We start from the raw sequence: 144179 nt of genomic DNA on the forward strand, positions 1-144179 counted from the left end.
AGCTCTGTGCACAGAAGAGGGATCTGCTTGGTTGTTGCCTACCACTTCCAGAGAACAGGGAGATGGGACAGGTTTTGTTGATGGATTTTTGGAGGTTTGGGTTTTTTTTTTCTGCATATTATTTGGAAATAGCTTGCATACCAGAGCAGTACATGTACCTCAGTTTGGGGTCCCCTGGGCTGCTGGCATGTATTAAGCATATAGCTCTCCCCCACACGGGTTCTTGGGGATCAGGAATGCTTTGATGGTTGATGCAGCCTTGTAGGGGTTCGCACTGAGGCCCTTTCTACACAGGAAAGCCGTACTGCTTTAGTTAAACTGGAACAACAGCTATGTTCTGAGATAGATCTGGCTATCCAAAAAGCTAGCTTTATTTTTAAATCTTACCTATTTATTCTGTGGTTTATGCCATTTTGAAATAGAATTTTCTAGTTCTAAAAGCACAGCCTATTTTCTTACTTTTTCAAAAATGTAATGATTGCCCTTACCTAGTTCCTGTTTTGATTTCTAGTTAGCACATATATGTGTATGTGCACATTTGAGCATGTGCATGTCTATATATGTGTGTTTGCACACACAGAGCAGAATGCATCAATCCTGGCAGTGTTTTGATAGCATCTTAAAGGATAGCCCCAGAAAGCTGCACATATGCTTTTCCCATGCTGAAGCATACTAGGGTAAGCAGAGCAGTAAACTAGAGTAAATAAAATCATATGTGACAAATAAGAGCAGTCCCTTGGCACAAGGGTAAGATGAGACTGTCTGTGTGTGGAACAACAGAGCATAGCAAAAGGCAATTCATAAACTCAGTGGTGTTGATACCTGAAGAATATAGCTCCAGTTGGCCTCTCTCTCCCCACATGTTCCTCTTGTGTTTGCTGCTTTTATGCCAGTGAAGATAAATCTTGTTAGAACCCCAGCCTGGCTTATCTTCAGGATGATATAAGCAATAGTCAATGTAGAAAAGGGGTGGTTTAAAGTTTGAATTAGGAATTTTTTGGGGTGATGTTTGCAGAGAAGTATAATCTGGGACGTTTAACAATAGACAGCTTGAGGAAGCAGGTTGAGGAAGACCTAGTTCATGTTTTGCCCTAACATCGCAGCCACTGACTTGTCTAGTCTGGTCTCTTAAAAGAGGTGGTTTTCCAAATACCTCCATCTGGAAATGTGGCTCAACTGGTCTTTTCTCATCTCATAGCAATGTGGCTCAAAAGACTGAGATCTTGATCTAAGAGGTTATGTTAGGGGAAAAAAAAGAATAAGAGGGGAAGGATTTCTAACTGATTTCTGTATTCATAGAATATTGGCTGAAAGAGACCTCCTTCTGGCTCAGGAACTTTTCATATAATATTCTCCCTGAACATAAAACCTCATTTTAAATCCATTTTGATTTTTTTGCCCCCACCATTAATGGAAGGATTCTCAAGGTTTTTAATTGCTTCAGAATTTATACTTGCCAGTTTCTAATTTTTTTTGCTCTCATATTATCCTCTAGCCTAAATTGCTCATCTCCATCCTTTGTGTTGTCCCGTACCATGACAAAGATGTAGACAGCAACTATAGCACTTGTCAATCTTCGTTTTTCCAAGCCAGACAAATCAAATACTGTTAGCTTACTGTGGGAAAAGGCTATGTGCTCCCCCATCATTTTAATGGCTTTTCTCTGCCCCTTCCCAGCATGAATTAATCCTAGAGCATGTACAGAATGTAAGCAAAGTTCTCAACAGATTCTTTGTACAATGATCCCCATAAGGCTGAAAATTTCCTCTATCTACTGGAAATGCCTTGGCTAATGCATTCTGCAGTTACTTTTGCCTTTTTTTACAGCTGCATCAGAGATAATTATCCTACAACTGACTAATTCACCTAGACCTTTCTTCCCATCTCTTATTCCTAAGAGAGTTCCCAGTTCAGAGCAGAAATTCCTGTTGCTAGCCCTCCGAAATGCCTGACCTTGTCCTGTTGAAGTTGATCTGTTCGTTACTTGTCAAAACATTCAAATATTTCACTCTAATATTCCACACTGGCGAGGCCTCCCAAATTCCCAACAGCAAATGTAATTTCATGTACTCCCTTCTATGCCAGCTTAATGAAAATATTTAAAGAGAAGTCACAAGAAGGGGTTGTGTTATCAGCTTTCTTCCCTGCTACCTCCCCTTCCTGCACAGCCTGCTGCAGGCTTCTCCTTAGCCTGTTCCCTACCACCTTACAACTCTTCTGCTAACGCCCAGCTTCCTACTTTGGATTATTCATTTTCTGTGCGCCACAGAGAAATTGCTTTACTGAAATCCAATTAGATTGGATTACCTTTGACTGAAAAACTGTTATCAAAAAGCAAGAGATTGGATTAGTCTGGCATAATCTACTTTCGGTAAATCTATGTTACATTTTATCCCATGTGTCACCACCGTATCTTTTTTTTTCTGTCAAACCCTTTTCTTGGATCTAGCATACTGCTGAGGCCAGACCTCTTCTCTACTCTTTCCTTTCTGTAGGTACTACATTTGGTATTCTGCAGTAAAATTACTGTCCTCTAACCTGACAAGATTATTAAAAATGCTTTTGGTCAGGCGTCCCATTTCATGAACTAAATACCCCCAAATGCCAAATAACTCTGTTTTTGACCCTCTGTCTCTCATCTCTTGAATATTTAAAGTTTTTTGAGTTTTGTTTCTACCTCAAATAGAGGAAATTTCACTCTGCACCTTCATTCTACTAGGTGTTTTCATCAATGTATTTTATATCCTAGTCTTCATTAAAACTTAGATAAGACATTTATGTAGACTGTGGGCTACATCTAAAATATTTTTTTCTTCCCAGCACACCCATGGAGTTGCCCTTTTTGTTTCTTGTTCCCTATTTCAATTACAGGACTACACAGCCTTTTAGATTTACTTCAGTTTCTTTTATAGTGCCTAATAGAACTTGATAAAGTGAGAATTGTGAGAAGTCCTTCTTTCTCATCGTTTGCCTTTCTTGACATTCAGTGTATGTACACCCTCCAGCTCATTTTCCAGCACAAAGAAGGGGTCAGATTTTCTGCCAGCCACATTCTTTGCATCTCACTCGTGAACAAGAGCAAATGTGATAATTGCTCCAGTATGGGTGAAGAAGAAAGCCAGGAAGTGCAGTGAACAGAAACATGACTCGGAAAACCCAGGATACCCAACATCAGAATACAGAGGTAGAGTATTTTTTCTACAGATTATTCCCTCTTGACACAGCGAAGTTCCTCTCAAGTGCACCCTGACGCTTAAACACTGGGTTTCATTTGTGAGGGGTTTGGCATAGAAGCTTCCCCTTTTTCTCAATGACTCATTTTTTTTCCTTCCTGCCATGCTAACTTCCCACATTATCGCTAACTAGGAAAGTGGAAACAGAGGTCTTAGGAATCCCCAAGGAAGGGAATTCATCCTAGTACAGCACTCCTATACAGTATGGTCAACTCTGATCTTCCACAACAGTCTTTGATCCAGTTTAAGGGACTGGCAAAGTTGCCATGCAGTTAGAAAGCACTTCCCAGCTTTGTTCTGCTACAGAAGCAAAGTCTTTTAAACTCAATTCCTAAATCCTTTTGCCTACTCTCAAAACCCTCTTATTACCAAGATTCCTCCAAACTTTTTTTCTGATCGGAAAAGTATAGTCTAGAGTCAAGGAAGAAAGAAACCGAGACATTTGCTAGAGAGGTCATTTTCAAGCTACCCTTGTATATATATATATATATATATATATGAAAACACTGATCACTGATATGAAAACACAGCACACTGATCACACTGGTAAATTCATCTTTAATATTCAGTGCAGCAAGGGGCTTGAGATTTTGTATCCAGATAGTTTCAGTGCTAGCAAAACAAGATTGGAAACCAAAAAAACCTGTAGCAGTTTTAAAAAAATAAATAAATAAATAGTTTTTTACAGCTTAGAGCCTTGTAAATTAAAATAATTGTGGGCTGCAGTAAAAGCTGCCCTGATAGGCAGGAGCCTTTGCCTTCCCTATTTTGTGAGAGACATTGCTCTCAACTTCTGCTTTGTTTCCTCTCATCCCATACAGGTTCTAGCACTCAGGAGTAATTGATGCTGTGTAGCAGATTATTTAGGACAGGCCTTGCTATTCTCCTTCCACTGAGGTACAATCTCCAAAGAGTGTTTTGTTCTAGGTAGCACATTTTCATAGAACAAGTTGATGCTGCCCATCCTGCAGCCCTTCCTGCTCCCAAATCTCTTGAGGCAGAAGCCAGGTTAGCTAGTACAAGGGAGCCCTGCGGAGGATGTACAGCCTTTTCTGTCCTTATGAGGATGATTACAAACAGCACAAGTCAGGAGAGCTCCCAAAATTAGAACCAGCACAAAGTGCCACAGAGCTCTGATGAAGGGCTTTAGTCTAAGCCCCCACCCTCAGCTAGTTTGTGACCCATAGCACTGCCTCAAGCTACAGTGACCTCCTGCCATCCTGACACACAGGGCAAGAGGAAGATTGAAGCAAGGCCACACTCATACCTTTCAACCTCCTTACGTTTAGCAGCAAACTCCAGATTTCATACTTAGAATCCAAAAATCCTTGAAGACTTGTGCAGTCTTAATGACCGCTTCTACACTTTGGGACGTATTATACAGGGCAAGTGTTCACAAATCAGACACATTCTCGCCAAAATGTCATTTATTGCAGTATACCTTTACAGGGCATACAAATAACCAAATGTTGCATCTTCTGTTAGACTCATGTTTCATTTGTACCACTTAAATAACACAGAATGTCATGTTTGTTTCACAAACTGTCAGTTTAGACTACCAAAATATACAGGTTTTTTTTCTTTCCCCCTAGCAAGGTTGTGAGGTACAACTGAAATTTACCACTTTATCTTTCTGTGCTTTACAAGAATCTTTTCATAGATAGACCTATCAAACAACATTTCTACATTCCTATACAAAGCAAAGAATTACAGCTGAAATTAACACCATCTGGTTGTTGCATTAACCTATAAAAATTCATTCAGTAAAAAAAAAAAAAAAAGAGAGAGAGAGAGACATAATGAACTTCGCAATTTTACTTAAAAATAGCCAGCTACATGTATGCACAAGTTTTCCTTGAGCATAAAGAAGAGTTTTGAATCAAAAAAGTGTTTTTTTTCTTGGGTTTGTAGAGAAGGCACCAATTTTAGCTGCGTAGCAGCTTGAGCATTTTATACTTCATTTAAATTACTCAGATATTTAAGTTCTACTGTTAATGTGCAACATTTGTACCAACTGTTGCAATATTCTCCAATATTCTCCAATCATTCCCTCTGGCTCAAGGGTACAAATATTTCTATCAGTTGTAAACACTCCTCCAGCCCCCCAAGCCTTTTGCTCTGAGTGATGAGGAACTGAACTTGCAAGAAGCAAACTGAAGGCAGAGCAGAAGTAAGGCCTGTGCAGAACATCACGCTTTTCTTCTAACCGATTTTGAGATACTCTGGAGAACTGCAGACCCTCAGTGAGGCTTCAGTGCCTTGCATCTGACAATACATTGACCATGAACAGCTTCAGGCAGCCAGACTTTCCTCCAGAGGTGCTTCTCAGCCCCTTCTAGTCCGAGATCCCTAGAGCTGCTTCTCTCCAAAGTGCAGGAACAACTGAAGAGGGGCATTCTGGAGACACAGAAGTCAAGCGTGCCAACTGTTGTATATATTTAAGGCCATCTACACTTGGCCTTCATCAAACTTGTCTTAGATGCTATGCCTCCCTACTCCTTAGCTGCGAAGTCATGATATGCTGTTTTCTACCTTTTACCCCTGTGTGCCAAGGTATTGTGTAGTATAGATGGCAGACCACGTTCTGAGAACCACTGTAAAAAGTGCACAGAGAGGTAGGTGCTAGAAAAGCCATCAGTTACCTGGTGACTACACAGTAGCACGGGATAATAGGATCTACAGCACAACAGCCAAGCCTAGATTTGGCATCTAAGAAGAGGGAATGTTTGGGATGGGACTGTTTAGAAAAAAATCCATTTCTTATTTAAGCCTAGAAGGAGCAAGAGGGGAGAAGGATAGTCCAATGCTATTGGTAAAATGCATTCTCCACTTAGTTTTGGGGTCTTGCAAGTACTAATACAAAACAAAACAAACTGAATCAGCTGTTTAGGAGCTAGTTCTGAGTATGGGATAATATGATATGATCCTTCCAAAATATAAGTTATTTTAAACCATGTGACAGTCATTTGCTTACCCTGCCCCTCACACTTCCTTTCACTGGAAATCACGTTTGGCTTGACGTTCATAGCCATTAAGAGCTCCAAATATGGCAGCTAGAAAGAGCTAGAGAATTGCAGTGTACCAAACTTCTGCCTAGAGCAGAGATTTGTTACACTTAAAAACACGTCTATGAGTTAAATAGGAAGGATCCCTGCTATATGGAATTTCAGCACTGTTAATGATTTATTCTTGCCAGCCCTCTCCCTAAATATCAAGAGATTTATACATACAGTGCTCCCTTATCTTCTTCCCACCGCCTGCCCCACCAGTCATTAGATAAACCAACACAAGTTGAGGAGCTTGCAGTCCCACTTCTGTTTAAAAAAAAAAAAAAGTTGTGCAAGAAAGCAGGGAATGTTCAGTGTATCCAGATCTACTTTGTAGTTAAAAAATTTCCATTGGCAAGGTGGTAAGGGCAATACCCAACGATCATATGGCTTAAGTTTAATGCAAAGCGCACAGGGAGGTCCACGTGCAGGGAGAGAAGAGTCCAAGAAAGATGGAATTAGAAGTGTCCTGAAGATCAGTGCTTATGCATAGAATTCTTCTTGTTTGTGTGGTTTTTGGTATCCTCCATTAGACTGTTTTGGTTCATCCAGTGAATAGCTTCCTTCGTCTTTCTTCTTCATTCTGTACAGCATAAATACAACTAGAAACACTGCGAACACCAAGCCTACTACTCCTCCAGCAATAACACCTAGAAAGAGGAAAAGGCCACAAATTATTCTAGATACCATGCCAGATAATACTAGTATGATTCTATGCTTCCACGTTATTCCTGACAGCACGGTCCATGGCTTCAGGACTTTCAAAAATGAATTTGTCCTTCTGCGCCACAAACCAAGACCTGTCATCCTTCCATTACCATGAACTTACTCATCTACATGAGGCAAACCTACAAAAATAGATCTGCCACTAGACCATGCTGCAAAGCACGATGGATGGAGCAAGGCTATGTTGTTCAGCTCTACTGTTCTTTGACTCAAGCAGCATCAGAACAGTTTTACAGTAATTTGAGTGGAGTGAAAGAATAGGTTTAAATGTAAAATTCCAGATAGCCTAGAGGTGGCCACTTTGCTATTAGCACATTATTATTTGCTTCGGCAACACAGATTTATGAATCATCACCCTCATTTCAGAGGCGTAATGTAAAAGTCTCGCCTTCATGCTCAGAGACCTGCTTGCAGAATCACAGCTTCTGCTGCCTGGAAAGACTCCTACAAGAGTCTGCCTTTATTGACCAGAAATCTAGAATATCAGGTACCTCCAAGAACTTCTTTTCTGTCCATTATTCCTGAGGCTCCTGCTGCTTTGGCATTCCTCCCAGAGTCAGCCGGCACTTCAGAGTTCTGGGTGGGGACCAAATCCTCATCTTTAATCAAGATGAAATCTCCCTGTTGGGACATACACAGCAGGTTATTCGTGTTTCTCATGTCTGTTACTGGAGACTTTCCAAGCTTTGCATTTTTTCAGCTAAAACCCTCCACCAATGTAACATATTAAGCCAATCATTAGTTCTGGCAAATTACCATCCCTTTCTGCAGGCCCCACTTACTACCCATTACTACAACCATCTCCCTGAAAAGAGTCAAAGCTCTTAGTCCTCACTGGATCTCCAGAGCCATCTTCAGAAACCTCCTCATGTACAAGAACTGCATCCTCAGGAGCCATCGTTGTGGGGGCAGCAGTAAAGTCTCTCTCACGATGGATGGGGGAGTGGGGCTCAAGCACATCTTTAGTGTCCAGCACATCAGAGCCAGGGGTATTAGGTTCCAGGCCATGGACTGTGCTTGAGGCTTCTGAAGGAGTTACATGAACCATGAAAGGAAAGTGAGTAGTGAGGCTTCTCGTTGTTATAACAGTGTCATTTGTTGATTTCTCAGGAGGTGAGTCCAGGTTGGGTCTTTCATCCTTCACAGCTACAACTGGCTCCTCTGTCACTACACTACTAGTTGCAGATGGAGATATTACTTCCTTTTCAGTTCGGCTCTCAATCCCAGGAAACAGCTGTTCATTGAAATCCATTGGTATTGCCAGTAATGAGGAATTAGTTGGTTCTGCTGGGATATTCCAAGTGGGAGACTGGTCTGTCAGGGGACCTGGAAAACCAAAATATCATGCTTAACCAGTTTAGAGATCTAGCAATAGTATCTTCAGGACATCTGTCTAAGTGAGGAAGCCTAACGTGCAAAGCCAATTTTAGGAATAATAGTCCACTTTGTAATTCCCTATCCTTTTCAGTGGAGTAAGGAAGGGACAGACCAATGTACTATTTAGCAATACTTCATTAGTCATCTGTTTTCCCCCAAGGCACAAGCACTAGTCTGTCTGCAGACAGGCCTACAAGGACATCTGCTATTCAGTACACTGGCTGGTCAGGATGGTTATTTGAGTCTCATCCCACAGATTTTTTAATGTGATTTAGAGCAGTCACCCATATTCTCAACACCTTTAGCCATTGGTGCATTTGGCACTGATTTCATGGTCTTATTCCTGGGGAATTTCATCTACAATACAAACATGTGGCTGGAGGCAAGCAGAAGGATACCATGTTTTAATTTTCAATAACTTGCTCTATTCTCAGTAACATCTGCTAAACTGCAGGGTTTTACATTCAACATCGCATGCCAAAGGTGTCTCTCATGCAGTTTAGTAATCATTCTGACAGACTTTTTCTCCACCCTAAAAAATTTTTGTTCTGCTTTTAAAAAGTTATGGCCCTTGGGAACTTGCACATCTGATGACAGATAAAACTCGCACTGGATGTACATTGGCAGCTAGTGGTTTTACACACCCTCAAATGGTATCTCCTACCAACTCGTAAGTGAGGCAAAAGGCCCTCGTGTTTTCTCAGTCCCATGAGTGCAGAATCACTGTAGTTTCATAACATTCTGCAAGTGATTTCTCATATTAGTAGCAACATGCAGCAGAAACTGTTTCTGCCCCCTTTCAAATCTCCTACAACTCATTTTCTCATTTTCTGATTGTTAGTAGCTGAAGCGGTACAAGAAAAATAGATTAGGCCCCCTCTCTGTTCCCAGTTCTCATATTCATGAAGGGGGGTTGTTTTTCTTTTAGCCAGGATGCACATCAAAATCCAGGGTGCCACATTCTAGAAAAATCAAGCACTAATAATACAAGTGCTAACAACTCACCTGCACCTGAGCCTGAGAAAGCATCATCATCATCACCAGATGAATCAAGATCTTCAGGAGGAAGGTTCAGATTTGTAGTTTGCTTTAAAAAGGGGAGGAAAAAGCTGTTTTAGTGATGAGATTACTTAAAGTAATCATGTTGCTGGTGCAGAGAGTCCTCTAAGGGCTCCTGAACATTACACCAGCTTTTTCTGTTCAGATTGCATTTTCTTATCTTTCTTCACTCCATCCCCCCCTTCCCCAAAACAGTAGTTCTGATTAGTCTAATTGGTATTGGGAAGGTCAGTCTTACTGTCCACCTAAGCTGCTTCCAGGCTGCACTTGCTTTGGGAAAGAAGAAAGCAGAGAGCTGCATCTTGGTAACAGCCCATGGTTGCATTGTGTAAGGACTGAGCATTCTGGCTCAAGTTCTGACTGCTCACGCCTTCAGTATCTATCAATGTCTTCATCTGTGAATTACTTCATTACCTCTAAGGGGGAGAAAGGAAGGAGAGACAGAGTGTTTTTGGCTTCTCTGCCTGCTCTGCAGTGTTCACATATCTGAAACCACAGCATCTAACTGGAAGTAGAATCAGATTCCCTTTATTTAAGCGTGGACTTTCAGATTAAGTCCTAAGAGAGAAGTCAGCCTTTCATGCGGAAGTATATTGCCCTGAGCTTTCTCCATTTAAGCTTCAAGCAGTACACTAACCAGTACAGAAGTTGAGTTGCTGAAATAAGAGGCTGAACTCCTGTTCTACGGCACCAGTTTGTCATAACACACTGCTCAGAGCTGTTCAGGATATCCAAAGAGGACAATACTAAATAAAACAGAGGTGTTGGCCACTTTATACAGTTACCGTTCACATCAGTACACTCTTGGTTCATGACTAACGCCAGATTTATTTCTGTAGGACTATCATTATCTAATCAGTAGTTCCCCATTCTCAGATTTCAAAGCACAACCCTGCAGTTGTTTCTTCTGAATTTCATCTTTCCCCATCCAACAGCATTGCCAGTTTCCCAGAATTTTGACTTCTACCCCATCCTCAAAATGCCACAGCCTTTCCTTTCCAGCACTGTCCAATCTGCAAGTTTAGTAGATACTGTATTGTCATCCAACCTGGCTCAGGTTCTGATCCTGGATTTATCAGGATTATGAAATCTCACTTTACCACATAAAAATAGCATACACTCTTACCAGTTCGCACCCAGGCCCACAGTAATTCCCTAGCTTGCATTAACATGGTGTCATTTTAAAATGAACAGAAGACTCACTTTCATCCTAGGAAGAGGTTAGCCAACATTGGTACGATCTGTCAAACAAAGCCATTGAGCTCTCTTATTGTCAGCTTCATTGCTTAAATAGCTGTATTTATTAACCTTATATCCTTTGCATTCTTTAAGGTATCAGGTTTGTTCAGTTTTGTCTTCCCTTCTTAATACCTTATCCATCCCCACATTTCTGGAGAACAACTAGTTTCCAAGGTGATTGACAAGCCCATTACATGTTTACAAGGCTTGATCTATTTGAAGACATATGCTAGTTTCCGCCAGCTTATTCAAGTCCAAAATCTTACCCCTTCTATGAAATCATTGCAGTTAGATGATTAAAAAAATAAAACATTTCAGCACTCTGCTTTGGTTGCTGCTTTCCTTATTTACTGTGATTGGGGCAGGAGGGTGGGGGGGAGACGATGACACTCTTCCTTAGGTTTCTGCAAGCGTATTTCTAGAGTAATTTCTTCTTGCCCTTGAACCTTTTGTTTAGCGGTGTGTCATGAGGTAATCTGGATTTTTAGATTTGTCCCTGCTTGTTTGCACTGTGCTTTTGCACTCATCCATGGAAACTAGGTCAGACAAGTACTTCCTGTATATTTTCCTTCTTGTGTCTAAAGTCAGTGAAGAGCTTGTGACTCATACAAGCTGATCTCACTACACTTTCCATATTCTTTCTTTACTGAGAGTTTGTACTCCTGACATAATCTTTAAAAGACTGCCAGGCTTTCAAAACTCTTCTTCCTTAAGCTTCCGTTCCAGTAAGTTCATAACTGAAGTCAGACCTCAAAAACAGCACCATTTTCTCCTTTTTTTTTTTTTTTTTTTGCTATTTTCTCCCTTTCTTTCATAAGCAGTTTGAGCGTCAAGAGGGGATCCATTTTCCTCCCAGTGGTAGGATACTATCTTGAAGCATATAGAAAGCAATCTCTCCACTTCTTATTAAAGAAAGGCACTGCCAGTAGAGTCTAAGAACTAACACCACTCTCCTTTATTTAGGATCTCTTGGTATTGGGAGATTATTTTACCTCCAAATCTGAATCCTCAGGGGTAGCTCATGTAGGAGCTCATACAAGAAAACTAGAGCAGATTTGATGGTCTACAGACCATATCTCTTGAAAGGATTGCAGACTGTCAGGAGATTAAATATCAACTCTTGATCTTGACTACCAAGTCAGCAGCTGTCCACCTTTAGATATCAATGGATGAGGCTTGTTCAGTCATGCCACACTTCCTTCCTCATTATCCAGTGTGTTCAGCAAGCTTATCTACCACCTTGCATTGTCTCACTCCTGAGTTTTGAACCTCTTCCCAGGCTGCTTCATGTTATGCTTCTCTACAGCCTTTGTCATGTACCTGTTTGAATCCTAGTTTGAATCCTGTATTTTAGCAGGGATAGCTGCAACATGTGGAAGTGCTCCTCAGACAGACAAGCTAAGTGTAGCATAGTCTAAATAAGCAGAGACCTGTTCCATTCCAGAATAGAGTTGCCTGCTGTTTCTGTCCCTTGAGGATGGCTACTGTACTCCAAGAGGACAACAGAAAACATGGTTCAGGATTAAAGTCTGCTTTCCATAGCACTGTATAAGAACTTAGCATAAGTTTCATTAAAGGTGTACATTTACTAGTTTTCCCAAAGAGTTTGTGCCCAGATACTCCTTTGGGAGTTGCCTGATCGCCCTTTGGCCAGGCACTTTGAGGCCTGGGATCTGACAGAGAGGGACTTTTCTTAGACTCAAACACTTGGCAGACAGTAGAGGACTATGCACATGCATTCCAACAGTCAGAAGATTCACACAGTGATCTAACTTCACAACATCACCTAATTTCATGATACAGAAGCACTAAGGAACACTTGCCTAATTTATTCAACTGTACAGTTCACAGAATCACAGAATGGTTGAGGTTGAAAGGGACCTCTGGAGATCATCTAGTCCAACTCCCCTGCTCAAGCAGGGTCACCTAGAGCACGTTGCCCAGGATTGTGTCCAGATGGCTTTTGAATATCTCCAAGGAAGGAGACTCCACAACCTCCCTGGGCAACCTGTTCCAGTGCTCGGTCACTCTCACAGTAAAGAAGTTTTTCCTTACATTCAGTTGGAACTACCTGTGTTTCAGTTTGTGCCCGTTGCCTCTTCTCCTGTCACTGGGCACCACCGAAAAGAGTCTGGCCCCATCCTCTCTACACCCTCCCTTAAGATACTTATACTCCTGGATAAGATCCCCCCTCAGTCTTCTCTTCTCCAGGCTGAACAGTCCCAGCTCTCTCAGCCTTTCATCATATGAGAGAAGCTCCATTCCCTTAATCATCTTAGTAGGCCTCCGCTGGGTGCGCTCCAGTAGCTCCATGTCTCTCTTGTACTGCGGAGCCCAGAACTGGACGCAGTACTCCAGATGTGGCCTCACCAGGGCTGAGTAGAGGGGCAGGATCTCCTCCCTCGACCTGCTGGCAATGTTCTTCCTAATGCACCCCAGGATACCATTGGCCTTCTTGGCCACAAGGGCACATTGCTGCCTCATGCTTAACTTGCTGTCCATCAGGACCCCCAGGTCCATCTCTGCAGAGCTGCTTTCCAGCAGGTCAGCCCCCAGCCTGTACCGGTGCCTGGGGTTATTCCTCCCTAGGTGCAGGACCCTGTACTTGCCTTTGTTGAACTTCATGAGGTTCCTCTCTGCCCACCTCTCCAGCCTGTCCAGGTCTCTCTGAATGGCAGCACAGCCCTCTAGTGTATCAGCCACTCCTCCCAGTTTTGTATCGTCAGCAAACTTGCTGAGGGTGCACTGTGTTCCTTCATCCAGGTCATTGATGAAGAAGTTGAACAAGACTGGACCCAGTACTGACCCCTGGGGGACACCGCTACCTACAGGCCTCCAACTAGACTCTGCGCCGCTGATCACAACCCTCTGAGCTCTGCCATTCAGCGAGTTCTCAATCCACCTCACTGTCCACTCATCTAGCCCACGCTTCCTGAGCTTGTCTATGAGGATGTTATGGGAGACAGTGTCAAAAGCCTTGCTGAAGTCAAGGTAGACAACATCCACTGCTCTCCCTTCATCTACCCAGCTAGTCATCCCATTGTAGAAGGCTATCAGGTTGGTTAAGTATGATTTCCCCTTGGCAAAGCCATGCTGACTACTCCTGATCACCTTCTTGTCCTCCACATGCTTGGAGATGGCTTCCAGGATGAGCTGCTCCATCACCTTTCCAGGGATGGAGGTGAGGCTGACTGGCCTGTAGTTCCCTGGGTCCTCCTTCTTGCTCTTTTTGAAGACTGGGGTGACATTGGCTTTCTTCCAGTCCTCAGGCACCTCTCCTGTTCTCCATGTCCTTTCAAAGATGATTGAGAGTGACCTAGCAATGACATCTGCCAGCTCCCTCAGCACTTGTGGGTGCATCCCATCAGGGTCCATGGATTTCTGGATGCCACGTTTTCCTAAATGATCTCTAACCCGATCCTCCTCAACCAAGGGAAAGTATTCCTTTCTCCAGACTTTCTCCGTGGTCTCCAGAGTCTGGGATTCCTGAGGGCTAGTCTTAGCAGTAAAGACTGAAGCAAAGAAGGCATTCAGTAACTCTGCCTTCTCTGCATCATTCATCACCAGGGCCCCTGCCCCATTCAGTAGCAGGCCCACATTTTCCCTAGTCTTCCTTTTGTTACTGATGTATTTGAAGAAGCTCTTCCTGTTGTCCTTGACATCCTTTGCCAGATTCAATTCCAAATGGGCTTTGGCCTTCCTAGTCACATCCCTGCATACTCTGACAACATTCCTATAATGCTCCCAAGTGCCCTGGTCCCAGCTTTCATCTTCTGTGCACTTCCTTCTTCTATTTGAGTTTTGCCAGGAGCTCCTTGTTCATCTATGCAGTTACATAAAGACTACACTTTTTGCCCCATAGAAAACAGCTTCTGTATAAGGATGTAGGGATGGAAGGCAGTAAGCTTTCCTTATGACACCACAAAATGAGAGTAGTGAGGAAAGGTCATATTTCTATAATGATCTGCTGCTGAAGGATTTCAGATAGCAATGTTAACATGACACCTACTCAGGAGAGCATCAGGAGGGTTTGAACTAATTTGGGTTTGGACCAAGAGGGACCATACTGTTCAGACAACAAACATCTACTTTATGGTCAAGGCTTTTCCATGACCTTTTATTGCAGCTGAGTTTCACCAATGAGAAGGTTTTGATTAGTCAAGCGGATTGCTGAAGAACAGGTTTAGTGCCCTCCAGGATGAGGAGGAGATGGGCATGGCTGCCAGGGAAGTACCTGGGACAACAGACCCTGTGCCCTGCCGGAACACCCGGAAAAAGCGGCGGGTGATTGTTGTGGGGGACTCCCTGCTACAGGGGATGGAGGCATCTATCTGTCGACCTGACCTCTTGTCTAGAGAGGTTTGTGGCCTGCCGGGGGCTCGTGTGAGAGATGTCATGCAAAGACTGCCTAGGCTCGTCCATTCTTCGGACTATTACCCACTGCTGCTCTTCCATGTGGGCGCCAATGACACCAAGGGCAAACTGGAGACCATCAAGCAGGATTTCAGAGCTCTGGGGATGGTGGTCAAGGGTCTGGGAGCCCAGGTCATCTTCTCCTCAATCCTGCCAGTGAGGGGGATGGATGAGAGGAGGAGGAGACGGACTTTCCAGGTTAACGACTGGCTGCGCCGCTGGTGTTGGCAACAGGGTTTTGGTTTCTACAACCATGGGACCCTGTTTGAAGATCGACAGCTGATGGCGAGAGATGGGATCCACCTCACGAGGCGGGGCACGCGGGTCTTTGCCAACAGGTTGGCCAACCTAGTAAGGAGGGCTTTAAACTAGGAAAGATGGGGGAAGGGGAGAGTTATAGTGACAGGGTAGTTGGCAAAAGACTGCTCAAGTCAGGATGCCTCCAACAGGTGAATGCAGCCAGGGAAGTGCGCATGGGATGTGGCTATGGAGGACCCTCTTTTACCCCTCCTGGGAAACCTGCATGCTCGATCACCTCCCTGAAATGCCTGTACACCAATGCATGCAGCTTGGGGAACAAACAGGAAGAACTAGAGATATGTGTGCAGTCGCAGGGCCATGATCTCATTGCCATTACAGAGACATGGTGGGATAGCTCGCATGACTGGAGTGCCGTCATGGATGGCTACGTGCTTTTTAGGAAAGACAGGCCAGGAAAGCGAGGTGGTGGAGTTGCTCTTTATGTGAGAGAGCAACTGGAATGTATGGAGCTGTGCCTAGGGGTGGATGAAGAGCGAGTCGAGAGCTTATGGGTAAGGATCAAAGGGCAGGCTAGCATGGGTGACACTGTTGTGGGTGTTTACTACAGGCCACCTGATCAGGATGAGGAAGTCGATGAGGCCTTCTACAGACAGCTGGAAGTAGCCTCACGATCCCAGGCCCTGGTTCTCATGGGGGACTTCAACCACCCTCATATCTGCTGGAAAGACAACACAGCTAGGCACAAACAGTCCTGGAGGTTCCTGCAGAGCATTGGTGACAACTTCTTGACACAGGTGGTGGAGGAGCCAACAAGGAGAGGTGTGCTGCTGGACCTCGTACTAACAAACAAAGAAGGACTGGTGGAAGATGTGAAGGTTGGGGGCTGCCTTGGCTGCAGTGACCATGAGATGGTGGAGTTCAGGATCCTGCGAGGAGGCAGCAGGGCACCAAGTAGGATCGCAACCCTGGACTTCAGGAGAGCAAACTTTGGCCTCTTCAGGGACCTACTTGGAGGAATCCCATGGGTGAGGGCCCTAGAAGGAAGGAGTGTTCAAGAGAGCTGGTTAATATTCAAGCATCACTTCCTCCAGGCTCAAGAGCGGTGCATCCCTATGAGTAGGAAGTCAAGCAAAGGAGGCAGGAGACCTGCATGGATGAGCAAGGAGCTCCTGGCAAAACTCAACCAGAAGAAGGAAGTCTACAGAAAGTGGAAAGGGGGACAGGCCACTTGGGAGGAATATAGGAATGTTGTCAGAGTACGCAGGGATGCGACGAGGAAGGCTAAGGCCCGTTTGGAATTAAATCTGGCAAGAGATGTCAAGGACAGCAAGAAGGGCTTCTTCAAATACATCAGCAGCAAGAGGAAGACTAGGGAAAATGTGGGCCCTTTGCTGAATGGGGTGGGTGCCCTGGTGACGAAGGATGCAGAGAAGGCAGAGTTACTGAATGCCTTCTTTGCTTCAGTCTTTACTGCTCAGGCCAGCCCTCAGGAACCCCAGATCCTGGAGGCAAGAGAGAAAGTCTGGAGAAAGGAAGACTTTCCCTTGGTCGAGGAGGAGTGGGTTAGAGATCATTTAAGCAAACTTGACACCCACAAATCCATGGGCCCTGATGGAATGCACCCATGAGTGCTGAGGGAGCTGGCGGACATTATTGCTAAGCCACTATCCATCATCTTTGAAAGGTCATGGAGGACAGGAGAGATGCCTGAGGACTGGAAGAAAGCCAATGTCACCCCAGTCTTCAAAAAGGGCAAGAAGGAGGACCCAGGGAACTACAGGCCAGTCAGCCTCACCTCCATCCCTGGAAAGGTGATGGAGCAGCTCATCCTGGAAGCCATCTCCAAGCATGTGGAGGACAAGAAGGTGATCAGGAGTAGTCAGCATGGCTTCACCAAGGGGAAATCATGCCTAACCAATCTGATAGCCTTCTATGATGGAATGACTGGCTGGGTAGATGAGGGGAGAGCATTGGATGTTGTCTACCTTGACTTCAGCAAGGCTTTTGACACTGTCTCCCATAACATCCTCATAGGTAAGCTCAGGAAGTGTGGGTTAGATGAGTGGACAGTGAGGTGGATTGAGAACTCGCTGAATGGCAGAGCTCAGAGAGTTGTGATCAGTGGCACAGAGTCTAGTTGGAGGCCTGTAGGTAGCGGTGTCCCCCAGGGGTCAGTACTGGGTCCAGTCTTGTTCAACTTCTTCATCAATGACCTGGATGAAGGAACACAGTGCACCCTCAGCAAGTTTGCTGACGATACAAAACTGGGAGGAGTGGCTGATACACCAGAGGGCTGTGCTGCCATTCAGAGAGACCTGGACAGGCTGGAGAGGTGGGCAGAGAGGAACCTCATGAAGTTCAACAAAGGCAAGTACAGGGTCCTGCACCTAGGGAGGAATAACCCCAGGCACCGGTACAGGCTGGGGGCTGACCTGCTGGAAAGCAGCTCTGCCGAGAAGGACCTGGGAGTGCTGGTGGACACCAAGTTAAGCATGAGGCAGCAATGTGCCCTTGTGGTCAAGAAGGCCAACGGTCTCCTGGGCTGCATCAGGAAGAGTGTTGCCAGCAGGTCGAGGGAGGTGATCCTCCCCCTCTACTCAGTCCTGCTGAGGCCACAGCTGGAGTACTGCGTCCAGTTCTGGGCTCCCCAGTACAAGAGGGATGTGGCACTACTGGAGCAAGTCCAGCGAAGGGCTGCAAAGATGATTAGGGGACTGGAGCATCTCTCTTATGAGGAAAGGCTGAGAGAGCTGGGCCTGTTTAGCCTGGAGAAGAGAAGGCTGAGAGGAGATCTTATCAATGTGTACAAGTATCTGAAGGGAGGGTGTCGAGAGGATGGGACCAGACTTTTCAGTGGTGCCCAGCAACAGGACGCGAGGCAATGGGCACAAACTGAAACACAGACACTTCCATCTGAACATGAGGAAAAACTTTTTCACTGGGAGGGTGACAGAGCACTGGAACAGGTTGCCCAGAGAGGTGGTGGAGTCTCCATCTCTGGAGATATTCAAAACATGCCTGGATGCAATCCTGTGCAATGTGCTCTAGGTGACCCTGCTTGAGCAGGGGGGTTGGACTAGATGATCTCCAGAGGTCCCTTCCAACTTCAGCGATTCTGTGATTCTGTGATTAGGGGGCGACAGAACACAGAATGAATCACCAGTACTGCTATCACACATAAGAGCTGAAAATAAATTCTAGCTTAAACTAAGATTGTTCTACAGTCAGCTCTGCAATACTTTAGCTCAAAATATTATTCTCAGGTTGTTAGATGTAATCAGCTACTGTGGACATGCCTTTAGGAATCACCTCCATCATCATCCTCCATCATCATCCAGTTTATTTTTCAGTCTACTGGGACTATTTGTGTTTGAGTCGCACTATAATTGATGACAGAGAAGCTGGATGAACACTTTGAAGTTCAGGCTGTGGATCCTTTGAAGGATTATCTTTGTCAGAAACCTGATAGCATCTTATGTATTCTAGTCAAAAAGCTTTCAATTTTGATATTGAATCCTCATCATGTTGCCTTTTTACAAATTAACAAGTTCACAATTTTTTAGCTATTTTTAAAGCCACAGGTCAAACAGCTGATTAAAAATATTTGCCTGGCCCAGGGAAACCCCTATGATTTGGTGTCACTTTGCACAGTAACATATTTAACAATATGTTTCATATACATTGACCAGTTCCTATTAACCAGTGGAGACCCCCTTCCCCAGGTATCAAAGCAGCCTGTACAGGGGAAACCCTCTGCTCTTGCTGAGCACTGTATTGTTATGGAACAATAGTTATTCCCTTCTGCTAGGATAACCAGAAAGCTGTTTAGTGGGATCTTCAATTTAATCAAGAGTGGGCCAGGTTTTCAAAATTCATTAGTGATATTATTGGCTCCAGAAGTCTGACATGCTCCAGATTTTTTTTTTTTTTTTTTTTAAAGGCATCATTTCTAACCATTCTTTACTCTTCCTCTCGGTCCTAGTCTTGACACATGAGTTATTCTGTGCTTATTCCAGTGAGCTGCCAAGGAGTTCCCTCCTGCTAGAGCACACAACTGAAGTACTGTCTCATTATGAAGGGGAGATTTATTAGCTGATCTCACCCCACCCAAACTGGGAACCACATTTCTTTAATTTGGAGTCATGTTATATGTAAAAGGAAGCAGCTTATTTCAAACTGCTCTTTGAGGTAAGCAAAAACACTGGCTTTGCCACAAGCTGGTACAAGTCCTAAACTAGATTAAGGATGATTTGTATCCCACTCTTACTAATCCTCGTTAGTGATCAGCCTATTACAGCAGTGTCAAAAACACTTGAAATCCTCCATTATCTGAATAATGCTGTTAAATTTGCACATTTATTTCTCCAGGTAGTAAATCCTTCTTATTCAGCTGAATAAGAATGAGCTGCAACAAGCTCTGCTGTCCCTGACACCTCCCTGGACACCCTGCAAGATTCTTCCAACATTATGGAACGCGAGAGCAGTGACTTGCTATGTTGTTTAACAAGACAGATAAGAGAGAGACAAGCATTCATTCTCTAGTTTGCCTATCAAATATTACACTGGAGTGTCTGGAAAAGACTTGCACAGGGATTTGAAGAGTTCTGAAATAAACCCAAATAAGTGTTTGTTGTTCACCTTTTCCTATACACTGAAGAGCAGAGCTAGTCACTAACAGAATTGCTATCTGAAGCAGAGCAGCATGAGGAGTCTCTAACCTCAAAATATTGGCATTAGTGTGTGGGAAGCCTACTGAGAGAAATTTTAGCTTAGTTAAACCTTGATATTCTCCAGTTAATACCCCAGACACTATTAACTCCAGTGTCAGCTGTCCATGGTCTCCAGGCAGCTTAGATGGTTAAAGAAGAAGGGGAGAGAGAACCTCCCCCCTCCCCCCAGAAAGATTAATTAAGCAGTTATCTACCTAACCTACGTGCAGTTATCTGCTAAAGAAGCAGACTAACAGCACAGGCGGAAGAGCAGAAACACAGGTACAAAAACTGTGCTAAGAACAGCCCACAGACTGGGGCTAGGCTCAAGTAGTACTTTTATTCCCTGCTTCCCTTCTAATGAGGGCTGTTCAAAGCATTACAACAACTACCCACCTTCTCTATTTCAGATGTTGCCCCCCGCTGCCCCCAAATGAGCTACTGCTGTGCACCAACAGGCTTCAGCATCCCCACCCATTCAAGCATCAGTTTATGTCAACTGGAATAAGACTGGTCAGTGGCTCTCAGGGTGCTCCTCCCAAAGGGAAGGGGTCAGACAGGGCCCTCAAGTGGAAAGCAAAGGATGCTCTTTCGCTCAGCAAGGCAAACACTATTAAAGCAGGACAAGGTAAGTATGCCAGTTAATCTGGCTGCTGCTTCATCATGTCACCCTTAAGATAAGGAAATCTAGAAAGCCTTGGTTGAATTGAGTTCTTACTGGTTTTCTATTTTTGGCTTGGTTGAAATGAGTTCTTACTGGTTTTCTATTTTTGGCTAGTGCCCCAAGAAGGGGACTGTCTTTGAGGGAGAGGTCCTAGTTGCAACAGCAGTTGTTCTGGTTTGAAGCACAAACCACCTGATTATCACACAGTGGCTACCTTTGGGCACTCAGCTTTCCAGGCAGCAAAACAAACACCTTCCAACATCCACCCAAAATAGGACTAGAACTTTTAGGATCTATTCCACTATGGGCAGAACAGACCAAACTGTAAACTCTGCCCACCATCTGTCAGGTTTTGATCTCCCCTTTTTGTGAAGTTTTGTGGCCACAGTCGTAAAAGCATATGCTGATCCTTTAAACAAAATGCAGTGGCCAAGGAAGAACATCAAGTGGGTTTGTCCTTTCTCTGGCAATGGATACTACAACTTGGGACTAAAGGCACTATCTATATAGCTATTCTGTACACACAGCAGCTACAGTGCTAATAGTTTCTGAGCCTCACCTGACATGTACCACACTCTTGCCCAATCAACATTACATTTTCTCCTTACTGTGACAGGGCAACTTTTTAATTAAGCAGGGCTGAAACACAGCAATCAACATGCCAAGACCAAAAATGAACTGGCTTGTCACCATCACTTTGGGTTTCACGTTCTGCAACGGGGCCCTTTAAACTGTTGTTCACCCTGCCTCCTCCCACAAGAGCATGTCCCTTCATGCTTTCTGGACCATCCCCTGCCTAGCTGTTTGTGCAGTCTCATGGTGAACCAGATCAGGGAACAGGTCTGGTTGGAAAAAAAAAAAAAAAAAAAAAACCCACAACCAAACAACAACAACAAAAAAAACAAAATAAAAAAGAACCCCCCAAAAAACCCATCATGCAAAGAATTTTCCAGCAGGACCAGTTCTCCAGTACTGTTTGGCGCATGAATGCACGAGTGTTTGTCTTGGCACAGGGCAGAGCACAGCAGCCAGGGCTGCTTAAGCACTTTATACAGAATTGCAGCCCAGGTTCTCAGGATGCTGACACACAGTCACCTACCCCGCGGCACAGGGCCAGTAATATTTCCCCTGCCACAGCCATGCATTATGGAAATAGGCACCACCACCCTTAGGCTGCAGGCAACATGCAAATCGGAGGCTGACTCAAAGGGCTGCGCAGGTTTACACAAAAGGAGTAAGGAGAGAGTTTTCAGGAAGAGTTCTCGTCTGCAAAGAATTTGTTCATGATGGATGAGGTTTTTTTCTAAGTCAGATGAGCGCTTTAAGTCCTCCCTGGCTCCCTAGACACAGCTGCTTAGTCACAGCAGCAAAGGCTAGATGGAAGCCTTACGAAGAAAGACAGTAGTATTTCTCGTGTGTTGGGCCACCTGAACTTTCCTGGAGGTCTGATATCATTGCAGTTTTGTACTGGACAAGGAACCTGCTGCAAGCATTGCAATTCCTGCAGCAGAGAAGGCTGAGCAGTGCTGGGGCAGCAGGAGTCCAGCAGGGCTATCAACTCCACAGCCAGGGAAGCTTGTAGCCACTCAGCACACACAGCATCTGTGACAATGCATCACTTGAAGGATGAGTCCTTCACCTCAACTCCAACGCAGAACAGCTGAGCTACTTCCCGATTCTCTGTCAGCAAACTCCAGCAAATGTCTCATCAGTCCTTCAGCAATATAGAGAAGCTGAGCAAGAATCTGTGCTCCTGCTATTTCATCAGGAGGCTATATCAGACAGGTAAGTTACTACAGACCTCTTTCACTCATGCCAGCCTATTTCTAGTCAAGCCATACAGCCTAAGCTAATGATTGAATCTCAGTGACAAGTCAACACATCCACAAACATGGCACCACACAAGTGCTTAATTTAACTCTGTATCAATGGCAGGCATGGGTTGTTGCAATATGGCCAAGAGTGGGGTACCTTTTTTCTCCCAGGTTCAAGGCAGCCTATGTTTTGAAGATGCAACCTAATGAGAAGCTCTTTTCCGTGCAGCTAGTCTCATGAGAAGCAGCCAGTTTAGTTTTGTGCTACAACAGCTTTTGTTTAAAGAGCTTTCACTGCAGCTCTTTAGCATACTTGTTAACTCAGTCATTCATTTGTTCAGATAGCGCAAGAAAGCCACAGTCAATAGATAATCTTAAAGAGTTGTACAAAGTAGGCGTAGCTCAGTGAGACCACACAGCTAACAGCACTGGTTCATTCTGAGGAATTAGTTTTAATTGATTTCAGCTAGCTTGAGAGACAAGCAGTGAGCCAAGAATGCCAAGACTGGACAAACCTAACTTGTCTTAAAATCCACTGACTTGAAGTCACCAGCACTTCTTATTTTCTAGTGTAGAAAAGCTAGCAGAGAAGTGCTGAAGTTTTGCACCAAAAGCCAGTTCATCTACTTGTTTAAACGAAAAGCACAAACAGAGAATTGCTTAGTTTCAGCCAAAGGTAGTGGCAGGCTGCCACTCCCGGGAACCCTGACAAAGTAAGGTTAGAAGAGGGGTATATGCTGCAGGTCAGAGATGGTCTTTGCTGGATGGGTTTGCATTTCATAAAGGAGTTTAGTAGCCCAGAGACCACTACCCATGCATACAAGTAACTACAACGCAGATAACTTGACCCTCCTGATGCAAGGAAAAGTACTTATAAGTGACAAGAGCTTAGTTTAAGGTCCCTGACCCCACTTCTTCCTCCCGCACTAGTATAGCCACATACCCTCTGGCTACGACGTATTCTGATATGGCTGGTTCACAGCCACGTACAGTGACCGCAGAGTACACACAGCCCCTGCTATGGAGTTCAAGCAGGTGAGGTTGAGCAACGCACCTGAGACAAATGGTCAGCAGTTGCAGACGCTTAAATGGAGACTGAACTTTGTAGTGTTGCTCTCCAACACTTACATGCACAGTGACCTTAGGTCTTCAGCAGCAGTCCAGCAACAGCAGTCCCTGTCCTCAGCCACTTGTTCCCATTCCCGCATTGATCTCTGTTGCCATGCGCAAACAGTCTGGCTTGCATCTACTTGCAAAATCCTTCCCTTGCCCCATCTCCATCCACCCACTCACCCTGTTTTACAGAATCAGCGCTGAGGACTGTCACTAGAGTGAAGCTTGCTGCAGACTCCAAGACTTCCTGGCAAGTGCAACAATGTGCTTCAATGTGTTACCCTTAGACTGCCAATTGTTCCTTGATAGCACATATGGGTTGCAGAAGCTAGTCCCCACAAAGCTAAGAAACAACCCAGCTCCCAGTGAGGTAGATCACTTAGTGTATCAGCTCTTCCTTCAAACTCAGTCTCTAGCTATATTTACCAGTCTCGGGACTTGTAAAGCAGCTGGTATCTGTTTGTCCCATTTGACTCTCCTTCCAGTAGGCCTCTAGCTCAGACCGGGTAATGTGCAGCTGTAGGCTATGTGCCAGCATCTCAAGAGGCTCAGCACTTCTCTGCTTCTCCTGCTGCCGCTGTCACTGCAGAGAAGAGTGCAAGCCACCAACATTGTGGACACAAGAGAGGCAATTCAAGAACTTTGATTTCACAAGAGCACAACCTGCTCTTTTCAGCAACTCCGTTCAGGAAGTACCTGCTCAGAAATCCAAAATGCGTCTGTAGGAAAGTGTGGCATGTTTTGTGGCATTGAAAGTGTTCAGATCACCCCACTCTTCCCTAAGATAAAACAACCTACACATCTCTCCTAGTGCTGCCTCTCATCAGCACCAGCAAAACATCTGTGTGCCTCTGGTCCTAGGGAAGCCTGTTTCCTGTAGGCATATACCACCCTGAACTTGGCTGGTGGAACTACTACCATTTCAAATGAGCTCCATGCTAGCCTTCATGTGATCACTAAACTAGTAGGAGCAATGCTACAGCTGGATAAGAGCTCTAAGCTCAGCAGATTTGCTCACAGAAGTCACTTCTGACCCAGCTGACACACTACATAGTATTCCGGGGGGAAAGAAGTTGGTCTACTTCAACTGAGAAAGGGAAGCCAAAAATGCAACCAGGTATACTTCCTGCCTCCAGGAGTTATCAGGCAAGAGCAAGTATAACAGCCTTTGGTATCTGGACACATAACTGGGAGAAGATCCAGGGTTCTCATCCTCATCCTGGGAGTTTCCCTCCTTCCCTTCTTGAACTCTAGCAATTACCTCGTGCAAGACATTCCATGGAGCAGGGAGACAAAGCTGTAAGATCTTCTTGAAGTACCACAGAAGCATTTTCACTCTACTAGCAATACACCTATACGTTTCTCATTTGAGCAAACTGCTTGCAGTATTAGGCTAGTTCAGAGAAATCCAAGTTTCAGATGAAAACCCCTAGTGTATCAGACTAAGGGTTTACTGGCAGTAATTTTGGTTCCTAGCATCTAACAAGGTATTTCAGCAGAAAGATGACCTCGCAGCCCTGGAGTAACCAAAGGTTTCAGCTAAAACAGGTTAGTTGGTAAACTTACCCAGACTATGTAAATCTACAGATAGATAGTTTTACAACAACAAAGCAGCTGACAGGATATTCTGATTACTTACATAAAGTTAGAGTGGAACCACCCAGACTTAAGGTTTTCTAGGAGGATATATCCTATAGCAACAGCCTGTGTGCAAGACAACAAAATTTACTTTCTATTTGCTGACACTTCAGTGGCTGATACATCTGCCAGCTGTAAGGCCTACTGCTCTGAAACTCTGCTTTAGCTTCCTAGCTGATCAGCTTGTAGTTCACCCTACAGGATATATAGCGAGTTCTTCATATCATGGCAATCAACTTCAGACCCCAAAATCCAGGGTTCGTCTTTCTTTATCGCTTTTGTAAACTCCACATTTGTCTCCAGAGGACACACAGTGAAGTCTCCAATGCTTGTGAAACAACTTTTTTCTAACAATCTGCATCTTCCATACATACATCCCAGACATCTGTGGCCTTTAATGCTGTATTTGATTATAAATCTCGTATCCAGCTCCTCAGTTACAGCACCACCACCACTCCTCTTCAGGCACACCTCCATTGAAGAGCTAATTGATCAGGGAACGGGAAGCATCCAGAAAGAGCTGCCTGGCTCCAACAGACATTATCCCAGTCTCTGTCTCACATGTGCATGCCAGATAGCAGAGCCATTCACACTCCACTACCTGGATCCCTTGATGCTGTTATTTGTCAGTCTGCTACAAAAGACCTTGACTATTTGCAAGGGAGCTGTAGAAGCAAATTAGACTTGGGTAGCAAAATGAGGCAGTTGTCATTCAGCAACTCCCTTCTAATTTGGGCACACTCACTATAGCTAAGCTCTAGCCAGTACTAAGAAAGTCTGTTCTTGCGCAGCAGGATTCACATCAGTCAGCCACAGGCCTGTTAGTAAGAAACTTGTAAGTCTCAATCAGCAGCCAATGCTGGACACCATGCAAGCAGCTTTGGATTCTGTCTTCAATCCAATGGGGGCAGTTTCTGCACCCTGGTAGGTCTTACACTCACACAGCACAATTAAATGTAGTCTTTTCATTTGCTTCTATGCCCCACCATTTCCAGTTCACTTGAAAAAGTTTAATATGCGTTACAGGATGGAGTCACCATTGATGTGAAAAAGTTAAGCCTTTCTCTGTGCTCCAAGGCATGCCACCAGGTTTGTTTTAGTCACAGGATCTTAGAAGCATTGACTAAGTCTAGATTGTTTAATGTAAAAGTCATCCCTGCCTCACAGATGCAGTCACGCCAGCATGACTAAGCCATGCACAACAGGATTGAAACATCTCCACTAAATGCATGAGCCACATCTCAGGTTGGGAATACCCTGTGCCATCCCAAGACTTCCAAAAGACGCACTTTCAGTATCGCGCTGTCCTTCCACATAGTCTTAGCACCTCCTGAGTGCAGGAGCCCACATCTAAGAAAAGCAGCATGCAAGTGCTTCAGTTACTACTAGTCTCCTTGGGATGAACAGCAGGCAGATGATCTTGGGGCACAGGCTGCACATTTCATTGAATTACTCTAATGCAGAACACAGTGCAGACTGCATGAACTCCCTTTGAGAAATATGCATGCACACAACCACTGGAACATGTAGCAAGTGATCTACCCATACAAAATTGTAGCAAGATTAAATCCTCCATGCCTCTTCTTGGGACTCCAATGTTCACTGTGTTCAGGTTTACAAAGAGTTGGTAATCCTGCACATAAGACTGAGAGTTTTCTTGTTAGCTTACTAGGTGTTGCTAAATTTAACTGTAAATCGAATAGTAAAGCAGATTATGGAAGCTGGTTGGTGTACTTCCAAACTGAGTCATGAGGGTGTTGAAGTATCGTTCCAAAGCTCAAGCATCTAATGAAACTCTCCCATCAGAAACAGTCTTTAAAACCCTGCTGCTGCAACTGTGCTCTAGTCACCTATAGCTTTACTCTTAGAAATGACCATTAGACATTTCTTGACTAAATGCCTAGTGGATTAAACTAACTGACTCTGATCTAGATTCACTCAGCTGAACTGTTTAGTACTGTATCTGTAGAACAGAGCCCTGAACAAGAGATTGTTACAAAGGCAGGACCGACAGGAGAGCTTCTTTGTGATCCATCATAACAGATACTGGCTTCAGCCACCTCATGCCTTAGTTTTGTGGTGTATGGCTTGTTCCCCTTTCTTCTCCGTGGCCTAGCTTCAGAGCAGTCACCAACTGCCTTGAGGCAACTAGAGTTCAGGGGGAAATGTTACCACATTTGTGAAGTCCAGATGCTTTCCTGCCTCTTACAGGCAACTGTGAGGCTTAATAAGCCATGATTTGGGCATCCTTGCATTTTACACATCTGTATTGTGAGGAGAAGAGAGACATCACTAAAGCCACCTCTGCTGGAGCATCAGGCATTAAGACAACTCATTAGAGCAGCATTAAAAATTGCAATTCAAGGTGAAGTACTTTAGTGCCAAGTTACTCCTAGCACATGTCCTTTAGTCCAAAAAAGTTTCCGGTGGGAGTACCTTCAGAATAGCTTAGATGCTCCCTCATAATAGATAAAATTAATTTATAAGATACTGCTCAAACATCACTTTGAGTTAAAGATATTTCATATAGAAATAACTTTTCGGTCTACTCAGTAAGTACCAACTCTAGTCAGCACAATTGACGTCTAAAGAAAACAGAGTATAAAACGCTGAAGAATCAACTTGCAGGCTAATACTAAAACTGAACAGTGCCAAGCACAGGCTGAATCACTGGCATATACCGGCACCATCAGTACTACACGGAATACTTTGCTGTTACAAGTTTGTAGTGTAACCCCAGAGGTCTCAGTTGATTTTACACAGAATTTCTCATGCAACTGTAATTGGTCATCCTTCTGAAGCCTACAAAAGGCCCCAAAAGGTTCAGTTTTCAGTGGGAGAGTCATGATCTCCTATTGTGAGCTTTCGCTTTCTTTTACTGAAGTCTTCACAATTTCATAATATTCTGGGCCTGGTGCCAGAGACCACTGGCTACATCTATATTAGTAAATTAAATAGTATCAGGGAACATCCCTGGGCACTGGAAAACAATCATCTAAACCATCAAATTGTTAGAATGATCCCCAGCACAGTTTCAGGTCTTGCCAACCAGCATGCCCCCAACTAATGCATGGGAACATTCCCCAGCAGGCGATTTGGATGCAGAAGGTGGCGAGGATGGGGGGCGTTAAAGGATGAGTAAGACAATAAGATCTGTTGTATGGTTGTGACCCTGCGACATTTCAGTTGGCCTCAGGACAGAACAGTTCCCAGCCTGTTGTACTTACTGGAACAGGTATAATAGTGAGTCCTTAGATCCTTTTTACTCTCTTTGGCTGCCCACTGGGGAGGAGGGGGCATACTGAGCATTTAGCATCTTTTCAGTTGCAACAGTAACAACTTTATTCAGGATCACATCTTCCAGTTTCTGCAGCAAGAAGCTCACATATCAGCACGACTACAGACTGCAGATTGAGGAACTTTTAACAGATTATTCAAACACACTTCACAGCAGAGGCAATGCTGCTGGAGGATTAAGCTAGCAGCTTTCCTGTTCGAGGCCATGAGTCAGTTGATGTAAGAGCATGATAGCAGAGCACTCCTTTGCTACTGCCCAGACATGCCAGAGTCAGCCTCTTTTGTTCGGTGCTTTGTTCACTGATGGGAAAGTAGTCACGATCTAGATGATTCCTCCGTTAGGACAGAAGAGAGATTTAGAAGTCAAAGCTGTCTAGCTGCAGGCTGCTCGGCAAGTTTTGGTGCAAGCCTCACTACCACTTTTCTACTGCACGTAGGTGCCACTTACACCCTGTTTGAGCCAGTGAGGTGGACAAATCTCATTTGGCCATCAAATATGCCAGTGCGAGAGTCTCTATTACAGTTTCATAAGCACAGAGTGGGGAGGAAAAATTTCACCTATATTATTACTATTTGTGTCAGACATGAATTCAAGGAAGCTTTGCAGTTCCTCTAGTTTGGGCTTTTACTCCTCTCACCCCCAACTTTTTGACAAGAGCAAGTCTGGGCTCTGTCACTAAATAAGGATACCTATTTGTATTAGCTGTTCAACAAGGTAACAGGTCTTCTCTTCCACAGAGACGCTCTTACCCCAGACTGACATCCTGGTAGACAAACAGGCTGCTCTGAGTTCCTGCGGTTGGGCAGATGCAGGCATGCCAAGCTCCCAGATCACCCATTCCGGGGTTAGGGCACACAGTCTCCAAATCCTGCTGTAAGCCAACACCCAGAGAGGGAGATCTATACATTCATCCACTCTGCTGGTCTCAAAGCATACAATAAGGCAACACAAGCCACAAAATATCTGCTTCCAACTTATACTATCTTGATTTTAAAAGGCACACAACTCACATTTCTTTTGAGGCATTTCAGAGCCTTACCCTGCTGGTCCCCAATGAATTACAGATCCAATGCTGACATTTGTTTTATCTAAAGGGTGAAGGTTGCAGTCTACAGAGCAATATCAAGACTACAAAAGGCTACAATGAACTGGTCAACAAGATGAGTGTCCTGTTTAATCTCTATGTCACTTGTGGCAGAAGTTTTCAGTATGGATAGGTTTCTGTTTTGGGACAGGAAAGAGTCAGGTAGTTTCCTCCTGCAACACTGTAGCTGCCAGTTCTGATCCCCTGGGAGCATGCAAAGGCTCCTTACCAACACAGCCACAGCAGTACCACTACAACACAGCTTCACAAGAGCTCTCATCTGGAAATTGTTACACTAATCACTGCTCGCTCTCCAGATGGTAGACTGGCTCCACTCTCCCCTGCCCACCTCTGGTCTCAATATACAGTCTGCTTTTCTAGTAATCCCTAGATGCAAGGAGCCGGGTGGGAGCTGCTGACTGGCTCTGTGAGGATGTGTACTGCCACCAACATTAGAAACTAATTAGAAGAGCTTTCCTGTGTTCAGTGTGGGACAGTCAGGGTCTGCAGTGCCGCCCAGAAAGCATTTGGCATTCCCTCCTTAAAACTTGAATGGAGTTCAAGTTTCCTTACATTTAAGGGGCCATAAGCTCCTCATCACGTGGCACAAGCAGACAAAAGAGCAACCCATTCTCTAGCTATGGCTTGTGTCCACCCAGCTGATGGAGCCAGAGCACTCAGAAGCTGTTGCATGAGCTGGGCAGTACTTTGCAGAAAGCTAGCTGACAGGAGCACATGCTTGGGACTGCCTACAACCAAAATCAAGACTGTCAGCATGTGTCTCCATAACAGGCATATAGCACATTGCCATCACAGCATAACAAAACAAGTTCACACACACACAAATAGCTGTTTGCTTCAGTAAGTCCTGAAGTTACAGGGTGGAGCATGACAAGAGGACAAAGTCTCCATGAAAGGCAAGATTCGTATAAGTATTTAAAGTTGGTTGGCAGGCAGTTTCCCATCTTTTAGTAGTGTGCCTTACAGAAGCAAAAATAACACCCCAAAACAAACAAAAAAAAACCCAAGAAAACCATCAAACATGATTAACCCTAGTCCTTTTGTACAATTTGGTCTAGTCAGGAGTCATTCTGTGATAGCAATCCTGAAGAGCTTCCAGTCACAAGAAAAAGCCTGAATACTATGAAGCAAAGTGAGAGGACACTAAAGTGAATCATATTGCAAAAATAAGGGCTACAGAGAAAATGGTACCACCAGAGAGCATGGCAGCCAGATGCCTAAATGAAATATCAAGAGCTCTTCAACTGATCAATACCCCAGAAGAGTTTCAAACCAGAAGCCTAGTAGGGAAAGCCATGAGTTACAACATCTCCATGACTCAGTTGTAACTGCAGCTTCAGTGACTCAACAGGAAGTTCTTTTACCAACTTCATTCAAATCCCACTAACATACTGGTTCCCATCCAGCAAAGCTGGCCTCACTGGTGAGACAGGTCTCAGCGGTGAGATACAAACATTACAGTCAAGCATGGCAAGGAGCCCAAGCTAACAGACTCTGTTGGACCCATGCCGGTTCCACAAGACCCAGAATATTGACTGCAGCCAAGCACTGCTTGAGAAATTGAGTGGTTGGGAAACCACTGCATTAGCAGATGTTGCTCCACAAGAGTTGCTTGTAGGAGGTCCAAATGTTATCTCACCTTTCTGCACTGTGAAGCCTCACCTCAACTTTTCCACTGGCATCTCCACAGTAGAAAGTGCACTATTGCAGGTTTCTAGCCAGACCAGATAAAGTTCGTTGCTGCGGTACACCAATAGCCTAGAAGAGCAGTAGTTCAAATGAAGTATACTAGTCAACGCTAACTTAGACACCTGTTAGCAAAACTGACACAGCACTGGAAAGAAGATGAACCTCCCTGATCTTTGCATTTTAGATTATCTTCTTAACTTAGAAGAGAAAGGAACCTATAAGAAACATCAGAACTCCTTGTAATGTTGGTCAACACAACTTCCACTTTTCAAGTCCACTGCCTATATCAAAGCCTAGGGAGGAATAAAGATGCCTCACTTCTAATCTCCAAGTAAACAATGTCTTTAAATATTAAATGCTCTGATTCCATCTTCACAGCTCATGATTAAAAAAGAAAAAAAAAATTATCTACCTATGTTTCTGCTCATATTTCTCAATTCAGATTGCTGATACGGGACCCAACTATTCTCTCTGCTACAGCCTTTAGCAGAGCAAGGCTATGGTATTGTTTGGAGGCACTGATCCAGATACACTAGAACAGGAGACAGCTCTTGTTCTAGCTGAAAGGTGGTGTTTCCCACTATTTAGCTAGTCCTTTTGGTACAGAAAAGGAACTATCTAGTTTGTTCATTTCTGGAGAGAGTTACCGAAAAGTTTCACACAATAAAAAGGCTATCATCTCAAGCTAAATCGCTCTCAGACTAAGACACTAAAATTAAGGTATTGACGCTTCCCTTACAGTCAAAACAGGATGTAGTCAGAGCCTGGGCATATCAGCTCACCTTGAAGTAGACACACAGGGGCTGGTCAGATAATTGCTATCTTCAGCTTCCCTGATTGTACCTCCATGATTATAATGAGAGCTTAGGCACTAGCACACATGTAGACACCTAATGTTAACATCAGCTGAAGATTGTTCTGAGAGTTGTAGTGCCAGCTGAAGCACCCTACGTCTCAGTAACTACATCAAACTCTAGGTGTCTTGGGGTCCTGCATTAATAGCTCCGAGTTCATGAAGAGAAGACAACATCTAAGATGAAAATACTAAGAAGCGACAATGCTGAAGCACTGCCGTTTTACCATTGACAGCAGCTCCTCAGGAAAGAGGTCCTGTCTTCTCTTTCCCAAGAAGCTCCATCTTCCATCCACTCTTATAGCAGGTCCTACTAAGATCCCAGATGCCTAGATGCCAGATGACACAAACAACTGTGGAATGTCCCTCTCAGGCATTAGGATGGTTCAGTTGGACACAAGCCACATCAAACAAGGTTAGGACAAACTGCTATACAGGCCACTTGGAGACATCTAAGCACTAGCAACGCAAAACACATACTTAAAATGGACCAATTTTGCTGCTAAAACAGCAGCCTACATTTCAGGTTAGTGCACGAGCTTAATTTTAGAAGGCTTACAGGTTTCTTGCACTTGCTGCAACTTGTCTCAGGTTGTTAGAGAGGATTGTTTGGTTTCCAGAAGTTTCATAGGGCTGCCATTAGAAATGTTAGCTCTTCTAGCTCTTCTATAACTGAAAGAAATTTGGAATAAAAGACTGCAAACTTGCACCAAAGTCCCCTTAAATAATAGAAACCGTAGCTTATTTGTCTCTGCTCTAATCAGAGTTGACCAGACATGATAAACTCAGTACTCTACTGACAGGTAGCTATCAGCAAGTGAGTGTTCACATGGACAAGTGCTGTTTATAGTGCTTGCTAAATAGGTTAATGTGACACTGTTCTGCATGTACTATAGAAGAAAGTGGTTCCTCCTTATCCACTGCTTACATGTTTAATAAGCAAGCTGGACTACCTAATTTCTTCTAATTAGTTTACATTCAGATAGGAATGACATCACCTTTGTAATAGGGTTCTGCCTGCCCTCCTAAGCTTGTGTTAGTCTCCAGCACACACTTCACCAGATGAAACAATCAAAACCTGTTTTCCTCAAGATACAGGCTGGATTGTCCACTGCCCTCCTGCAACAGGCTTATGTATCTTGGCTCAGCTAACTTCCCAGCAGGGATATATTGGGCACCAGTATGTAGAAATTTCCATTTGAGAGTATAACCATGTTAATCCGTTAAGACACGTCAACCTTCCTATTTCAAGGAAGAAAACATGGGTGCCTACTAAAGCCACTGGTACTTTTACATACAGGAGAGGAATCCTTCTGTTTTGATAAAGGACTTGGGCAGGGACTTGTGAACAGTTGGGCAGGGTACAGACCATGCTGAGAGACAACCACCACATTAGGGAGTTTGGTGACAGCAAGCATCCTCCTGGGTTCCCGAGCTGAGCACAGAGATGTTGCCACATTTGTCCCATTGCTACCACCAAACCTTAAGCTCCACAGAAGCAGGGCTCCAGACTGGAACTGGAAAAGCAAACATCCCTTCTGCACACTTTTTAAGTCCCTACTCCTGCCCCCACTATTTCAAAAGGGCAATTACTTTCATACAAGATGTTTTGAGCAATAAAGTGCTGTCTTGAAGAAGATTAGGAATCTCTTTAACGATTCTTGCAGGTGAGAGTAGTTGGAAAGAAAATAGATGTTGCTTGGCCACTTTCTTGTTCCTGCTTATTACTTCTATGACAATATACATAGACAAGTTAACTTATGCAGCAATAGCCAAGGGTCAAGTGATATTCAAGAGGCAGTGACACGCTTTCCAATACTCAGACCACCAAGAACCAAGCACAACCCAAGGGTCAAGTGATGTGCAAGAGGCAGTGACACACTTTCCAATACTCAGACCACCAAGAACCAAGCACAACCACACCAATGCCCCTAACACTGATCTTGTACATGCAGAGGACTGTACAACATCATTCTGCTTTCTGTGCCCAATGCTGAGTTCTTCTGCCACTTGATATAAATGCATAATTACTCCAGACTGGTGGGAAAGGGAGGTCAGTCTGTGTCACTGACATTTCAACATGGGGAAAAAAGGTCACGTGATCACAGAAGGGAAACAGCCTCAGCACTGAGTCACCACTGAGAGCCTCAAGGACTTCTGCTCCTCCGTGCATTCACCCAGGACTCCCTGGGATCTAAGTGTCATCCAGGCCTGTGTGTCTCTTACACGGAAGAAAATTTCAGACCAGCATTCACCTCATCTCTAACATGAAACATTTATCATGGGGGAGAAATTCATCCAAATGCACTACAGGGGCTGCAGGCAAACTGCAGGGTTTTTTTTTTTTTTTTTTTTTTTTACTTTATTCAGTAGAAAGCCTAGAATCTTCAGAATCAGAAGTGATGAGCAGAACTCTCTTCCCACAAAGCAAGACTGCTTGCACTCACATGCTTGTCATTTTTAGCCATCTCATGGGCTAACTACTCACTGTCATGTGGTCCAGAAGAGTACATATCCAAATCTACAGGTAGAGTTCAGATATTGAAAAGTACAGCAAAACTATAGGTATTTTGAGCTTAGATCCTCCTGTATACTTTGTTCTGTCACTCCTTATCCAGCTATTGCTATAGTTCATCTCCCCATAAGTTTCAGATCAATCATTCCCTTTCAGAAATAATAGATGCCTGTTTTGAATTCAATGATCCTGCCTACTTAAATGAAGCCTCACGTTCCACTTTTTAACTCATCCAAAGGGCAGAATTCTCCATGAGCGATGCACACAGAAGCCTGGCATGTGCAGGGGAAGTGGGGAGTGCCCTTCAATGCGCGAAAATGGCACAGCGAGTCAGGCTTCATGCTCCTCACGAGGTGAAAGCAGGACTCTTATCCCACATACACTAATCCCGCACAAAGGGGACTAAATTCAGCCCAGGCCCTCAGCACAGACCCGGAGCACCAAGCAAGTACTTTTGCAAGTGTGAATCGCCAGATTTCCATGGAAAGGCCCTCGTCAGGCAGAGCAGACTGGGGGAGCAGGGGAGAGGCTTCCTCTGTTCATGCATGACATCTGGCGGCTGCTGCTGCACGGAAGCAGAGCTTTCTGAGGCTGAACCGCCTGCAGCCCTACAGAGCCTCTCTGCAATGCCCCAGGAAAGCTGCTCCTGAAAGACTTTTGAGAGAGAGCAAGCCTCATTAATGCAGTGTTATTAACTATGTTCAGAAGATGCAGTTTAAATCAATGAGAGCAGAGCTGGGGAAGGCAGTGAAAGGAGAGAAAGCGAATCGTGCCAAAGCCCTGGCTGGCTACCCGAGTTTGGTGCTTCGGCTGTAGGGACCGGTGGGGCAGGCTGCACGCCACTCATGCGGGAGTCCGGGGCTCATTTTTACATGGGGCTACTGGAAAGCAGAGCCATCAGGGAAGCGAAGATATTCATGTGCCAGGCCAACCACCCAGATTTTTTATTTAGGGGGCAGAAATTAAAAACATCCGGGCATACCCTCCACAGGCAAAAGGCTCTCTTGGCACAATGGAGGCTGCGGACTAGCTGACTTCCCAAGGTCCCCTCCGACCTGAACTATCCCACGAATAAGGCAGGAGCAAGCCTGCCTCGGGAGCTGCCCGTGCCACTGGAGCGCGGCAGCAGAGTCCCACAAACGGCCACGTCCGAGCTCTCACCCAAACTTAGGATCCGCGCCGGAGGGGGGACCTGAGCGCCTCCCCTTGCACGGGAGCCCCAGGGGACTTGCCGCGGGGGCGGCCGGCCCGGCAGCCCTGCCCGCCGCGCACCGGCCCCGGCCCCGGCCCCGGCGCGCCCGCCGCCTCGCACCGGGGCGGAGCCGCCGGCAGGTCGGCGGCGGCAGCAGCGGGTCTGGTTTGAATTAAGGCTCCCGGGGCAGCCTTGGCTGGAGTCCGCCGCCAGCACAAAAGGCCATTGAAGCCCTCCTCTCGCCGGGGAAGCCGGCGCGCTGCGAAGGAGAGCACCGCTGCCCCCCGCCCCGAGTAACCTGCTGGAGGGAGGGAGGGAGGGAGGGAGCCCCCCCCAGCGCGCCCCGCTCCCGCCCCGGCCGGCGGCGCAGCGGCCTCCCCGCGCCGCCGCCCCACGTGCGCCGCCGCCGAAGCCCCGCGCCCGCAGCGGCTCACCGAAACAGCAGCCTGGAAGCAAAGGGCTACCAACGCCACGGCCACCGCGTTTATCATCCTTCCTCCTCGCCGGGCTTCGGGGGTGCAGAGCCTGCCCTTTCTTCTTCCGCTCCCCTTCGCCTTTCTGTTTTTTTTTCTTTTCTTTTCCCCCCTTTTATTTTTTTTTAAATAGATGCAGTTTTTCTCTCCCCAATTTTCTTTTTTTTTTTCTTTTTTTTTTTTTCTTTGCAAGCCGCCAAACCAGCCTCCCAGCAGCGCTCTGCAGCGGCGAGGAGTTGAACTCTGTCTTTTAATGAACCCACTGCAACAACCTTCACCTACGGCCACCCCCCAGCCGGCCCCGCCTCCCTTCCCTTCCCTTCCCTTCCCTTCCCCTCCTCTCCTCTCCTCTCCCTGCGCTCCGCTCCCCGCTCCGGCTCCAGCTCCAGCTCTAGCCCCGGCCCGGCCGGCACGCCCTGCCGTCCTCCCCCGCTTCCTGCCGCCGCGCTACCTGCGCCGCCGCCTCCGGCCGGGCCCCAGCCGCGGGCAGCAGCGCCGGCCGCCGCCGCTCCCCCCGCGCCGCGCTCATTGCGTTCCCAGATTTCCTCCGCGGCGGAGGCACTGCTGCCGCCGGCCTTCCTTCCTCTTCGCTAAAAATAATAGCGATTTTAAAAGCTCTCCCTTCCCTTTTCAGCGTGGGAAGCTCCCCGGGCCACGCTGCCTTTTTGCCTTTTCCCCTTTTCCTCTTTCCCCCGGACGCGCCGCGGGGCAGGGGGGGAGCTGCTTCCGCGCAGCGCCGGGTTGTGCGCGGTGGCTCCGCGCCCACGGCGAGCGGGGTCTCCTCTCCCGAAAGGGGGGGGGGGGGAACGCAGCTCCAGAGGCTGCGCTGCTGTGTTGGGGGCAGGTGGTCTGCCCGCAGCAAAGCCCCCGTCCTCCGTCCTGCCCCGCTGACCTCCCGGGCTGGCCCCGCACGTGCTCTCCCTGTGTTTTCCTTGCATTTGATTTGGTGCTGCTGCTCAAAATCGGTTTCTGAAACCGTGCTTAAATAACGCTTCCTAAGGTTTGTGACGAAGAAGGTGGCTAGGCAAAAAGTCTGCATTAAAAGAAGCTTCCTGCTAACTATTTGGGTTAAAAACAACTTTCATGCGCTTCCGTGCTTCTTCAGAAGTTGTGCTCTGGCTTGTTCTTTGCCCCTCTCGCTGTAGACAGTGAAAATAAAGCAGGCAACAATCCTGCAAAAATTCACCACAGGCTGAATTTTATTACCCTATTTGCACAGTCAAGGCTGCAGTTCCTGTTTGGTTCCAGTCAATCTTTTTTTTTTTTTTTTTGCACCAGCGCACATTGAAGTGTTGCCTGTAAACAATGCAACTGAATGTGTGCATGAGCTTAAAAAATAATGCTGTTTTTTAGGAATTAATAGCAATATCGGCTGGGAACCTCTGAGGTGCACACGTCAGGGGTGCAGCTAGGGCGCACGCAAAGTCGCGGCGCATGGCAGGCTCGCTCGGGGCAGCCAAGGACGGGCCGGCCGGCAGCCCACGTGCGGGCAGAGCTGCCAGGGCGCTGCTCGTGCAGGAGGGTAGCCCAGAAAGAGGAATAATCTGAGATTCCCAGTCATTCAGAAGGCTCCGCGGCTGGTTTTTGGCCGGGGAGCGCTGACCTCTGAAAGACTGAAGCGCCGTCTCCGCAGCTGTAGCCCAAAGGCTTAATAGCCCTAATTGGATATTCAATGTGGCTAAAACTCTCATGATTTGATCACATGTCTTTCATTAACTTTCTTTCTTTCCTTCTCTCTTGGATTACTCATGCAGCCTCCCTAGGAGCGGCTCCTGTCGCGCTGCGTCCCCGCAGAGAGAGCAGAGCGCCCGCTGCTGCCACCATGTTCTGCTCCCCAGTGCGGCAGGGTGCGGGGGACAAGATGGCTCCCGGAGGGTGCGGCGGGGGACAAGATGGCTCCTGGAGGGCCTGTGGCCCTCAGCCAAGATGGCTGCTGGAGCCTGTGGCGGCCCTGTGAAGCGAGGCAGCTGGCCTGGAGAGAGGAGGCAAAATAAAAGTTATTAGGGCACTTGGGCGCCCGGCGGGGTGCGTGAGCGGGCAGCCTGGCGCCAGGAGCAGCAGCTCCCCAGCGGGAAATCCCAAGCAGCAGCTGAGGGAAGGGGACCGGGGAGGCCGGCGTGAGGGAAAACGGCCCTTCCAAGCTGTGCCTCGAACCCAATGTGGGCCTGCAGCCATAGCTCGGCAGCTGTTTCTCCATGTTTATTGTGCTGAGGAAAGCTCGCCGGTTTGTCCCGCTCAGTGATTCCCTGCCAGGTAAGCGGCAGCTCCGTCGGAGCCAGGGTGCGGCTTCCCGGCCGGCCAGCCACACTGATCCGGGGTGGCCCCGGGAGGCTGACGGGGTCGGGGCGAGCATCCTTCCCCCTCTGGCCACCACCGTGCGCGGCCTGAGCGGCCATGGGGGCTCGGGGGTGACCTCCCTCTGTGGGAGGCTCCATGCGGGCTGGAGCTGGCAGCAGCCAGAGACGGGGGCTTGGGCTAATTTCGGGATAGCCGCGCCTGTTTTGGCCGGGCTGAGTCTAACGCCGGAAGCTTCCAGCCACGGAAGAGGGCAGAAACATTTCCATGAGGGGTATTCCTGGGAGCCGTGGCGAGGCACTGGTAGGATTTTGCAACATATGGATTTCATGCAAGTGTGCGAGTGTGTGTGTGTGTTCAAGGAAGTGGTAGATCAAATAGCTTCTCGCTGGATTTGCTAGAAAACATTTAAAGCTTGATGGGGATGTTCTGGTCAGGATCTGTGAATGGGGTAGGTGGAAGAACAATGGCGTGTTTGGAAGCCAAGTGTTTCCAGTGACATTCCCGTGCCCTCTGCTTGATCATTGAAGCATGCTAAGTTTTGTGGTTTATGTCAAAAGAGCTCCATGCCGAAAAGCCAGATGAGACTTGCATGGAAGGAGTTTCTTGGCAGCCCAGAGCCCAGGGGATGATACGAGTTGGTTGTCCCTGCCCAGCGCAGTGGAGCTGTGGGTATTTCCCAGAATTGGATCAAGGGCTTCCAGCCGTGTAGCCCAATTGAACTCGGCCTCCCCGGGGATAAGGGGCTGGTTTGAACTGTGTCCTGCCATGGGAAGGGGGGAAACGCAGCTGAGGGAGGAATCCAGCCTGCTGCTTCCGCTGCCACCAGAGGGAAGGGGGGAGCAGGGATGGTGACTGTTGCTTTTGGGCAGCCGCCACCATTCTTCATTGCCTTCTGCAGCAGAAGTCGCCATCCCTCATGCCCTAATGAATGTGGGTATCATGCAGTAGCAGGAGCTGCCTGCCTGGCTTTTCAGGTGTCGGACCTGCCCACAGTAGTGTGGGGGGCCATGGCCACTGTTTCCATGTGTCATCTCCTTGCATTTGCCTGCCAGCAGCGGTGGAGCCTGCAGAGCAGATGACTGCCTGATCTGCTGAAGTCTGGTACTGTCTGTCCTTAGATGGTTTATTAATGGAGCGTGACCAGATGGGGCCAGTTTGAAGCAAGCTGATGGTATTCGGAGTGCCTTAACCGGGGCTGAGTCGGACCCATGGAGTCAAGCAGGATACGTTCTCATGTAAGACCACAGTGATTGATCTGTACACAGGCTTGTCTGAGGATATTATAGGCTGACACCTTGGGATGAAGGAGGCAAGTATACTCCCTAATACACAGGGAGAAGTTAAGAGTATACGCAAAAACTGACATTGCCTCAAGTGTACATGCTGTTGTCAGCCTATTGGGGTAGTGGAGTTGTCAGACAGCTCACCACTAATGGGTGCCATCTCTGGTTACCTTGAGATAGTTGGCTTCTCTGCTGATGATCTGCTCGTTTCTTAGTCGCAGCTTTTGTGCCAGAGATAACCTCCCCTTTTTTTTACCTTTTCAGTAGTTCAGTTAACTGAACTGGGATATAATAATGGGAAACCCACAGCTCTTGGTGTGTTCCACTTCCCTCAGCTATCAGGTGTAGCTGAGGCTTTGAGCACAAGTCTTGAGCCTGTGTGGAGACTGCTGAACTGAACAGAGAGGCGAGAGGGTCCTCTCGGACCCATGGGGCAGTTACTGGAAACCAAGAGAGAGTTAAAAGGAATAATGCTTTCAGAGAGGAGCCTGTCCCAGAAACTGGTTGGAGAGAGGTGGGAGAGGCATCCAAGACAAGTGACGGTGTCTTGGGGAAGTAAGGGCTTGAAGGACTGTCATGGACTGGGCATTCCCTTGCAGTGTCTTTTTTTTTTTTTTTTTCCATAGATGGTGTCTCAGAATGGTGAGCTGGCAACAAGTGACCTCTGATCAGTGGCCTAAAACCTAGGGATGGAAGATGAAAGGTTTTTTGTCCAGGCCAGGAGGAGGTTAGGACAATGTTGCTGGTGGTCTGTTTAGAGATTGAGGAGACCAGGAGGGTTTGCAAAGTTTTATTCCCTGCTAGCCTGGAACTTCTCTTCTTCTTCCCCTTTAAGTCCTCTTAGCCAGTGCTTCCATTACCCATGGCTTATACCATATCCTTCTCTTTCTAACTCCCTGCAATAACAAAAGAGCAATCCGCCCATTCCTTAAATCAATACCGAGTGTAAGAAACAGTCTGTGAAGGAAGCAGCCTGGCCCTTCAACCTTGTGTTACCAAACTTGTTTGCCAGCGTGCAGCATTTGGCATCCAGTCATCCCGCTGGCTTGTCTTCCAGGAGCCCAGACACTGTGGTCCCCAGTTCCCAAGACTGTCGCTTTTTGTTCAGGCTGGTGGTACGAAATAACTCTCTTCCTGTATCCTCTGATGCCTTGGTTAAGCCTTGTGCAGTTTGTTTTGAATTTCCTTTGCACTGATGTGGAAATAACTGGGTTTGACCCTTCAAATGCAACTGTGATTTATAGCAGGATCACCTGAACCCACCCAGTATGCTTTCACAGTGATATCTGATTTTGCTTGTTCTGTCCAGCCTTCTTTGCAGTGAGTCAGACATCTCTGAGCAATCCCATCTGCGTTCTGGCTTTCACTCCCAGGAAGTGAGAGACCAAAGGAGGCTCCCCCTCAGCTCACCCCAAGGCTTTGAGTGTGAACTTAGCTTAAGGGAATGTCTGTTCTGGTCTCCTTTCTTCTCCCCCATGTAATACACTGAAAGGAATTGACCTTGCTTATTTGGACAGGAATAAGCCTTATTGCAAAAAGTCAGTTTTCTTCAGCTTAAACAATGCAATGTTTAATAGCCCTTGAATGGTCCAAGTGTCAGCTCAGCTGCAGTGCCAGCTTTACAGGTACCAACTGAATCAAGTCAGCTACCTCTCCAAGGATTTGGTGGCTTTTTTTCTTCTCTCCTTTCCCTTTTCCTGAGTCCCGCTAATGAGAACTTCTGGGTGGACACTGAAAACTATATATAAATGTGTCTGTGCTACTAACCAAATATTTCTCAATCTAATTTGGTAGAGCTTCCTTTGGCAAAAGCTCAGATGGCAGTTGCATGCTTCTTTTTGTGATAGCTTTCATAAACAGCTGTAATGAAAACAGCTGCATTTCTTTGATGCTGCATGTAGGAGCCTTGTAGGATCCTGCACACTCATTACAGAGAGCCTCAAAACTGGATTTCAGACACTGGCACATAAAAATCTATGGAGGGGTTTCCCATTAGCCTCTGTGAGGTTTGGCTGAAGTTATGTGGATGTTGCCCACAAGAAAAGACCGACTCTCCCTCTCTCTTAATGAGGCCTTTTGCTGTAATACTGGCTGGTGCTTTCACTGTTCAATTATTTTGGCCCGCCAGTCTCAGGGCTTGTGGGCCAGGCAGGTATTTTTCCAGCATTCACTTAAAAAAGCACTTACTTTTTTCTCTTCCTTGCCCAGGGAGTCTCTTTAGTCTCTTCTGTATTTCTGTGATTCACTTACCCATGTGGTTAACTCAGGACAACTCACTTGTAGTGACTAACACTGTTTTGCAGTGTGAGATCCCTAAACCTTTGTGACCGTAAGTCATTTGAGCACAGAATGGGGTTTGCCCTAGCATGAAAATAAACATGGAGGGAAGGGTATCACAGGAACATACAGAGGGGAGGCTGCTGCCGTTGGGAGCTTTGCAGAAGGGGAAGAGGCACAGGGATGTTAGACAGGCACAGGGATGTTAGAGGTGCAGTATATCTGTGGCACCCGCTGCTTAGGTAAAGCGGTATTTACTGACTTTCTATCTAGCCACCAGCCTGGTGTTTCCAGATGGGTATTTCTGCTGATCCTGTGGGCCTGCAAGTGGCAGAGGCTTTTTTCTGTGTCTCCGCAGGGGAAATGATGAGACCAAGATGCGCAGGTTGGGTTCCTGAGGTGCAGTCCCTCTGGCAGTGGATGAGAAGCTGGATGCTTCATAGCTGCCTGCTGTCCTATAAAATAAGGGCTGTGGTTTTTAGTGCCTTTTTAGTGCCCTGATGACTGTGTGGAAAATGAATATATACAACTGGCTCTTGCAGTGCTACGGAGACACATTATTTGCCTAGGAGAGGTGGAGACTTCAGGTCAAATGAGTTACTGCCCTGGTTTGTGACAGGGGCTCTTGGATGCTGGAATAACTTGCATAAAACTTATATTAAAGTTTTTCCTTTGAGATACAGTGCCTGTCTCTCTCTCTGACCATACCAAATATACAAAATACTGTTGAAGTTAGCTATCGGGATTTGTATAAATCTGTGCTGTATTGCTGGTTAAAAAGTTCCAAATGAAGGAGAATGTTCAAGACCTTTAACCAAAATATAGAAGCACTTAGCCCACAATCTCAGAAACATGGTAGCTGTATGCTTTCATACTGTTGCTTGTAAACAAATGACTTGGGTTGGGTGTTTCTACCACATGAGGAATTTGAGTATGCACGTATAGTTACAGGAATTCTGCCAAAGCAGATTTAATACTCCTATGTATGCAAAAACACTGTGGTCTTGGAAGAAGCAGATGCCAGAGCAGAGCAGTTATGAGAGCAAGGTTAGGTTGCATCACAGGTTTCAAGAGGTTAGTTCAATTTCAGTAACTAGAATAGACATCATATTTGCATCATTGTGGAAAATACTGGGTTTTTTTTTTCAGCAAGTTGATGTGATCTGGATACTGGACTCACGGCAGGTCTCTGAGGAATGCTGCTCTTGGGCTAACTTAAGATTTTATCGTTTGCCCCTGTCACCAATCACAGCTATCCCAAGAGTTTGATATGACATAATATACAGGGTTTCTTCTTGATTAACCAAAAGGATGCATCTTGCTGTAATTATCCTACCTCATTTAGCATTTAGAGGCCACTTACACATTTCCGCAGGTATTGGCTGTCTCAGCTCTGTGTTCAGTCACTCCACTGCTGTATCCCTCCAGGCAGTGCGACTGTCTCTCAGCCCTTGCTGTCATAGCGTTGATTCACCCACTGATTCCCCACCCATTCTGTCTCTTCCCTCACCCTGGACCTTCTCACACGTTCATTAGGAGAATGCCTTTGCCTGGATACTGGCATAATTCCACTCCCCTCCCATAGGGCCACCAGGAGGGATAACAGGTCCTTGCTGAGGGGGTGTTTGTGCTCCTACCCATGCCACAGGGATGGAGCAAGTGCTTCTCTGAGGGAAAGGCTGCAGCAAAGATGTAACATGTCTCAGCTCTGCCTGGCCTGCCCATCAGCATGCTTACTGGTGACTAACCCCCACCACCATGGGAACATTGGCCCTGGTGGTCACAGGGCATAGGGCAAGAGGGAGGAGAGCTTAGGGAAAGGGGACACGGGAAGGGATGGGGAACTGGAAGAAAGGAGGGGAGCAAGGGCTGCAACCCCGGTTGGGCTGTGGGGCAGGTTTATGCAGTGCTGCTCTGCATGTCCTAAGGTGAAGAGAGAGCTGGGGTTTTGCCTTGGACTTAAGCCAAGCATGTGTGCATGCTGCCTGCCCTGTTCTAACGAACACTAGGTAGCACTACCTGTGGCAGGGCAAACAGGTATTTTTATCACTTCTTTTTTTTTCCTTTTTTATTTGTTTGAAGTTTGATATTTTTTTTAGGTGATTGTGAAGTTAGCTATAGCTCACAGGGAAGCCTAGAATGAAGGTTGAGTTTGAGTTTGTGTGTGTGTGGATGTGTCTATTTTGCTTCTCTATCTCTCATCCCATCCTGTTCTGCGATATAAAGTTGTTCTCTCACTCCCACCCCCCAATAAACCCTTCCACCTATTGTTTTTTTCTACTCCCTCCCTCATTTCACCACTGATTTATAAAAAGCTGCTTATTGGTTTCTGGTGCTTTCTAGGGGAAGAGGCCCATTGCCTACACAAAGGTGTCTAGTGCCATCGTAGATGTCCTTTTGGAGCAGAAACTGGAGGCTAGGCAGAGGCAAGATCCTGTGGGATATCTTGTCTGCCCTGTTCCGGTGTCTCAGATGCACCAAGGTGTCTCGAATGGCACCAGCCACCTACATAGGCAGCGGGATCCATCCCCAGTGTACGTGTCTGCATGGAAGTCTCTATACCTGATGGAGTCTCACCTGCAGCCTTGTTAAGGGAGCATAACAGTGTGACTCTTGGGGGAGTATCCCTTCTTTAAGTGGACAGCAGGAGCCACGCACCACTTCACATAAGTGTAGTGTGAGTGACCTTTAATGGTCTGATCAGACCCCCTGGGCTTCTGGTTCCCCACGTGTCCAAGGGGGTGGAACACAGGTTAGGGCTGGATGTCCTGCAGAGCTTCTTTCCCAGCAGGAAGCGAGCTCCTGTGACTCCCAAAGTGGGACAGCTAATCAAACCCCGTGTTCTCATGAGGCACATGACATTTCAAGGAAATAGGAGACATCATGTGAATTTTGGAGTACTCAAGATAGTCGGTCTTCAAACAAAAAGGCTTTTAAAGAGTCAAATGGCCCAACTGAATGAGGTCAGTAGCCTGGAGCTCTGACAAGGGTGAATTCTGCTCCTTTCATCCCACCCCTCCATACAGGGGGCTAATTGATTCTGCGGCTTGCATTGAGTTTGTCCATCCTCAGCTCTTCAGCCAAGCTTCAGCCCTCCATGGTGCTTGTTTTCTGAGTGTTTGCTCTGATTGTTTTATTGACTTCTGGAAGCCAGCTTATATATAAGGGTGAGGAGCAGGGAACAGCGCTGAGGAAGACCCACCAGAGGTGAGCACAACAAAGAGGAATTTGGGCTGAATCTTTCCTCAAGATCCTACTAACTATGAGAAGATGGTCTCCTAGACCATCTCCTTCTATATCCATCCTGTGTGTAGGAGCACTGAGTATACGTTCTGGTGATGTATTTTGACTCTCCTAGACTACAAAGAAAGGGGGTAAGGATTATACAGGGGAGGAAAGAAAGATGTTCATTCCTGACAGGAGAACCTCTAACTTCTGGTTCTCCTGAGGTAGGACAGGGAATAGGGTGCTTATACTTTGCACTCATGGAAGACGAGAATATTGCTGTGAATGTAATTTTTGTCATAATCTCCCTTGCTGGCCAGCCTGTCTGGTACTTTCTACACTCCACCTACCTATGTGTTGCCCTTGCCATAACACTCCCCTTCCGGCAATATCCATTTGCACTCAGCAAGCAGTTAAGTTTCTTTGGGGATTTTAGTTTCTTTTGGGATCTACTTGAAGTGACATCTGAAATGGCTATGTTTCTGTGATGCTGTGAAAAGCACCTTAATGGGAGCAGACTGTGGTCTTGAAGCCTTGTGAATGGACAGCAAATTTGGCCTGTAAAGAGAAAGGACCTCAGCAGGCTTGGCCAACTCCTCACCAGTCACCCAAGCGACTTTCCTCTGCATTGGTGGAGTATCACTGTGGCTTTGTGCTGCTGTGGATATGACCTGTAGCCAGCAACTGAAGCTAGCATTTGTGAAACCAGTGTGTGAACATGCCTTGTGATCAGAAACCAAGCACGCTGCATTCCCTAAACAGCCTCCACCACTTGAGCACTGTTGTGCTGAGGAAGGGTTGTCTCGCTCCCTGCCTGCCTTAGGCTTGGCTGGGAAAAAATATGGCAACGGAGATGGGGGAGGGCTGCGGTGCTGTGCAGCTGCCAGGAAATCTGAACCCTCCAGGCAGGTCTTAGCTCAAACCAAGGTTGCTATGGATGCTCCAGCTCAGCCTACTACCAGCTTTCTCCCTGTCATGTGGTCTAGTATATCAGCTGTGTCACCTGCAGTATGATCCTGAATCTTCTTTGGATATCAAGATACTTTAGGGCTGGGTAAGTAGTGTGCACGCAGAAAGAGAGATAGAAGGCCTCTGGCACCTGGAGCGCTCATGCTGGTGAGAGGGGGTGTGTTTTATTTGTTTTCTTAGCGATGAAATGGGAGAGGGTCTTTAGGAATAGGTCTACTTCCTACTTTTTTGCTTGCTCTATAAAAATCCTCATGCAGTCTCTCCTATTTGTTAATGATGGAGGTACCCTGCTCCGCAGATATATTTTACATTGTCTCCAACTCCTTTCTCCAAGACTTACTCAATCTCAGGAGCGGAACCTGCTGACTCCCACCTGCGTGTTTTAAGAGTCATGCTCCATCTTGTGCTGCTTGTGATGCAAGGAATGGTTCAAGTTATGCTAAAAGCCCAGCCCAAATTCAGCAGAAAATAAACCTGCCCAGCTCCTGGTCTTGTGACATGGTCTTGTGAAGTGAGGTAGGTTTGAAAGCCTGAGGAAGAAAACTAATTGAGGCATCTCATTTGCTAGGTAAGTGCCGTAAGCACAGGGCTAGCATGCAAAAGAAGAGGCTTTGTCCGAAGGGGCTGGTGGAGGAGGGACTCCTGTACTCCCTCAGTGAGGAACACCAGCAGTTTGGATAAATGAATATGCTTGGTGTTCCCTACAGGCTTCCTGCTCCTGATGCAGGGTGGTAGCTTTTTAATGTGCTCCACATCATAAAACTTAATGTGTGATCTTGGGTTTTAGTTCACACTCTTAGATGAGGCAGCTGCCTCCCTTCCTTAATGCAGTCACTGCACTAGCAACCAGGGAACACCAAGTGCTGTACTGAATCCAGCCTGTGCCACTCACCTTTTTCTGTGCTGTCACTCAAAATGACTGCTCTACATTAGCATGATCTAGACCTCTGCTAAGTTCTCCCAAACCTCTCTAGGCCAGTTCTACACACTATCCCTAGACAAAGCAAACATACACCCCCCAAAAAGGTGCTTGAATCACAAGTGATGCTTATGGGTCCTTCTGACATTGCTTACAAATCATAGGAAGTACTTCAAATTGAAGCCCTCAGGCAGAGTGAAATACTGTATTGCCTGTAGGGCACACCTTATCATCAGTGTTGCCCATGGACTAATGAAAGTTTGGGATCACTTCTAGCATTACCAGTAGCTTCACAAGATGTGAATCTTTGTGCTAACAAACTGACAAAAGTCCCTATGCTGTTGTAGCTCAGGGACCAGCACTGGGAAACCAGAGATCAGATACAGTAAGCATATGTGTAGAAAAACAAAGACATTTTCAGTTTGCTGGTTAATTTGATATTTTCTTTCTTTCCTCAAGCAGCAAGTTTCCTCAAGAGCTACAAAACCACTGAACAAAGCCATAAAGCATTATCTGCTGCTGTCAGGTTACATGGTGAACAGTCACTGCTCTGTGTAAAGTTCAGCATTTTGGAAAAGCAGAAGTTAAAGATGGGGCTCTAAACTGACTGTAATCTTTCAGTAGTGAATTACCTTTCTGTAGAGTATTGGGTTTTCTCCCCAGATGCGTGACTTAAATGTAACTTTTGATTTTAATGTTCAGCCACTGAGTCTTAAAATGCTTTTGCAATTCTTCCCTCGTCTTTACTTCCCTGTTTACCCATTTTCCTAGTTACCAGTGTGTTGAACATCAAATATAGAACAAAACTGATGGACAGATCAGCTCACTTACCAGGCTACTACACAGAGTCATACACATCTCTTCAAAATGCCTGTTTCTTAGAGCAGAGGGCAAGGGGAAGAAGAGTGACAAGTCAGTCTCAATCTCAGTCAGCACTGTAAAACATCTAGTTTCTGCCACCAGAAACTTCACTCTTCCCATTTATCTGACAAAAGAGTATCAGTGGATCTAGCAGGCAGCAATAGAGGTAATATTGCTGCTGTTCTGTCCATAAGGAGCCACTTAGTTGGGTCAGTTTAACACCAGAAGCACACCCTCTCTCCATGCTGTTGGAGACCACTTCTCCCCACACCTTATGCTAAAAATGGTCCTTTGAAAAAATCCTGGTCAGCAATAGAAAACCCAGTGGATGCAATGATGACATGGGCAGCTAATAGTTCTAGCCCTCTCAAACACGCAAGAACTCATTCTGGTCCCAGCTGTCTAGGAAGAGACTACAGTGAAGCTAAAGCCTGAACAATCAGCTTGTAGACATTCTTAGTAGGCTGAACATGAAGGTTTAGCTGCTCAGGAATGGCCTCTAGAAGCTTAAATGACCTAATACAGGGTTCCTAAATAATCATCTGATTCTCACCTGAACACTGAAGTAGAAACGAGTGCCTTTTCAAAGTTGAGCTCCATAAGATAGTAGAAAAGTCATGTAACCGAGAATATAAAGAATAGCTGGTTTCCTACAGGAAAAACACAAGACCAGATATATTTCACACAGTGTTATTCACACATTTTCATTTTGTTTTTTACAGTATATACATGTGAACATTACATTATTCAATATTAGTCACCTGGAGTCAAACCTAATCAAACTGGTCCAAAAACAATCTATATCAAAAAGCGATACTTGAGCAAAAAGTCTAGTGGTTCTACCCAAACCCTAAAATAGTTGGAAGGAAAAAAAACAGTGATTATGTTCCTGTACATCATTTGTGCAGAATGATTTTAGGAAAGTGAGTGGAAGATTATGTTCAAGGTACTGAGAGCACAAAGGATGATAAGTTATAGGACTGTTTAATCCAACTATGGCATGTGTGCTACCGGGACAAAGTACTGAGACATTATCAGCTTCTGCTTGGACATCCAAAAGTCCAATTTAATATATTACACATTGAAAATATGCCAGCTTTGTGGATTAATAACATACAGCACTTGTACACAGGATAAAAATATTGAGAAGAATTAACATTTCCAAGAAAGTGCCTCAAAAGTCATCTTATGTGTGACTATGGGAAAACTCTTGTTCCAATGACAGGGCTCGTACCTCTACGGAGAGGAGTTTCGTGAACTTGGCAATTAGAATTGTGCTTATTAAAGATAATTAGGCCTACTGCATCACTATGCAGCTCTTAAATGACAGATTCAGAAACTAAGGTAGGCCAGAAAAAAAGCTTGCCCATTTGCCTCTGTTAATGAGTTAACGCTACCATAAAAGAAAGAGTAGCCTTTAAGATGTATGCTTTAAAAGGACTTAATGTAAATCTGATATAAACAGTAACATGACAGAATCCCTTATTAAGTTTATACCACTACTAGTTCTCCTTGTCAGAGCCCTATCATAACAGCCTTTTACTTGATCAATGTTCAAGACATTGCAGTCAACATATCTTGTTGATCAAAACTTTAGGTTATGCCATCAAAATGAATGTTTTACACAAAATACTTGCTTCAACAACATACAAAGCACTTCCTTTATCTTTCAGAAACTGAATATACAAAGTAAGCTTTTTCCAAAATATTTCCATAGGCAAAGAATTAAAAAGGATTTTAATTATACACATATGGTCACAATTCTGCCTTAAAAAGATCATTGGGAAATGTACATAAGGCCGCTTGTAAATGTACATCATCTTTATGTTACTGTTACAATGTCATATGTCCAGAGAAAAAAATTGACAGTATCATACATATTTGCTTTACGTTGGGAGTAGGCTATTCAAAAATACAGTACTCTTCTGTACAAAAAAATCATGCCACATTTATTAAGATGGAAGAAGCATTGGTTTCTGTGATAACCAAATATTTCAGTCCATTTCTTTCTTACTATGCTTATTATCCCAACTTAAAATTTGAACAGATTCATTTCCCAAAGTGTCCATATTAACAGAATCAACAGCTATGTTATAAACAAAACATAATGTTTCTCACAATAGATAAAAAGAAAGCCGGTTCATATTTCTGAAACCATATAAAGATAGAATTTAAAAAAATCACTCTTGATTTGCTGAAATAAATTTACATTATACAACACTATATGCCAGGAGAAAAGGGAATGGGGATATGAATATACACTAAAATGCAAATTTTTGTCCCAAAAAGGGGTAAAACAAATTACATTTACAGCATGAAGGTTTACAAATGTACATCTGTACAACCAAGGTAAGCATCACTACTAAATTAGCAAGGCTTGTAATAAACATCGAAACAAGAGATTTGTTTTCAAACTGTAAACTTACACCTATTAACTACACGTATACAATGCATATATTTATAGGAAGCAAAAAAGCTATCTGAATATTTAATCAATCATGCTTAAATGTTGAGCTATCAAGTTTACTTTTCAGTGGCCCCTTTTCTCTTCATCAATACCTATTTTTCGCATCTACAGTGAGAAAGCAAAATAAATGCTCAACACTTTCAAATCCTTACAATTCTATATGCAAAATAAAAAAATACAAATCTCTACTCTTCCTGCATTGTAAAACTGACTGTAAAGTTAATACAGGGTTCACTTCTTTTCCAACAGTGTACTTTACTGAGTGGAAGTACCACCATGATTTTATTCCTCTACCTTGTACAACAATTAAATATATAAGTATATACAGCACTTTTATTTTTAATACATTGCTAGAGAAAACCTTAGGGCACCATTAAAAAAAAAAAAAAAAGTGTCCACAGCAAGTGATGAAAGCTACTCTTTTAAAGTTTCCATTGTTTTGTTATTCCCTATTTTAATTTGCTGTGCCCTGTTTATTATTTGGGTAGTATGTTGTGAACCACCAAAATACAACTTAACTTTTCAACATGTTAAATAATGTTTATGCAGCTGATCAATTTTAATCTGGTATAAAAGACTTCACACAAAAGGGAAAAGTAAGGATTAATTCTATATACAACTCTATAAACCTGTTGTGCTATGATGTTGGATAGACCTACCAGATTGCAAGCCAGTGTATTAAAAGAATACTGTACTTTTTCCCTTTAAAAACTATTTCAGTGACTTTACAAGGTAAAAATTTACAAAATATGTGACAGCTATTTTGATACAATTACATCATATACAGGCATTCTGTGCTTTGCCAGCCATCCAATCTGATAGGTCTCTGGATCAGGGCTGGAGATATTTTATAATTCACTCCCCCAAAATATACACAAGAATAAAAATTTTACAAATGGATGAACAAAGTCAATAAATAGATTTAAAAAAATCAGAACATTTATAGTTAAGTTGTATGTTTTGATCATTCACAATAAAATTTTTCTTCCATTCCCATTTCTGCTCATCTTCTACAGCATCCCATTTGGTGGTCCACCAATTGGCCCCAGATCAGCACTGTTCTTCAGGTAGTATTTTTCCAACTTAGCCAGAATGTGTTTGCCATAGGTATATTTACGCAGAGTTGTGATGTGGGGTCGAATCTGTAAGAAGAAACCCATTAGTTTTTTGGCAAAAACTGTAAGTCAAGTTTAAACTTGTAAACAACTGTATTGAAAAAATGATGAAAGCCTATATTTCCAAATTTTGGAAGTTTCTGGAAAGATTTAAAATATGATTTTGAACCACCAGACGACCCATGTACTTTTCACATTATAAGCATCTTGCTTCAAATGCTGGCTCTCCACTTTCATTTTGACTGTTACATTTCTCATTTAAAACAGATTGACTGTTGTGTTCCTTTAACAAACACCAGCAAGTGACAAAACCTGCATTACATGATGTAACCATGTCAGGTAAGAACCATCAAGAATGACACTTTCACATTTGACCTAATCTACCGAAGCAGGTAAGATCCTGCTGTCCAACTCCTACTACCTTCCCTGAACCTGAGCTAGAGCTTCTATATGGTTGCAGGGCACAGCAGTTCAGCAAACAGGCGCAGCGGAAAGCCAAGCCCCAAACCTAAGTTTTCCCACTGGAGCAGCCTGCTGAGTTTGCTCAGCCAGGAGAGTACTCTCTGCTAGACACAGGGGAAGGGAAGCAGCCCCTTGTGGGAGTGCCCTGTGGGTGACTGGGGGAAGCAGAGCTCCTGTAGGAATATACTGGGCCCTACATTAAATAGTGCAGGGAAATAACATTTTTAACTCCATCTGTGGATATTCTCAACTAGAAAATGGGCTCATATGTTAGCAAGTATGGAAGTCTTTTGTTTGAGAGTTACAGAATGGATTTATACCAGCAGCTAGCAAAAAGAAACCCATATTTCTTCTGCTGTTTTAATAAAGATTACATACTTTTAATATAAAAAAATTTAGTATTTTCACAGAAAAGCTGGCACAAAGAATACAAGACACAGCTTTTAAGACTTTTCTGCACATTTACGTTTTTAGTTTACAAGACAGTGCCCAGAGACCTGAATATATTCTGCTTGATGAAGTTCCATTGAAATTAAAGAACAAAAAGTGTTTATACATCTATTCAGTATTACAGAACTAGTGAGTTTTAAGTCTAAAGGGAAAGGGATTCTTACAGATTAATTAAAATAGAGATAAGAGAGAAGATTTCCCTGAGCCAGTGAAACTGTATATGAACATACCTTATGCATTATTATCTTCCGCTGAGCAGGTTCAGCCATATCAATCATCTTCTGAACAACATAGTTGGCATACTGGTCCTTCATCATGGTGTATAAGGCACTGTGAGGACCATCATTCTGGCAACAGACCTCATCAATAAGTAAAGCTCTTTCAGCACGAGAAGCATGAGTTACGCATTTTTCTACCACATTGCTGAAAAATAAGACAAATACATTGTGACTTAAGATGTAACATTCTTCTACAGTAGTAATTTTAAATTTATCTGAACAGTGCAAGTGTCTTAATACCACTGAAGAAGGTACTGTAAATGCATGAGGTCCTGATTTCCAAACTTTTTGTCTGTAATGACTGAGATGTAAGAAAGTTAAAAGGATTATACCCCCCTACTCATGTCAAAAACGAAACAACAAAGACCAAAAGAACAACAAAAAAAAAGTTCGCTGATACTTATCTTACAGGAGAGATTCTCCACTGGACCTATAGTAGATATACTGGACCTTGGGTTGCATATATTCTAGTACATCTATTTTGGTTATGGGCCCGTTTCAGACTGCAAACTGCAATCAAACAAAACTGAGAGAGCGCCAGATACGAGGCTTCCTGCTTTTTGGATAAAGGCACTTTCCTAGATCAGAAAATCTGTCAAACATTTCTTTTTGTAGACAAAATCTCTGACCTTCCAGACTCTCAAAAATAGGAAAGGCCAATTATTATAACCCAGCCACAAAGTGATTCTTGTCCTGAGCTTGTGCTTTGGAAATTAAGCAAGTTCCAAGGAGAGGAATATGAAGTTTTATATAGGTAGAGAAAAATAAAATCCAGACGAACTTACTAGTATCCATATATCAAAAAAACAACAACAACAACAAAAAAAAACCACTGCCCCCCAAAATGTCACACTGCATTTCTACTTAATGTTGATGACAAAGCTAGTCTAAGTTATCCAGAATCAATTCTGAAGTATATTTTCATTAGAAACTAAGTTGCAAAATCTACATTTCAGCATAGTGTATTTGAAGCCTGAGTTTTAGGTCCTAATCTTAGGATAACTGAGGATTTCTACAATAGTCCTTCAGTGTCTTCATAGTGCATAAAACCTTTGTCAGGCTGAAACCCCACTTTCTGAAGCTAGCCTTTTTATGTTTGCAAACTGCTTGATTCAGCTGATAGAAAGCCAGGAAGTCCCAGCTTACCAGCAGCAGCACACTGAGCAAGTTCTAGGAGAGCTTTTCACCTGGCTCTGGGGATATCCCAGAGGGTGGGCTTCACATGCCCCTCCTTGGAGACTTGGAGCCAGTTCCCTGCAGACAGGGCCTGCACTTGTACAGAGTGAACAAAAAAACGTTCCATAAACCAACATAATATTGGTTGTTTTACTACAGAATGGTATTTCCCCTTTCCCTTCCCCAAATCTAGTATTTTACAGATGATAAAATATCACTACTGTTCATTTCTATAAAAATATGAAATTTCAGAAAGCAAGTTATACAAAGGAAAAAAAGTACTGTATCCTTTTTGTAGCATAATAAATAAATTCAATACCGCAACTTTAAAAGGTTAGTGAACCTTTAACATACGAAGGCTGTGCAATACCTGGCAAATTTGTGCTGACTCAGAGCTAGAACTTTTCCTCTTATTTCTGAAACTATTTTACTCTTGTCTTCAGGACGACCATGCTCCAGTACATGTTGAATAACGTAATTTCCGTATTGATCCTGAAAATAAGATGACTTCAATTTTCTTTTGTGTTCATACCAAGTAATCCATATAGCTTTTGTATATTTCTATAAACTTTCGAAGTACTACTTGCATGGATGTAAGGAAAATACAATCATGTCAACATTACAGAAACAAAGGGATGCAAAAAATAATGCATCAAGCATTACTTAATGGACTACAAAATTTAAGTCCAAAATGTAAATGATCTTGAAAAACAGAATTTTTCTAAAGAATTCCTTTTATGCTCTTAAAAAAAAGCCCTCAAAATTAAGACCACCATTCTCTAACAGCTGTAAGATCTTCCTGAATTTTGTTTCCCCAAGACAGATACTGTTACAAGAAACTACTCAGAAATAAATTAGACCTTGAAGTTAAAGCACAGTATAACTCTTGCCTTATGTGTGGAAATTCCTACTGAACACTAAGAATCCCTTTCTGTATCCCTTTGAAATCAATTGATTTGATTTCAAAGGCACTTATCCGTACCACTCATTTTGTTCATTCCAGACCAAAACATGAAATCATGTTGCATAAGGTCTTTGGCCTTCATTTTGAAAAGATGACTTTTCCTCTGTGAGAATATGCAACACATGTTTTGGACAATGTATTTGTGTTTAGACATTGTTAGAAGTTACTGAAGGAGAACAGAGTGAATCAAGATAAACTACAAAAAGGTAGTCTTTGCAATAAAAAGCATATACTAATTCTGTGTGTTTACAATGCATATTCTAAGCTACAGCCAAAAGCTTATGAAAAAGGCTTTTTATATCTTCTTTACCTCCCAACTTCCAAATTCATTTTAATTAGAACTATGGGGGCGGGGGAAGAGACAAACGCATAAAAATTATTTCACAGACTAAGAAGTAGGAACAATAAAAATAATGTAAAAACAAAGTTCTACAATGCATAAAAAAATGAATTTATACACTAACCTGCACTAGCTGTTCTGTGTGTTGATGCAGTTCTTCTAGGATTGGCAAAGTCTGCTCAGCAGTACAGTGTTCCAGAATACGCTGAATTACTCTACAACCATATGGATGAGTTGAAAGTACAAATACCTTAAAATAGGATAGCAAACTGAAGTTAAACCAACTGAAATTTACAGGTGTACTAATAATTACCACATTCAAAACAGAACTGAATGTGCTACTTTTAATAAATAAATAAATAAATAAATATAAAATAAAATTGTTTTTCAAGTTCAATCTCCCTTAAAACTCAGGAAAAGATTACGATGGAAAATTCTCCGCTCCCGTAATCACACAACTGTCTAAGAATCCAAGTTCTCTCCTTTCATTTCTAGCCTACTTTGCTGCCAAAAAAAGACCTGAAAGTTTGATCAACTGTGACACCAGTCACACATGGCCTGATATTATGTACAAGGTTTGGTTGCCTTAGTTAAGCACTGTTCGCATTTCAAGCTTTCCTTTAAATTTTGTAGTTCATTTTAAAATTAAGTTTTAACTCTAGATTGACTTTTATAAAAAGGAGTTCAATTATTGCAGATTGCCACTAATTTCACATTCCAACATATTGCAACAGGGGACCTGCTGTAGAGATGAAGTTTGTAAATAAGTATTCAAAACATACAGTCAAGATGTTATTCCTTTTGCTTACTTCCCCAGAAGCCAGATTTGTCTTTCAGGGTTTAATTCAGAAGATTTAAGACTCAGTACTGGTCAGAATTGACCACAAAGAATCTTGACTGATTATATATAAGATCCAAATGATGCAGGCAGATAACAAAGATAAGTTGTTACTCAATAGTGCAAAAATGTACTATTTTTCATTTATGACTCTATATTAGTTTATATTTTATAAATATACATATATACAATTAATTGGAGTCATGGATAGATGTCCAGTCAGTAGTTACATTTTAGTCAAGGGGTTCTATTTATACACCTTTGAAACATTCACCCCATATACATTTTTTGATGTGAAAAGGAGACCTGACCCTAGACATCTTGGTATGCCATTTGCTGCTGTGCATAACAATAATTCTGGTATTGCTATTGGGTAAAACATGAGAGAATTATATTGTAGATTTTGTTCAGAAACACATGTGGCTAGCCATTAAAGTAGAATTTAGTAACACAGCCAAGTTAGTAAGATTTTTACAATTCTTCTTGAGACTATAAAGTATATGTTTGTCACAGAGTACTGAAATCTTAAACTGCAGTATACCGTCTAGCCTACAGCACAATATTAACCTTATAATATAGCTGGGGGGGACGGGGGACTCCAACCTTAAATAAACAATAAAACCGCACATGCACTTAACACTAGCCCTGGTGTAGAGAACAGATGAACGCATTTCTTGGAAGTATTTCATTAATAACAGAAATTAACTGGGCAACACTGAAAGACAGACTTGCAAGATAAGCAATGAAAGAAAAGAAAAACAGCTTAATGAAAAAATACATGCTAGGTATCAGACACAACTTAGTTAATATATCAAAAATAGTAATGGTAAATTTGTAAAGAAAATCTGAATTGGTACATCACAAAATTCAAACGGAAAGCTTGGCCCTAAGCCAAATACTTCTATTATTGATATTCACAGCACATCCAGACAGGTTTTCCAGAGCCTCGTCTTCAACATACTCATCTTTTTACAGCATGTTAACTGTCTATTCAACAATTTTACCACTCTGTTCTGTTTCTATCCTGCTTAATACAAGCTGACAGGGAAGTGCTAAATGCGATTTTGTTTATACAAATGATAGAAGAAATGTCTGCAAGTCAAAGTAACTCCACAGAAAATGAACTGTTAACATTACCTGTCCTTTGAATGCATCAATGATGAACTGGAGCGACTGCGGCTGAACACACTCAATACATTTTTGTACAACATGGTTTCCATTTTGATCTTTCACACATTTCAGAACATGACCATCTAACTCTTTCACCATTTCATTCTGGAAAAAAAAGATCATCCTTGTCTTTATAGTGATTTTGCCTCAACAAAAATATCCCTTTTTAGCATAATTGTCCAATCATAACATTCACTGGTGGTCTACTTAGGTACCTTATGCATGTTAAAATTTAAAGACCTATTTTGTCCCCCAGAGTATATCGTAATGAAGGGAAAGATCAACAGTTTAAGTGAGAAAAGGTGGATGTAATGAAATAAAATAAAATAAAAAAATATTGTTCTAACTTACAATTACCTGCTGGTCAGGTGAGATAGACTCAAGTGCTTTCTGAATAACACGACAACCATACATCTGTAGGGCTAATGGCAGAACATGACCACGTATGCGTGTTGCTAGGGCTAACTTTTGATCCAGGCTTCCAAACTAAAAGAAAATAAATACGCTGTTAACAATGAAGACATACTGCAATATGTTGGGATTTATATGACTAAGAACTTTCATGATGTATTAAAAATTTACTGTGCCTTGCACATGATTTTTAATTTTGATGGGTATATTTACCAGAAACTTTTGTTCTCTAAATGCAGTATTTTATAATGCATACACACTCCACATTCCAGTAAAATACCTGCTATCAAATACGTCACCCTTAAAAGACAACGGAAAAATTCAAGTAGCTTATATTTGACTGTAAGACTATTCCACAAGAGCACAGACAGTCCGCAAGACCACATAATAATGTCCCTAACACCCTATTTGATTGTCTGTAAGAACAATGACCTACCTATTCAGACAAATGATACTAGACAAATTAATTACATCAGGTTATCTCAACATACCAATTCAAATTTATATTTTGATATATCAAATTTGTACTGGTCATTGTATCTTATATGTTATATACAGTAAGCAACCTGTAACTAAAAAAGATTTCAACCCCTAAAGCTGCTTCCTAGTAACTTCAAGTGACATGAAGGATCGTTCCTTACCATAAGCACTTTGGGAAATCTAGAAATACTTGGACTCTGCAGAGCAAAATCAAAGCGGTTTTGTACACTGGCTGAATTAGGGTATAGTTCAACTAACAGTTTTTCAGCAACAGCCAATAGCTGCCCATATGACACCCTCCACTCTGCTAGTAAAACTATCTGCCCTGCTACATGTTGCGGAAGCCGATTTGACTTAATTGTAACATATAATCCTGTCAGAGAGCTAGTTTCCAGCCTGATCAGTTCCCAGATCCTGTTCGCCAGGTCAGGCAAGCACCTGCGCTGGCACAATACAAGAGGCAACACAAAAATGAGCAGCTGGACAGCAGCAGCTTTTACACAGCACTGCTGAGAGCTGTCAAACCCCACACCCTTCCTCACTGGAGGCTCCGAAGAAAGCTCAAGCAACCTATCCTTCCTACTTAAATAATGAACTAAGTTCCTTCCTTACTATACCTAACGGCTAATGTGTTTTTTCTTGGGAACTCTTCTGCAAAATTAAGATGAAACACACCAGATTGTCAACAACTATCTATCCTGAAGTCATGCAAAAAAACCAAACAAAAACAACAAAACAAAGAAAACAAAAAAACAGTAATAGATAATTTGAGTAAGGTCAAGAACTTATATACTGTAAATAAGCCATACCTTTTTTAGCACATATTCTGGTTTTGTAAAAGAATGTCAAGTTGGGGGGTGAGGGGGGTGGGGGGGAAAAAATCAAGTACATTTTTTAGTAGATTGCTCATTAAAAATTCCATTTCTATTTATAACAAACATCTTACTTCTTACTGGACGTTTTCCAGCTGCACCTTGTATCCTACTAGATATTATGATTCTGTCTTTGATTTAAAGTATACTGTGCTAAGTATCTTTTCTAGGTATAAATTTTTACAAGACACAGGCATTGCTTTTTCTTCTCACTGCAAGTTAGAATCTTATAGCTCTTTGATAAGGGTCTTCTTACCCCACCGTTTTCAAGAAAAACAAAGCTGTTTTAAATAATAATCTTACTAATACTGGATGCAGAAGTATCTCATGACACTCCTTCCCTAAAATTCTTCTGTCTGAATACATAAAGTTTTATTTGAGTCTCTTCATTTACAGCACTGGACAAAGTTCACAGCTATTTATCTGACCACATGAGCATTTTCAAGACACATTGTTTGTCAAGATGCAGTGATCAATAAATATAAGTATCCTTCAAATCTTTGTGCCATCGTCTGCTGAAAGTCTCCATAAATTAAATGGCAAGGCTTGCAAAGCCCAAGTATGCACCACGTACAGACTTAAGGAGTCTGTTTTCAGAACAGACTACAAATGGATCATGCTGTCCTTTTTAAATGTGCTGTATCGCAGGATGAATTATTACATCTAAAATTACTGTACAAATTCTGTCTAGTCAGAATTTTTTCGAATGATCTGAAAACTCACATCAAAATAAGAAGCTATGTTTTGCTGTTTTCTGAAACAGTTTTTATAGCTCACACATACAGAAACCTAGTTATCAATACGGCAAGAACAGCCTATGCTGTTCACCAATGTATACATCACCAGCACAAAGAGAAAACTATGCCCATTATATCCTGGCCTGTTATGAGCAAAGGTGGGAACACAGAACAGGAAACGTGCGCAGTGTTAAATACTTGGGTTCTATGGTAAAAGTCCAGGAGAATTCTGCTACAATGTTAAGAAAAAAAACATTTAAATTAAATCAGATTTTATAGCTTCTCATTCAGATTTCTGTTCATGCACTTGAAGTGTTATGCTTACCTCAAAGAACTTCTGTATTACATAGTTTCCAAACACATCAGTCATCAACTGATATGCTGCTTGCAGAATCTCATTAAATACCATCTGGCGCTCAGCTGGAGTAGCTCGCTCTAGCTTTTGCTGTATAAATCTAAGTGCAAAAAATTGTACATTACACTTCACATAAATAAAAGGAAAACCTCTCAAACAGTTTCAATGAGACACCTCAATATTCTAAAATAAATATTCAACATTTATAAAAGCTTACTAAAATGAAAGTAGTGCTTTTACATATAAAAGGAGGCACTTTAGTATAAAGATGCCTAAAGCCTTTCATTTGAAAAGGATTAAAGAATAACAATGTACAGCTGAAAAACAAATCTGCATTCCACATGCCAGACTGCATTTTGTTTTCTTAATCAATGCTTTTTTTATACTTAAATACTGAAGTTTAGAAGTTTAATTGTGAGACTATTCTGACACTAAAAACTTCTACAAGGAGCTAATAAATTTAAACTACTTTTATAATGAATTCTTTCATAGAAAGTAAAAATATCAGCGTAAGAGCATCTGTCCCAATTAACGGCATGTGTCATATTAAGATGATGACCAACTCATTAAAACATTTTATGTTAATACAACAACACCCAAGCAGTAAAACACTATCATTAACTTTACCATAATAATTACCTAGAACCATGCTGGTCTTGAGAAAATTCAACAATATGTCCAACAAGGTCTCTTAGTTGAAGATTAGGGAAACGATTATTTCTGAAATCTTCGAGTAATCGACTACGTCCAGAAGGCATAATATCAGACCTACTGTAACGAAGACGTGAAGGAGGGAAGAGCTGACTGGTGGAGCTAAAAAGACTGGAGGTACTCGCTGCACTGCGATACTTTGCTTCTGCTCCAGGTGCTGCAGAAATATAGCGACCACTACCATTTGTCAGTCCTCCTACAAGGAAGCAGTTCTGTCAGTAAAAGCCGTAAGGAAAATAAGCAACAATAAAATAAAAATGTACTAGAACTATGGATACTCTGGAGCCAAAGAAAACAAAACAGTGTTGTCTTGTTATTTATATTTACCTCATTTTGGCTGGAGGAGGTAGATAGCTTTATCTTCAAAGAAATAAAACCATTCTCCTCCTCACTTTTATTTTATATGAAGGGCAACCAGCAGAAGAAAACTCATTAGAAGAATATAATGGAACAGGTAAAGTGACCACCCATTCAGACCTACAGAAACCTTAGAATTAGGTGGGCCTTAATTTAGTGGGCAGATTTCCACTTCACAAACACAACTGACTTACATCCTTCTTAGTAGTCTTGAAATTTGCCAATTGTTTCAAAATAGACCATGAAGTCTGAACTACCCTTCATTCCCTACTGAGGTACCTTTCTGTTGATTTAAAGCGTGATAGGGCATTTTTGGGGAGGCATGTGTTGTGCCTCTAGTCATGCTGTACCTGTTCTGCAGGAAATTAGATGACTTCAGCATCCCAGGCTTTCAATCCGGTACCTCTTGTAAGCACTAAATGTGTCAAATTTCAAAATGGTAACTAAGAATGCACTACTTATTTCTAAAACAACCAAAGATTTTAAACTGAAGTTCCTTCTAGAAACATATAGCCCTTTCCTTGCTGCGAATACATTCACTCTCACAATGCTTTGTCTTTCCTTGCTTTCTACGAACAGAATTGCCTTGCTTTGTTTAGCTCCTGCTCCTTTTGCTAGAGATCCCACCTATAACTATCGTCATCTCACAGCCCCATGAATTTCTCACATACTACTCCCTAATCAGTTTATGTCATTCTGAACTTGCCCAAAAGGCCTTTCTCCCCGCCACTTTACAACAGGCAGCAATGATCATCATAAACAATGATGATTTTTCTAATCTAATGATTTTTAAAAGGAATACTACTATTATAACACAATCAGAAATATTCAAAGGCACATTCCCACCTGAAAAAACTCAAGTCTGCTTCTGCAACAAGTATTAAACCAGAATTATTAGGGTATAAACTGGAAAAGGAAACATATTTTTAGTTTCCCCTCAAATTATCTAGAAAGTCACATACTAGTTGGAAGCCCTTTCAAGGTCAATAAAAGAAATATCTAAATTTGAATTTTTAAAACAAATTGCAGTATGTGCTGTTTGAATGGTGCTTTGTTACAAAATCAATTAAAAAAATAGCTGACAGTGCCCCAGCCAAGCCTTCTTTTGTTCCAAGTATTTACAAGGCCAGGCAAAAACAGTGTTACAGAGGGCTGGTAATATATTAATGGTCAGGTATCTTTTTCAAAAGGTCAATCTGAAATATCAGAATCTGAGATGTTAGTATTCTGCAAGACATATCAAGCATCATATTTATTGCATGGTATAGGATTATGCCTTAAAATAGAAATAATTAGTATTTATTTTATAATTAGTTTTGCAAAATTCAGTGGTAAGAATCAGCAAAGAATCAGTAAATACTTTAAGTCCCACAATACCTTTAAAAAAAAATCTGTGTTTTCTTTTTAATTAAAGCCTCTTAATTTTTCATAGCCAGAAAATTCAGGTTTCTTTAGCTATCGTTTTTAATTTCCATTGACAATCACTATTTCCAGAAAAAGACTGACAGTGACATAACAGACAAAGAAAAAAAAAAAAGAAATCCAACATTCTGCAGGTGAAGCAGGATGCAGAGACTTTGGTTCTGCAGTGATTTTTCTTCTAGGAACAACCTTCTGAACAATGGAAAAACTATGCCTCTGAAAACATGGTATTTCTGATCTAAATTATTTAGATATATGAATGAAACCTTATCTTCCCTGTAAATGCAATGTAGTAACATTTAATGCCAGAAGAGGGCAGCAAAGCCCGTTTAAACGAAAACAGTAATAGGCTGCCTTTAAGTTATAACATTTGTGCATTACTTTACTTATCACATGCTCATTTCTGTGCCCAAAACTAACAGGGTAGTTTTGATAAGCTCACAAACTGCATAGGTCTAATTAGCATAAACAATCATGGAGCTGCACACATGAATCAGGAATTGTTTAAGCATGATGTTTTAAAAACTGAGCTTCCATGTCAGAATGAGATAAATGCAACAATTTAACTACTGGCTAAAGAAACTTGCTAGCCTTTAGCAAATACATTAAATTTATCTAATAAAACTGCATGTATATACTTCACACTCAAGAGCCTCAAGTCTTTCTTCAATTCAATTTGGGAAACTATCCCTTTTCTAAGGCTTGTAAGAAAATCATGCTGCAACTGGGAGACTCCTGTTTAGCCTGTGAAACTATTTAAGTTGATCGTGTTAAGCTTGATCATAATATGGGACTGCTGAAAATATATCCATTGTGCCTAGAACCACTTTTCACACTTCAAAATCACATACAAAGCTTAAGCTTGTATAAAGCTGGATAGCATAAAAACAGTGATTTGATGGGTACTTAGCTTTTCTTCTGAGGTAAACTTTTATTACAGCAGCAGTACAATAATTCAGTGATAATTTAGCAGATTAAAAATAAAGCCCCCAGAATAAAAGCATGTTGTCACAGGTACTTATTAGATACAGATATACTCTCGTATATCACAATGGACTATTTTCTTAAATATTATACTCCCATGAAATTCTCAGTCCAAAAACATTAAAGCATTACTATGGACATTAAGGACACCTGGTCTCCTCCTCCTGAAAACTTTTACTGTTAAGAGCTTAGAAATGAACAACTGGAATCTGAACTGCAGTTTTAAAAATCCTCCTGGTTAGCCTACCACATCAGCTGTGTTCCTCAAGAACTCAGAAAACTTTTACAGATTCTGATTCCAAACCAGAAAGGTAATAGACCGGTCCTCACAAGTGATTTGGGCAAACAATTCATACCCTTTTGCTTTATTCAGTAAAGCACCTAGTCTAAACTTTTCTGCAAAAGCTCAAATTTTAAAAGACTGCTCTCAGGAATCGGTATAATCACACAGTTACAAACCACTGCAGAGTGAAGCGCAGTTTATCTAACTACTGCTGTGAAGAATGATCATATTTATCACTTCTGATCTCATAAAAGGGAGATCGCCAGCGCAGTGAATAATACTAAGTTGTTTTACAGTTTAATTCAACCTGACACCCTGTGGCTAGTCCACGGGGAAGAAAAAACACAGAAGTGTAAAGGTGATATAGGCCATCTACAACAGAGCCTTAGCAAGTTTTAAGGAGACAAAGCACATTAAATTACTAACTCCTTAACTGGGATAACAGATGTATTTAACATAAAGGAGAACGTGACAAAAAATTAAAAACCAGATTAAGGCAAATTAATTTTTATAGCATTAGTCTGTTAGTACTTATTACTGAAGTATCTGTTCAGGACTTTGAGACATAAAACAGATTTACTTCAAAATAACTGTTGTTTAAATCCAGTTAGCAACCTTATTTTCTAGTAAAATATGTGTAGTGTTAAACCATTAATTTCTACAAAATGTTTGTATGTTTGTACAAAAACAGCTCTATCTCATCCCTCAGCTAAAATAAGCATTTCATCTTCACAAGGGAAATAGAAAAAGGACTCTATACAGACATACGTGTGTGTATACACATACATATATGTATGCACACACATACACATATATGTATGTATGTATAAAATGAATTAATTCAAGTGCTTCTTATGCCTGGTTTACAGAAGTCCTACAGAGTAGGTACACAGCAGAGGCAACACAAGGTTCCCCATACTGCCTTGCCAAGGGGCCTTGAGACTCTTACCCAGAATGACCAATTCTTAAGATAAAAGAGCAGCCTGAACTATTAGCAAGCTTTGCTTGGAAAGCACAGACAGACGATAATTACCTCCCAAAAGCCCAGATTTTAAAATCCTATTCTAGAACACTGAAAATGCTGCAATGTACCATCCAACAAAACGTAAGCACTGCCAATCGAAAAGGAATTTTTATGACAGAGGAAAAATGCTTTTATTTCATCTTTTTATCCCTGGGAGTGAAAGGGTAGTTCAAATTCATGACCTTGCTGCTCCAACTGACTACAGTAAAGGAGCAGTTACAAACTGACAAATCCCTTCAGGTACAGAAAAACTGACACTAGGACATAAAGTAATTAGTGCATTCCTATTTTAGGATGTTGGAGAAGAATTTGTGAGAATATATTAAAAACAGTAAAATATCATGAATTTCTTGTAGAAGGGAAATTGGTCTTTTAAGCTACAAATCGCAGCAGTGTCTGACAAAGGGGTTATAAAACCATGCACCCTTCCCTAGTATTGTGCTCTACTAGTCAGGTGGCTGAAACAGGAGCAACCGAGTTTGATGCCCATTTTGAAATAGGAGTTAAACTTAGCTGAACCTGTTGATATAAGCAGGCAGAACAGTAACAGCTTTGAAGGTGGAGGAAAGCTGCATTTGACAGGCATTATCAGAATACCAATGGAAACTGCACGCAGACATGAACTTCAAAGAGTTGTTCTACTCTGAAAAGTGACTATATAAGAATCATACCTTTCTTAAAATATACTCCCAGTTTGTATTCAGGTGTATACTACATGGTAAGAAAGCTTTGCCTTTTCTATTTTTTGTAACTGAGGAAAAAACCCAAAACCTTCTAATAGCAGTTGATGAACACACCAGAATAAATTTAACAGAACAATTAACTGCAGAAATACATTCTTCAACATTTTGTGATGGTGTACCTCACATGTAATTGTGCAAAAATATAAAAGGGCAGAGTGTGGGAGATTAAAAAAAATATACTGGATTTTTGTGAAGGCCAAAATACGAAAAGCTTCAATTTCCAAATTCCAGATCGATTTGGTAAGGTAGCAATAAGTTTACCAGTAAACGGAGTCCACTTCTTGTGGAAGATCAAGAGGCAGTGAGCATGGAAGCCAACAGTGTTGTGTCATTTTTCAGAGTACAACTGTCCATTCTGGCCTTTACACACTGATTTAGTAGATGATTTTAACAAACTATTATGCTTAGTTCACACTGCCAAACAGTCTAGAATAGATTAAAATCAGTATTTAACAATTTCTGCTGATAGGGGTAAACCTTTATACTGATCGCAGCTTATTTTCTCAGAATTGGAAAGCCTTTTATTTAGCATTTAATTAAATGTAATGCAACACAAAACTTTTTTTTTTTTTTTTAAGATAATGCCTTCCAAAATTTGGTTTAAGTATAGTTTTCAATAATATGAAAACTATTATGAAAGTACTTTGAAAAGAAAGAAAGAAAAAGATTTCCATGATAACCCCATTGTCAGATGTTCAGAACTTTCTCAAAAGCCTCCATTTGGGCTGAAACTTTCCATGCTTGGTCTCAGCCCAAAGGTGCACTTTGTAGACCTGAAAAAGGAAAAAAGGTAAGTAAAAAAAAATAAAATGTGCTGAAACATCCCCCTGCCCAGTTTTACTTCGGGTATTCAGCACATAACCATGACGGGGATACTGAACTGTAAATGTAATATATTTAAATTACTTTTAACATCATTATATACATCACTCACACATTTCCCACTTTAAAAAAGTGTATTTAGGTAGGCTTTCGGTCTTTTTTTTTAATTTGTACTAAACAAAAGTATGGGGGATTAAGTTGCCTACTACATGCACAAAGTGTGCACTGAAGACTTACTGAAGCAACAGGCAACTCAATCTCATAATTACATCCAGTTTCATTGTATAACTTTAGCATCCCAATTTAACAACCACAAATATTATCAGTGAAAAAAGGGAAAGTTTATCAAGTAACCTCAGATTAGAGGCATTCTCCTCTAAATAAACTGTAGGCTGTGGTGTGGTTTCTTCAGTTTTTTTTTTTTTTTTTTTTTTTTTTTAAGATTGAGCTACCATGTCAACCAACTGGTTCAAAAATGTCTAAAATATTACTGACAATATGCCTTAAAAAATACACCTGATAATAGAGAGCCACCACTGACAAAGCCATTGCTACTATTTTCATAAATGCATTTTGTTTTCCTCCACCAACCCGGTGGTTAATTTTGTCATCCTGGCAAAGCATCTGGGCCATAAGACAGTAGGTTTACTGATTCAAAATCACCCTTCAAAATACTGTATTGAGAGCTTTGCTCACTTTTCTACTTCTGTCATAGTAAGGGGCAGTAGTGAAAGTTACTCAACTGTTAAACAAAATTTCATCTTAAAATACCCTTAATAAAAGTGGTAATACACTGAAGTATAAGCAAAAATAATGCACCTTTGCTTGTCACGTAACAGAAAGTAACATAACACAAAAAGGAGCGATAAGTCTTACTGGGCTCTCTATCGGGCCACTTTCAGGGAAGAAAAATCAATTGTTGGCCCGATACTGAAAAATGTTGAGTGCCCTCCACTGTCAAATCAATGAGAATTTTAGTGTGCTCTCCAGCTTTCAGGAACTGGCCCACTTACTCACAAAACTGTTTTAACAGCAAAGGTAATGTGACATCTCTTATGCAACATATATTTTACACATAGAAATACATACACACATACAAACAAAAAGTGTTTTTTTGTTTTTTTTTTTTTGTTTTTGTTTTTTTTTTTTTACCTAAATGCAAACTGGATGAGGATCCATGTGATGAAAGTGATGGCGGTGGCGTAAGTGAATGTCCTGGAGTTTGGCTTGGCAGAGGCATGCCTATTGGACTTGGAGAGGAGGAAAATCCCAGACTATTGTAAAATGGCTGCCCTATGGGTGCTAGGCTGCTACTAGATCTTTTGTACAAGTCAGAGCTAGTAGATAGAGAATCTCTCCTTGTGGCACTACTACTTGCAGAACTGCCAACTGAAGAAGAAATAAAAAGACCCTAATTACACACAGTGTCAACTGAATAAAACCTATCCCCAACTACAGCTGGGCAATAACAGATGCGATCACAATAATTACAGCAATCGTTACGACAAAGACAATTACTGTGATAACCACACATGCTTTTAAGTAAATCTAAGTGGGTATAAACATTCCACTAATAAGTAATTTAATCAATGCCTGTGTCTTTCAACATTTCATTCTAGACTTCTCACTGTAATATTGTTGTACTCTGTTTTAATAGCCTGGCTTCAGGCTTTGGGACAAGTAAGAATCTTACGAAATTATAGATTACACTGTCACTTTATATAACAAATGGTTCTAAAAAATATTCCCACTAAACTCTTCAAGAAAAGAGTTTTCCACCAGAAATTATTAGTCAGACAGTGATACATGATTTCAGGTAAAAGGCTAGAGACAACATGTATATTTTTGGCTTAAGAGTTCAGAAAATTATCTATGTTACTGTTCAGCTGTTTCTGAACTTCCTCTTGTTTGCGTATCCCTCACCTGTAGGAAAAAAATGACTACTTAAAATTCTCTGATAATTATGGTTTTCAAAGAAGTGTTTGGAAAGATGTTATAAAGTGGGAGTAGGATAAGAAGAGGATGAAGAGCACAGCAGAGCAAGGAAAATTAAGGTGAAAAACTAGAAACGTAACTTTACTACTATCAGTATTTCTGAAAAACAAATTAAAGACTAGACACTTAAACTAACAGAGTATTAGTGAAGGACTGGTTATCCTGCACAGCATCATTCAGCAGGGCGATGAACAGTCTAGGATAAATCAGGAGAACAACAAAGCTTTAGGAAATGTTAAATTCTAGTATCTGTTGCATACTAGTGAAATATTAAACTAGATTGCCTATTTTAACACTGGAACATTTTTATTATATTCATGAACACAACCAAGATTATGGATACTTTGATAATATAAAGCTTCTTAAGCTGAATTTGAAAATTTGATTTCTGTTTCAACTTAAAAAGGAAAAGGTAAAAATTCATACTTCCATAACCTTTACCTTCTCAGGTACCTTCTTGCTACTGTGGACAGCATGGCCCAATATAAAGGTTGCCTGTTGCTTCCCATTTTAAGATCTTAGTTTGTTTTCTCATAACATCAGCAACTTGATTAACATTTTTCATGGCAGGCACCTGCTCAGGACATATTTTTGGAAAAACAAGTTCAGCCAAAACAATACAGCTGTTTCACAGAACCAGGCAAGCAAAGATGCTTTACCCTTACCAAAATAAGCCAGAAACCTATTATTTGAGAAATTAATGCTGTCATGTACTCAGAACACTGTACTAGCAACAGGGGACCTTTATTTAAGGTACCCTCACACTGTCTATTTGGTTGAGCTAGAAATCTTAGCAAAAAATCACAGTACATACAAATTCAGCAGAAACCTGCTACGGAGTCACAGCTGAAAACTCTGAAACTTCTGTCCATACATGACATGTCTGAGATGGCTGAAAAAGCTTTTCCCTACAACTGCACTTCTAGGCTTCTGTACATCATTCCAAAAGTGGACTCTAAAACTCCTGCCCAAGATCCCATCTTGTGTTCTCGATGTCCATCAGGCAGTGTGGTAAGGAAGCTATCTACTGTGAATGCAGAGGGCACAAAAGCCAAACACAAGAAATAGACCAAAAAAGGAAACCAGAACTGGGTGGAGAGTAAAGTCAGACAAAGGAGCCAACAAGGAGACTGCAAGAGAACTGGCAAGGAATTTCAAAACCAGTGGGACTGAGGGTGAAAAAGAAAGCAGATCTGATGGAAAGCTGTAGAATGTGTATGCAACAGTGGGGCAAAGAGACTAGAATAGTAAGCTGATGATGGTAATATCACACAGTATAAGCCAGAAATGGAAACAAACTGGGGGGGGGGGGGAATGCTGGGGGGAGAAGATAGATGTTGCCTGGAACTGGGAAGGAGGACATACTAGAGGAGAAGCCAGGAGGAAAGATACTGGACTAACTAGGCAAGGAGATTAAGAAATAAGAAGAGCAAATTAAAGCAACAGTTAAAGGAAGTCTCACCATTTGAGACTAGTTTTACAGGTTCTGGCTCAGCTGATAAACCACATGAACATTAGTTAACACAATACTACTGACTACTTACAGATTGTTATTTTTCCAGCTGTTTTAAGCTAAACAAACTTTAGCTTTCTTTAGGGTTTCTTATTCAATTGAATTTCTGCAGCTTAACAAGTTACCATGAACCAGCTGAGCTGCATTTTTCACTAAGCTCACAAAAAAAAAAGCCACAGAAGATAACTGAATTAGCTTATCCCTCTTCACCATTCTCTAAGCTAATGCAATTGCTTTGCATTTGTCACAAGCCAAAAGTTGGCTTGTAAAACTGCTGTAGTTCATCTAATTCTCAGTTACCTGTTAAGCTGCAGTAACCTATTACGTACCTAAATCTTTAAGCAGAGCGTGTATAACTTTATAATAAGATAGCAAAGGACTGTAAAATGCATAGTTATTTATATTGTATGTTTACCTGTTTCTGTTTTCTACTTTGTTGTTCATCCTTTCAGCTAGAACATGCTAACTTTTGCATTTTTTGCAAAGCTACTTTTTATTTCCCTGCAGCAACTGAAAACATTAACAATGTTTAAGGGCAAGATCTGTATTTCTGTCTGTCAGTCTTCACGGATGTATTTTAAATGAAATTCAACCCTTACACCATACTGAGGAGAGTCACAAAGAAGCCAAAACTTTGGCAAACCAAAAATTAAACTTATTTTTAATTTGTCTCAATGTGCATTAACATCATTTTATAAGTACTCATCTGTGTAATGCAGTTCATATATACGTACAGTTCACGAGCTTACTTTTTTTTTTTTTTTTTTTAATCAGGAAGCATATTTTTAAATGGCTTTAAGGCAAGTACAATTCATACTTGGCAGAAGGGCACTTTCAATATACTTGTACTCCAATAATACTACTAAAAATACTTTAGGTTTAGATAGCACCTTTCATCAGCACTTCTCAAACTGCAAAAGCACAGGCTTCCTGCTTCCCTGTGGAAAATACCATGCTAACTATATCACCTAGGATACTGCTGCAAGATTTCAGTATTTGCTGTCTATGCTGAGGGCTTTGGGCAAAGCTCTGGAGCTGACCTTTGCTATAAGAAAAAGGTTTCATCTCCTGACCACAAAAGTGTGCCAGAAAGGACTAATCTGCTTCTCAGTAAGTAGATACACAATTAAAATTTGTATTGTTTGGATGCCTTTTTGATAACACTGAATAAGGAGTTGTATGTTTTAAAAATTCTCTAGAGATTTGAATGGATGCATATATACTTGTGATCACTATCTGTCAATGAAATGAAACTGTATCTAGAACAAAACAGCTGCTAACAGTTCACTGAGAGCCTATAAGCAGTTCAGGACAAACCTATATTACAAAATACAGCACCTGGAAAGCACAATTAAGTTGTAAAAATTCACCTGCTGTAGTACTATGGGAAATTATTAGGAATCCCCTACACAACTGAGCAGCCTCTACTTCTTTTCTTTTTTAAATTAAAGATATGTTTAGAATCTCCTAATCCACTCCAAACATGGATATTATAGAAGACCAGTGTAAAACTTGGTTCTGGACTTCCTTGCATTCAATTTTGTTAACATAAATCATTTTGCAGATTATTTGGTGAAAAATAATACTGAGAAAAATCTCTTTGTTGGTATGCAGTTTATCTGATGCCACTGTTCACCTTCACTTAGTCACCAAGTGAAAGGTATTATACTTTAACACTGAAGGGCATTTTTTTTTCCTTTTTTTCATATACTAAGCTGTCTTGTAATAACCTCCACTTGGGAAATTTCCCTCAACATTTATTTCCTGTGGGGCATTTTACTTTAAAAAGAATACTGTTACAGTACATAAAATTTCCCCCCATTTCTATCCATCTGCAAGATGCATAAGATTGTAAATATGCTCCACTGATCCTATTTCAAAAAAACAAAAACAAATTAATAAGCAATTCAGTGCTGTAACTTATGGATTAATAGTCAATATTCTTCAGAAAAGGTATTTCACTTCCCTTAATAACATTTGACCTGCAATACAGGAAAACCTACCTTGTGTATTTAAAAATTGTGAGACTAGGAAATAATTAAAAAAAAAATTTCTGCTGTAAACCAGAAACATGATGGCAACATACTGTATTTTTTTTAATTTTTTTTTTAAACAAACAGGTAGATAAAATTTGGGAGCATCTGTTGCAATAATTTGAGGTCCCAAACTTGTTCAGAACTAGTTATGCTTAATTGTATCTCAAGATTGAACCTACTGAAATAAACAAGGGCAATTCTTGGGTATTAAAGTCTGTCCAGGGTCACAGCCTGTTCTTTAAAGAAAAGTTATGAAAGAAAAACTACAATATTAGATGATATTTAGTTTGTCACATATTATTTCACTTTTTAAAAAAAAAAACAATTTATAAGTTTCCTGACATGGGAACTACAACAAAAGTATGTATATATCAAAAGTAATCAATTGTTATTTTAACACAAAATGCCTGAAAAAAAAATTAAAAAAAAGAAGACGACAAACTTACTAAAAAAATAAATAAATCAAAGTCCTGGGACAAAGTATAGTGCTCAGTATGGAAAAATATTTTGGAGATGTTTATGACTACAGGGTATTCTTTAAAAATTTGTCTTTTATACAGAGGCCAAGTGAATTTAAAAAGCCTTTGGTTCTTCCCCCTATATACTTGAATAATCTGTTTTCTGTTTTGGAAATGTATATGTCTATAATGTGTCTGGCTACAGATACATTTTTCTCCTTTACATACCAGTCTCTCAGAATTTCCTCACTATATTAACAACCTACCTGATGAGCCAAATCCACCAAGTGCAGAGCCGATAGCTGCTCCTAGAGAGCTGCTACTTCCAAAGCCAAGAGATGTGCTTCCTGGTTGGCCAGGACCATGTGAAAAAAGGGAACTGCTCTGGGAGTTATTGGTCAAAGAGTTACTGCCGTAAAATGAATTGGACTGTAGGCTGCTATTTGTTTGCTGTTGTTGTTGTGGCTGGGCACCAAGTGGCCGAAATAGACCGTTCGTGGCTCCCGCAAGATTGTTTGCTGTTCCTCCAGCTGAAGCAGCTGCAGCTGTAAAACACATGTTTTCAACCATCATAATCAGTCTCAAACATTTCTGACTGAAAATGGACTATTCAGATCTAAATCTTATTTTCATGAATCTCTCTTAAACAAGTAGAAACGCACATATTAACAGACTAAAAGAGACTCTATAATACTACACAGTCTTAATTATCCAAGGAAAAAATGAAGACAACAACATGTTGTAGGCTAATCAAGGCTATAGAATAGTTTATGCAACTGAGGGAATTTTCAGTGTAAACATAAGACATTACTGTTTGCTGAACTGTTCTTTGATATTCAAAGTTGTGATAGCAGAGTTACAGCTAACATTTGTTCAGTTATCTTCATCTACTAATGTCAAAAGTGAGTTCTGGATAGAGTAAGAAGCTTATGGATTAACTTAAAATCTAATTTTCTGAACTGATTAGTACCAGACTCTATAACTAAAAGAGAAAAAAAAAAAAAGCTATAAATTTTTGATATAACTAGTTCTCCTCTTCTGCTATCTGTTCTGTATTTCTCTCCTTGCCATACTTTTCAAGAGAAAATACTTTGATGAAAAAAGCATAGTAAGGCCTCAAAGCACTCCATCTTCTGCCAGCCGAAGCAATGAAATGATGCTTCCTAAAGGACACCATTTGGGGGACTGATGGGAAGTGCATGTATATGCACGGGGAGAGGAAAGGGGAAAATGTTAATATCTGACAAGCAACAGCATTTGCAGAAACATGCCTGTATGTGTATGGGGTGGGGGAAGACAGTAAGTCTGAATTAAAAAAAGGAAAGATGCATCTTTGAAAAATAGCAGTGCCTCTCAGAGAAAGGGAGGCAAGAGAATAAGAAAGATGCATGGTACATCCTTCAAACCTGGAAACCTTCACAGGATGAGTAAAAAAACATATGAATAATATATTAATCAACTAAGATTAGTGTTAAGATTCAATATAGAAGCAGAAAACTCTCCATGGAAGATCAAATACTTACCTGCTTGTGCTGCTGCAGAACTGATTATAACAGGAGTTGAGGCCACCAATCTGACTGGTGCTCCAAGGCCAGTTCTTGCTCCAGGGCCTACTACTAAGGCACCAGTCTGATCATAATAGGCAGTGGGAGCTAGTACTTGATAGCCTACGCAACATAAAATACAAGAGTTAGTAGTACAAACTATTCTAAAGTAGTCAGCATTTCTTCTCTTCTTGAAATATTATGACAATGAGCTACAAAGGGGGGAAAAAGTGTTTCTGCCATAGTGCCTTAGAATGTCAACTGGACATCAAAAGGAAGAACTAGCAAAAATCTTAAAATAGCGTCACAAAGTCTTATTTAGGAATGCTTCCGCTGATTTTTTTAGAACTGGAAGAACAGCAAAATTTAGAAGTCTAAAGTTGAATTTTATCTTCAAAGTTAATAAAGCAAATTTCCAATACCAAAATTTAAAAGGTAAAGGAACAACACAATTGGTCATATCTAAATTATCAAATCAGCTTCATCTAGCAATTTAAAATATTTTACATTTATTTCATATACAAAGGAGTACAAGAGAATAAGTGTTGAAATCTATATAATTAAAGAGCTGAATTAAATGGAAGTTTGACAATTCCACACATTCTCTGGCTAAATTACATTTAAAATCCATCTACAAAAATACATTAAGAAAGGAGTGCTCTGAGTCTACATAGAAATACTCAGACCAGAACAAAAATGATCCGGTCCCAGGCAGTTTCACAGAAAACAGATTGTAATCCAAGTATAATTTCAGTCAATTTTGACAGTTATGTCTTGGAACTGGGGGGAGAAAGAGGAACTGAAAAAGGAAGAAAAGCAAGCAGTAGGAAGTAAAACAGGCCACAAGACATGAATGAACAAGAGCAAAAGATACAAAATGAGCAAAACAAAAATGTATTTATATAGGAAAAGAGCTAAAGAAGTAACTGTAAGGCTCTGCTATAATGACATGGGAGAACTGGAATAAGAATCTCTAAATGGAAGAGAAGAGCTGGAACCTTTAAATGGAAGAGCAGCTCCCTTCCTAAGAAAGGGAGCTGTCAATAGAAAGATAAAACTGTCTAATGTTTAGGTTGACTACTGCTAAAATACAAAAAAACACAAACAAAATAACAAACAAAAAATCAAGATAATTTCAATGTTCCTCCCATGTTCAAATATATACTAATGCTATTTTTAAAAAGCCAAAATTGCAAAAATCATACAAACACCTATTTTAGTAAATGTTAAAATCAAGATTTTGCATCAGTCTCCATGTATGTTCATCACTAGGTCCACTAGAGGACAAAACTGCTCCAGTTCTCTTTGATCCAGATATAAATCTGGACACAAAGGCCATGGGCTGTAATTCCAGGCTTAATCACCAGGTTCCCAAGTCATATTCTTTCCTTTTCAATTTCTACTACAAGCTGTGAACTCTCTTCTGCCCAGGTATCTTGCATCAAAAACAAAGCTGGTAGCACCAGCAGCCTACAGCCTGGTGGATATGGTACTCTGCAAAGAAGCTGGAGATGCAGGCCTGAATTCTCTTATATGCTAAGAAAAAACTGGAGAGGAATGATGGAAATCTAGAACCCTGTGTTCAGTTCCAGGTTCTGGAGATGAATGGACTTGTCTTGCTTATGAAAACTTGTCATTACTATAATTCCAAATCTGTTCTCACTGCTCACTACTTATTTTGCATCCCAGCAGCTTCTACCTTCTCCTTCCCAACATCACCATAGGAAAAAAAGTCTTTCTACATAAAGTTCATCTGAAAGTTTGGCTAGTTAGAATAACCAAAAAAGGGTCTTATGATAGACTTGATTAAGAAACTGGCACTGCCAGTTCCACCTATAAACTGTGCTGTGCTGCTTCACTACCTTCACCACTAAGACCGCTACTTTCACAAGCTAGGGAAAGGTGAGGCTGACTGCTCTCTGCTTTACTGAAGTTCTGTAAAGAATACAGAATAGAGTATTAGAAGATTATGTGACACAGTAGGAAAACTCTTTAAAATACCATATACATTAGCAATGTTTAATTACTAGCACCTGTATCACCTCTAATGTTACTCATAGCTCATCCAAATGATTACATCTTGTTGGTCCTTTCATTTGTTACCGCTGTATCCTATAAAACCACTTTTTCAGAACTGGGAAGCAGCTAATACTTACCAGTAATTGCTCTGTCCAACTACCCTCTTCAGATGTTCAAACACACGGATAATGCTATAGCTATAATACGATCATATATTTGCACCCCTTGTGCTCATCTGAAACCAATACACAACATTTTATATAACTTCAGGCCCATGTAATGTAAATAGGCCTATTTTTCAATGCCAAATACTGGGGGGAAAAAATCAAAAAGATATAATTTACACAGCATTGCAATAATTTACTGGGATTGGCACTAATTGGAAAAACTAAGATTAAGGTATTAGACAAAATAACTGAATAGTGTAATTCAGGAGTCAAAAATGGAAGCAATTTGCACTTGGCTCTTTGGATTACAAAATGTCAAATTCTACTGGTACTTACTTGCTACTATCTTGTCTGTGATACTACCCACAAACTGCTGGTTTAAGATAAGTAAGAATAAAAGATGAAAAGATGGAAGATTGAAAACTTAATACAATTTTCAAATCTGTATGCAGAGAAAAATAGTCAGATCTTGGGAATGTTGAGAAGGAAGAAGCTGTAAGTTTTCTATATAGGGAGAGAGGGCACGAGACTTACAGGTTATGTTCCTAAGTGGAGAGAGAGGTGTCAGGATGGTAGTGTTAAAAGGAGCAGAGGTCTGGTAATAATAACCTCGGTTATTAGCATCAAGATATCACCAGTTACAGAAGGCCCAAGTTATGTATAAGAACTGAAGAGTGCTTGCATATTCATGACCTTTGAAACAGATATATTCCGACAAGAAATAGCAGACCAACAGCTTTCTACTCAAACTACTAAAACAAACCAATGTTTGGCTACTTGCTAAATTGCTGAGACCTTGCTAAGTGCATCTGGAACATCTGGAACCTCAAAGTAAGGTATAAAATCATTTGCTGTGACACCAAAAATACAATTTCAAAGAGATCACCTCCAATCAGATTAAATAATCGAAGAACAGCAGCCCTCAGAGCAAAATTTAAGTGTTCTGCTTTCCCTTTCTTCTTCATACGATATCCTAGAAAATTCTGCTTCCTCCCACCCCAGAAAGGGAAGCAGACAGAAGTGAGAAAGTTGGGAAATAATGTCTATTATCAAAGATATAGCGACTTGCCAGATGATCTTTCCCCTAATTCCCTCTCTCCTCCTGTGCCTATTCAATTTCTTGCTCAAATTAACCCCTATCAAACCTCATTTAAGTGCCTTCACATTCAGGCTTACTGTGGTCTTCCCACTGAGAATAAGAAATAAAGCATACTCTTTGATTCCTAATCATATCCTAATTATATTTTTTTCCTAAAATTTAGTTGCTTTACCCACATTTACTGTCTCAAGATCAGTGGGGAATATGAAAATAAACAATCTGGTTTACCAGTACTGTGCTGGCTGAAATGATTTCCAAATGTCTCCAAAAACCCACACTTTGAAAACTTTCTGGATTCTTTTCACACAAACCTTCAATACTCTTTAAGAAGGAGAGAAGGAAAGGAAGTCTGTTCTCTTGGCTCTTACAGACCGTTCTTAGTGCTCCTCTTATCCATACAGTAATTTCTTCAGCATCTTTCACTGGATACTTCACACTCTTCTCACATTTTTATATGGAGTAACACAGTTCTGCCCAGATCTCCTACTCCCCTTCCCTCTATGCAACTTCCCTAGATGATGACATAATTTTAAGCCAAACATATGTCAAAGTTTGTCACTTCTATTAAATTTAAGTTAACAACTGTGACACTTCTTACTGCCTACTCAATCATTATGTCCCCTGTAACACCATCATCCTGACATCTCTCACATAACCTGTGAGTCTCTGAAGTGCCCTCTCTCCCTATGTAGACAATATACAGCTTCTTCCTTCTCAACAGTCCCAAGATCCAACTATTTTCCTTTGCATAACAATTTGAAAATTGTATTCAGTTCTCAATCTTCCATCTCTCCCTAACTGCTGCAACCTTCATTTCAGTTTCCCAAGCTCACTGAAAACCAAACTGCCATAGCTTTTTGTTCTGACCATAATATACATGGCCTTATCTTTGCACTTGTCCTTTCATAAATCAAATTCAGGACTTCTTGTTCTAGCAGTAAATAATTATTTCTACTCACTATAACCACTGTAATTTTGCCAATACTGTAATTCACTCTGTATGTCTGCCACAATTAAGTTTGTTTTCTATTTCATATTACCTAGAGGCATGGAATGCACAACCCAGTACAACCTCACACCTCTAATTCCTCTAGGTAATAATAAAAAACACAACGATAATAAATTGAGACTGTCGATTCTCATGTTTTATACATTTAATTCAGACAATTCAATTCACATGTCCATCTGCATGTTAGGTGCACTGCTGTACTTAATGTTACCGCTAGATCTGTTTGAATTTAATACAACTAAGTCGCAACTGAGCTAGTCAATACAGTCAACGAAGCCGCCAGAGCAATTCAGCTGACCAACCACTAGGCATCTGTTTTAAGGTAAGCCCAATGGCTCTTTAGTCTCTGTACAGTGACTGCACTAGCTATATCTCCACTGGGCATAATGGCTCCTTAGACAACTGAGGTCATATGAGGATTTCTATATGCACATATGTCAATTTGGAGGACACAACTGAGTCCAGCCCTTGCCTGTGATGAGGACAGCTTTACTGGTAGCAGTGAATGAGTACTGACCATAGTATGATGAAATTGGGACTACCCTCTGACTTTGCCTGGCACATCCATTTAACCAAAACCTATCCAATTCTTTAAGAATTCTTGAAACTGAATGACTTGCTAAATTAGGAGTGGATGAAAACATAACTACATAACTCAGATGCAAAATGTATTTCACTCTTGATGATTTTAAGGAAGAGCCAGAGTCTTTCTGAAAATAGACTCACTCCAAAAAAGTAACCTGGACAATTTCTCTTTGCATTCAAGATGAGATATAGGCCTCATTTAAGTGCTACAAAAAAACCCACCTCCCTAACTAATTAATACAGAAATACTCGAACTATCAAATTCATAAAATAAAAATATCCCATAGTTGGGATAGTTCATTAATTTCATTCAACATGCAGGCTGTTGCAGGGGAAAACACTCAGCTGAAACATACATTTAAAAGAAAACATTATGGAAGAGGTGAATAATTTACTCATTTATGAGCTTGCGCTGCAGCCAAACTACAAATATTCTCTCCAAAATAGAATACTCAGAAGTTTGAAACTCATCTTGGACCTATGCCTTGCCTTGTAAGACATCCACTCTTTCTTCCTTTGAAGATTCATTTTAGCTTGAAATTAGTACTTACTAAATTTAGAACAGATTCTCACAGAAGCCAAAATGGCACTGGCTCACGATCTCACAGAATCAGTTTTTTCAGACTAAGTACATGCAAAGTGTTCATCTCACATTTAAAAAAAATGTAAGTGAGAAATGGTCCACAAATTAGGTGTCATTGCACGTACAGTCCTAGCTCGAAGTTCTGGATTTGTGGTTTTGAAGGTATTCACAGACGTACATAATTATCCACAAGCAGTTCTGCAGGACCTCACTAATACGATCATACTTCCTAGGATAAAGGTCTACCTGAGAACAGAGATTAAACTTGTTTATAGCTCTCCCCCCTTTTATCATTAGTTATGTAATGCTCCTGCCCAGACGATTTAAAGACAGACTACACTATTTTATGCCCCAGGAGGGGACACAGGCTTGTTACAAGACACAGTCAACTTCACACTCTTCAAGCTCCATGTCCGAATCAAGAACTGATAGGTAGCTAGAAACAAAACAAAAAACATAGCAGAACACAGCTCACCCTTTGAGGCTTTTGCAAAGATGCCTACAGCATCTTTGACATGCCTCAGTGCTTGAAGGCCTTCTCTGCTACTTTGGTAAGGTACAGAGAAATCACTTGAAAGGTGATATGTTAGAGAAACCAGTGCTTCAGCACTTTGGTGATTCCTCATTTTAGCTGAAAGAGGAAGTTTCTAAAAGCTGAAGTTACTGCTGCATGAAAAGAAATAAAAATTGCAATTATAAAACAGATCAGACAGGAAAAGTACAAGAACCAGCCTGTTCTGCAGCTAGAGGTGTAAAATCTGATCGCATGAGGTAAAACGCAGAATGTAGTCTTGGAGCATCCAGTAACAAACTATCTCTGATTTCTATAGGTTGGGACCTAGGGGAGGAGAGAATCTGTGCAAGACAAACCCATTTGCAGGTACCATCAACTTTATTTAGTTTAATTACGTTAAGATTAGAGAGGCAAAATTTACCATTCATACTGAGAAGGGGCCAAGAAATATGCTTAAGATGTTCTTGTTCAAGCATACCAAACACTCAGAAATGATGCTGACCTTCTACTCAACACACTGTGTGCTTATAACACACAGATACTGAGATTCAGAATAACATTGTAAGAACTATCCATTCCCTAGAGAAGTCAGAAGCCCTACACACTAAAAGAATCTCAGGCTTTGGAGTACTTAAAAGCTCATCACGATCTTCGGTAATTAAGCAGTAATTTCCTTTTAAATGTCCTAATTTTGTATTTTGAATTCTAGATTTAGTAATATCATTAAATGCCACAGGCATAAAATACTTTAGAAAGACAAATTAATACTTCCTGTTGCATCAGAATAACAATTTAGACAACTTACAATCTTTTAAGATGGTACGTGGTTGCTTCATTACATATGAAATTATCCTGTATGTGTAAGGAATACCACAGATATTTTACATTTATAACAACAAATACAAAGCAAATACTACAAATCAAAAAGGCTAGCATAGTTTCTTGGGCTTGAAGAACCTCATGCTAGTATTTTAACCCAACTGAACAACTTAAAACTCCATAGAACTCAATTCTAAGCAGTCCACCATAAATGTAGCAGGATTTTGATAGCTAGCTTGTTATCTAATAACAACGATCACTTAAAAAAGTGATTTTTAGTTCCCTTAATCCAATGATAACATACCTGGCATGCCTGTAGCAAGACCCTGACCAAAAGCCAAAGCTGGATTTGCTGCTGCAGCTGCTGCAAGTGACTCTGCCTGTTGCCCTTGCTGACTCTGATTGGGAGTAAGAGGGCGTTGAGTTGCTCCAGCACGTAGAACCTACAAAAGATCAATATGATATCCTTTTGAGAAAAGGTGAGAAAGAAAACCCACTATACACTACAAAAGGTCTAAAACAGTCGCTTTATGTATTTGATGTCATTTAGCTCTAAATTTAATTTTTGCAAATACTCTTTTCTTATTGGTTTCAAGTATATATACATATAAAAAGTAACAGGCATAAACTAGTTTGCTAGCAAATGTGACGATAAAATACCTGCCCTACTCTGGACAGTAGATCTCATGTATGTTTCCTCAATGTCAATGAGTATAAAATAATGAAGAAAATCTGCAAAAATGAATTTAGAAATACATCATCATCCAGATTAACCAAACACTTGCCCTTCCCTGACAAATGTTTTGTTTATACTTCTTTTCAGCCAACTGAATGTAAGCCTGAATATTTCACAACTTGTAATAACTTGTCTAAATAATTAACACTACATTGCCAACAATGCTGCAAAAATTCATCCACTAGGCTTTAAAAAGTCACCTAACACTCCATCACCATGCAACAGAAGCTCGTTTTATGTTCTGGTAGCACATCTTTGGGAATCAATTGGCTTGAAGAGCAATCTAAATCCTTTCAACTACTCTATTTGTCTTGGTATAGGTAACTTTTTCCAGGTCTGAAATAACAGGAAAATACAATTTACAATATATCCCTACAAAATATCTTACATGTGATTTTTTTTTTTTTAATCAACTGGATATAAATTTTAAAGACAAAGCAAAAAAAAAAAAAAACAAATCACACACAGAGAAGATGATACACATTCAGTTATCAATACAGTTCACTGATAAACAAGATCAGTAGGAGGGAAAGCTCCACCGGAACAGTAAAACCGCGATGGAGTGACTCTGGAACTTCTTCATGGTAACTTAAAGTCACCTCCTATATGTTGAAGTCATGAAAATAGCACTGAAGTTAAATATATTTCTAGTGAAAAAAAATTCAGAAATTCAAAAATGTTTCTTCAAGCATCTGCCCAATGTAAGATTATTTTAAAATGTAGGTTTTTCCTTTGGAAAAAGGCCATCCGTTCATACTGAAATATCATACAGTGGCTCAAAAATTGCATCTAGAGTAACAACAGAGAAGTAGTATGTAAAAAAATCATTTAGAGAAAAGAAAATTCCAACAAGTTCTAGTTGTTGCTTACTCTTTATTTGGATGGTGATGTTGTACTACAACTATTCTGTTACAGAAAATTATTCAGGGCAGTACTCCTCTCCCATGAAGCAACAAATTTACTGACAGCAACTTCATGTTATTTATTTTGCTACTTTTAAAAAGACAAGGAGATATGCGTAATATTGCTAAGTTATTGCTAAACGCAACTAATTATTAGAAGTACAGAAAAATAATTCTCTCTCATGCTTTTAAAAAAAATTACTTCCTGAAATTACTACCCAATCATCACGTTAGCCTCTTAGGCTAGTTTCCAGCTTTACATTAATTTTTAAATAACTGTACAGGTAGAATTAGCTTGACAGGTTTAAACAAAGCACAGCAAGCAGATTCAAGAAACTGGTTTAATGTACTTTTTTAAAATTGGGATTATAAAATTAAGCCAGATATTTACTATGCAATAAAGGAATTTTAAAAGAGTACAATAATTGGTAATGTAAGGAAACTGAGAAATAAAAAGAAATCAAACAGTAAATTCTTTAACATTCACCTATTACATTTGTTAGAACACAAGAACATTTAAGTTATGTAAAATTTTCTGTATGTTGATCTTCTTTATACATTGATATACAAAATTTAGAGGTAAGACTTTAAACACACGTCTCCTTTATATGAAGGACATACCGGTTGCTGTCCCTGTTGTGCTTGTGATGCTGCTTGCTGATTTGCTGTGGTATTTGCTGCTGCAGTTTGCTGCTGAAATAAATTGGCTGGATACACCCCCCATGGAACACCATAATACTGAGGAGGAACCACAGCAGGACCTAAACCCAGAAAACATTCTTATTCTATTTATTGCAGCTAGTTAAAATAATTGCTTGTATTGTTTATAGTATCCCTCATTGATCTATCTTCTGAACACCAAATCTGAATGCAGTATTAAAAAATACAGGAATTCTCATACTAGACAAAAAGATACACAAACATGAATGAAGAAATTTAAAGCACTTTTATCAAACCATACTTTTCTTATATAAAAATAAGTATCTTTGGGAGACTCAGGTGATAAAGGAAAACTTATGCAAGTCCTGTCAGTAACCAAAGCTTATATATCATTCAAAGTCAATTTCCACTCTTGGAAAAAGATCACTTCAGAAAAATCACAGAATGAAGCAAATCCATCCTCCTCATAGTTAAATGCTGAAACTTTGGTCTACTAATATTCCTCCATTTTGTATACTTCCTCTGCATATAAATAGAACTACTCCTTCAGCCTCCCCTTCCTACTAGGTCACACTCTTCAGAATGGGCTTAATCTTGTACACTTATCTCATTCAGCTTATTGATAAAAACAACCCCTAGAAGACTGAGTTCTGTATAACATTGTATTGTACACATCATGTATTGTGTATACATACCTTTTAATTATTTCTACTGTCTATCCTGTAAAACAACCAACTAGAAATCTAACTTTTTTCAAAATATTAAGCACAGCTCTGAATACTAAGCTGGGACTTGAATACTCAAGTATTGTTGTTTTACAGCAATATTTTTTTACTTTATAAAAAGATTCTCATGGGTTTGGGGCTTCTCTGTTGCTAGCTTGCCTTGTTTGAAAATAATATTCCTAACATCAGACCCAACCTTAATACGGAAAAACTTTTTAGAACAGAAGAAAACTGGTTGCTTCATGTAAAATTCTTGAGGAAAGAAATATTCAGAATGCATATATAACAAGATCAGCACTCCTTTAGGCTTTACATCAAAAAAATTTCAAAACTGCAAATATTAATTTGCCTACAAGTCCCTCCTTCCTAGAAACATATTTACAGAGAACGAACAGGATGGATTTCAGCTTTTTTCTAATTCTAGTCAGTAAAATTGTGATAAACACTAGACAGTGTTTATTTACCTGCTAGGGTGGCTGCTGCAGCTAATCCAGCTGCAGTATACGGGTCAGTACCTGGAGGAGCAGCACTGATAATGTATGGGTTTGGCACAAAAGCAGCTGGAGCCAAGCCTGCTGAGAATACGCCTGCTATATTAATAAACAAAGAGTTCAATTATAGCTAACATACTTAGCAAGCAGTATCATACTAAAATCAACCAGATCACAAAGCATATCTGTTAAACAAGAAATGCTTATACTGTGGAACTAAGAGCAGCGATAGGATTACAGAAATCGGCACTTCCCTCTCTTCTCACCAACCCCTTCCTCCTGCTCCCAAAGCCTAATAGCTTTGAGTTGCTGGCCTACAGACTCCAAGTCCATTTTTACCATGTATGTTCTATCCACCCTTATGTAAAACTGATTGCTCAAAGTGGGGTTTACCTCATCCAACTATAGCCACCTACAAATTATACTAGTCCTACAACTAAGTTTGTATCAAACAAATCATCTAGTATCTTATGTGCAAATAGGATGAATCACCTGCTAGAGATACAAATTTGTTTCCAATGACAATTAAAAAAAAAAAAACCCCACACCAAACAGTTTAAACCAGATACTTGGCTTTTAAACAGCCAGTTACAAGATGTGAATCTCACTTTCAAGCATCTGAACTTGATACAATGTCTGTAATGAGAAAAGACAACTGGCGAAACACAGAGTCGTGAAACAAAGCATTGCTGCCCAGACAGTTTTCCTTATAGTCAGGCTGATGCACTTTCTACAACACTGAGGTCACCAACTATTTAAGCAAGCACAGCATAAACTATGTTCCCCCTTCCGATAAGAAGTTTCTCACTAAATTTCTATTAACATGCATATAGAAGATACTGCATTTCAAAGAGGCAAGATGCAGCTGACTAGCTCAATCAACTTTAAAAACAAACCAACCAACCCAACCCCACAAGGTAGGGGCTGCTTTGCAGTCTGGAAGTCAAAGAAAGCTGCAAGACAGGACTGCGGTCTCACACAAATGCCTCAGTCGCCACGCTCCCAGCTCTAAACCTGTATTAGTCAGCTATCTAACACTGAAGAGCTGCCTCTGTATCACTTTTAACACCCAAGCTACAGGCTGCTGATCCCTGTCTGAATAGGGCAGATAGAATCTAGCTAAAGAAGCTGACAGGGAAACTTAACCTTCACCTTATCATAGGAGAAGACAAGACAGGCCCCTTTTGAGATTCTGCTTTCTATTTCTTCCTGTCATCCTGACAACTTTCTTTCCTCACAGCCAAAGTACACAGATGCACACACCTCAGCAGCCAAGTGCTGAAAATCAAGTCTGGTGGAGAGTGACAGGAGCAGGAATCTTTATATCTGCCCTAAGGTGCCAGAATTTGAGGAGCTCCCTTCCCTAAATGAGTAACTGCTACCGTGTACCTTCCAACCCCTCCAAAAATACACAGCCTCCCTATAGTGGCTGCTGCCTCAGTTCTGGAGAAAACTGATTCCACTGTTACTGAAATGTAGTCTCTGTGTTGAGCATCAAGAACTTTATGCACTTAATTCATTCACTGGACTACTTAGAACAGCAAAAATTCTTGCTAAAGAATAATTCCATCACTGGGTAGGGTATCCCCAGGAGTAATGAGCTCTGTTTAAAAGATACTGTTAACAATTAAGAAGCAATTCCTTAATCCAAACAATAAAGCTTTGACTTACAATTCTTACTATACAATGGGTTTAACTGGATTATCATAAATATTAAATTGTGCAATATAACAGAATCACATATTTCTGTTATTTGTAGATAAAGCTGTTTCTACTTTCCACAGCAGAAAAGCTTTTTTAGTTTTTCTCCCATCAAAAGCTTCTCTCCCATCAACAGTGCTACATAAGCAAAAGTAATTTTCATTTCTTCGCATACAACAGCTCAAAGTAGGCAAAAAATTACACAAAAGAATATCAATCTGAAAACATTTAACATTCTCTAAAGACAGAACAGTTTTATTCAGCCATCCTTAGAATACCTATTTGAATTAGAATAAACGGCAAAACTGAAGTCAGTATACCAAAGCAACACATAACTTTTGTCATCAATACCTACCATATTTTACAAAAACCTCACCTATGTGTGGCTGCTGAGCTGCAGCCAGTGCATATTGCTGCTGCTGGGCTGCTGTTAACTGTTGAACAGTCAGAGCATTAGTCCTCTGGAAAAGCTAGTAGAAAAAAAAGGAAGCATTTAAATTCTCAAGTCAGGGTTATATTTTACTGGGATTTACTTACAGAAAGAGATTTTAAACCAGGTTTCTATCTAAAAAAATTACTCACCTGGAAAATTACACACCAATATTCTAAGTTTATATACAAATTTATTTGCCTTTGACTAAGTCACAGACATTTAATAAAATGAAATACATTAAGAATTATATGCTTAAGTGACTAATTATCAGAGAGGAAAACGCACAACTTAAAGGACCAATCTGGCATGTTTTCAGGTCCAGGACTAACCTGCTGTTGAGAATTGTAGTCAAAGAGTCCTACAGCAGCTCCTGAAGAGTCCATTTGTACCTGATTGCCAGGATAATCAAATTGTAGAGAATCAAGACCAACTTGTTCCATGGCATCCAGATTCTGATTTTCTGGGTTTGAAAATTCTTCTACCAGAGGCTTGTGGGTTGTAGGATTGGGAAGTGGACCTAATCCCTCTGTGGTGCTAGGATTGGGACCCAAGCGCTCAGCTACTTCTGTTGGGGAGGCTTGTCGACTTCCAGGGGTACGACTGTACAGAAGAAATTCAAGACAGACTCTTACAGCCTTTTAAGTAAAGCAATCTATGGACAGCATACAGTATTCCTATTTAAAAAGAACCTCTGAACTGAGAGACTTTACAAATGCAAACAAGAGAGACCGATTTTAGTAATTTTAACCAGAATGCATTGACTGCTCAAGATAAAGGACACATTTTGTTTCAAAGCACTAAAAAAACAAAACAAAACAAAAAAAAGCAAAAAACAACTAACCAACCACACACTCACTTTAGACTATAGAGTCACTGTAAGGAAGAAAAAAAAAAAAATCTTTCAGGCTATTCTGAATGAAATGGAGTTAACCGTGGTTACCTGTAACTTTTGTGAAGGCTCTTTATTGCATTTTGGGAATGACATGAATTCTTATAAAATGTATTGAGTAAAACTAGAAAAAAAGAAAATAGCTAAGCAGATCGCATATAAAAGGAGAGGAAAAGAGACAACACATACTTTAACTGGAAAAGAAAAACAAAATATAATGAATATCTTTCAAATTTCAAAAGCAAACAAAACAAAACTCACACCTCTAACTAAAATGGACTAATAACTGTCTCATTTAGCAGTTGACTAAAGTATTTCATTTTCTACCCAGCTTGTTTAGTAGACTACACCACATGACAACTCAGGAAAAAAGTATTCCTAATATAATCCCATCAACTCTATCTCAGCTTCTCTAAGAATAAATATAGCCTGCTTTTTCAGAGGAAAATCTTTAGGATAGAGTAAGAGGTAGGTGTTGATTTCTTTTGACAGGGAATAAGACAAATGTATTCAGCTGGAAATTATTTACTATGCTAAAAACCTAAATTACTTTTGATTTTGCAGAATTAAAGGGTCTATACCAGGAGTACACTGCCAGATTAGTGTACTGTGCTATTTATTCTAGGATAGACACAGCCTAAATACTACCTGTTCTCCTCCTACAGAACTCCAGAGCTGAATTCTCTTTTACTGAATGAAGCATAAGAATAATGTGGAGAAATCTGCTAGTACATATGTATTTTCTAATATCAACTCTAAAGACAGTATAGTTAGAAAGCAGTCTTCTAGCAAATTCAGTAAACAATACAGTATGCTCCATTACTTTGAAAAAAAATTCAACGTAAAACAGTTACACTATTTTTTTGAATTTAGTAAAGAACAACTTTGTAACAGTCATCTATGCTATAATCTAAGAATCCTAGCTAGAAACCAAACCTTGCTCAAAGTATTATTCAGATGTTAAAGCCATTAAACATTCCTTATTTGTCCCCCGTGATACACAGTATTTAAAGTCAAGAACAAAAAGGCAGTTATTTCAGTACACATTTTAGGAAAAAAAGAAAAAAAAAGAAAACAAACACCTGTAAGTACGTACAATAAAATACATGGAGAAGGACAGGACAAACTTTACTTTTTAATAGCTATGTTTACCTAATATATATTGCTTCTTATATTGGTGCTGTTCTGTTGCTATAGTTAAAGTTGTGTCAATACTTCAATTATAAACCTCTGTTTGGAGGGCTTTATAACACCACTTCATATGGGCCATTTAAGTTAGATGGCCTTGCTTTTTGAGAGGTTTACTGGCTTTGGATGCTTTTTTTGCACTTGTAAAGTTTTAATAATTACTCTCTTTAAATAATACAAAAAATACTTTAGCAAGCAATTGTTTTAAAATTGAAAGTTTCTGGTAAAGAAAAGCAGGACAAAAAAGTATTCTGCATTTTCAACAAGCAATATTGAAATTAACTGCATTTATTTTGCATATTGTAGCATGCACCCGAAAGGAACTAATTATTTTAAGCTCTGTAATAAGCTTAGTATTATATTCTTTTCAATAACATGTCTTGAAAAATAGACCTGAAGAATCCCTCCTTAGCCTTAGGTAATTACATTTTTTAAAAGGGTAGGAAATACTTATGTATGGGATTCAAACATGCATTTTAATATAGTGGCTCAATCATAAACTAATGAAACCACAGCTATTCAGTTACGTTCATCACATTAATATCAATTTATGAGCAGCACACTCATTTTCTGATTTTGTTAATTTTTCTGTATGACAGTTATAAACGCATCACATAGTCATTTAAAAAACAGAAAGAACAGTCCTTTAAAAATAACCAATTTAAAATCCAGTTTAGTATTAGGAAAACACAGGCTGGCTGTGCTGTCATACACAAGTTCACAGGTCAAAATCTCAAGGTTGGTCCAAATTTTTTCAAAGAAAACAACCAAACCACAACACCATTCTACACTGTGAATAGATGACAGTTAACTGTGTGAATAGGGAAACAGATCATTTCTCCTTAATCAAATAACTAGTTTCTACAAAGACTTTTTGGAGAAATAATTGTGTTAGGGTACACTACCCACTAGTAAAGTTAGATGGTAGATTAAAATTCCGTAGGACTAATTCCCTACAACAAGAGTCAGATGCAAGAGTTGAAGTATTAAAAAGAAGCAGAGAGAAAGGAATTTAGTTTATAATTATAAGGGTGAAAGCTTTCATTCCTCTTTTAATTCACCCCATTTTGCAGGTGATCATTTACTTTGAAGAACTACTATATTAAGATGAATTTGTCTCATGAAAAGTAACACACACGCTAATGACATCTTAGGAAACATGTGGCACAGTGGGAAAGGGAGACGTGAGGTAGGAAGACTCAATCTACAGCTGAATAATGTTTAAAGCTGACACACAAACCAGAACTGTAATAATGCCTTAAGAGACATGCTTGTCTTCTTGAGAAACAGTTAAAAGCTTACTTAAAATCTTTGCAATCGGCATCCATTCCATTTGGCAAACCTCTGCCATTTATTTTAGTAACATCCTCATCATCTCCTTGTTTAAGATCTCTGTTTTTGTCCTCCTCAAATGGAGAAGCCTTGCCTTTCTGATCTCCTTTCTCAGGTCCATCTGTTTCAGCATCTCTAGTGCCCTGAGGAAAAAGAATCTGTTTGATTCTGAATATTGAACAGAACACAATAGGAACACCACAAGGTGACCTAATTCTACACTAAAGTGCACGTAAACAATACAGCATTTTGTTTTCAAAAGAAATTGCATTTGGTGGGTAACTTGGTCATCAAGTTTCAACCACATGCAATTAATAACTGCCAAAAGGTGAAAGGGAATGCCAGGATTTATAATGGAAGAGCTAACTCAACCTTAACTATAGCGGTGCTGTTAAAGCAGTAACACCTCAAATTAATTTTATTTTATACAGTTAAAATATCCAGTACAACCCCCCCCATTAGAACAACAGAAAAGGAAGACCTAGAATAAAGGCCATCATACACTTTTACTTAAATGATTTCCACTCTTTCTCCTACCTTGATTTAAAGGTATTAGCTAAGTATTGTTTTTAAGACAGCTATTTACTCAAGATTCCCAAACCACTTCCCTCTGATCTCTTCACATTAGGCCCTTCCAACCAAGGAAGGAAGGCAGATAGCAACTGCACGCTTCCTTAGCTAAAGGGAAAAGGTAAGCAAGAAAAATGGACAAGTGAAGTCAAAATATAAGCATGTAAAACAGTAAGGCTGTAGTAGGTAAATATGCAAGCTTAACCCACTATATTACTTACAAAAGCTCCTTTCCTAAACCGGGAATCCAATTTATCAGCTGGAGAGGAACTTAACACATATTCTACCATGCTCACTCCAAGGCCACCACTTTCTGATCGTGGAGACAATACAGCATTTACTTCACTGTTTCCATGAAAACCCTGTCCAGGCTTTCTCTGTACCATAATAGGTTGCGACATAGAATGGTCTGTCAAAAAAAAAAAAAAAATTATATACACACACACACTACTTATTGTACTTTTTGAATAAAACTTGTAATGCTTTCACATTTCATTACAGAGGCAATATTCAATAATACCAAAATTGAATAAAAAAAATTCTAAACCCCAGTTTCAAGAAGTGTTACTGGCATAAAACAATCAGTGGAAGTATACATTTTCAGAATTAAAATGAAAGGAAACCAAAATTTAATACAAATTTATAACACTAACATTTATAACAGTATTTTATTTTGAAAAAAAGTTTTGTGAGCAGGAATGATTTGTTCAACAATCACTTACGAGGAGTTCCCCATGCAGTCTCTCGCCACTCATCACCAAGGAATATGCCTTTTTGCCCATCTTTTGCTGAATCATCAGGTTCCCAAAACTTTTTGGCAGGTAAAAGCTATTTAAAAGAGAAAATTACTTTGTTTAAAATGTGCATATAAATGGCAAAAAACAACAATGCAATTAAGAGGATATGAGTAATTTATTTTAGAAACACTATTAATAATCAGCTGTACATAAGGAAGAACATTATAGTTAAGTAATAAATCAAAAAACTCAGAAGTCAAGTTCTGCTACTGAAACTGATGCTGCATGAAGTAACTGCTCAAAATGACCCCTACAAGACTGAAATTCTGAAGTTATCAGAACAGATGCAGAAAATAGAAGCAGCTAAGAAAGCTAATCAAATTATCCCTGTATCAAACCAAGTCAATTCTCTCAGAAAAGTTATCATCTCTAAATGTGAAACTGCCTTCTTTATATTTTGGCTCAAAAACTTGGCCTTTAACCAATACTGTCACGATAACCAGAAACAGAAGACCACTATGGATATGCTCATTACAAATCAGTGACCTTCACATTTGAGTTCCATGTGCCAAACAATTCATTCAGCTGTATGATTTTCTTGTTACTACTTTTAAAGAAAAAAAGAGAGATCAGTATCAGAATTGCTACTTGCACTGTATTCAAGAGCAAAAGGTTTACCATGACATTGCAGACATATCACACAAACAAAAAAACCCCTCTGTAGTCAGCATTCTTATTCTTCTACTTTGCTACTTTTATTTTTTTAACTTTTAACATCAACAGCAGTATAACCAAACTCTGCATATCACATTTTTTCTTGGATATATAATTGAAACATTGTATTCTCAGGTTGGATGTTATGCGCTATACAGGACCCATCAACTGAATCTACAATGAAAACACTAACTTCCAAAAAAATAGGGAAAAGCTTTGAAGACAGCACCCTAACCTATTGTACTTTGCAAAATGCAACATTTTATTTAACATTTTAGATTTTGTGCATATAGAAAAAATGTAATCTGATAAAGCATTGTTTTCTCAAGTTTGTAGACAGTAACAGCATACATTCTGGAGTTCTCATTCTCCTGTTACTTGAAATGACTAACAAAATTGTTCTCAACCTCACAGCTGCTTTATAATAAGAGACCTGATGAAACCACTAACAAGACTCACAGTATTTTTAATAGATATTGCTTAATCTTGCATTGCAACAGTTTGTGATAAAGGCTTAAGAAAAAGATTGCCATTAGCAGTCAACACTAACAATGAAAGAAAATAGCTCAAGGGAGCTCCTCTTCTATAATTTCAGGATTGACAATTCAAGTTTTCTGTTTCCCAGAAGGCTTATCAGAAATGAAGTATTTGTAACTAGTTAACTACATACTTAAAATCCTGTGTTTCTTACAGCAAAATTTCATTACCGCAAAATGAGGAAAAATAAACAGCCAGGATGAGGGAAAATAAAAAGCCAAAGCTCAATAAAACTATTTAGAGGAGAGTACTATGCTTGCAACAGTATTACAGTATTATGACACATGCTGACAGACACATCCACTCTCTTAATACACGTGAGAATCACCACCAGGTGTCAAACATATTCAGGGAACATCAGGTAATTTAAAGTTTTCTATAAATTTAAGAATTGGATGTGGTTAGCCATCAGAATTTAGAAATCCATCCATGGAGTCATACAATTGCAATTCAACCAAAAAGCAATAGGTTATAAATATCAGCTCAACCTAGACAATCTAGTAATTCTTTCTAGCTTTACACTGCACTGAGTTTGGACTACTGCTTATTTTAATTTTGCAGGCTAGTGGTAGAAAAAAAGCAAGCATTTCATGACATCTATGAAACTTCGGTTTTGAGAAAGGGAAAAAGAATCACATTTTATTTTAAACATGCTCTAACAAAGTTCAAAGATGTTTCTAGCTAAGATTAGAGCTATGAGAAATGCAAATGTGAAGGTCAGAGCAAAAGAGATGAAGTAGTATCTTTGGTCATAAAATTAACATGTACCTTCCAGTATGTTTACCTGAAATTGGACCACAATTTTTAAATCCCATTATTCGACAGGTGTTCAGATAATACAGTCATAAGGGCAATAAGCAAACTTAATTAGAATACACCCCAATTCTGCTTTTTATTCCAAAACTCATTTGCAGGATTTCTGTCAGCAGACTGTCTGCTGTTAGAAAGCTGTAATAATTCTCCCAGGCAAAAGTATAATGAAAATTGTGTTTTAAAATTGCTTACTCTCAAATTCCAAACAGATCTATTCAGCTGCCTAAGATATTATGCACTCAGGTACACAAAAAGTATCTTTAATATGATATAATGGATCATCTGTACCTCAAGAGGCTAAATTTAAACTGTATGCAATTTAAGATCAAACAGCTTCGCAGGAAAAGTATTTTTGGGTTAAGTTTCACACAATCAAGAAGTCCCTTAAATATATGAAGAGACTGAATTTTTCTAAGTTTGCAGATTTGAATCTCCTGGATGGCTACCAGGGTCATCTGGACCTTTTTTTGACAGCTGATAGGTATGGCATCTACCTCTTTTTAAGGATATGATCTAGCTACTGGTTTGCCATATAAATGAATAGCCCTAAGAGTTGTCAACTACCTTGCGGAACTCAAAAAAAAAAATTACTTTTGGGAAAAACAGAACAAGTGTGTTCACAGATAAGAACAACTCATTTGGTCAGTTCTACTGAAAAAGACAGAATCAAGATCCCAAGGCTTCACAAACTAATATTAAAAATAACTGTGATCATCTTGCTTTACCTTAAGTAATACACCTTTTGTTCAGTATTCTCTGCATTTAATCCAATAATTTGTAGTTGAAAAGAGATGTTACAAAAATACATCCAATCTTGATTCAAAATAATGGAAAAAATTGCCATCTCTCCTACTATACTCTTCCAATAGAACACGAAAAATGTTGCCTTCAATATCAGCACCAGTTCCTGTTACATCTCTGCTAGAACAAACCCTTCTAAGTACAGATAATAAACAGTTATGCTAAAACCGCCTCTTAATTGGCTCTCCGATAAGTAACTGCATAGTCTTGAATACTGGATTGTGAATTAAGGATTTTTTTTTTTTTTTTTTAAATATCAGAAGCCATTCCTATGAAGTTCTGACACTGGAAGTGGACACCATATCCCTAAAGTGAAATTTGTATATGCTTTGATCCTCCTTTTCAGGTTTCTGTAAGAGTGGGCATTATTAAAAGATTTAGTTTTACATTCTGTTTGGCAATTAATTTTATGTATGCCTGAAGTAGGTCAACCCGAAGCCCATTATGCTGGCTCTGACAACAACAAACAGCAGATGCCTAGAGAAGAGGAGCAACAGCCTTCATCAGCATTTCCTCAGAATATTATCCTGACCTTAACGGTCATGATAGCTTTTGGAAGTTAGAGCTAGAAGCATCATCTGTGTTTAACCGATGTAACAGCTAAAATTTCAGACCTTTGAGAAAGATGCTTGCGATACAGCAGATCTCTTGCTAATAAAACTTTGATCTGTTTCTTTACAGAATAAATTAGCAAAGAATTGCAAGACAGAAACAGATCAAGAAAAGAGTACATCTGGCTCATATTACACATTCATATTCACAATATCGATTTATACCAAGGTCAACCTGAACACAGCTCAGATGGACAGTTTAGCTAAAGGATTTCTATTACATTTTATTTCCAGTACCTTTTACGATACCATGAAAACAGATTCCATACTATTTTCCTTCACATTAGCACATGGAAGAGATACTGGCTTGAGCAGTCAGATACAGTCTTGGCTTTAATAATAATGTGAAAAATAAGACTTAATAGCCTTTTAATGTCTGGAAGTATTGAATTCCAATAAAAACAAAAACAGAGACCAAGAAGGATTAGAATTATGAACAAGAAATGAAGTTCAGTTCAGAGAAAACTTTATCTGGACAGAAATTGAGGAAGAAAATGACCATCCAATAGCTAAAAGTGTATCACTTGAAATCGCCTCCCTTTCAAACCTTTCAAAGTAGGCAGAAGACAGAACCTAAGAATGTACAACTACCAATTCTTTTTTACGTGGGTATTTATGAGGCTATTTCCTTTAATATTGTGAAGGGCTATAAAATAACTAGAAAGAAGGTCGTAACTGCCATGGAATCTGTTCCATAACTTCATTATTATCTTGCAGTACATTAAGAAAATTGAGTAAATCAACCCAGCTATCTGAACCTGTATTAAATCAAGATACTTGGAGGACACTGTTGAAATGAAAGACAACCTATTAAGTGCAGGGTCACAATATGTCATATTCAAGTTCTGATACCATTCTACTGAACTAGAACTCCGCTTTGTTTTAAACATCTTCACAGATCTGCAAAATACCAGGAAAAGGCACAAATAAAATTATAAACAGTGCAGAAACATCTCCTTCAATCTGAGGTAACCTAAAACCAGAAGATTTGCTCAATTAAATCATCAGGCATTTGTGCTATCCTTCACCTTCACTACTGCCAATCTTTCAGAATACTTTGTGGGTAGCAAGAGAACAAACTCCAAACTGAATCTTACCTACTCACTCTATCACATTGCTGGTACTATGGTAGATATCTCACTAGCACCTTTGCCTTTCAAAAGAATTCTTTTATTTCTGGAGAGGGGAAAAGCATATCTAGAGCGGCTACTCAGAACAGGGCTAACTCTGTTATTGCTATTTCAAATGGGAGATAGTTCGAGTCAATATGGGACCCTGGATGAGGCAAAATTTGCTGTAACGACAACTGACTGGTTAAATACTTCATGAAAAGTTAGAAAACAAAATATGAGAATAGTTCAAGTAACATGTCAGTCTAGATATGTTCAGCAACTAAAATATGACATTAGTTTTTCATCAACAAATTATGCATTCCCTAAAGATTACAATCCTATACTTATTTTAAGAAAATTAAGGTGAAATATTGTTACTGATTTGATTATCAAAAAGCTTTATCAAATGCCCTGCAAGACAACCGGATCAGTACTGAAATCTTCATTTGATGTGTATTTATCTCATTACGTCCTGCCATGACGAGCAACCCTTAACACATGTGGATTACTTTCTAAACATTTCAGCTCCTTCAAAGGCAGACTTAAAAGAAAAAACCCTTCTTCTGCTTAACTTTATTACACAATAGCATCATTCATCATGGTTAAGGTCTTCTTTTAAGTAGCAGCACTAAAGGTATAGTAAGTTATCACATGTCTCTGCTCTTTTTCTGGAACGAAAACCCTTCACATATCCCAATCTTCTTGGCTTTTCAGGTAGTAATTGTGTCACTAGCTTAAATACAGTGGCACTGAAAATATGCCTCATTTCCTAGAATTGCACTAAACTTCAAAGAAATCATAGTTTCTCCACCTTTATCAGGCATCTAGGAAGCCTGACATAATAACACAGGAGATCCATTCACACATCATCCTAGTACTCTTGCAGGCTAGTCAGTTAATCTTCACCTTGAACAGAAGTCTTCAGTTGCCTGAAAAATCAACTTGGTCTTAAGAAAAGCTCTTTACTAAATAAATGTCATACCATTTATGACTTTTTAAATCATATCAAAATTTCTAAACCAACTGCATTTTCTGCACTCTATAAATAATTACCTCTCCCATTCCCCGAGATTCTAGGGCAAGAGCTTGAAACTCATGATTCATCTCATCCACAGAACAAACCTGCAAGAAAAAAAATTAGCAATCTGTTATATAGGCAAAGATATTTTTGAAAGTTAAGCAAGCACATACTCAAAGATTTTACCAGATTTTTAACAATTCAGAGCACACAAAATTTGGTACCCAATCTAGGCTGAACATGAGCTTAAATTTCATGAATGAGTACAGCTAGTGACCAATTTTAATGAACCATGCTAACACAGTAACACATAAGACAATTCCAAAGAAAGATTTAAAAACTATAAACCATATGAATCAGGGTGGGTAATCACCATGGAAACAATGACCAGTATTATATTTGCAACAAACGCAAACAAGTGAAATTAAAGATTTGTGCATACAATGTACTTCGGAAAAGAAATGACCTCTTGCACACAATGTTACTGAGTACACTTAGCAGCAAATGTAAAGAAAAGCTCATGAGATAGCCCACAAAAGCTACTAGTAACTGACTGCAGTATCACACCTTCTCTTCCTTTCTTCCAGAAAATAGCACTCTTCCTCTATGCATGTCTTTTTCTTTTTAAATACAAAAGGTATTACTACAGCAAGACTTGCTACTGTGACAGACAATCTCCTTTTCCGTAGCACACATACAATGCTCTATCCTTTCCTGAGAAAATGGTTTCTAGAAGGAATTTTCAAAACCATGACAAGCTTAGGAAAAAGAAACAGAAATGGGAAATCCAGAGTTGTTTCTCCTCTATCCTCTCAACAGTAAGTTGCAGCAGGATAAAATAATGCAACAATTAAAAAACATAATGCCTTAAGTTTGAAGAAAAATGAAAATTCAAATTACCCTCCCAAAGACAGTCTCTCCTGAGGAGTTAGTTTCACCTTCAGCAAATTTTACATGGATATTTTTTCCAAGCACATTAACTAATATTGCACGTAAGCTGCATTCTGTATACAACATTTATTTAACAAGGTATACAACTGCAGTTTTTACTTTCATAACCGACATTTCTTGTGATGCCAAGCTTGATTATAAATATAGCAAAACAAAGTAAATCCACCTCTTTGTGTTAGTAGTTATAACAAGAGAAAGTAAACCCATACAGCCAATACCAAGTTAAGATCACTTTGTGGAAAATACTCAAATACCAGGCCAAAAAACAATCTTGTTTTGGTAGAAACAGCTTTTATATCTAGATAGATATCTATCTAGATATCTATAGCTATCTAGATAGAGTCCTATTTTTCACCTAACTTTGGAAAAACGGTTAATGACAGGGCAATAGGCTTTTATTTTTCTCAAAATTCTATCTTCTCAAAATATTATTGACCCTAAATGGTTATAAACCAATAAATTTTGAGGTTGAGTGTCATTGTATTTTTGAAGAAGAAATTTCACAGCTCAAAGATGTAATATCCCCTCAGAAAAAACAATATTTTAGTTAAGATGGAATTTTAGAACAATTCAATACACTTGCATATAGTAAGAAACTGAAAAGCAAATTTAGTTTCACAGTGAAAAAATCAGCACCTTTGGCTTAAATATCAGCACGTCTAGAAAAAAGGCAATTAAGCTGATTTTGTTCTTAAGAAAAAAAAGAAAATAGATTGTCATACATCTTCAAAATGCTGAAGACATTTTTCAAATAGAATAAAAAACAGAAGATCAGTAATCTATGTGAAATAAGCTTTTATTTGATTAGCTCAGAGAGATAATCAAATCTTTGTGCATGCATGTGGGTAAACTAACTGTAGGAGAAAAGGAAGTTTTAGAAAGAAAAACAGGAAATTTAAATTTTGAAGGCATTCTGAAATCGGATAATTACAATTTCTAGTAACTGAACTTACTGTATAGATGGATGACAGATCTGATTATCAGTCTATAAGCCACTCCCCAAGCTCAAGTCATGCACTTTACAGTTTCAGTTAAGTTCAGTGAATTAGACACTTTTGTCTCAAAAAATGCGGGTTTAGCCTAATAGTACATCTAAACTCAATTTGCAACTAATGGTCGCCAAACTATATTCACCATAAATGCTACCCAAATAACTGTTTGATAAAAATCAACCAAGTTTATAAGTTGTGAAAGTGTTATACGTCTTTTGGGGAGGGGGGGGGAGAAGGGCTACAAGATCTTATAGCAAATGCTCATTTTTCAAAATAAATTTAACTTCAAAAGTATGGTCAGATACTCTTCAAAATCCCTGCAAAAAAGGCAATGCAAAAATCAGGGTAACAGCATAGCTAACTCTTCTTTCCTGAGCTGTTTACAGTCAATCCCAAGAAACTGAAGTTTTCTGAAACTGTAAATAACCTTAGTATGCTGAACTTTCATTTTGCTCACTTGTGCCTTTCTCAAAAGCATGCTATTTAACCTATGGTTATCTATTACTACTAGGAGCAATAAAAATACTAAAGTGCTATTTCTGTAATGATAGCAAGAGGGTCTTCATTTTCATTTCCATCAAAAACAGCAGCCCACAAAATACTGCCATATCACTATTACATCTTTCACAGATCAGCTTACAGACTGGAGAAAATATAGGCAGCTCGGATATGTGTAAAGATCCACATTCTTCAACGCTATCCTGATCTCTGCAACAGCAGGCGACTTCCAGAATGACAGCCAAGCTAGACTCTACCACATACAAAAACAATCCCTCTCTCCAAAGCAAAAGCATCAGTTAAAATCAGTGCTACCAGAAAGTTTTAATTTTGTCTTCTCTAATTCAATGCCAATATTAATCTAATTCATATGCTCCAGAAATATGCGTTTTTAATAGATACATTTCTTTCTCAGAAAACAAGTTTTTACTTCAACCAATTCAGAACATTCAAAACTGTCTGAGATGAACTTTTATTAATTCCCAAGCACCTGGAGTAATTCATAAATCAAAAATAAAAAGGCCTTTGAATTTTTTGCTTTTTAAATTAAACTTACTCCTCAACGATTACAATTTTTTCGTACAAGTTTTTCCTGGTTTTGATTGGTTATATCTTCTTGTTTTTTCTCCCTGCAAATCTCTGAAGACTATTCTTCCCCATTCATCAACCAACTGCTTTTGGGATTAGTTGTTAGTTCTAATCTTAGTTTTCAGAAGTTTACACTAATAAACATTTCCAATGAAGAGAAGCTGGCAATTGCTTTGCATTTCTAACACACATCAGATCCTTCCAAGAGCCTCCAAAATTATGCACAAACTGGTACTGCACACCAAAAAAATGTCTAAGTGTAACAATTCCCTAGGAGTAAAAATCATAAATCAAAACTACCAGTACGGCAAAGGGGAAAAAGAACAGTTTATACACCTATACACAACCTTTTCCCCCTTTCACAGAAACTGATGATACAACATACCAGCATATATTAGTCAGGTTTTTGTCATGGCAATAGGAATAAGACTTTAACACTAGGTCCAAAAATGGTCCTGTTTTTTTTTTCCTTTAAATACAGACTCTTTGACTGTCTCTAAAATTTACAAAATAATGTATTTTAAAATCTAAAGGTCTCCGCAAAAACCTTTACTCTGTCAAAGCTCCTGATAAGAGTAGGTTTTTCTCATTCCTACTCTGTATCTCACAGTACTTACACAAGATGTAACCCTCAATCCTGAATGCTGCAATATTCAATCAAACTCAGCTCATGCTAGAGCTAAGAAAATCTAGTTAGCTGCTGGTGAACAGGATAGTCCTTCCCTCCCTCCTCCTGACAGCTTTTACCACTCCCCTTGTAATGAACTTGGTAATAACGAAGTAAAAGGCGTAACCTTTGATTCAAAAGGTTTTTTCTCCTTTTTATGTACGTTAGATTTTCACCCGATCAGCCAATTGAAATCGCTAATACACCACTGCTGCATGACCACAAACCTGACACAGGAAACACAACAAGGAAAAACTGGTCCAGAGCAAGGTAGAATAAGAGTGCCCATGTTAACTACAGCTAGATGATAAACTGGTAACAAGAAGCTGTGTCCTTACATAACTTGGGATGGAATTCAAGAGGCAGACTGAACTGGATAGCCATCTAAGATTACCAACAAGAAATACTACTTAAAACACTATCCATTTCTGGAATCTAGGCACCTAAATACAGACCTAGCAAGAGGTGTTCTCTCCAGCAACCCTGAATCCTCCTAGAATTAAGCTCCTAAATGTTTTTCTGCAAGCAAAGATCAGCCCCTTCTTTGAAGAAACAGTTGGGGGGGGGGGGGAGAACAAAACAAAACAAAACACAAAAAGATGAGACGACTTCTTTTTATACATCAAAAGTGGGTAAACCAACTGACCAGAAAGTAGGAAAGCCACTTTTTCTGCACGAAGGAATGCCAAATCTCACCTCTCACCTCCCAGGTGAACACCCTAACTGCCATGGCAGAGGCTATTCAGGCGCTGGGGAAAAGAGGAATGACGCAGTCTGCAGTTGAAGCTGTGGTAACAGGCCAAAAAACTCAAAACAAAACACCCGGTTCTCACCCAGTGATTATGGTACTGCAACTGAAAAGAGAGGGAAGCTGGTGTTCTCACTGCAAATGCTTGAGGCTTTCTTCTCTATTGGGCTAAATGATTTTAATTCAAATTACCTTTTTTACTTAGTTTTCTATGGGGCGATTCTTCTGAAGCATTTATTTTCTTATGTATGGCATATGCTTATGGCAGAGATTTAACATTATTAGCAAGCTGAACTAATTTTAAGAGCACAAAAATAGTTATATTTTAGAATGCAATACACAGCAATTCTGCCAGCCCTCCATTAGGGTAAATACTATGTATTATATAGTTACATCAGAGATTTGACTAGATGTACAAAAAACCTCATTTAGCACTTCAAATGGGTAGCCAGCTTGAAATTAATAAAGAAAAACATTTTAATACAAATTAAAACAAAGTTAGACACATAAATATAGCAGAGATTTATAACAAAAGAGAATATAGAGGAAAAATTATGCAGCAAACCTAAATTGCAAATCAAAAAGCCTCTATTATCTAATGTTGTAGTTCTGGGTTGAATAGAGATTTCTACTCCAGAGTATTTTGCCAAATTTCCTAAAATTTCCTTATTCTGGTGTAGCGAGCAGCTGATAGTGCCTCCTGATCATAAAAGCTATTCAGCAGCTGAAGAGGCAACTACTAAAACCATAACTGGGTTGAGTTCTTTTTGTATATAAATTTTTTAAAAATTTAAAAATACTAAACATTTTTTGTGGCATTTTTAACAAAACAACACACTGGTCTGACTAAAACTGCCTTTGGCTAGTTGCATCTTTTCATACCTCTTTCAGACATCAAGGAACCAAAAGATCTCGCTTGCTACCAAACAGCTTAATAAAAGTTGCTGCCTCTGAATAATTCGAAGTATACAGAGCATGCTGTCTTCTGCAAATAGATAGCACTTTTTGAGCACAACAAAAGAAATTTAACTGCAGACTGAACTACTCAAAATGAGTTACAAAACTGCCTAAAGAAACAGTCTGAACAAATAAGATGTTAGGCATTTCTGACAGAACACTCATGCAACCAGTTTTAAGTTCAATACACATTTCTATGGTTATAATCTGAAAAATGCATCTTCCCATTAAGTATTTAACAATTTTCACCACATTAAAAATTAGGTTGGTAAAAAACAATTCAAACTTTTGACACATCAATCAGTAATTCATTAATCCCTATGTTTTAGGTCTACGAACTAAAACTCTGAGGTCTGGAGTTATACTTTTGCACTACATGCCCCTTAATGCATTTAAATACTTTAACAAAAGCAAATTCAGTGTGTTTAGTTGCCCCAGATCAGCAATCACTCTGGATCTTAACCTTCTTGCGCCTTATTTCCTTATGAACTGTATATTTTAAGTTTGAGAAGCACTCCTATTAGGGATGGGCACAGCAACAATAAGAGGAGAAAACTAACAGATTTCAAAGCAGGGTTTCAGTAACATATAACAAGAGACAAATACTCAGCAAAAGCACTGTCCAATCTGCTGAAAAAAGTAGGTCACAAAAAGGTGAAGTGACCATACAAGCTGACACTGTATCTCAATGTATACACACATCTAAACTGTTTTCTTTTTTTCCATTCTTTTGAATAAGAACTTCAGTAATCTGAGAGCATGCATCCTGAAGAAATGAATTTTTTAGGTTCTTTAAGCAGAAAAACATATATACAGATAAACGTGCACACACACACATACACATATATATGTATATATTTTATTATGCTGAATAACATCTCACAAGTCCTGGCCAGGGTTGGAAATTACAGGTGTAATTGCATAGACCTCTTACTAGACCTTACAGAACAAGTATAACAGGATACCACCTCCTGTGAAGAGAAGCAGAGGAAAATAAACATGTCACCTATTACTACAGAGGCCTAGAAAGACTGAGAAATCTCGTGTTCCATTCCTGCCTATGGAAGGAATATGCTTTAAGAAACGTGTAATTGCACCCATTTCCCACAAACATGTACTCTTCTATCACTTAACAAACTTATCTCTTCCTTACACAGGCTTTCATGCCCGTCTTCCCACCCAACAAGTTCAAGCTTTGCTCTGAGAATGGCAGAACTGTTTAGCACAAATTTTTCAAAGCTAGTCAGGTGTCTTCAGGCTTGGTATTTTAATCCCTGCAGTCAAACGTGGGTAGAACTACCAGCCTCACACACAAATTAATAATAAACTGTCTGTACTGAAACCAGATTTTATAACTATTTATAATAGCTACATTGTTTGCTCCATTCGAGCAGTTGCAATGATATATTCCAACATAAGTAGGCATATAATTTATACTAAATAACTTAGCAGGTTTCTCAACCAAGTCTTTTTACCATGTTAGAAATTATTCATTCAAAAGAGTGTCTAAAGAAAGCACAGAACATGAAGTCAGGGATGACAGATGTCAGTGAACTTTTTAAAATGAAAAACTGAAAGGGAAAGACTGTTGGTAGAAAGCCTTCATACATAATTTTACTCAATAACTTAGAAAATGAAAGAGAACTCCCACAAAAGCTTTTTCAAAGAGTTTCTGTAAACAGGAAATTAACTTTTTAAAGTTTAATTAAATAATGAAAATACTATTTACACATGCATTATTTATACATGGATATATAATTACACTACACATGAATATATTAACAATGATCCATATTAATCTGCTTTTTTTAATCCTTCAGAGAGATTATAACTTAGTTCTGACTACAATGAACCAACATGCAAAGAAACGCCAGAAAGACAAATAATCAAATAAGTATCTGAAACAACCAGAGAGAACTGTATTTCCACATCACAAAGCAAGTATTTTGCACTCTGATATTCTTTTTCACTTGAAGCATCCAAGAAAAGCTTTGAATTTCAGATGACCTTTTACAGCTGTAAAACAAATGTGATTTAGGAAGGCCAAAGCGTGGTTTTAGCGTTTAAACGAGCTACAAGAAAACATGTTTTTTTCCTCAGAAAAAGGGGCTGACTGGACTCTTACTGCTTGCAAATCAAACTGCAAAACCATCTTTCACACAAAAAGATTTACAGGTTTAATCTTCAATGTGGAATAGTTCAGGTATAATCTCTTCTAGTTTAGCAAGACTCTTATCCTTTCCCTTACACATGTATACATTATTCAGAATCTCTATCTCCAATGTAACTGCATAAATCTATCACAAACATATTCAGAAGTTTGAAAACAAAGTTGTAAAAAAAAAAAAATTTTTTTTTTGAATTAGTTCTGTCTAAACATGTTTTTTTAATTGATGCTGATTGCTTAACATATTTATGTATGCACATGACAAATTAATTTTGATTTTACAAATCAACGTTTTTCTTGTTAAGCTAGTTAGCATCATCTTTCTATAGCAGAGTAAGAAGTACTACCAGTGGCATAAGAGAAGTTACAGGGAATTCATGAGACAAACCATTACCACCAACCATTACAGAGTTTTAGCCTATAATGAAAGGCTTTGCCAGCGAGTATAAACACTGTAACAGCTATTTCTATAAGGAAAAATTACATATTAATTCACTGCATTACTGTTTTGAGACATCATCCATAGTTTCTTCATAATTAACTCAAATTATTCAAAAATTATATTAAGTTTAAAAACTTAAGAACTTAATTGCTCTCTAGGCGATATGCTATAAAAATGCACAAAAGCTGCCTTTCTGAATATGAAAACTCAGTGCAAAAACATAATATATTTACACACTCTAACATGGTAGAGTGTGTAACTAGCGAAAATTTATCCCATCACATATAACAGTAATTCATGGAACATCTGACTAATTCATTCTAAGAGAGTTAACAGGCTTTTATTAAATGTAATGATACAGTTCATTAGGAATGAGAACAATTAAAATGTACAGGCTTAGAACCAAGTAAAAATCTACATAAATTATCTTTCTACATTATAATCAAGATTTTTTTTGCTAATGTGTTTTCTTTAGATAGCAATCAGAAAACTGAACATAATTTAGACACCAAAGAACCAGAAAAAAATGAAAGTAAAAAACAAGCTTCAAGTATTTGTAATTTTTTATATATATATTTTTTAAAGAATCCCATAAAAAGAAGGCAATTATAAATAATTCCATAAAACATAACTGGTTTATAAACCACTATAATTTAGGACCAAGAACAAAGGGTTTTTTGTTCGTTTTTTAATCCAGCCCATAAAAGCAGGGCTGAGGAAATGACAAAACCAGTCCGGCAGAATTTCCAGAAAACAATATTACTTGTGCTACTGTAGCACCGATATAGAAAGGTTCCCCACTGACCCCAACAATTCTGGACATAAAACACTCCCATTCTTCAGAGCTTTTACTCTCATCTTCTTTACTCCTGACTATGGCAGGTGAATTCACCATAATGAACATTCTTCAAAGATACAGTTTTAAAGAATTCTAGATATAAACACTTAAGTGCAACTCACACCTCTCTTCCCTGGTAGCTTCTAGTATCATGACTTTTTCTCCTTCACAACCCTGTACCCTTTGAACAAGCTGTAAAATGTTTTCTCAACAGGCAAGAAGAAACCAACGTATACCAACAGAGTCTGATCTTCTCAGAGTGGTTGCTAAAACCAGAGATGAAGAACTGGAACTGCCTAGTTGTTAGGCAGTGATTTCAATCATGCCTAGTAGAAAAGAGAAATTCAGAATTTTTAAGATTCAGCTCTCCACTATGAAAGCATGAGTACCAGCTGTTTGAAAGACAGCTGTTCACAGAACACCTAACTCTTCCACATGAAGACAAACTGACAGTGAAAAAAATGAAATTTCAAATATATTTTAAGCCCCCCCCAATCTACCTTGATTCTTCTAGTCTTTACATTCTGTGCACAACCTTGAGGACAGCCAGAGAGCACTTTAACACATGCTTCTTCCTAATGTATTTAAGAACTACTACTATACGGAAGAGTATGCGTTTGCTACTTTATCTGTCTACAGCAGGGGAAAGGACGCTTAAAGTAATTGCTGTTATCAATGTTTTCAGCTGTCTAAGGATGTACTCTTTGGACAATATGCTTGTTTAAACTAACCATAGATTTCTACAATTGCCTAAAAGCTGAAAAAAACAACCAACTGAACAAAAACCTATGAAGAAACTACTACTAATTCAATAAGCCTCATTTCTAATTCATTAAGAGCAGCAGCTTAGCCTTGGACATTAATATCTCATTAAATGTTGGCCAGCAGAGTCCTTCAAAAGAATTTAGAAAATATTGTGGTCTAAAATAAGATTGAAGACATTACACTGATGACAATTAACCTACTGAAAATAAAGTAGGTTATTTACAATTCAAATTAAAGTAATTAAAGGTGTGTAACAAAAATTAGTTCAATTACTGGTATTAATATATCTGTGTAGCAATGGATTTAAAGCCAAATTCTTTAACCTTTCACTGAGCAAGCCGAAAATTTAAGAGGTAGCTATCAGTATGTAAACAGCAGAACTTTGGTAAGTAGAAGCAGTAACTGAGACCAAAAGAGACAAAATGACAAAAAGAGACCAATGTTTGAATTATCATCTAACAAACTACAGAAGGTGATTTTAGGCATAATTTCTGACTAGAAGTCTAAATTCCAAGTTATTCATTTTCCTCTGAAATAAAATATTCCCTCAATCCATTTAACTCATTATGCACTCCCTGCTTCCCCTTCACACACTCACCTACCACTTTGCTTTGCTCCCTGAGTTCCAACCTCCATCATCTTCACTAAAGAGAAAAAAAACTTTCACAAAGCTCTTATCTTCATGTAAGATATATAAGGTCCCTGATCAACCCGGCTTTAACATAAACTGTACCAAACCAATGTAATTCAGAAGTTTAAATGAGGCTCACCCACATAATAAAGCAGTATCATAATTAAAAATGGGGCTTATGAATATTTATGTTAAAAAAGAATGAAAACTACATTCTACATCTGTAGATAAGAATGTAGATTAAGCAAAATAATACTGACCCAAATTTAAGATATTTACTTGATACCTTGAATAACAGAGCTTGAGTAAGAAAATATGAAAAAAATACAGTGCAAGTGCAAATACCTGAATGACTACACATAGCCAGTTTTTCCAGAGCTAACTGGCTCTCACCACCTTGTCTTGCATATCTATGCAAAACTCTCCTAGATTGCCAAAAACACTTAACAGCTTTCAGACAAAACTGCAAAATCCCGTAATAATCTGGTCTGGAATGAAGCCTTAGTTGCAATACCACCTAAAACCTGGAGCACATGGGAATAAAATTAAGAAACTTCAGGTAGCTAAGTAAGCAGCCAGCTCATGTCTATGGTCCCTATTGTGTCAGGCTCCAGGATGCACGAACATGGTTATACTGCTTCCAGCTCACATTATTTCTAGAAGCAGTACTATCAGATTTATGCTAGCATCAATAATTTTTTCACTGACATTTACTGATTCAGCACAGAGCTATTGCTGCACAGATATAATGGATTATTTGTCTGTAGGTAAATCAAACATAAGAGTTGACTGCATGCTATTTGTTTTGCTGTAATATCAAATCAGAGTTCCACTATGCTAATTACTGAATTACTAAAGCATAAAGGACTCTGCTTCAAAGAGCTTTCAGTCTAAGTGTAAAACAAATGACAAAGGTGCATACAACAATGAGTAACTGAATTGGTAAATAAAGTAGCATTAAGACACTCAACAATGCACCAGAGCCAGGTATTTGGGGGCATCAGGGCAGAATAAACTTTTAAGACTAAGTGAAGGAATATATGTAAGAAAGCAAAAGCAACCCGAAAAAAGCACAAGCACGCTTGTGAATAGACTTAAGAGAAAACTAATACCTCAATCCACATAAAGGAGGTAGCAGTTAGCAACCCGATAGCATCTGAGACAGTATGCAATATGTGTACAATTGGCCAAGTATCTCAGGAGCTGAAACAATCACCTGTGGTTTGAAATGGTGATGAAAAGGGCATGAAGCATGTAGATGCATTGAGAACATCAACATGATTGGAAAGGGTGATAAGGAAAAACAGTGTTTGAAGAACAGAAGTTACATGGGTGCAAGACTTGTTTGTGCAAGTCAGAAATTCGACTGCATTTACTTTCCTTGTCCTGACAACAGTTAACATAAAATCCCATGCGCTATGTACTTGAAACCGCTTTAAAAAAAAAAAAAAAAATCAAATACTTGCAAAATTCAACACTAATTTTCCTCTCTCTAGCTAGGGAATTGATCTGAAGTACATCACAGACAACTTCTCCATGCTTTTCTTTCTACCAAAATATATGAAAAAAAGGAACACCTTTGCAGTACGCCATAAATTTCAAATCAAAGAGGGAAAAGACAGACAACAGTTACCTCTTTCCAGCTAAGAACAATTCAAGTTGAATGCCTCCACTATCAGAACCTCAGCAGTCACGAACAGCTAGTAGGGTGATATCTCAAACAGGCAGGTTGCAAGACACGTAATTTATACACAAAAAGCTACCACCTTAAAATCTACCAGAAAAACAAGTCACTTGCTGCAAATTATACAGCACCAGCACAATGAAAAATGAAACATCTCACGAAAAGCTTATTACACAAGTTTGTTATAACAGGGCACACAACATTTCCCAAACCAGGAACCAAATATCCTTTCCGCGCCTCTCCTAACCAAAAAGTAAAATCCTCCCAGCCTAAGATTACTTTTCCTAGTTTGTGAGGTTTGAAAAGTTTTACCAGCTTGCAAATTTGAGAAGCTGTTTAAAGTATAAATCTGACATCCATAATCCAGGTTTCCACTCAAGTGGAGCTAAATGCTACTGTAATTAAATGAAGAAAATGGTGAAATAAAAAAAATTAAAAACACAGAAGTTAAAACAGAAGGACAACACTTGTAACACAGCTATTTTAGAACCTATTGACCACAAACACAGAAATAAATGATCTCCAGAACAGTTTCAAACTGATGTTAAATTTACAGGGAGAGGGAGTCACAAATTAGCTAACCTAAAACTTGAGGTTTAATATAATAGACTACCAATAAAAAAAGACAGTATTGGTGTGTTTTGTGGTCTTGTAGGGCTTAAGGTCTGAAAGCATCCATTTAAGAAAGTTATTTTTGGGGAAAAAAAACACTTTAAAATTGTGAAATGCATCTATTTAAGTTTTTCAAACTTAAGTGTTTCAAAAAGTTGCACGTTGAAAGTTAAAAAAAAAACAAAAAACCCAAGACAAGGACTGCAAGCTTGCTTAGATTTCTAGGGATGATTTTAAGCAGAATCTATAAAAGGAAAAACTAATGATTCAGGAAATGGGACTCCCACTGTAAGGTCAGGAAACAGATTATGCTGTTCCTAATTTGAACGATGAGCTTATGTTCATTGTTCCAAGGAATGGCTACATGACTATGAGGTCTCATATGGGAAAATTATTTCCCAAATTCCATTGCACAAACATATTAGCATATCTTATTTGAACAACATCAAACTAAAACCACCTTATTGTTTAAAAGCAAGGCAAACTAGAAATTATCCATTTTATCCTGGAGGCAATGTCAAACATTTGCACATTTTATTAGTTTAATAACATCCATGCATTTTCTTGTAGCTAAATCAATTTTAATAGATTCTCATGGAAGTCATGCTGAGTACTTGCAAAAACTGATATAGAGTTTCTTCTCCATACCACAGAATTCTAGAGTTCTTCAAACACAGGAAGACTTTCTTTTGTTCTCTCCATCCCCCCAAAAAGACTTTTCTTTATTTCAGCACCTATTTGCAAAACTTCTCCAGAAGTTTGTAAATTCTTACAGAAATGAGTTACAGCAACTGAAGCCTAACTGAAACTCTGTACAATTTATATTATTTCATTTATAGCACCACTATCCTTAGGAAACTTCTAAAATGCTGCCAAAAATGCAGCATTTTTCTGGCATTCTTCTGCTCAAGTTAATCAATTCTTGCTTCTTCAGGTTCACAAAGAAGCTCTGGTAGACATAGGTGCAGGACTTGAATGATTTCATTTGCAGTTCCTATCCTTTTCCCTCTACTGGAGGCAGGCACAGAGCAGGAGCAATGAACATTTTCACTCAAATTCATAACCAATATATTAAAGTGCCGAACTGCTTAAACCCCTTTGTTATGAGGGAAGGCAGAAGAAGTTCGGAAAGAAGACAGGGCAAATACCAGGGGAAATATCAAACTGCTGTAGCTCTGCTTCAGCATATGGGAAGAGCATTTACAAATACTGTGACATCCCAGATAATATATCCTGAACTTCCCAAAACCTCATCTCCTCTCCATAACTCCAAATATTACAGGTTGACTGCTGATCACTAAACTTTTATATGATTCTTCACACAGAATTGACATAAATTAATGATGAACACATCCCTAACTTATTTGCAGACACACGGGGACATTAATGCAAGGATGATGCCACAGTGGATGGTGGTCTTCCTCAGGCTGCTGTGCTATCAGAGCCTAAAGTGGTTTTTTTGGTCTTGAGGGAGTGTGTGTGTGTGTGTGGGGGGGGGGTGTCAAACCCAAGAGAGAGCGTTTTTATACTTAGTCCAGTATTCTTCATAGCTGCTTCCAATAGTAAATATTTTAAAGGAAGATGGATAAGAGCCCAAGATGGTTAGTTCTAGATTAAGAAACAGGAAGATTATACTTAATCCTGTCAGTCAGTGACTACACACTCCCTGCTGCTTTAATATCACAGGTGACAATGGAGGTTTCTTGACTCACAGTATGCTTTTGGCTTTGACATCTTTTATCACAGAGTTCTGTGTGCCTTTTTGCCAGTTTCACATGCATTACCTTTCAGCTAACTGAACATCCAAATATTTTTGGACATTGTCTCTCACGCAAACGAGTACTTCTCTAGCCTCTGCCTCCCTTATGCTGCCTAGTTTCTGTACAAGCAAAGTAGTTTAACTCTTTTCAAATAAAATGTTTGCCATGCAAGTAACTTGTCTATCACTTTAATTTTCTGTTGCTATATCTGAAGCAACCTTAGAAGAGCACAGAATGTAAATATTAACAGCATCACATATATTTCTGTGACTGCGGCTGTTACCCTGGTATGTTCTATAAGCCATAAACAATGTTAGTTTTGTGCCAGAGTGGCTAGTTAATTTAGACACCAACAAGTCACGCAAGCATGCACTTATCAAAAAGAATTTTCCATCTCCATTGAGTTGAATTCCATTCAACTGTTGGGCCTTTGAAGTTCCTTACTCTTCTCTTAAATATCTGCTGCACCCGAATCCATTGCATCTTCATAGTTTCTAGGTCAGCATACATTAAGCATCAGTACTATCATGGAACTCTAGGATAATCCTGATGCTAGAATGGCCTTTAATGCTACAGTTTATAAATATGAATTGCTTTCCAACTATTGACACTTCACTGACAATTCCATAGTTCATTTATCAACAATCCCTTATAAGGGACACTGACAAAGGGGAACAATTCTTCAGTCTTTAAATTGCAGAAAAAATTAAATATTCTACTAAACAAACTATTATATTTTACTAAAGATGTTGTCTTGTCTTATGCTTAACAGATGTTTTGCAGTTTTTTTAAAGACATTTCAATTAGCTTTCAGGAGTCCAAAATTATATTTTTCCCTAGTCTTCTCAGGATTTAGTTTCTTGCACTTAATCAAGTATATTTACTGACTTTTTATTCCGATTTATTTAGAACTAACTACGCAACTTTTCTAGCAGGTCAAATAATTTCAAAATTCTTCAAAACCCATGAAGTCTTTCATCCAAGTTGAATCTATCCCTCTTCAAAAAAAAAAAAAAAAAAAAAAGAATTCCTCACAACAACAACAATTCTTCTGACTCACTTCTAAGTACCACCTCAAAGAATGAGTCAAAGTATCGGGTATCTTCTGGTATGGAGATGAATAGTTTTTCCACGTCCTGTATTTACTTTATTCTCCTGTTAATACCTCAGTTCATGACAGTTTCTTGCAAGAAAACTTCCAGGTTTTACAATGTAATTTATGCAATCCTCATTTCCAACATATGAAAAATTCTTACTTTTTGTGTATGTGATTATTTTTGCTTGAAGAATCACTTTGCTTGAAGAATTTGCAAATTACCATTTTGCATTTCACTTTCTATAGAATTTAAATGCCTACTGGAATCAGTAGAACTAGCGCTCCACTGTCTTAAGGAAGAAATGCTTCAGTCTTGCTATTTTTATCTAAACTGCTTGTTCGTTGTTTTGGCATTGTCACATATTCTGCAACTTTGCTATGACATGCCAAAAATTTATCTCAAATTCAGTTTTCAGATATGCTTAGATAAGGTATGCTGAATCCACAGATTTTAGTACCTTCATTTCTACTTATTATAATAAATTAGTCATCTGCTGTATTTATTTCTATTAATGTTCTTTGTAATATCTAAATGCATCAAAATATTCTACCTTTTATATATATGACATCTTTACAGAGACTGTCTACCCAATGCCTAGAGAACAGAATAGCAGTTGGTTTATTTCCTTCTACAGACTGAAGGAATTTAGTTATTTGAATGTCCCTCAATCTAATACTAACTCAAGAGTTGCCCTTGCCTTAAAAATGATAAAATAACTTCTGTCTTAACAAAATCCCCCAAAACAGTGGCCCATAGAAAACACTCAAGTCACAGAAGTCTCCTGATCTGTACTTAAATTCTATTAGCTTATACTGCTAATGAAGAACAGGAGAGCAGTGAAAAATGGCAGAATATAAAGGCTATACTGATTACACTAAGTTGGAAAATACTATTTTGATATAGCTAAGAACAGCCAGCAAAATAAAGCAATTTTCCCCTTCTCCAAATCTTAACAATGCATAAAACTACTGAAATACTTTAAAAAGAGTTGTTCCTTCCCCCACTCAAGTTACTATAAAAAACACATTATGTTCATAACATTTACCTGCCTAAGGAAAGCAGAAATATTTTGAAGGAACTAAGTGATTATTAAACAAGGCTACTGATTAAGATGTGACTCGGACTCCCACTGGAGATGGAAAGCAGGTGGCAGAAGAGAGATGCAACTGTTACTCATCAGTTACTTGTCTGTGAATAATTTTATATACACAATGCATCAGCCTTGTGAAACTGTAATGGAAAATCAGTACAGGCATAAGCATCTACTTGCCTGTGTTTTACAGACTGAATGCTGACAGAACAACAAAAAAAACACCACACACACAACATTTTCACACATCCAGGAAGTGTGTGCCCAAGTGGACAAGTAGAATATTGCAGAATTTTCTATTTACAGAACGGTATTACAGAATAAACATGATGTAGCATTAAGCAGCTTGTAAAGGCAAAAGATTTTTATTTTTCTCTGTAGTTCAATGTAGCAGGAAGAAAAAAGGGTAAGAGTAAACAAAAAAAATGCCAAAGGAAATAAAAAAGGAAAATACAGATGAAAAAACAACAGACAATAGATTTTCCTGCTTTTAAGATTAGCCAATTTTCCTTTATTCACATTTGCTCCTATATTAACTACATTTTTGCAACACATCCTGAAACTCCTTGGACTTGAGCAGGTAGAAAAGCTGCTAATGGACCTAAGTGTGGCACATTACAAAAGTCATGGGGAAAAGCCATTACCGTCTAAAATTCAAAATTAAATTTTTATCAAAAATTAGCAAGCTGTACCAATTAAAGATTTGGGGGGTAATACCTTAAAACCGGAATTTTTATAGGTTTCAATCTGCAAAAGGAGCAAGTTAAGTTTTGATCTATACTAAATTATACTACTTCTATTTTACTTTAACACAAAATTTTTACCTGGAAGTGTAACAAGTAAGATTGTGTGCAAAATCCATATAATTTCTCATGAAGCCTATCAGAAGCTAGTCCCTTAAAATAGTAGATTTGCCTAAATTCAAACTTAATGATTTGATGGTATTCTGATGAAAACTAGGTACTTCCAGAAATATGAAATGCTTATACATGTTAAATAAAAGTTTCAAACTGAACATATTAAAAATATGTTACGCAGTTTAATTTATAACTGCTTTAACAAAATTAACTGAATGTTTTAGACTCCGGATTACTATAGGCTTTGAAAAACTAACTTAACTCAGACATATCTTTCTGAAAGATGTGGATTCAACACAAAATGTAAGAACTGTTTCAATTAAAAACAAATAAGCTACCTACCGAATGATCTACATGAATGCTATCTCCTGTGGGCCAGCGGTGTTTGCTGGAGTAGCCACTCAACTGCTCACCAGCCTGCCTCTGGAAGAAATATCCAACTGTGGCATCATCCTGAGAACGTCCACTGAGGGGTACCTGGACATTGGAAGCACCTGACACTGCAGTTGCAGGGATGGTGTGAGGATTGTTTCCACCTGAATTGGGCCCTGATGTTGTTCCAACTACTGTTCCAGCTGGGGCAACCCCCACTCCAACCCCACTGGCTTCCTGACCAATGTTCGCATGCATCATTCCTCTGGTCTCCTGCCATGCCACTTCATTCATGCCTAGGAGGACACATGGAATGCTCATTGCACGTAGAAACCTAAAAAGAAAAAGTCTTGATAACATAAAAAGCTTTCCCACATATCTTTAAATATGCAGTTCTTATAATTAGGGTTCCAAAAAAAAAAAATCCAAGCTATGTAAGAACAATACTCATCACTAAAATGTTTATTTATTATTTTAAATACTGTTATCAAACTAAGCCTCTAAGATAAGCATATAAATCACCACTGAGTTTTACAAGGCAATATATTTATATGGTATAGTTCCATATATTATGAACACTTCCCTGCATATTTTCTAGCTAAACTCAATAAAAATATGATTTCAGATCATAATGGCAGTGGTTTCTTTTACATTATTACTCAGTATGATGTGTAAAAACATCTGTCAAATACTGTCATACTGCTATTTCTGATTTTGTACATATGTAGACTACAAAATAAAATAGCATGGAAAGTTAACTTTTATATTAAAACTACATCTCATTCTTAGATGAATAACCTCAGTTTTTCTTTCCAAGTTATTAAGCTACACAAGATTCCAACAAAGCAGTTGACATTAAACATCTCTAACCCTCATAACAGTAAGTTTGAGGGTTTTCAAGAAAAAGATTTCATGCTTAGATTAAAACAAAGTCTGCCAACTCATTTTTGAATATTTAACTCATGGCTTGAAACAAGTATAAATGGCGATAGCAAAAAATTTCTCTCCAATACTGACAAGTCGCCTGTAGGAAAAATACCTACCTCTGCACACATATACGCACACTTAATGTTCTCTACATGTATTCTCATCTACCATAACTGATGTATTGTCAATATTTTGGTACATAAATGGTCTCAAGGAAAGTTTAAGGTATGAGGACTACAAATATAACCCCTCTAATATCCTCTACAATATTAATTAAGCACTTTCAGGGGGAAAAAACACCTCCAAAGATATTTTAATTTTCAGCTCCAAGAAATGTCTCACTTTTCATGCTAAACAAGAAAGAATTTAAATCTCAGCAATAAAAACTAATATATGGAAAGATATTTAACCAGCACAGAATGCTTAAATCTGAAGAGGCAGACAAAAGGAAGCCACAGTCCTCTAACTCCTTAATACATGTGTACATTTCAAATCTAGCCTTAATGACTCCATGTCCAATCAACAGGGGGGAAATGTTTAAGTGTAAGATAAAAGCCAGGAGGACTTTCTTTTATAATCCTGAACAATCTTGGTTTTGTAAGTAATATGTAACATTAAAACTGTTTTGATTAATTTGTATTGTTATGGTAGATATTTGCCTTATTGTCATAATATGCGACTATTATCAATTTTGCAATTTCTTTAGACTACATGACTGTCATCACTGTAACAGTCACAGAACTAAAGTTTAAGCAATATGTCGCAATGAAGATTAACAGCAACCTACTTAAAAATCATGAATGAAAACAGTAGGATTCTGTATTTTCACATGAGCTACACAAACTCACCTCCACTAAGTCTAGCTTTATTTTTAAACAGTGTAGTACGCACATTTACAGATTCATGGAACTAACTACACCAACCCAGCTTGTTCAAGTTCATTTCTCCTTTAAAAAGATTTGTGAACAAATGCATGTAAAATTTTAGAGCAAGTACATAACAAAGCAAAAAATGTATACAACTAGTACAATACATCAGTCTTAAAATTCTTCCTTAAAGTACAGTGGATGGATGAACTCAAAGAACAGAGTTCACAAACAGAAGTCTGAGACAACTTTCATTTCTCCGTTAGATTTACATACGGAGAGCTTTATAATGGAGAGAAAGACAATCAGAGCTGTTACCTGTAACCAAAACTTTTGCCAATACCTCAATAGTACTAATGAAGCAGAAGGCAACCTATCTCAGAGCTATACAAACAATTAAAGTCAAAAATAATTAATGAAATTTAGAAAATGTACATCAGATTACTTGTCCCAGTCTACAGATATATATATATTTATATGTTGTAAAAATCTGTCCGTAAAAAGGCTGCAGATGTGATATTAGTACAGTCTGTAAAGGATAGAGGATCATATTGCCATTCCCAAGTCTGGAACTTGCACACTGGAATAGGTGCCTAATAGACCACTAGCAAAAATTTCAAATACAGATTAGTATAGAGATACTTTTGTGGCATTTTAGTTTTATGTTTTTCTTTCAACTCCTAAGACGACTGTTCATAACTTCTGCAAACATGTTCCTTCTGTATGTATACAATTGCTCTTAAACAGCCATGGTTAGGAAGGGGGGGGGGGGGGGGGAATCAGTTAACCAGTAACAAAGTAGAATCTTTAAAGATATTTCTAGAGATGACACCTGGTTTTGATTTATAAGCTAAACATTTCACATACCAGCTTGAAAAGTATTTGCTTGCTATTCTAAAAGCCACAGCAGGTATTCTGAGTGGGATTTAAACTAAACCTGGCTATAAAGTTTCAGAAGTATACAAACCATTACTATAAAACATATTTTATATAGCTTGCTTGAGAGTACACACCAGTAGCTAGAACTGAACCCATTTAAACGATCTGATGTTACTCAAAATCTTTTCTACTCTATGATTATAAAATGCCTTGGACTTCATTCTTAGAAGCACTTCACAACTGGTATTTGTTGTTATAGGAGGAGAAAATGAGCTTTTAAGCGAAAGACTTCTTGTCCCATTTCTGTGACAAGAGCCTGGGCACTGGCTTTGTGATAACACTGGAATGGTCTCATTGTGTGGAATAATCAAGACAACAGCTATGTTATGGGTGGGGAAAATTCACATTAGATGAGGTAAGCATTTTCAACTAAATTTATTGAAGAGAACAGAAAGAAGATTGATAACTTTCACATACCTATACACACAACAGTATTTATAAAGCATGCCTACTCTACAGCTTTATGCAGTTTCCTCTGTAGCATTTCTACTAGAAACTGTCCTAAGAAAATACAATACATGAATGCTTGTTTCACAGGAGATCCCAACATAGGAAGGATTTAACATCCAAGGAAGAAATTCGGTTTATTTCTTTTTACCCCAACAGCGAGTTTTTAATATAATTCCACATTCAAAAAAAAAAAACAAAAAAAAATGAAGGCACATAAGAAAGAATTCAAACCATTTACTGGATTACTTGCCTCTGTGTATAAGAACTTGATCTAATCATTTTGGGATTTTAGAAACCACTGTACAAAGAAAAGAGATGAAATTATCAAGAAGAATGCTTTTAGAAAATTCTAAACATGCAAATTATTCAGTACACACCCAGAAATCATTAAATCAAGGGGAAAATCTAAAAATAAACTACAAAATGCTGTTAAAAAAAATCAGATCTAGTTCACAGTACTCAACAAGCTAATGTCCCGTTAACATACTTGCACCAAGCATCCATAGTATATAGCCCAATGAAAACACTGCAAAAATACTCTCCAAACAGCAAATGAAAGAACCCCACACAAAACTTTTAATGTGTATTACAACTCTATATAAAATGTAATATATTCTGTTGTATTGTTTAAAAGAGAGGCAAGTCCAACTTTTTCAGCCAACCAGCTCTTTCACTATTAACTCAAACATGACCTAAGTTTCTCACTTTTCAGTAATTATAATTACCTCATCATTGTGCCAATATTCCTAACATAGCTGGAAAAAATTATTAAGAAAATGCTACAGTGATATTGCAGAAAAAAATATTTTTCTATTAGAGTAAAAAAAAATACTATTCAAATACTTTTCCACATGCAATATCTGCATAACTGCAAAATCTACATTATCAAGCAGTTTCTCACATTAATTTGCCTACTAACCATTCTGCTGGGACAAATTCCAAATTTTCAACTTTCTAAACACTTCAGACAACTGTCAGGTGATTTAGTGTTGCTGCTACACACAACCCAAACTACACCACCACAGAACCACCACAGAATTATCATCTTCCTATTTATTCTAGTTTCCTTCTCCCACCTACCTAACATATTTATACTCACGCTAGCACAAATGGAGCTATAGACCAAAGAAGGGTATGAAATAATTCTCTCAGCCTCTCGACAAAACTGCAACTACTGGCAACATTTGCTTTTAAACCAAGACACTGCTAAATATAACAAAGCCTTCAAAATACTAGGTTTTATGTGTAAAAATGGTAACATGGAGGAGTAATTATATTTCAAATGCATTCATATTCCATATAGCCCAAAATCTATACCATCGACTCATAGTAACTAAAAAAGCCTGACCTCTCAGTTGAGAGGCAAAGACCATCAATAAAAGTGAAACTAAAAATCTAAAAATATTTTGTTAATATGTGGCATATAAATAACAAACAATTAGGTGGTATAAGAAGTTTTACTGAATCTCATTTGCAATGACCTATATAGCTTATGCATGGCTTCACTATCAGAAGAAGCATCCCAAAGTCAGCTGATAAAACCTTCTTTATCACATCATGTATAAAACATGCTACGTATTTTGGTGTTAAGCCATCTTGCTTCAAACACTAAGCCAGAAGAATACAAAAACTGTTCCGAGTATATTAACCTTCTTTCAAGAAATTAGAGTCTGAGGTTATGAAATACACAGAACAAAGCCAAAAGAAAAAAAACTGTAAAATGACTATCAAGGAGATAAAAAGTTAAGAAAAACGTCATCTGCCCTGCGTGGATCGTACTTATAAATAACAATCTAGTTTTTCTGTTATCATTGTCTGTGCAGACACATTTGAGAAAAAATTAAAACCCAACACTTCATTGTGTGGTATCATATCAACCATACGAAAAGCATTTGGCCGTCTTGTTCCACCCTCAAACAGTCTTTATCCTTAAAAAAATACATTAAAAATACTACGAGTTTTCATGCTTTCGGTCACCTTTAAACGAAAGCCCGTTTTATCCAACTTCCACATGCACGTCTTTACCCGCGGGGTTTCCTCAGTGACACCCCCCACGTCCTCCAGCCTCCTCAGCGCTTCCAACACCACCGGAGCCTGCAGTAACACCCACCGCTGGGTTCCCCCCCGCCGTGTCCCCTCGGCGCAGGTAGGCGCCCCCAGCCCCGCTTCCCTCCTCCCCCGGCTCCCCGCAGCTTGGCCGAGGCCGAGCGACGCCGCGCAGCCCCGCGGCCACCTCCCGCGATTGGGTGGGGGGGGGGCACCGCCCCCCCCTCCGCCGCGCCACTTCCAGGCAGCAACTTCGCCCTCCCCTCGCCCCGTTGCACCCTGGGATGCCAACTGCTCCCCAAGTCTCCATTTCCCTCCGCGCGCCCCGCGCACAAAGCCGCCGCCGCTGCCCCCCGCCCCACCTCGGCGCCGCTCCCCGGCGAGCCGGGAGGACACAAAGGCGGCGAGGCGCGGGCGGGCGCCGAACAGGCCCCGCGCCGCCCGGTGACCTGCCACAACATGGCCCCCCTCCCTCCCTCTCTCCTCCCTCGGCGCGCAGCCGAGGCCGGAGACAAAAGGGGGCTGGAGAAAGGGGGGCCCGCCCGCCCGCTCCGCCCGCCCGCGGCCTAGCCAGCGCCGCCGCGGCCCCCGCGGATACTCACGGGCTGGCTGGCGGCGCTGCTCGCTGCGATGGAGCCGGAGCGGGCCCTGGGACACCCCTGCCTGCCCGCCGCCCCCCTCCTCCTCCTCCTCCTCCTCTCCGCGTCTCTCCTGCCTGCCTCCCCTCCCCCCCCGGCCGCGAGGGGCTCACAACAACATGGCGGGAGGGCGAGCCCGGCACGCACGGAGGGAGAGGAGGGAGGGAGAGCGAGAGCGCGGCAAACCTCCCCCCGCTGCCGCCGCCGCCGCTGCTGCTGCTCGCCCCTGCCGCCGCCACAGCGCATGCGCGCCCCAGCCCGGGAGGGAGGCAGCGAGGGGGAGGGAGGCGGCGGCGGCCCCCCGGCCCCTTCCGCCGCGCGCCGCGCACTGCGCCTGCGCCGCCGGCCCGCTCCCCCCGCCCCGCCCCGCTCCCCTCCCCTCCCCTCCCCTCCCCTCCCCTCCCCTCCCCTCCCCTCCCCTCCCCTCCCCTCCCCTCCCCTCCCCTCAGCGCCGCCCGCGGCCGGCAGCGGGGGGCAGCGGGGCCCCTCAGGGCGCCTCCCCTCCAGCGGCAAAATCAGGGCTCTGCGGAGGGAGGAGGGTGGGGGGGTTTTCATTTTTTCACCTTCAGGGTGTAGGCGGGGGCGGGGGGACGCGGCGCTCCCTGGGCGCCCGCGGGTGAGGAGACAAAGGGAGAAGCGAGGGCCGCTGGCGGGGGCGCCCGGCGCCTCGGCTCCAGGGCCGTCCGCTGGGGGAACTGCTTTGTTTTTACCATAAGCAGGAGCGCGTCACTGTAGTTATTAATTAACTAATGTGCCAGCAGTTGCTACGTGATGATTTTGGAGAGATTCAATTAATTCCTTCCCTTGAGAGAGTTAAATATAGGATCTCAAATACAGCTGGGTGATTGCTGTTAGACAATTCGTTATTGAATGCTAGTAAACACTGTTAGTGATGCTTTTTAATAGCCTCACTGAATACGAGCATAAATTCTACTCATTTAGCAGTTCTTGGGAAAGAAAGGGAGCTCTGCCTGTCAGTGACATTTTAAAATATGGACTTCATAATGCCTGTTTTGCCTTCTTAGTGTTTAAATGAGTCCTGATAGAGAATAGTCCATTTTGGGAAATACGACACACAGATGTGATCCATAGATCAAATCAAACCTTCAGACGAAACCTCATTATCAATTATACAACAGTTGTTCAAAACAACACCATCCAATTTTTCCATACAAAAAAGGCAGCATGCTTTTTCAGCCTAAATGACTAATTCTAGATACGATAGAACAAGATCAAATGACTTAGGGTATAGGAATACTCTAATAAATAATGAGATGTCTCACCAAATGAAAAAACTCATTGTTTTCAATGTTTATAGACATGATTAAAAACACAGAAGTTCCCAGGTCCTGATAAAGCTGAAGACATTTTCCCAAGAAATGAAAATGATTTCTTTGGCGTAATGGTAATTAGCTAAGTGCCCAGACGCCTGCAATCTGCTGCTGTTCGTGTGGCTAATCCCTGTGATCCCCACGTCCTGTCCCACTGCCACCTTTGGGCTGTCCCCAGGGAGGCTATAGGGCTGAAAAGCCAGTTTACCTGCTAACTTCATGAGAAAAGGCCTCCAAGTCACAGCCTTCCTTTCATGCTGATGGGCTGAAACTGCCAAAAAACCTGTTAACGCTCTTGATGTCCTCAACAGTTAGAGCAGTTTTGGCAGCTAGGCTGACCTATGTTGCACCAGCTCTTCAGCTCAAACCCCCTTGAGGACCCAGTTTGTCCTGGATAATTCTGATCAGTGTCAAACTGTGCTTATATGAAGCACTGAAGTGTTCAGAAAGAGTTCAATATGTATTTGATCAGCATAAACATGAAGGGCCTCTACCTCAGTCTGCTCCTCAATACTGAAAAATCCACATGAATGAAGAAAAAAGGGAAGGAACAGAAATTTTTTAAGTGCAATCCATTCAGGATTTGGTCTGAGAAATAAGATTACTTGGTTACTGTGTGACTGAAACATTTTTCTAAATGAAAATAACACCACATATACACCAATTTAATAGTAGCACTCAAGTTTTTGGCTCACACTAAAAAAGTTTGAAAAGGCCCTTTCTGTCTTATCTTTCTCCTGAGTGGAAACTTTAAAAGTACTTACGCTAGTTTAACTTGGTATCATTCCATCAGAAAATGTGTTTCTTAACTATTCCTTTTTTTTAAGCAGGTATTAACAATTGACAGTGCTGTACTCTAGTCACTCTCCAGACATTTCAGATAAGCTCTATTAACCCAGTTTTGCTGTACTTGTTCTGTGAATAAGCAGCATCAAAAAAAACTATTAACCGTAAGTACAGTCCAGAGATTAGGACAGTAGCCAAGGATATGGAAGACCTGGATGCTGCTGCCTTCCTCCGCAGACTTCCTGTGTGACTTTGGGCAAGTTATTTAATTGAAAATCACCCACTGAAATGTAAAGCTGCAGTCCTAACCACCCCTCTCAGGTGTCTAATCCTGTAGGTCTCTACATACTCTAAAGTCACAAACTTCAAGACCTAAAACTCCCCACATGAACAGTCTTTCCTGCTGTGACAGGAAGTCCCCCCCTCCCCCCAGTTTTGACAGATCTTGCTGTTAGATCTAGCATGGTAGCACATGCCTAACCTGAATTAATTCAAAACTGAGGCATACCTCCATGTAAATGAAGCAAACTTGATATGGTAGACCTTCTCAAAGCATTTCCAGACATGACTCAGGTCACTACAAAAGGTTGCACTCTTTTAAAACAAACAAAGTGTGCAACTCTATCTCTTTTACTTCCAGGACTGGGGAACACCCAGATTTTATTCCTGAGCTCAATATCCACAGGTCTGGCTTCTTTAGGGAAAGCAGATTATTCTGGGCTGCTTTCTGCTGCAGCTGGGCCACTGTGCAGAGAAGACTTCAAGATAGTTCGTCTCACATCCTTCACTTGCAATCTTAGCTGCTACCCTCCTGCTGTATTAAAGGGACAGGCGTAAAAGGGTGAGCCTTGCTCAGTTCTTTGAAAAAACAGCTCCAGTTAACTGCTTACCACCTTCACAGACATCTGAAGCAATTAGAGCTATCTGTCTGCATTCCCAAGTAACACACTGGAATGGTGATACATACTCTTAGCATATCCCTTGTTACCTGCAATTCTATAGCATATGCTGACTTAGACAACAGTTCACTTCGTGCATTCACAGGAGTGGATCCTGTTCTAAAATTATTAATTTTCCCAGACATTGCCTAACAAATCTAGGCACCTAATACACAATTCTGGATTCCACTTTGTGAGTAGATGGGCAAATAATTAATTAAAAAAATAAGAATGGCAAAATACTACATTAACAAAACCTGGTGACAAATGCATAGCATCAGTTGGTAGTTTGAGTGTCAGGCCTGTAGTGAACATAATACATAGGAGGGTTTATTGAGATAAGACAACGAAAGTACTTTGGCCCAGTGGCCCAAGTGTTCCCTTTGACTAGCCTCTCCCTGGGGCCTCAGAGAAGTTTGCTCTTACAGATTCTTCATGTAGAGTGATTTTCCCATCCACAATTGCTCTGCCACATTCACTGTGCTAACTCAGGACTGACTTTTCTGCCCTGTTGCTTTTGACCATAGAACCTGTTCTTAACTCCTTCTGCTGTACCTCATTGGGCTGATGCTGTTGCCTTAATTCCTAAGAAGCCTCATAGCCTATTTTCATCTCAATCCTCTCTCTTCTGATACAGAAACATTTTGCTGAGTATATGCAGCTTCATCCATTGCCCAATTTTAATGTTTAAAACTGCACATATTTAAGTATTTTTCCTTGTGTGTGGGAAGAACTCTTCTGAATTACTACCATACTGTATCATATCTGAATTACTGTCATTCATATCATTACTTCTGAATTACTATCATAACTTTAGCCTCCTTCAATTTCCTCATTTAACAACACAAAAAACAATACAAAAAGACCTTCCTTTACTATGATTCCTGCAAAATAATTTGAAAACAGCCAGGCTCTCAGAGTGCTGAAAGCCCAGCCTGCTATATTGCTCGAAATTATGTTTATTCCTCATTTCCATTTATTTCCCTACCTGTCTGTGCAACTAAAAGTATCTTTGAGGAAGACCATCCTTTCATTTTGTTTTCGTCTAGCTAGCAACTGGCATAAAATACCAAGCTAGTACAAATAAGAATGGTTCAGTTTAGAACCAACAGAAAATTCACAGCTGAATCATAACAACTTTTGTCACTGATCCAATTTACTGCCTCTTTAAAATGTAGGGAGGTTGACTTGGCATTCAGTTATATGGTCACTGCCTCTGTGAACATTGCCAGCTTTTCCAAAGAAGCTGTTCTGCAAGAATTTTAAAGAAAATGCATGAAAGGAGAAATCAGTGAATCAAGTGCACAGCCATGCTATACATATCTCATCAACATGTTAGAAGAAAGAAGTATCTTTTGTAGAAGTGCTTTGCAGAGTAGGTCTGTGCTAGAATCACTGAGAAGGTATCAGCTGAACACTCGTTTCACCAGTAAGTCAGCTTTTGTCCCTGAGTCACTCACCTCTCCATAATTGGCTGAGGTATAAACAAGCTTCATAAACATACCCCTCAGAGTCACAACAGCCAGAGATACTCATTGTAACAGAACAAGAGTAGCTAATGACATGACTTTATGTACATGAATGTGAATAGCTGTGGAGCAGCAGCAATAACGCCAGCTGTTTTTTAGATTCATATTCATCTCCTTCAAAGCTGAGTAGCTATCAATGCTTATCTTTAGAAAAAAAAAAAAAGCCTAGATGTGTCAAAAGGACTATATTTTTCTTTCCATTAGAGAATTAAGTTCCAGGAACTCTTCACGCTGAGCACAGGCTGTCGTATTTAGTGTGGATGAAGAGCGAGTCGAGAGCTTATGGGTAAGGATCAAAGGGCAGGCTAGCATGGGTGACACTGTTGTGGGTGTTTACTATAGGCCACCTGATCAGGAAGAGGAAGTTGATGAGGCTTTCTGCAGACAGCTGGAAGTAGCCTCACGATCCCAGGCCCTGGTTCTCATGGGGGACTTCAACCACCCCGATATCTGCTGGAAAGACAACACAACTAGGCACAAACAGTCCCAGAGGTTCCTGCAGAGCATTGGTGACAACTTCTTGACACAGGTGGTGGAGGAGCCAACAAGGAGAGGTGTGCTGCTGGACCTCGTACTAACAAACAAAGAAGGACTGGTGGAAGATGTGAAGGTTGGGGGCTGCCTTGGCTGCAGTGACCATGAGATGGTGGAGTTCAGGATCCTGCGAGGAGGCAGCAGGGCACCAAGTAGGATCGCAACCCTGGACTTCAGGAGAGCAAACTTTGGCCTCTTCAGGGACCTACTTGGAGGAATCCCATGGGTGAGGGCCCTAGAAGGAAGGAGTGTTCAAGAGAGCTGGTTAATATTCAAACATCACTTCCTCCAGGCTCAAGAGCGGTGCATCCCTATGAGTAGGAAGTCAAGCAAAGGAGGCAGGAGACCTGCATGGATGAGCAAGGAGCTCCTGGCAAAACTCAACCAGAAGAAGGAAGTCTACAGAAAGTGGAAAGGGGGACAGGCCACTTGGGAGGAATATAGGAACGTTGTCAGAGTATGCAGGGATGCGACGAGGAAGGCTAAGGCCCGTTTGGAATTAAATCTGGCTAGAGATGTCAAGGACAGCAAGAAGGGCTTCTTCAAATACATCAGTAGCAAAAGGAAGACTAGGGAAAATGTGAGCCCTTTGCTGAATGGGGTGGGTGCCCTGTTGACAAAGGATACAGAGAAGGCAGAGTTACTGAATGCCTTCTTTGCTTCAGTCTTTCCTGCTCAGGCCAGCCCTCAGGAATCCCAGATCCTGGAGGCAAGAGAGAAAGTCTGGAGAAAAGAAGACTTTCCCTTGGTCGAGGAGGAGTGGGTTAGAGATTATTTAAGCAAACTTGACACCCACAAATCCATGGGCCCCGATGGAATGCACCCACGAGTGCTGAGGGAGCTGGCGGATGTTTTTGCTGGGCCACTCTCCATCATCTTTGGAAGATCATGGAGAACAGGAGAGGTGCCTGAGGACTGGAAGAAAGCCAATGTCACCCCAGTCTTCAAAAAGGGCAAGAAGGAGGACCCGGGGAACTACAGGCCAGTCAGCCTCACCTCCATCCCTGGAAAGGTGATGGAGTAGCTCATCCTGGAAGCCATCTCCACACATGTGGAGGAAAAGAAGGTGATCAGGAGTAGTCAGCATGGCTTCACCAAGGGGAAAATGGTTAACCAATCTGATAGCCTTCTCTGATGGAATGACTGGCTGGGTAGATGAGGGGAGAGCAGTGGATGTTGTCTACCTTAACTTCAGCAAGGCTTTTGACACTGTCTCCCATAACATCCTCATAGACAAGCTCAGGAAGTGTGGGCTAGATGAGTGGACAGTGAGGTGGATTGAGAACTCGCTGAATAGCAGAGCTCAGAGGGTTGTGATCAGCGGCGCAGAGTCTAGTTGGAGGCCTGTAGCTAGCGGTGTCCCCCAGGGGTCAGTACTGGGTCCAGTATTGTTCCACTTCTTCATCAATGACCTGGATGAAGGGACTGAGTGCACCCTCATCAAGTTTGCTGATGATACAAAACTGGGAGGAGTGGCTGATACACCAGAGGGCTGTGCTGCCATTCAGAGAGACCTGGACAGGCTGGAGAGGTGGACAGAGAGGAACCTCATGAAGTTCAACAAAGGCAAGTACAGGGTCCTTCACCTAGGGAGGAATAATCCCATAGACCAGTTCAGGTTGGGGGCTGACCTGCTGGAAGGCAGCTCTGCCGAGAAGGACTTGGTGGACACCAAGTTAAGCATGAGGCAGCAATGTGCCCTTGTGGTCAAGAAGGTCAATGGTATCCTGCGGTGCATTAGGAAGAACATTGCCAGCAGGTCGAGGGAGGTGATCCTCCCCCTCTACTCAGCCCTGGTGAGGCCACATCTGGAGTACTGTGTCCAGTTCTGGGCTCTCCAGTACAAGAGAGACATGGCACTACTGGAGCAAGTCCAGCGGAGGGCTATGAAGTTGATTAGGGGACAGCAGCATCTCCCCTATGAGGAAAGACTGAGAGAGCTGGGCCTGTTTAGCCTGGAGAAGAGAAGAATGAGAGGGGATCTTATCAATCTATGCTATATCTAAAGGGAGGGTGTAAAGAGGATGGGGCCAGACTCTTTTCATTGGTGCCCAGTGACAGGACGTGAGGCAATGGGCACAAACTGAAACACAGGAATTTCCATCTGAATATGAGGAAAAAGAAATGTCCCAGGGAAAGGAAATAATAGCATGATGACAAGAGCTCTGAATAAGAGACAATATTTTGTTTTGCACACTTAAAAGTGGAAGATGATAGTTCAGCCATATCAGAGCAGGGAAGAGTGGGAAAGACAGGGATTTTTTTTTTCCTCTCCTAAGGGAAACCATTCTAAAGATACTAAAAACACATGCATAAGTCTTAATTTTCTTGCATAAACTGTCCACTAGTTTAACTTGCAGGAACTGGAGGCTTTGTATAAATCTTCACAAATCAGGAACAAGCCATAGTACAGAGTGTAGACTAAAACAAAGACCTGCAGCAATGCTTTGTGCTTCCATCATTTCCCTCATCTTAGGTTCACCAACACCCCCCTTGCAAGTATTGCCAGATACAGTATTGATCCTCCTAACTGCAGCAGGTACTTCTGATACGGATCCACAGGAAGAAGCTCAGCACCAACTGGACTTTGCTTACGGTAACACAGGACATCTGTGATCATCTTTGTTTTCATGGTGTAATCACTAGACTATTTTTTTCTTTTATCTTTACCATACCTGAGCATCCCCAGAGTCTCCTGTTCTTGCAGCTAAGATATGAACTCCCATTTAGCACAGTGTCAAGGGGGATGACCACAGGCAACATGGTATGTCTACATGACTGAACAAGCCATTTGTATAACAGATTGCAGCAGAGCCATATTAACACAGTCTCAGAGCTAGTTCAGGCATCCCTTCTTGCTTGCCATTATACCATGAAGACATACCCACTGGCCCCAGTTTGCACATAAAGAACCACATATTCTGTGCCAAACATGCCTTCAGAGCAATGAGGTGTAGCACAGTGAATATATGACAAAGACAGAGATATATTCTGCCAGGAAAATCCTTGCTTGTTTCCTGAGCATAAACAAAATGGCTGAACACTTTAATATTGAAAAGTAGGTGTCAATGTTATGCATGTATTGCACATAGCATTACTTAAATAGTGACAATATGTTCATACATACATGGGCTTACCTTTAATTACATCTGCAGGTTTTACAGACTTCTAAAGTACCTCTTCTGTTTCCAATGCATCCCTTTTCCTAGGCAGCTAGTTAAACACAAAGCAAAACAAAAAAGTCATTAATATGATGAAATAATGTATTTTTTTAATATTGTAAAATTCAAGGGTTTTTTTTTGAATTAACTCTCCTTCCCTAGCAGGACAGGACCCCTGCCTTCAGCTAATCTCCTATCTGGGCCCAACAGCCGTTCCTGCACCCACACCCCCCTAGCACAGGGCTGGGGGCCCATGGGACAGCCTGCATCTGTAGCAGAAAGGGAAAAGGCAGGGCTAGAAGGAAGAGCAGCACTTTCTTTCTCTGCAGTAGCTGTCGGGGGAGGAACCCACCACCTACTCAGCTATACCTTTACCATTCCTGTAACAACAGCAGCAAAGAGCTTTGCAAATGGGAAGCAGAGATTAGCTCTTCAAACTGGAATAATCAATTCCCATTCCCCTGGCACAGGTCAAGTAGGCACTGGACTACACCCCACAGCCTGCAGCTTGCTTTGCCTACTGGCTTGAGCTGGCTCCAGATGGAAATCCAGTTCAGCTGGAAAACTTTTTCTTCTTTCCTCACAGCACATCCTGTCAGTGGTCTGCAAAACAGGAAGTTTCTGTGTATAAGCAAGAGTGCCTTTCCACTCATTTTGGCCAAGGGCTAAAAATTAGAAGACGAGATGTCTAGATTCATCCAGTTTGCATTCAAGGGAACATAGCACTTCAGACTGATTCTTGGGCATCATCATCATGTCATGAATTTATCAGCTGACTGCATCATTGACAAGGGCAATTAGGAAGCTATTATGTGGGACCAGAAAGAATCCCCCAAGCCTTTAAACGCAGTCCTTCATACAATCTCATATAAAAATTGCCAAATGAAAATAAAATCTGGTAGGATTTTTTCTCCCCTCTCCGCACAAACTTCCAATGGAAGGCCCAAGAAGAGATGTGTAATCCATTTCATCTTTCCTTTTATTCCTATCTATTTATAACTTTAACCAAAACATACAGGTGGGAGTAATTAGAATCTCAGCAGGTCAGTATCTTCCCAAGATCATTAGATTTTCTCTCAGTAAAATTGTACAAGACGAAATACTAACCACAAAATACATGTTTATTATAACCCTTTATAAAACATCATCCAGATGTATTCTAAGAGTATTATAAACTATACAACTTTTCCAGGCAAACTTTTTTTTCCTCAAGATTTGACAAAGACAAAAGGGGATTATAATTAAATAGGGTGTTATAGTTAAATAGGATGTTATAATTAAATCCTTTTCCTGGCTATTTGAGAAGCTAGGCAGTAAGTGGCATTGAGACAGGACAAGTCCCTTTTCCCTGACCAAACTTATCCTAAGAGATCAACTTCACAGTACTCTAAGTATGGCCCAGAGCCCATATTATAGCCCATGCCCACCCCACACCGCAACTGTCTGGGCATGAGGGGACAAAGTTGGACCTCATGCTGGCCCTTCCTGCCCGCTGAAGCACATCCCACCCTGTTGTGGGGGAAGAGCTGTGAACGAGTGATCTGCGCCACAGGCCTTGAGTGGTAAGTGCGATGCAGGGATAAACCTACCCAACCCCACCCTGCACTTAGTCCTGCGACCAAGAGGAAGATAAATGGGCAGAGGCAATCCACAAAACTTTCATGAGTTGCTTCATGCAGTATTAGCCTGTTTATCTGCCTGGCTGTGGTTCTCTGAGTGTCTTTCCTTGTCCCTCACATGGGTCCTCTGCTCCGCTGCGCTGCCAAAGCTGGATGCTCCCTCCCTTTTGCCTCAGTGAGCAAGAAGAAAAGGGACAAGTGGGCAAGCTGTTCCTCGGGCTGTTGGGAGGAAGATGCTCTCACAGCAGTCGTGATGAAGGCTGCAGTAAGGAGCTGCCTCCCCCAGCCTTGCAGTGCTCCTCACTCTTCCTCGGCTGCAATGGGTAGCTGCACAGGGTACGAAGGAGCAGGCATGAGGTGCAGGGGTTGCACTGAGCACAAAAATGGCGCTTCATAAGGGTGTAAAACAGGGAGCTGTAATTCATCTAACAAAATGCACTTCAACCAATTCTCTGGCCGGTGCTCTAACAGCCAGTATAAACTTAATGTCACCTATAGCATAGGGTTTCATTAAAAATAGAAATCGATTTTGGTGAAGTCTTTGAGTTAAGTAACTTCAGTTACTATATCCTCTTTTCCTATATGAAAAACTGGGATGTTTTGGGCCATTATTATTATGATGGTTTTGTTGAGAATCGTATGTATACTCTATTATTATAGAATGATACTTAACATACTGAATGTAAAGTTGTAGATTAAGCTCTAAGCAATCAGTCTTTTAAAACAGAAATAATAAAACCATTTAATATTAGTGAAAGTATTATTATACATCTATTCATAAATGTAGGAATGTATTTCATGGATTAAACTGAATTTCAGAGTTGAAAATATAGCCAGGTAATTATTCTGTATTGATTTTGCTTAGCATAAAGTTTTTAATGAAAATGGTTGGGTGTATTTAAAATGGCAGTATTAATTTGATAATGATTCTGCAAAACAGACTTCAGATAGGGAAAGATAATCCAGTCTTGAAATAAACCTAATAAATAAGTGAAAAATGAATTTCAAAATTTAAAAGGAATTATTAAGAGTACAAACAAATGCAATGAGATTGTTAAGGCTAATTTAAAGCACTGCTAGGGAAAAAAAGGAAAGCAGGACAGATATGGAACATTGTGTATACATGTGTGTATATATATGTATATATATGTGTGTGGATGTGTATATATGTATAAGAACTATGGCTCTGAACAGGAATGAAGGAAGAAATTCGTATAATATTCCCTCAGTGAGTGAAAGAAAATGTAACAACGGCACTTGAAACAGTTATTATCGGCAGTCCCAAAATGGGGAATCCTGAGTGAGTATCAGTCTAAATCTGTTGCTTTTTTGTTGTTTGCTATTTTGATAGAGTTGCTACTCCACCTGTCTGGGGAAGGAACATTTACATTGAGAGACTTTCCCATTGCTCTCCATGGATCACTCTGGATCTTCCCTGTTTGTTTTTGTTTCTGATGCTTGTAGTGTCCAGCGGTAAAAATTGCAATAGACTCTATTTCCTTTATTTAGCGTAAGAATAGAAGAAGCATTACCTTTTCTGGCTTTATTGTAAACCTTTCTAATAAAACTGTTTAGTTTTGTTTGGTGTTTGCAAAACTAACTTTATGTCACATCTCCTGACCTTTGCAAGCAGCAGTGGATGACCAATACTCATGAAAGTTGTAATCATTTTCTTTTCATCTGTGGTTCTTGTTTTGTGTTATTCCATTGCTATTCTCCATAACAATTCTTTTAGTTAAGAGTACATACATGCAACATATAAGAGTGGAACTGTAATTGCCCTATGCCCAGCTCAATGAGGTAGCACAAAACATACACAGTATCGCCCTGTTAGCTTCCTCTTGAATACGGTAAGATGACTAAACAAAATCTTCAGTATCTGACTGGCAAAATGTGGGATACCAAATACTTTTCCGTGCAGAATATTAATTAAAGTAAAGCAAATTTTTCAAAGTTAAATAGTTGCAGAACCAGAATATACTGCACCCTGACTGAGCAACACCAGGAAGCTTAAGCTCATCTTTTTAAGGCCCCTGCTGCAGGCTGCCTGCAGACCTAGACAGGAAGCACTAATTCAGCTTACGGTAAGTTCTTGTTTTTAAATTCCCTCCTAAACCCCTGGGCTCACATATACTCTTGTAATGTGACTAGGAAAGGTAGTTTACATCCAAAGTTAAACAAGCTCAGTTTTAGCGATTGTTCCTGTTGTGAAGCCTACAGCTGTCGTGCCTCCACCTCAGAAAAGCCTTTCTCCATCCTACTCCCAGCAGTCCAAGCAGACATTTTGCTAGCAGCAGCTCATGCTTGCATTTTTAGAATCTGTTTGCCTGCAAGGAAGGCCAGGGGCCCTGGCGCCATGTGGGGGTAACCGAGCACTACCAGCCCCGGGCGCAGAGGGGCCGGCAGCACCACAAACAGACCTGGTGAGTCCTGATCAGCTCCAGCCGTCTTGGAGGCCCCAAGCTTTGCCGTTTGAGGGCTCAAGTGAGAGAGGAGCCAGGAGGCACTGGGCAGCAGGGGACTCGGAGCCAAATATTCCAGGGTGCCCTTTCCCAGTCAGACCCCTCTGATACCTAAGTCCTATTTCCTTTCCTTGTCTCCACATAGAAATGGACATGTTTTCCTGTGACAAGTTTTCCCTCTGCCCCAGTTTTTCTTCTGCGCTCAAGACCTGTTTAGGAGTTTTTTCAGGAGCTCCACTTTTCTAGCCTTTATTTCCTCTCTCTCTTCAAGCAGGTATCTCTACTTGTATCCCAAGTGCAGATACTAAGACATACCTGCAATTACAGCCCCAAACCTGCATTTTGGTGGTGAGCACATTCTCCTTGGGTATTTGGATTCCACGTTCTCAAGCAGAGGAGGCCATCAAAGCCACATTTTATGATGAGTTCTTGAACCTCTAGCTTATCTCATACAAACTGTTTTTTTTTTCTTTTTTTTTTTTAAGAAAATCTTGATTCCTGTGCATTTTTTGGTAAGTGTAAATAGTGGTGCCTACCTCAGAAGAAAATTACAGACTATGTTTTTGGCCACTCTATCCTCGGATTAGGGGTTATTTTTAATCCCTATTCTGAGATTTGTAACTCTCTTCCAGGCATGTTACAGGGAAGCCACACCTATAACAGTGTTCCAGATACCACTCCTGGGGCCTAAAATTAAATAATTCAAAGTATTTGCCCACATGTTTTGTCTAGTTCCTACTACTGACATTGGTCTTTACCTTAAATTAGCGTTCTTTAGTCCTTGTAGCTATTGCTGTGATGTGAATAGTCTCAAAGGTATTCAGGAGAATTTTCATTCATGAATCCAGTATACTCCATAGGTTTGTGTTACTTAATGTTTAAGAACTAATATTCATTGTAGGGTTTCTTTTTAATCAGTGATGCCAGATATCTAAACCAAATGTAGACTGAGCCAAGTTTTGCTGGACAAAGCTGTCTTATTGTTTAGAGACCAGTAGATGGCAACCACCCATTACAATGTCAAAGGTAAATGAAAAGTGAGAATTGTTAAGGTAGTGGATTTATTGCATGACAGCTTGAACAATAAGGTTTCGCTGCTCCCCAGATGGAGAAAACAATAGTTTATTTCTGCTCCTGCTCATACACATTTTTAAAGTGGAACAGTGAGATGCAGTTTTATATAGCCAGTTTTGACAAATGTATTAATAATTGCGACAATTCATTAGACAAAAATATCTTATGGCTACTCCTTACTGCTGACAGCAGTCAAAAAACTGAACAAAGTCAACAGAAAAAAACGTAACGTCTTCAACAGGAATAGCTTCAAGTTGTTATCATCATTAGATTCATTATTACTTCAGGTAAAGCAGTTAGAAATCACAGAATCACAGAATCACAGAATCACTGAGGTTGGAAGGGACCTCTGGAGATCATCTAGTCCAACCCCCCTGCTCAGCAGGGTCACCTAGAGCACATTGCACAGGATTGCATCCAGGCGCGTTTTGAATATCTCCAGAGAAGGAGACTCCACCACCTCTCTGGGCAACCTGTTCCAGTGCTCTGTCACCCTCACAGTGAAAAAGTTTTTCCTCATGTTAAGATGGAAGTGTCTGTGTTTCAGTTTGTGCCCATTGCCTCGCGTCCTGTCGCTCGGCACCACTGAAAAGAGTCTGGTCCCATCCTCTCAACACCCTCCCTTCAGATACTTGTACACATTGATAAGATCTCCTCTCAGCCTTCTCTTCTCCAAGCTAAACAGGCCCAGCTCTCTCAGCCTTTCCTCATAAGAGAGATGCTCCAGTCCCCTAATCATCTTTGTGGCCCTTCGCTGGACTTGCTCCAGTAGTGCCACATCCCTCTTGTACTGGGGAGCCCAGAACTGGACGCAGTACTCCAGATGTGGCCTCACCAGGGCTGAGTAGAGGGGGAGAATCACCTCCCTCGACCTGCTGGCAACACTCTTCCTGATGCACCCCAGGATACCATTGGCCTTCTTGGCCACAAGGGCACATTGCTGCCTCATGCTTAACTTGGTGTCCACCAGCACTCCCAGGTCCTTCTCGGCAGAGCTGCTTTCCAGCAGGTCAACCCCCAACCTGTACTGGTGCCTGGGGTTATTCCTCCCTAGGTGCAGGACCCTGCACTTGCCTTTGTTGAACTTCATGAGGTTCCTCTCTGCCCACCTCTCCAGCCTGTCCAAGTCTCTTTGAATGGCAGCACAGACCTCTGGGGTATCAGCCACTCCTCCCAGTTTTGTATCATCAGCAAACTTGCTGAGTGTGCACTCTGTGCCTTCATCCAGGTCATTGATGAAGAAGTTGAACAAGACTGGACCCAGGACTGACCCCTGGGGGACACCGCTAGCTACAGGCCTCCAACTAGACTCTGTGCCACTGATCACAACCCTCTGAGCTCTGCCATTCAGCCAGTTCTCAATCCACCTCACTGTCCACTCATCTAGCCCACACTTCCTGAGCTTGTCTATGAGGATGTTATGGGAGACAGTGTCAAAAGCCTTGCTGAAGTCTAGGTAGACAACATCCACTGCTCTCCCCTCATCTACCCAGCCAGTCATTCCATCAGAGAAGGCTATCAGATTGGTTAGGCATGATTTCCCCTTGGTGAAGCCATGCTGACTACTCCTGATCACCTTCTTTTCCTCCACATGTGTGGAGATGGCTTCCAGGATGAGCTGCTCCATCACCTTTCCAGGGATGGAGGTGAGGCTGACTGGCCTGTAGTTCCCTGGGTCCTCCTTCTTGCCCTTTTTGAAGACTGGGGTGACATTGGCTTTCTTCCAGTCCTCAGGCATCTCTCCTGTCCTCCATGACCTTTCAAAGATGATGGATAGTGGCTTAGCAATAATGTCCGCCAGCTCCCTCAGCACTCATGGGTGCATCCCATCAGGGCCCATGGATTTGTGGGTGTCAAGTTTGCTTAAATGATCTCTAACCCACTCCTCCTCCACCAAGGGAAAGTCTTCCTCTCTCCAGACTTTCTCTCTTGCCTCCAGGGTCTGGGGTTCCTGAGGGCTGGCCTGAGCAGGAAAGACTGAAGCAAAGAAGGCATTCAGTAACTCTGCCTTCTCTGCATCCTTCGTCACCAGGGCACCCACCCCATTCAGCAAAGGGCCCACATTTTCCCTAGTCTTCCTCTTGCTGCTGATGTATTTGAAGAAGCCCTTCTTGCTGTCCTTGACATGCCTTGCCAGATTTAATTCTAAACGGGCCTTAGCCTTCCTCGTTGCATCCCTGCATACTCTGACAACATTCCTATATTCCTCCCAAGTGGCCTGTCCCCCTTTCCACTTTCTGTAGACTTCCTTCTTCTGGTTGAGTTTTGCCAGGAGCTCCTTGCTCATCCATGCAGGTCTCCTGCCTCCTTTGCTTGACTTCCTACTCATAGGGATGCACCGCTCTTGAGCCTGGAGGAAGTGATGTTTGAATATTAACCAGCTCTCTTGAACACTCCTTCCTTCTAGGGCCCTCACCCATGGGATTCCTCCAAGTAGGTCCCTGAAGAGGCCAAAGTTTGCTCTCCTGAAGTCCAGGGTTGCGATCCTACTTGGTGCCCTGCTGCCTCCTCGCAGGATCCTGAACTCCACCATCTCATGGTCACTGCAGCCAAGGCAGCCCCCAACCTTCACATCTTCCACCAGTCCTTCTTTGTTTGTTAGTACGAGGTCCAGCAGCACACCTCTCCTTGTTGGCTCCTCCACCACCTGTGTCAAGAAGTTGTCACCAATGCTCTGCAGGAACCTCCGGGACTGTTTGTGCCTAGTTGTGTTGTCTTTCCAGCAGATATCGGGGTGGTTGAAGTCCCCCATGAGAACCAGGGCCTGGGATCGTGAGGCTACTTCCAGCTGTCTGTAGAAGGCCTCATCGACTTCCTCATCCTGATCAGGTGGCCTGTAGTAAACACCCACAACAGTGTCACCTCTGTTAGCCTGCCCTTTGATCCTTACCCATAAGCTCTCGACTCGCTCTTCATCCACCCCTAGGCACAGCTCCATACATTCCAGTTGCTCTCTCAGTAAGTAACAATTATCCTGGATTTGGAAATAGACCTCCCTTTTGGAGCTGACTGAGGGTATTGACATACCAGTTAATTAATCCTTGTTATCTGAGTGCTTTTATAGAAATCTTTTTGAAACGATCAAGTTTGAAGTAGTTTTGATTCTTCCTACAATATTAGATTAAAAGTTCTTTTTTTTCCCTAAGAGAAAGAACTTGAAAGGTTCAAAAAGGCAGTATCTGAGAACGTGTTATTTCAGTCTGTCATTTCTTCAACACAAAGAAGGAAAAGAATTTACACTTTAAAAAAGAAGCTCCATCATTACAACAGGAGAAAAGTTATCAAAATATATCTGTAACCCTATTAGAAGAATACTCAAATACCTGGATTCACATTAAGTTTTTCTCTGGCATTGATTTAGCCATATTTTGTGAATACACTTACAGATAGGATTGCTATACATAATATTTGTATATATGCACACAGAAGTAGAGTGTCTATAGCATAGAAATAAATCAAACCTTTAGACCTCTGAAGGATTCCATGTCACTATGCGATTAACAGATTTTAAAAGAATATGCAACAAATAGCTAAACCAGCAAAAAAGAAGAGTACCATCACTTAGTAAGAGTAGAACAAATGTGGAGTACCACATTACTGAGATGCCTCCTTCTAACTTTTCTAACACTCTGGAAAACATTAACTTGAAATACATAAACTTTCATCCTTGCAATAAAAGGTGCATATGTTTATTCTCAGAGCTCACAACTTTACTCGGGAGACTGAAGGACTACTTGATACAGATGAAGTAACCTTTCATTCTCGTTAAAGTTATAGTTTGATCCACTGTGAATTTTTAAGTGACTTGAAATTAATGAGAACTCAGCTGGGATCCATTTCCCCCTGGGTGAATACTAGTGAGTTGGTATTAGGAGTAGCTTCCAGTATCCCTTAAAAAGTAGTAGTATTCCTTTAAAAAAAAAAAAAAAACTTTTCTCATTATTTCCTGTCTGTCTAATAATAAGATTTACACTTTGAAGAAAACCTACTTATTAATGGGGTTTGTGTTCTTTTTTGCTTCTTTGCAGAAATTAAACACCTTTTCATGGTCTAAAATTTATTCTACTTTTTATGCTTTAACATGAGAAATTGTGTGACTTGTGTACCTTCTTTTTCTTATGGGTCCACAGTTTTGTTAAGAGTCCTAGAGTTATCCATGGATTACTCCAAAACTAACCAGATGATTTAAAAAAAAGCAAGGAAAGATAAGAAGATAAATCTTCTAAATGATTTAGAAAAAAAGGGATTTTTAGACAAACACTAAAAATACTTCTCTGTTTGCTTATTTTAATGATTTTTTTTTATTATTTCAAATGCCTGAGGACCACACATAGATTCAAAATCTGCTCTTTCTATGAAAGGCAGAGGAAGGTCTCACCCCTGTTTTCTGGTACTTATCGCAACAGAAGTCTGGAAGAGACCACCAGGGACAGCAAATCTCCTTCTTTACAGTTGCAGGCAATGAAGTTTACTTTAAGTTCAAAGGAGCCCATATGGACATTCCCTTCTGCTCAATACTTTGTGCATATCACAGATCACAAAATACACCCCCACGCACTGTAACAAACTTCTGATTTCTAGCAGAAACCCCCCCAAAGTGTGAAATTTTACATGTGTTAGATAAATAGAGATCAGTGGCATTTCCAACAGCTTGTGCCTCTACATTTCTCCCGGGTGTGCACTGAAATCAGTGTATTATGCGCAGTGCCTAAGTCCTCTGAAGGATATGGTCTGGTGAGCATGCTCATACCTCATGCATGCTGACAAAAAGGACCCATAACAAAATCTAATTATAGCCCCTCTTCACTCTTTTCCTCCTGTGCTTTGTAAACTTTGAAGGAACCAGTATTGCTCTCTACCATTTTCCATTCTGTCTCTGGACTGTTTTTAGCAGAACATTTTTGTGTCCTTGATTAAGACACTGGAAATGTTTCTTGTTGAGCAATGTAATGGCAAATTGGGTGACAGGCTTGTTTGATAGCTTTTTAGTGGGAAATGGAGATGTGAGTCAGCACTACAGCACTTGCCTGAACATTGACTTTTAATCAAAGAATAAAGTACAGATTTATGGGGATTTTGCTTATCTGAAATTTTTTTCAGATGCCATGTGAAGCCTAATTTAAAAGAGAGGTGATCTGGGTCACAGTTCTGTAAGGTGCTGAGTGATTCTGAAGTAGTGCTGAATGCTATTGATTACCATTATTTGCAGTAGCAGTCCAGGATAATCAGATTTGGCAGGATCTGAACCATCATAAATGAGCAAGATAAATGGGTAATAAAAAGAATGCAAAACAAGAAAAGTAAGTTTGTATTTCTTGACAGTGTTCAGCTTAATTGGCTTTAGTAATGATTAACCTAACCCTAAAAGCCTGAGATAGCCCTTTTTCAAAAGACACAGTCCTATTCCATATTTTCTCTGAAGCAGCATCTCCTAATAGTTCCATAATGAGGAAAAGGAAGACAACAGATTCCTCTACAGATCTGAGTGAAGGGAGGGAAAATTTAAGGCTGAAGCAAGAGGTCGGCCTGATTAGTGGAGTGTCATTAATTGCAGGTACCATGATAGGCTCGGGGATCTTTATGTCTCCTGAGTGGGTGCTGTATCATATGGGGAGCCCAGCCAGCAGTCTCCTTATCTGGGCTTCGTGTGGGCTCCTGGCCATGTTTGGAGCCTTATCTTATGCTGAGCTTGGAACAATAATTAAAGAGTCTGGAGGAGAATATATTTACATCTTGAGGAATTTTGGTTCTTTTCCTGCTTTCCTTTTTGCCTACACTTCTGTTATCCTGGTGAGACCAGCTGGTTTGGCAGCTGTCTGTCTGAGCTTTGCTGAATATGCTGTTGCACCGTTCTATCCTGGATGTTCATCTCCTCAGATTGTCATCAAATTTACAGCTGCTGCCTGCATCCTGCTTTTAACTATCATCAACTGTCTCAACGTGAGGTTGGCGACATCTATTATGAACATTTTTACAGCTGCCAAACTCTTGGCTTTGCTTGTGATTGTGTTGGGAGGATTGGTGCTGCTTGCCAAGGGACAAACTCAGAGTTTTCAGAATGCTTTTCAAAACACAACTGCAGGTATTGGACCTGTTGGAGTGGCATTTTATCAGGGACTGTGGTCCTATGATGGGTGGAACAACCTGAACTATGTAACTGAGGAACTGAAGAAGCCTGAGGTGAGTGAGTGAGCTGGATTTTACTTACTTAATATTTCTGCTAAAATGATTGTTTCTATCTATTATTGTGATAAGAGGGGTAATCAAGGGATTAGAGCATCAAGTAAAGAATACTGAGCTTTCCTCCTGTTTTGTTTTGTGTTCTGGGGCAGGACACCTTTGGATGTGTCCAAAAGGGCTATGGAGACACTAAAAATGGGTCTTTAAGCAAAACAGCAGCCTATATACAAGAAAGCACTAAAACAGCTCAGTGATTGGAAAAAGCTATTAGGTGCTTAGATGTTTGGGGGATGAAGTCTTGTCTTAATATTCACAGGGTCTTACTCTAGGCACCTAGATTTATGCAGAAAACCACTGCCACCTCACTTCTCCTGTAATCCGTAATGGTTTATAACAGCACACATTTCCTGAGAGACTTAATCCATAATGTATGCTTCAAAAACATCTCTCTCTCCTCATTGCATGGAGGAGCCTCAAAGCAAGCAAAGCTGTTTTGGAGAGGGAGTTTAACTCTGAAAGACCCTGTCTTTAAAATCTACTTCTTAGGCATTGTGATGTCTATGTTATAGGTACTAAAGTAGCTCACTTGCATGTCATTTTGGCCCTCTCCATGCTGCATTTCCTCTTCTCACAGATCAGGCAACACATCACTGAACAACCCTGTGTTAGAAAGAGCTGTGTGAGTGCAGAGAGTATAGATTATGCTTTCTACCAGTGCAGCACACAAGATTTTACAGACTTAAATGAAAGTGCACAGTTAAATATTAACCTAAATGACAACAAATATCCTAGGGTCACATTGCATACTCCCCCAAAGGACTGTGAGCACTGATATTCAGACCCTTGCAGAATGGAGGACAACAGCATAAGAAATTGCCGTATCCTGTCCTATAGTGGGAATAAGGAATGCCAAAATTGGTATCTCAGGATTTCAACTGTATATAGTTGCACTGTGATCACTCGACTAGCTACTCTTAGCCAGTTCTTTCAGCTGCATAAAGCCAGTTTGCTGATTTTCCTGAGCCTTAAAATGGTCTGTGGAGTTCCAAGATAGTATCCTGTCACTAGGAAGAAAAAAATAAATTCCTTCCTAGAGCAAATTTCCCAAGTGCTGCCCAGCTTTGAACCTTTCGAACTGTTAAATGTGCTGTAATACACACTGGTACTTCATCCATGTCAGTGAGATATTCATGGGAAAATGTAGCACACCAGGAGACATGATGGGCTGGCAACAAACAAACCAACATTAAAATAATTAAGAAGTATGGAACAGACATCACGGGCTGCTATAAGCCACACACTTTTTTGAATACGATTTGGTTTTTTTCAGAAGACTAGCTTTTCACAGTATCACTGTTTACCTGACATTTTTTGAAGGTTGGTGTAAAAACTGCCTTGAGAATATGGATCTAAGTCTATTGTGAATGTATTCTGTGGGAAAGCTTAGTGAATGAATGAGTCTGAATGACAGATGCAGGCATCAGCAAAGACAAAACCAAAAAAGTCCTAGTGCAGGCCTAAATATGCTGCAACTAACATGCTTGTCATCTCTTTTCCAGGTGACCCTTCCAAGAGCCGTGATGATTGCTATTCCTTTGGTGACATGCCTGTATTTACTAGTAAATGTGAGCTACTTTGCAGCTATGACTCCATCTGAACTGCTGTCTTCAGGAGCAGTGGCTGTCACTTGGGGGTGAGCTCTGCTTGTGGTAACAGCCAAGATGGTCCAGTAACAAATGCATTCTCTCTTGGGATTCAGAAGATTTCAGTGCTGTTCCCAATGGGAATGATAGCACTGCACTGGACAGGCCAGGAAGACCTGTCGGGCATTTACATGTTACAGGGAAGCATGCTTGCTACCGGTCAGCTCTCTGTGACCTTCAGGGTAGCGTGCAGCCTTTCCCTCACCAAAGGCCAGGCTGACCTGCCCCATCTGGCCCACGGACACTGAGGCACACGTTGGCTGCCAAGCCGAGGTGCTCTGCAGTGCACCCCTCTCGGCCTGCTCCATCATTCACACTGGGAACCTGTGGCTCCCTTCTAGCCCATGTTTTTCTCCATGGAGACTGGATGTAAAGAGGGCATAAAGTGCACAGTGGAGCATCTCCCCATAAACATTGACGATGCAGCTAGGGTGAATATCAAGAGCTGGGGACTGGGAAATGTCCACAGTTGAGGCACTTAGAGAAAATGTGAGAAGACAATGTATTGCCCCATTAATGCAGAGGCAGTGTTGTGGGAGTGAGACAAGAGCCAGCTGGGTGAATCCTGTCCACTCAGCACCTGGAAATTAGACCAGACCAGAGTATGTTGGTTCTATTTCCCCATGAATGAAAGGGAAAATGACAATGATCTGTACAGCATGCTTTGCGAAGGACAAATGTTATGCATGAGTTAGGTTGCCTTTGGTAACTGTAATTTTAAGTTGGCTTGTCCTTTTCCAGAGTTGCTTAAAAACTATTTTTATCTATCACCATCTGAAGGGTAGGGTGGTGTCAAACAGGCTGTGTGCAGGACAAGGATTTCAGGATGAGAAGGAAGGGACTATCATGAGAGATGCAGGCAACAGAATTCCACCAGTGACTTCTGACCAGCTGATCTTCCACCAGAACATCCAACCTCTGTCTAAATATTTCCAAACACGCAAAATCAACGATAGCCCTAAATGAGTTGTCTTGCAGAGACAATGACACATTATATCCAGAGATTATGTTGCTGCTCTTCCTCTTCCTAAAAAGTCATCAGTGCCTCTGCGTGCATTTCGCAAGATCTCCAATTGGAAAATCTAACTGAACTCTTGCTTGTTATGTCCTCCAACAGCTTTTCATGTCATTATAAGCAGGTGTTTTTAAAGGTACTTTGAACAAGTTACAAAGCCTCACTAAGCTGCAGTGTCATGAGGTTTTTCTGCACTCCCTTCCTGTCATTCCTGACGAATAAGTTATTTTTAAGCTTCCTCCTTTTTAACACATCTCTTTTTTCCTGCCTGATTAACCTTTCCACCCCGAGAGTGCAATTGAGGAAGAAACATTGAACTAGCAACCAGAAAACAGGGCACTCAAAAACCTGGAGGACAGGCAGACAGCCACAGGCTGAGAAGGGTGCAATGTTTATGGTGCATGAGCAAGAGATGCAGTAGCATAATCAGGCCTTTAAGGAAGGACAGAAGGAGTGTAAAGAAGCCAGAGGAAGAAATGTAGCATTTCCATTCATTTATTCCCTGTATAAGAGAAAAACTGTTAGAGAGACATTGGTGGTGAGAGGTTCAGCCAAAAAAGGAGCTAGCAAAACTCCTCTCAGCATTCCTTTGATTCCAGTGCTTTAACAGCAACTGCAGATCTCAGTATGTTTGAAGGAAGCCACTCACAGTAGTGCCTGTAGTTCATTTTTAGCGCCCAAACACCAAAGTGCCAATCTCATAAGTGCAAAGTACATTGTTACAATTGCTAAAGATTTTATTAAAAATTTTGTGATATATGTTGTTCTCCTTTGAGATCTTGAGGTTTAGAGTCATGTGATCATATGAAGTGTCCAGATTCCACTATTTTGAAAGAGGGAAATTTTTAGTTCTGGTTATGGCAAGTAGCTTAATACTTGAACACTAAAGGCCCAAAACCCAGATACTAAACTAGTAAACTATATTTTTGAAATTATTGTGGTACATAAGCTATTATCATGATTTTGGAAGGCCTAACTCTTGATTTTTGAACATTTGTGATAGGTGGTACTGAAAAAGAGTACATACGGTTTAAAGCCACAAAATTCAGATGGGAGTATAAAGTATTCTAAAAAACAGTGATACTTGAATTTAAGGTTTTTAGCCAATTAGATGAACAATGTGTGTATGTGTGTGTGTGTGTGTGTGTGTGTGTGTGTGTGTGTATTTGTGATAATTTCCCCAAAACACCCGCTTTTTTTACTCAATTACTATTCTTAACTTCATGCTGCTTCATTCCAAAAG

General features: G+C 40.4%; 3 protein-coding genes across 14 annotated transcripts in view; 1 reads left to right on the forward strand and 2 right to left on the reverse strand.

Moving 5' to 3' along the window:
* Positions 1 to 4642: 4642 nt before the first annotated feature.
* Positions 4643 to 36695, reverse strand: SDC1 (syndecan 1). The gene is made up of 5 exons (XM_067294840.1): positions 36380 to 36695; positions 9389 to 9470; positions 7842 to 8332; positions 7498 to 7627; positions 4643 to 6930 (listed from the first exon to the last, which is right to left on the reverse strand). Exons 1-5 carry the CDS (start codon positions 36434 to 36436, stop codon positions 6764 to 6766), a joined length of 927 nt encoding a protein of 308 aa, XP_067150941.1. The 5' UTR covers positions 36437 to 36695; the 3' UTR covers positions 4643 to 6763.
* A 12229-nt stretch (positions 36696 to 48924) lies between these two features.
* On the reverse strand, positions 48925 to 120839 carry PUM2 (pumilio RNA binding family member 2). Of its 12 annotated transcripts, none has more exons than XM_067294335.1 (22): positions 120569 to 120835; positions 114709 to 115072; positions 97058 to 97126; positions 91402 to 91507; positions 90901 to 91088; positions 90080 to 90252; positions 87030 to 87300; positions 86644 to 86737; positions 84540 to 84665; positions 83312 to 83451; positions 81357 to 81495; positions 74237 to 74380; positions 72980 to 73258; positions 67864 to 68100; positions 61005 to 61272; positions 60336 to 60465; positions 57868 to 57996; positions 57478 to 57615; positions 55627 to 55752; positions 54569 to 54690; positions 52975 to 53167; positions 48925 to 51859 (listed from the first exon to the last, which is right to left on the reverse strand). In XM_067294335.1, the coding sequence occupies exons 2-22, from the start codon at positions 115057 to 115059 to the stop codon at positions 51728 to 51730; spliced, it is 3555 nt and encodes a 1184-aa protein (XP_067150436.1). In that variant the 5' UTR covers positions 115060 to 115072; positions 120569 to 120835; the 3' UTR covers positions 48925 to 51727. The 12 variants fall into 12 exon arrangements, with proteins under 12 accessions (XP_067150436.1, XP_067150435.1, XP_067150434.1 ...); XM_067294334.1 differs by having other exon boundaries at positions 57862 to 57996; XM_067294333.1 differs by having other exon boundaries at positions 86623 to 86737.
* An 18644-nt stretch (positions 120840 to 139483) lies between these two features.
* Positions 139484 to 144179, forward strand: part of LOC106487687 (b(0,+)-type amino acid transporter 1-like) — a 9653-nt gene continuing 4957 nt past the window's right edge. Inside the window, exons 1-2 of the mRNA XM_013946469.2 lie at positions 139484 to 140218; positions 141778 to 141911. Coding sequence (XP_013801923.1) covers positions 139484 to 140218; positions 141778 to 141911 — 869 coding nt within the window. The remainder of the gene's footprint in view (positions 140219 to 141777; positions 141912 to 144179) is intronic.

This window comes from Apteryx mantelli, chromosome 3, assembly GCF_036417845.1.
Source record: "Apteryx mantelli isolate bAptMan1 chromosome 3, bAptMan1.hap1, whole genome shotgun sequence".
NCBI classification, from domain to species: domain Eukaryota; kingdom Metazoa; phylum Chordata; class Aves; order Apterygiformes; family Apterygidae; genus Apteryx; species Apteryx mantelli.

Coding starts and splice junctions, on each gene's coding strand:
- SDC1 (XM_067294840.1), bottom strand. CDS start 36,436: ATGATAAACGCGGTGGCCGTGGCGTTGGTAGCCCTTTGCTTCCAGGCT. Junction 9,471..36,379: donor GCTTCCAGGCTGCTGTTTCG/GTGAGCCGCTGC, acceptor CCCTTTTTAAAG/CAAACTACAAATCTGAACCT. Junction 7,628..7,841: donor AAGATGGCTCTGGAGATCCA/GTGAGGACTAAG, acceptor ATGTCCCAACAG/GGAGATTTCATCTTGATTAA.
- PUM2 (XM_067294331.1), bottom strand. CDS start 115,059: ATGAGCATTCCATGTGTCCTCCTAGGCATGAATGAAGTGGCATGGCAG. Junction 73,259..74,236: donor TTCTGCAGCAGCACAAGCAG/GTAAGTATTTGA, acceptor TGTGTTTTACAG/CTGCAGCTGCTTCAGCTGGA. Junction 54,691..55,626: donor ACACAGAACAGCTAGTGCAG/GTTAGTGTATAA, acceptor TCTTATTTTCAG/GATCAATACGGAAATTACGT.